The sequence below is a fragment of the Rhipicephalus sanguineus genome, chromosome 8 (assembly GCF_013339695.2).
Source record: "Rhipicephalus sanguineus isolate Rsan-2018 chromosome 8, BIME_Rsan_1.4, whole genome shotgun sequence".
NCBI classification, from domain to species: Eukaryota; Metazoa; Arthropoda; class Arachnida; order Ixodida; family Ixodidae; genus Rhipicephalus; species Rhipicephalus sanguineus.
In genome coordinates, this window is record NC_051183.1 from 58,767,708 (window position 1) to 58,911,886 (window position 144,179).

General features: G+C 47.7%; 2 protein-coding genes and 1 long non-coding RNA gene across 4 annotated transcripts; 1 reads left to right on the forward strand and 2 right to left on the reverse strand.

Moving 5' to 3' along the window:
• Window positions 1–11,276: 11,276 nt before the first annotated feature.
• Window positions 11,277–96,417, reverse strand: LOC119403245 (uncharacterized). Of its 2 annotated transcripts, XM_037670191.2 has the most exons (5): window positions 96,181–96,417; window positions 78,418–78,648; window positions 50,141–51,400; window positions 49,420–49,491; window positions 11,277–12,288 (listed from the first exon to the last, which is right to left on the reverse strand). In XM_037670191.2, exons 1-5 carry the CDS (start codon window positions 96,193–96,195, stop codon window positions 11,581–11,583), a joined length of 2,286 nt encoding a protein of 761 aa, XP_037526119.2. In that variant the 5' UTR covers window positions 96,196–96,417; the 3' UTR covers window positions 11,277–11,580. The 2 variants fall into 2 exon arrangements, with proteins under 2 accessions (XP_037526119.2, XP_049274423.1); XM_049418466.1 differs by lacking the exon at window positions 49,420–49,491 and having other exon boundaries at window positions 11,281–12,360; window positions 96,181–96,411.
• On the reverse strand, window positions 13,977–20,515 carry LOC119401982 (uncharacterized). Its single transcript, XM_037669015.2, has 2 exons — window positions 20,424–20,515; window positions 13,977–14,695 (listed from the first exon to the last, which is right to left on the reverse strand). The coding sequence occupies exons 1-2, from the start codon at window positions 20,487–20,489 to the stop codon at window positions 14,084–14,086; spliced, it is 678 nt and encodes a 225-aa protein (XP_037524943.1). The 5' UTR covers window positions 20,490–20,515; the 3' UTR covers window positions 13,977–14,083.
• Window positions 96,418–114,636: 18,219 nt separating the features above from the next.
• On the forward strand, window positions 114,637–117,013 carry LOC125759544 (uncharacterized). The gene is made up of 2 exons (XR_007417125.1): window positions 114,637–116,357; window positions 116,692–117,013. It is a non-coding gene; the product is annotated as an uncharacterized LOC125759544 (long non-coding RNA).
• The last annotated feature ends 27,166 nt before the right edge of the window (window positions 117,014–144,179 follow it).

Consider the following 144,179-nt stretch of genomic DNA (forward strand, 5'->3'; position numbering starts at 1 on the left):
AATTCAGCAAGGAGAGTGTTCATTAATCAATCGTCCTCATCAGGGCGTTTTTACAGTCACTGCTGAACGAAAGTATACCTAATCAGCCGCAGTTTACTTTCCCTTGCTCTTCTGACTCCATTTCGCTAATATGTCTGTTCACACTACACAGCTTATTCTTCTAAACCAAGAACACAAAAATGACGCACACGCAGAGACAGGTTCACTACCGTGTCTATATAATTCTAGCGCTCTCCAATAAAAAAAAATTACACCATCTCCCGCTCAGGGGGCCATGAGGCGATGCGAAGCAGCGTTTCGGACGTCAAGCCCGCGTTTCAGAGATGAGTGGAGCGGGGGAGAGGGAGTAGAGTAAGTAGTGGACAGGGGGAGTGGGGAGTGGAGTGGAGGAGGGGTGTGGAGAGCGGGAGAGGGAGTGGAGAGGACGTGTGTGGGGAGGGTTTGCGCATGCTCAGTAAGGGTGGTCACGGCGCACACCGGATTGAGCTCCGCCATAAAATGCTTCGCATCTAAAAAGGTGGGCAGCTTGCACTGGAGACGCAAGGCGGAGTCACAGCGGAGATGCGGTTGACCTAGCTAGTCCCGGCTTTGCTCAATCTCAATTAGGCTTAGTTAGACCTAATTAGCTTGATTATGATTGGCCTAGGTAGCATAATAAGGGCACATGAAACTCGGGTATCTTGGGTAGGCTTGGTCCGATAGCACACAATCTAAATAGTCTTATTAAGGCTTAGACTTAACTGGCACCAATTACACTTAATCGAGATTAATTAGTCTCGACTCAGTCAGTAGTATTCCGTATCTGACTGAGCTTGGCTTCACTTGCGTCATTGGTAATTCGACCTTGATTGCTTGGATCAACTGGGCTTAAGTTCAGCTTATTTAGGCTTAACTATACTCGGCTTAATTAGGCAATGCAATCTTCAACTATGCTTAATTAGACTTGGATATACTTGCCTTGGCTCACCTTAGGCTCACTTAGCATCATTAGGACAGATGAAGCTCAAGTATCTCGGGTGGGCTTGTTGGACCACATTCAACTTAGTGTTAATCAGACGTAGTCGTAATTAGTACTAATTAGGCTTAATTTGGCTAATTAGGTTTAATTAGGATCATGTCTGTATGCAGTAGTTAGTATGTTCCTAAGCTTGGTCTCATTGGATACTGACTTGGATTGTGCGCTTTCTGTTGCTCTGGTGCCTCTGGTGACGCGAACCGGCATAGCGAAAAGCGACACATCTCCGCATTACAAGACTAACATTCGCTGTCACCTAATCTTTAGTCGCTACGATATCACCAAAAAGTTATAAACTCACGTGACTATTTTGCACCGTTCGCGGTTACGCTGACTGTCACATTTAGAGTTTCATCAGTCACCTAAGCCTTTACCTGCCGCGGTGAAGTAGTGGTTATGGTGCTCGACTGGGGACCCGACGGCTATGGGTTCAAACCCCGACCGCGGTGGCCGCATTTTACATGGAGACAAAACGCTAGAGGCCGGTGCACGCTAAAGAACCCCAGGTGGTCGAAATTTCCTGAGCCCTCACTACGACGTCCCGCATAATCGTATCGTGGTTTTGTGACGAAAATGCCCAACCATCATTACTGCCTTATTTATTTATTTATTTATTTATTTATTTATTTATTTATTTATTTATTTATTTATTTGTTCATTTCATAATAAGCCTAAAGGCCCCCGAATAGGTATTACATAGGGGAACAGACACATGAATCAAAGCCATGTACGTTTTTACAGTACAAAACAAGATTATACAAAATAACGAAAGCGAGCTAAATACACAAAACAACAAACAATCAAAAAAGAAGATACTTTGGAAAAAATGAAAAATAAGTAGAGATAGAAAATTGACTAATGTAAACAAATTAAGGGCGCTAACAAATACAGTATGCAAGGAAAAAATACCTGAGGCTTTCTCCTAGATATATCGTAATTAATGGCTGTGTTTCGATTCATTCTCTCATCTGTTGGGCAGCTGCTGAGCGCAAGCTCCAGCGACTCGCCTCACATGAATCGGTTCCTGGACATCATCAACGCCCACGGGGCCCGCCATCTCCGAGAACCTGAATGGCCGCTGCAGTGCCGCTGCTCTGGCCGCGACAATGAAACCGGAAACGGAAACTCGCTGCTCGCCCAGCTTGTCACGCCATCGACGACGCGAGAGCCGCCGCTGCTGCTGGTCGTTCCGGGACTGATGGTGGCGCCGCGCGACGGCCCTTTCGCCATCGTCCGCGGAGTCGAGGCGAGCGACAACTCGAGCGACGCGCGGCGACCGCCGATCGCGGTCGTAGGGCGCGTTGCTTCGCCTCCGTCGACATCGCCGCCCATGCTGACGGGTAAATTGCATAAACGTCGACTGAGATTCGTTTTGCTCCTGGTGACCTTCGTGTTGGTGCTGTCTTCTCTCATGGCCTAGTACGTACGCTATTTCCTGTCCAAGTACAGGCGAGAGTACGAGATCATACGAAATGCCCAGTTCTTGTGGCCCTGCGACGCGGCCAATAGGCCGTGGTGGTGTTGACTATAGGAGCAGACACTCCTGCGGACTATTGCAGTGCTTCATTTGTTTATTTGTCGCGAAATCTTTTCCTCTACAACAGTCTGGATCTTAATGACGAATATCGCTGTCTATACTTGATTTATAGTCTCATTTTAGTACATCAAATGTATTGCCGCATACGTCAACTGATTGTCAAAGCGAAAGCGTAATTAACGCACCCAGCAACCGTACTATACAGTCTATGGTTGCCCAAACCAGTAACAACACTACACAGGCTACTGTTGTTAAAATTTGCGACTAATGAAGGCTAGTCTTGACTAGTAATGGCTAGTATGGCTATAAGGGTTGCTTATCATGGCTAAATGGTGGCTTATGCGGGTTTATGTGGCCACGTGTTACAGTGAAACCTCGGTGATACGAATCTCACGGGACCACCAAAAATATTCTTATCATCCGAAATTCGTATCACCAGAAAGCATGGAAAATTAGCATGAGACAAAAGAAAGCTGGCGTACATTTTCATTTATTGTTTGTCAAGGCTGCGGCAACGTCAGGAAAAATCTTGAATGATTGTCAGTGAAGTTTTTATATGTCGGCAATCGTAACAGCACTCGTAAATATACGGCCGTACACACGCATTTAATTAGTGAACCAGGTGCGTTGTGACCCGCGACACTCGGAGGCCATGACGCGTCTCTGAAGGTTTATTCTGACCGTAAGAAAAGCGTTTTTTTTTTTATACCGTGATTCTGATAATTTGTCGGTGCGGCGCGCATGCCTACGCTTGCGTTCCCGCGCTCGCACGTACTTGGCGCGTCTTGCGCGACAGCGCGGACAACATCTCTTCGTACCTGGGTGGTACCGAACGTTCGTATCAAACGTCGCCGGGTGAAAATCAGTTCGCAACAACCGTACTCCATTACATTGCAGGCCAATGGGCCTTGGCCGGGACCAACGAAAAATTCGTATCACCACGAAATTCGTATGAGCTGTGATCGTATCACCGAGGTTTCACTCTACTTAAATAACGCAAATCCAGATATGGTTGCACTCTGTCTGGAAATTCCTATGTATGCCGAGTTTCTCCCGCAATTTTTTAAGCGAGGCCATCAAGAGAGCTCTCGGGCTCCCTATGTACACAAGCTCGGAGAGACTGTTTCGTCTCGGAATGCACAACACGCTGGAAGAAATTGCGGAGGCTCAGGAGAGGGCGCAATTCGCCAGGCTGTCCACCACGCGTTCCGGTAGGAACATTCTGCGGGAGTTGGGGACTCCAGCGACGGAAATCGAGTCTCGCTTCTGCAGCATTCCTCGTGAACAGCGAGGACGAATCACCGTTGTCCCCATCCCGCGAAACGTCCACCCCGAGCATAACGATGGTAGGAGACGGGCCAGGGCAAAGGCTCTTTTAGAAAGGGCTCACGATCAGGCCGGGGACTGTTGCTTCGTCGACGCGGCCCGGTATCCCGAAGGGAAGGCGTATGTGGCAGTGAGCATCAACCACGAGGGGATAATCACGAACTCGACAACGGTCCGGACGACAGCAGCCGAAATAGCGGAGCAAGCTGCGATTGCGTTAGCCTTGCTGGACAACAAGAGGTCCACGATTTACAGCGACTCGAGATCAGCGATTAGAGCATTTGCCAAGGGCACCATCTCGGAACCGGCCTTGCGGATCCTCCGGGACAAGAACATCGAGCCACACACACTCGTCTGGTTCCCAGCTCACATGGGACAGATCAAGGGAGCCCCGCCAAATCTCAATGAGTCGGCCCACATAGCTGCGCGAGGACTAGTAGACCGCGTAGCTACCGGAGGGCGCGCTGAGGTTTTGGAGAATCGGGACCCGCCCACCTCCTATAACGAAATTACCAAACATTTTTACCTGGGGCGGAGACAGTACCCTCCACCACACAGAAAATTAAGCAGACCACAGGCTCTGACACTCAGGCTACTTCAAGTCGGGGCGTACCCTAACCCCGCGCTATTGCACAAGATCTATCCTGAAATACAGCCAACTAATGCATGTTCATTATGCGCAGATATCGCTAATCTCGAACATATGCTCTGGCGGTGCCCCGCGTTACACGGCGGCGAAGTCATGACGCCGTCAAAATGGGAAGAAGCTATTACAAGCTCCGGACTCGAAGCACAACTATGGGCAGTCCAACGGGCCCGCGACGCAGCAGAGAGACTCGGTCTTTCTGTTCCGACGTGGGAGCGGCCCGCAACGTGCTAGGGCGCGTTCCGAGGGACCGAAATAAAGTTTATTCATCCATCCATGTGAACTATCGAAACTGAGCGGGCTAGATTCCTGTCCATGCTTTCCAGAAAGCAGACAGAAAGCAATGCTTTCAGGCACAGTTTGTAATAATATGTTCAAGCACCCGACGGCGACGCAGAGAAGTGAACGCGTGTCAGCTAATATCGTTGAGGCGTATACCTACCCTTTCAACTATTTGAAAGCGCAGATGCACGTTACACTTTTGAAAGAAATGTGTTGCATACCTGTGACAATAAAATGTTAAAATAATCACCTCCTGTACTGACGACTTATCGCATCTTTCTGAACGCTTCAACGCAACAAGTTTCTGTGTACATGCCTTTTGATCTCAACTTGTTGGACATGGCGAAATGTGTTGTCGAAAAGGGTCAGTTTATCAAGACACAAAGCTAAATCAAGCCGCTAGCATGTACTTTAGGCTGCTGTATGTACTACCCATCATATTGCGTAGTAGCTGAGTTGCTTCAAGCTCCCAGAGACACTGCCGAAGTTTTCTCTGGGAAGAACGGCAGAAAGTTTAGCTTGTTGGTGCGCATTCATGGTAAAAGAAAGCAGGCGTGTGCACACGGACACAAGAGAAGTGATTCTGTTCGGATCTCTCCTCTTATTTCCGTCGCCGTTGAAGCTCCCTTCTCTTAAGTATCGCTTTGGGTTGCAGTGGTCGGTGATTTAAGAGGAAATGTTTAGGCCTTGAGCGGTTTGGTTCTAGCGCACACGAAATTCAAGATTAAAAGAAATAAGCTCTGTGCACAACTGATTCTAATGGTCGTCTTATTTTTCACTATCTTTATCGTGGATTGTGAAATGAGAACCATCATTCTAGCGCACTACGGGCGCTTTGTCGAGTGTAATAGCAGAGGCTATCCCCACCCGGCACCGGCGCAAGAAAGTCAATGAGCGCGTGCGGCGTTCCATCGCCGCCGTCGAAGCTCCCCGCCACATCCACTGGCGTTACCACATCACCGCTCACACCCCTTTCCCACATGTCTCCCTGCGCTGCGCGCGCCGCGCTCAATCGCTCAGTCGTTCCCGCCACCGAGCGCAGCAGACGCTCTCTCCACCCGCTCCCCACCCTACCGCCTTCATGCTTCATGCCGGGGTCCACCAAGATTTACATGACGTATATCCGTCACGGAAATACGTCAGCGAAATGAACGCCCTCAAGTCAAAGAAAAAAAACTAAAAGATCCATTGACAGGAGTCGAACCTATGTCCTCTCGGTCCGCGAAGATGGCTGGCGGGCCTTTAGCCCACTGAGCTACCGCAAAACACATAAAGGAGGCAACATGAACGCGCCTGTTTTATCTGTTACACTTTCCTCTCACAGTGTTCTTCCATGGATGGATGGATGGATGGATGGATGGATGCTATGAGCGTCCCCTTTATAACAGGGTGGTGACATGTGTTCCACCAGGCTCAAAAACAAAACAAAAAACGTGCCGTTGAAGCGACCGACCCATTCGGCGCGTTTCAAATAGAAGTGCAATTTCGTTTAACACACCGCGAGGGGCTGGCTTCAGCCGAAGCCTCGCTCATAGCGTCCATTCATATCGAAATATAGCTCTACGACGATCGCTTGGCTGTCGCACCGCGTTCCCCGCTCGCCCTGTGAGAATTAACTGCCAGCCTAGAGGGAAGACACAACGCGCGTAGCGCTTCTCTTCGCGTTTCACGACACTTTGGACGAGTGCATACCGAGTATCAGTGTTTATTATGTGCTTGTCATTGCCATATTTGCGCGGGATTCACCATATGCAGTGTCCACGTATATGTTAAGAACTTCAGCTACCGCAAGGGTTCAATCATGATTGTGGGCGTTAGTCGTCGGTACGGAGATGTACCACTAGGCGTCAACGTGAGTGCGTCCGCATCAGGCGGTGCTACACCTGCCAAACAACAATAGACATTATACAAGCTGTGATGTACCAGTGCACTAAGCAATCACTACTTCTGTGATGACACCTTTCACTTTCGTGTTATACCGATTCCTGTCACAGAGGGATCAACCATCTTTTTGAAATGGCAACGTTTGCTGAGATTTTGTGCAAACTACACCCCCCAGCGCCAACCTTCATCCCTACCCTGACCCTTGTGAGGCTACAGTTCGTGACTGCGAGCCGCTGTCTGAAATTAGTTTGAAACCCCTGATATATAAGATCTATATTTCATTATCCTTGTGTTCCTTGGAACCCGTATCAAGTATGTCTAATCAATAAAACAGAAAAATATTCAAATGAAGCTGCCAAGTTCGTCTTAGCTAGATGCGAAAGGAACTGCACTATCAATGAAATGAATGAAAAAGAGCGTTTATTTTGAAATCACTCTCGCCTCGCCTAAAGGTATCGTGGATAAAATTTTGGTCCCGAATATCCAATAAAAATCGGGAATTGTGATAGTTCCAGAAAACCACCAGGTTATGTATATCGATGGAATAATCACAAATGCAAAAGCAGGAAACACCACACGAGGATATCGGTATAGAACTTATTTAGCAATGAACTCGCGCGCACAGTGGAATCGACGTAAGCTTGAGCGAGTGTGCCGTGTGAACGAAAGCGTTTACTTGTGAAGCACCTAACTCCTGCTGTGACGGCTTCCTCTTGAATGGATACACGTAGGAATAACGGATCAATGTTATGCTAATATCTAGGGTATTGCCTGCCAAAACTACGACATGATCATGAGGCACGCCGTAGTCGAGAACTCGCAAAGATTGGACCCTCTGGTGTTCTTTAAGGAGCACTGACATTGCACAGTACCGGGCCTCTGGCATGTCGCAAGGAATGGACCTAGTGTAAGGGGCAAGAGTGTCGACAAGATAGACGAGTAGCCAAAAGTGCAGTGTGCATTGAAAATCACAGGGTCGCTTCTACATTCACATAAGACGTCGCGAAGGCGAAAGCCATCTTTTTCTTCTCAGTCCATGTATTGGGGAGCCTACATGAACGGCCGCTCATGTAGGCTCCCTGATTGTATTTATCCTGCCCCGCCACCCTCCGAAAGCTTTCCGCTCCTAGTGTGGGTTCGCACTGCCTCCATGATCGGAATTCACATCACCTGGTTTTGCACTGCCTCCGTGATCAGCCCACCTTTGACCAAGCTACGATGTCATGTTATGACGGTGTAGGCTTACGTCACAGGAGCGAAGGAACGAGACAGCTGAAACAGAATCGATGCCAGCAGGGAACACGAACCGTGGCTTCACGTGCCACTGCGAAGCGCCGTCTTTATTTTCTTCTCTTGAGGTCACGCGCTCTTCGGTTTTGTTCGCCGCCCAAAGGTGGGCGCTACAATGCCATTATGAGGCGTTACGTCACAGACGTCACGCTATAATTTGTGACGTCATCATGACGTCAAACATTTTTGCTATCTGTCACGTCATCACTGACGTCATCACGTCATCATATTTCGCACCACTAGTTTCCGACGACGCAGGCTGCGAGACGCCACCGACGGTAAAATTTTCTGTTTAATGAGGCATATAACGCTTTCACCTAAAAATTGATTATGAAATGGGTAGCATTACCTTTTGTAGTGGCAGGTGATCAAACCTCTGGAGGATTTCGACATTGCAGTCTGAAAGACTATGCCAAAACGCCCGGTTCCGCTTAAGAACCCGTGTGTATGCGTCCCGCGTAGGGATCGCCGACGCCACCAACGTTGAACACTGTGGCGATGAAGAAACGATTTGACAGGTTCTGGGAGACCGGCCGCAGCACAGCACACAGGTATTCGCTTTGTAACACACTACACAAATCAGACGGCCAACGTCTTTCAGAGAACATACGCCACCCTCCCGACTTATCCTCGCAAGAGAAGATCGCACACGCACTCGTAGGCTTCCTGCGATCTACTAGACCTTCAGAACGACTAATATTTCCAATCCCTTACTTTCCCAACCTAGTGCAGCGCAGCATAGCGGATACTCGAGTCTAGATAACCTCCCTGCCCTCCTCTTCTCTCACTATCTTATTGCAAGCTGCCACCATGTGTTGAATGCAGTTGGCGTGCTTTTCCGATAAAGCATAACACTCTACGACGTTTTGTTGCCCCCCCCCCCGACTGCAATTCCTTCGCGAATGGTTAACCAGCTGATTACAAGTGAAAACTAAAACCTGGATGGCAAGGCAGTTTCAACACACTGACACCAACGCACTGTCAGGATCAAGAGACGACAAGGCCCTGAACTAGCAGTACGATGACCGGTCATGCCGTTGAACCAGAAAGGGGAATGCGCGTTTAAGCAGCGTAACATTTACAGCGAAAGCTGTTATGGGATCACAACAAGGGCCGTTTTTGGCGCCTTAGTTGTCCGCCGCCGCCGCCGGTGTCCGTACCCACTATCAAGCAAAATAAATAAAAAATCATGGCTGATCCCTCCGTCATAGGATCGGTATAACACGAAAATGAAACGTGTCTTCACAGAAGTAGTGCTTATTGTGTAGTGATATATGAGAGCTTGTACAATGTCTATTCGTGTTTGGCAGCTATAGCACCGTTTGACGTGGATGCACCCATGTTGACAGCATGTCTCTATCGCGACGACTAACGCCCATGATCATGATTAAACCGTTGTGGTAGCTGACGTTGTGAACATATATTTGGACACAGCCGAATCGTGATTCCCGCGTAAGGATGATATCAACACGCTCATAATCAACACTTACCCGGCATGCACTTCTTCAAAGCGTCGTCAATTAAGGAGAGAAACGGCACGGTGTGCGCTTTCTAGTAATGGGTAGCCGACGCCTGTGCTCATGCATACACTAACACACACTGCGCTTCAGCAGCACGGGAGGTAGAGGTTCGTAGCCTGAGCCACAAGCGCGTGCGTCCCGCTGGCCTCTGTCTCGCAGGCGCTGCTCTCGCTCCACCAAGGCACGACATTTGCCCGTCGAAATCGCGTCCTTTCTGCAACGCATATTGCAGCAGTTTTGTTAGTCGGTGCTCTCGCAATTGAAGCAGTCGGTGGCGGAGCAATCCCGTTGGTGCACGTGGAAGCTGCACTACTCCGATGAGCCGACGCACGCTAACAGGCAAGCCAAAGGCAAAGAACGTAACTGCGTCAAGGGTGCCTCGGCGACGCCAGCGCGGCCAGTCTACCTCTCTGGTATCGAGACGCTTTAACCATGAACTCCGATATCGCGTGCAATCTCGGAGTAACCGCTAGTAAGTGTCGATCGTGAAGCATTACTTCTTTTCACATCTCAGACGGCAGCACCGACCCGCTCCGCCCGCCGCGAAAGAGAATGTGTGAAAGATATAAGGCGCGTTCGCGCCGTGTCTAGCATCTCCCGAGTTAGCTTACTCGGTAGGGCGTCGGGCGCTTGCCGTCGCGGACGCAACATCGTGGGTTCGATTCCCAACGGGGTATCTTTTTCTTGGTTTTTTCTTTCTCCCCCGTTGGCGTCCATTTTATCAACGTCATATCCGTGACGGATGTACTTGGTAGACCCCGGCATAAAACACTTTCGTCTTAAAAAATGACATAGGAACCAATATCCAGGATGGAACGAGGTTCGAACCTCGGCCCTCTGCGTGGGAGCCCAGTATTCTACCTCACAGCCATGCCGGTGCTTGAAACTGCTTTGTAAAAAGACCCTCTACAGGCTTCATGTCGGGAAAGAACCACTACATAAGTAATGTAGTGTGATAGAAGAGTGAAGTAACCATGCATCACACAACGCGAATTCTGTAACCAGGCGTCCACAATGCGAATTGAGCAACGAGTGGGTTGTTGAATGCTTCCGACCCATTACAAAGGGCTCTGCCATAATTCTTCATCGTCATCAGCCACAGCATCAACAAAGTCCACATAATGCCTTACAGGTGTTTATCAGTTACCACGGTTCTCCGCAGGACGAAGAAAAATTGCATAGTGGCTGCGTTTCTACTTCACAAAAATTATGATTTATAGCGTAGTGAGTTCCTCGTAAGTGCACTTCCATTGGTTTCCAAGGAAGCCAATAAGGCTGCCATGATTAGTTTCTACAGGGTCTCAATAAAGTTACACCTCTCTCTCTCGCTCACGTTAACGTATGTTATAAAGCGTGGTGGGAGATTTAAATAAAGACCGGGCTTCATAGAATGCCAATTACGTAACTAGTGGGTCGGTTAAAGCTTCCAACCCATTACAAAGTGCTCAGCCATAATTCTTCGTCGTCATGAACCATCGCATGAACAAAGTGCGCATAATGCCTCACAGATGGTACTTCGCGGCTCCGCAGAATGACGAATAATATCGTGGTGGGTGCTTCCCAACTTCACAAAAATTATTTATGGCGTTGTGGGTGCATTGCTAGTGTACTTTCATTAGTAACTACAACAGAGATTATAACGGGCTCTAGAAATGACGCTCTTGCAGCTTTCGCTGTGACTGTGCTGCACTTTCCGAGCAGGCCTGGGGTTTTTGAAATAAACGTTATAAGAATAAAAATTGATATTACACAAAGTACAGAAATACGCTTTATTACATTCGTGTATAATGTATCCTCCAAAACTAGCGCATCCCGTCCCTGTATAAGAACAACAAAAATATTCTCAATGACCTTTCCGGGCCAATATGCCTCCGAAAACACGTAGAGGCACGGGATAAGCTACCTATAAATATATAAAAATAACATCTGCAAAATAATGAGCACAGCACTGGAAAATCGGTGTTGAAATATGGTCAGAACAGGACCGGCATGCAACATCCAGCCGACTGTAAACGTCCACAAGCTACGGTATCATGCAACATCTGAGCAGGTGCCGTTTACCTACGCACGTGAAAAATGTTCAGTAACGACCTATGTCGCACTCAGTACAGTTGCTAGGCGGAGTGCGCTCCTGCGGAATTCCCTTAATGTTTAACGCTTGGTCACGCACGTAAGACAGAATTTTTCGATAACGTTCTTGGCTATCAGGCGACCAAGCAAATTCTTCGTGTCCGCGGTATGCAGCGAGCAGGAGGTAGTACTTCGTCCTGGTCGCCATGCGAGCCAAGTGGAGGCGATTGTCGGCAGTACGCGGAGAGAAGGCGCCCGTCCGCCGAAGCAGGTCAAGACGTGACTCGCAGGCGTCCAGAACCTCAACAGCACCGGCGGCCTCAGGAGCCAAGAAGCCCCTGAGCATGATGTCCGTGGTCCAGTCCTGCACGATGGCGTTCCGGCGGAGGTGCTCCAGCAGCACGGGGTCACGCACGACAAGCTCTTCGCGCTGCTCGCCGATGTAGATCTTCAGGGAAGTCAGGTACTCGTGGACGGAGACACCCTGGACGAGGTGCGGCTTCAAGTTCTCGTACTCTTGGACGTCTCGAAGGTAGAACTCGAGCCGGTGCAGGCTCTCGTTCTGACCGAGCATGTCGACGAGGTCGTGGTGCACGAGGTCGTGGTGCACTTCGTCCTTATAGCACCATCGTTCGATGGCGAGGACCACGATGCTCCTAGACTGAGCTATGGCCTTGAGGATCTGCCTGGCCGCCTTGGCCTTTGTGCCGCACCGCAGCTGGAGAACAGTCAGTGACTTGCAGTTGCGGATGAGGTAAGCCAGAAACTGGCCGCCCAGGATGCTGAGGTCCTGCGAATGAAGAGAATGCAGAAGAGACTGAAGATATTCGGATGCGTTGACCGGTGATAATTTGATAACGCAAGAGAGGTACCCAACAAAAAAAAACATGGATGTACCACCGCTACACTAAAACTAAATACTCCGATCATCAGTCAGGCACAAGGAAACTAGTCGTCACTACCTTGTCAGAAGGCGCACTCCGAGTAGCTTAATGAAAGAAATTCATCACTAGCGACGGGGTATGAAGTTTAAGCTGAGGGTTACCGCCGTGTCCGACTTTGCATGAATTCTAATGAAGTGGTGCGTGATGGCTGCATAGATTCAGAGGTACGCTCGTAGCTGTGGCTTCCAAAGTAACATTTACCATGTTTGTTTATTCATCCCGCGCTTATATGCAAGTGCTCTGGTGTACAGGGTCGACCACATCTAAGCTGAACACCTCATTAGTATTCAAGACCTCATTGAAGCTGTTGTTTAATACATAATTCGGAAAATGATTACTGTGTTCGTCGACACCATGATTAGACGTTCTATAACGGGCATTGCACCCGTGAAGTATAAGAAATGTTCTAGTTTTACCGGTTTGAATACTAATGAGGTGTTCAGCTTAGATGTGGTCGACCCTGTACATACACATTGTCCACGTGAAAATGCGGCCCCCTGACGCTGGGAATCAAACCCGTGTTCGCGAACTTAACAGAGCGACAACAGATTTCGCTACCGCGGCTAGCTAGTAAGTTCAAGCGCGAAATTAGCACAACGGTACAAGCGCATGTCTATCTCTGCCTGTGCATTCATCGGGACTACATACTAGTGAATTACCAAACAGCAGAAGCCTCGCTTGAGCACAATAACTTACGCGGGGAGAGTCTATGCAGAGGCTCTTCAGTGTGTTCGCCGTGAGCCTCAGGGCTTGAAGGGCGGGTTCGACTTGCGTTTCTCCGCCACACGAGAGGGTCACCTTGGTAAACCTGCTGCCATTTTGAACCGAGTCTCCCACCGCAGGTACGAGACAGTCGCTGTACGTGAGCGTGATTATGTGGCAGACGTGTGCCTCTGTCATGGCCTTGAACATATCACACAGCTGATTCCGACTGCCAGTGACTGCTCCCACGTTGAGCTCCTCGAATTTGCCTTCCTTCGCGCTCTGTTTAGTGGCCTTCACGAAGGGTAGCACGTCGGCGCACGCGAGCTCGCATTCATCCAAGTGCAGCTGTTTCAACGTCTTGCTCAACGCCAGCCCGTCGGCGAGGCGCCTAACCGACTGATGCGTGAACAGCGACCCCGACAGTACCAGGACCTCCAGCGAACTGTTGCTGATGATTCGCTGCATGTTGCCGAGCGCACCGTCCACGCGCTCGAGCTTCTTGGCGTCGAATGCAAGCCTTCAAGCACCTGCAAGACTGCTGCTTCTCCAGCAAATCGGCGAGCGCGCTCAGCGCGTGCGCGTCCTCGATCATATTCTCCACGATGAGCTCACTAAGCGACGTGCAGCTGATAAGGCCCCGCAGCAGATTCACCAAACCGCTGTCGACGTGGACGTGCAACCTCGAGATGCTCGCCGAGATGCCAATCAGACCGAGAGCTTCGTCAAACATAGTTTTGGGCTCCGCGGTTTCCATCTTAACGCGGAAAGTCCTGCAGCTTCTTGTGTTCGGTAACCTTGGCGACGAGGTCGGCGAATGCGACCACGCTCATCTCGACGTCGATCAGCACGAGGGCGACGAGCGACTCATTTCTTTCCACAAGACAGGGCCAGGATGTCGGCGTCATCGTCAGTCAAGTGCAGCCTGGCCAGACCCAGCTCGCTCAGTTTGGACAGGGAGCTGAGCGCGGTTAATCTAGCCATGCGAAGTGAAGGTCCCATGAAGGGATCGTTACCACGGATCTCACACTTTCGCACGCCATCAGTAAGTTTCAGCAGGGACGTGAACAGGGAGACGTGCCTGGGCGCCAGGACGGGAAGGGACAGGTAGACCGCCGAGATGCAGCTATGCTGTCGCAGAAACCAGAGGTACAGACATAGGTACTTGACGTCATCGAGAGAATCCAAGTCCTCCACGTCAACGTCCATCGTTCGGAAGCAAAGCATGCCCTTCTTCGATTGAAGGACCTCAGCGCCTCGAGGGTTGAAGAGGCGATTCCAGCCTTGATGACGATTGACCGCCCAGCAGCAGCAAGTCGACTCGAAAGTGCATGGATAGGTGAGACAGGTGTCGTCATCGCAGAAGGTCTGGTCAACCTTCTTGAAGATATCGATGACATTCTCGAGACTGTGGAAGACCGTGTCATCGGCAGCGACGAGGATTTTGCAGAATTCGGCAAAAGTGGGGCCCTTGTACGTCTGTTTAGGAAAGAAATTGAGGAAACAGGTGAGGAGCGTGATTCATGTACAAAAGAAAAATCGAAGATTAAGGTCACTTATCGTAACTCTGGGTGCAGCGATGTGTAGGCTCTTAACCGGTGTGGTAATGAAGCATACGTACACTGAAATTCAATGTGAATAAAAATACTTTCTGGGGCTCAAGACACTAACCAAGGAGTGTGAAAAAGGCGTGCCGTTTCACAAAAAAAAAAGACATTACAAGGCATTTTACAAGGTTATCTTAATTCTTGGGCATTCCTAATGTTGCCATTTGAGGTAGGAAGGCTAGGTCCAGGTGATCCTTCTGAGATAGCATAATTACACAATTGTGTGAAGGAATGGAAGCTCCGGATTAGACCAATGATCCGCCCTTAGTGGTGTGTAAAGAGGAGGTCAAAGCAGTCGTCCAAATTGTTTTACGAATGTTCGATTTTGTGAAAAAGAATAAGGACATTATTTATGACGAAAGGAGAAGTCAGGCAACCTGGCGGAGTTCTTCCTAAGCGCGACTCGGATTACGTGAAGATTTCGATAAGATGTAATGGATTCTGAAAGGTTTGTCAATGAGAGCGGTATGATTGAGATCAAATATGGCGCATGCGCACTCCAATTTGGAACGCACCAAAGTTTGGTATGGGTGTTAAATTGAGGTACGGTGAGGCATACGAAGACATTGGACGCAAGTAACCGAGCATGCGGTGCGCTTTAGTCGCCTAGTCTACATGCATATTCATCGAGAGATAACATATGCGAGTACCAAGGTATTTATGTCAAAAGATGATAATCAGAAGTAATTGAAGAAGTATGTACGAGGACAAGAGAGCAGTGTGGTGAGAAATTTTCATTGGTGTCATATTAAGTGACATTAGCTACTAATTGCACCATGCGAACACTAGCTAGACCGCTTTGCAGCTTAACGTAATCCGTACGGCTAGTAAATCTCATAAATTAGACAGTCCACTACAAATAGCTGAACAGTTAAATAAGAAGCAGGACGATGAATAAGCAAGAAAAGCGCACAGCATAAAAAATGGGCCCTTGCAGTAGACTCAAAGCGACAGCAAAATTTCGGAAAAGCACGGTTAGCCATCACATGGCGACTATATGCCGAGGGTTATATGCCGAGTCGCCTAAGTTTGAACATAAGGAGGTCGTGCGAAACGAGCCAGATGATTCAGCAAAATTGAAATATATGCCCTCATTGGCAACACCCACTACATAAACATTGATTTTACGTCGGATATAGTTTGTACGTAACATCACCGACGTAGCATAAGACAGAAATAACGATGACGTAATTGCACAAAGAAGACGCGTATAGCGCTGTACAGACGAAATGATATACAGGAATACACAAGCGTAAAAACTGAAGAAGTGAGCCGAGGCAGAACAGGACACCCCTTTCCGTCTGGTCTCACCTATGGTGGGTATGCATCTTGTGAATTCCAGCAAGCGTGCGCTAACTGAGCAACATTATCACGAAACTAGATAATGCGCCAGCCTGGCAGCCGGTGCTTTGTTGCTCCACTAGTGGGCGGCCTGACGATCACCTGGGGGTAAAATGCACTCACAATGCGGCCCTAAGGCTCTCCATTTGATTATGTGTCTACAGGGTCGCCCACATTTGAGGAGTACGCCTCGCTAATATGTGAGACGTAATAGAAACTGATGTTTAATACATAATTCGTAAAATAGTGAGCTTATCGACACCGTGATTAGAAGTCATATCGAAGATTTATTTCGCGAAGTTCAATAAGAGTTCGAGATTAAGCGGCTTCAATATTATTGAGGTGTTCACCTTAGGTCTGGTCGACCCTGAACCATGATGAGCAGCTTGGTGTCTCCAGCAAAGAGCGCCCGCCATCATACCGGCAGATTACAGGGTGTTCAATTGTCGAGCACTGCACTACATAGATTTTCATGCAGTCTATGATCCCTTTGCGTCGGAGTATGGCTGGCAGCGATTTGCCGCTCGACTTGCCGAGAGGGCATGCCGCCACAACGTAAGTACGGGTGGTGCACACAGGGCGTCTTTTTTTTTTTCCTACAAGTAACGCGACCAGACGCTTTTCGTGGGTGTGCAGAAGAGGCATACCAGCAACCACAAACGTGCTGATTTGGACAAAATTTATGTAGTTCTACGTTCCAAAAGCGCGATAGAAGTAAGAGGCACTCCGGATTAACTGTGACCGCCCGGGGTTCTCTAACCTGCACCTAAGCACGCAGATTCTTTTATTTGATCATAGCTGAAAGCAACCGCCGGTGAAAAAAATTGAACATGCGTCCACGAACTCAGCAGCGGGACACTTTACCTGCTATAAGTATGAGCGATTGTAATAAAAATATTTACAGTACGAATATTTAAGCTTATAGCCGCATACACCCCAAGCCTTTGAGTCACCTTGCATTTACTCGACATGCAAAATCGCGCGTGGGACCACTAAAATCAGGCCACAGGAATAGAAATCTATCTATTAAAGGGACCGACAACCTCTCAGAACGCGAATTGAGATAACCCCACTAATAGAAAGATTGTCTCTTGTCTAAAACGAACCCTGTTTCTCCCATTAAACGGGGATTTATATTTTTATTTCTTCCCTCAGAATTACTTTTTGCGCCTCTGGCGGCAAAAAAATGAGCATGCACATGTACTCATCACGTGACATTTGACAGGCGTACGCCAATAATTGTCTGTATATTAGCGCTGAAATACAGCCCGCTTTTATCTTTTCTAACGTGAAACGTCTAAATGTGCATTCGTTTGCGGTGAGAAGAACAGTGGCGCCGTCTTTGCGTGACGTGTGACCAGATTATCAAGAGCGGCAGCATGAACGTTGTTTGTCGAGGGCCTAGCGGCACCTGCCGACGTGTCGGAAAAGGTAGGAAGAGCGCGTCGCGGCCTCCTAGATAACCTCCGGTAACGCGTTGCCAGAACTAATTGCGGAGGCCATGAACGCCTAACTCGCGAGGCGGTAAAGAGTTCTCACGTGACGACGAGCGTTCAGAAAACTTTTTCTATCTGCTTTTTATATTCCAAAACGGTCGAAAATGTTCATATGAAGGTGTAGTTAACCACAGTTTCACCCACTCCTGTGAAAGAAAAACCTTGAGCAAAATGGGAGGAGAGCTATCGGCATCGCTATCGTTTCACAGGGTTGCTGGAGGACGTGTACGTACAGTTCAGGGGCTTTTCAGATCGAAAAATACTGCTAATAAAATAACTACGCGCTTTTGGGATTCAACCGCTGCAGCTACAAACACTACGAAGGGTGAGCTTTCTAGTGCGCCATTAAAAACAGGGTCGAGAAAAATCAGTTGTCGGTTTCTTTCAACAGTTTCAAGTTTTACGTAACATTCATTGAAAATGCATACAGGGCATTCCAACGAAACAGCTGACTCACTATGGGTTTATTTTCTTGTTTATGTTTACTCTAAGAGCTAGAAAAAATTGCGTTTTGGTAGTGGGCTACAGTAGAAATAGGCGAAAAGCTTAAATGAATAGTAATGGTGCGTTGACGCGCGTTATTTCGTTAAAACCTTATGTTAACGGGAACACAACATTGAAGTATCACCGAAGACTTGGAGCAGTTGGAATGACGTAGGCAACGTCTCAGAAAAGAGGACAACTAATCCAATAGCGATGTGTAGTACTCCACAATACGGTCACCGAATGGTATGTACATTACAAAGGTCTATACGAGTATGTATACTAGACAGCGCGGATTCGACCCAGAACAAAGAAAGAACACGGTAGCAGCGAACAAGCGCTGGTCCATTTCTTCAGTGCTCTTTGTCGAATCCGCACTTTCCAGTGTTTGAAACCGTGAACCAACTAGCCCAGAAACGAATTTGTTAAGGTATGTGCAAGTGCCACTGCTGAAGTCGCCGAAGCCCATTTGATACATACTGGAATAATAGTAAGGCAAACTAACGGGACACAGAAGGGAACACGAAGTTTGCGCTGCTATTATTCCAGTATGAAGCTGTACCAAGTAGCCTGCCTTTCAACCCTTCTCAAATTGATACATTTGGCGTGTATCCTGCTTTAACCGCAATGCCTTGCTGTACTTCGCACTAATGGCACCCGCCAGTGTCGCGACCACATGGCATCAGTCCCCTGATAGAACAGTCGTGAGCAAGCATAGTGTAAAATGAGGCGCGCGTAGCGCATTAATGACGCCTAGCTACGACAACACGAGTCTGCGCGCATGCGCAGTGCCTTAGCTGGGAGTCGCGCACACCGCGTCATCTGAGCGCACTTATGGCGAGGGTGCTCACAGATGATGCGACGCGAGCGATAGCGAACAACCACGCCACAAACGAACTGCGCAGCTTCGTGTCGCACCGCGTGGCACGTGCTCACGCCAAGCGCGCTTACAACTGCAGCAATAAAACCGCTTGCGCTTAGAAAGTTCATGCTAGAAGAAGCTAGCACAGGAAGGAAGTGTGTAGATTTTACGTTACATGACATGTTCGGGACGCTACACATGCGGCCACACATCAACGTTAGAAGACTGGGCGTGCAAACACGGACACGAGAGAGAAGGCAAGACACTGCAAACGGCGGCTCCTATCTTGTGTCCGTGTTTTCACGCTCAGTCTTTCAACATGAATACGTACCAACTGGCTCAGCTGTCATCCTAACAGGTCAAGACAAGTACTGACATGGTGTAAATATTTCTACAGTGTGAACACTCCTCTTGTGCGCGAGCTGTGCCTGAACGCATTGCGTCACTTGTATTCGTTGCCAAGACTGATAAAAACGAGTTAAAGATCAGTAGCCTGTAACCCAAAGAGTCAAACGTAGTTATAACAGCAACAAACATTCCTCCTTGAACCCACATATGTATGAAACTCCACCGAAGTGCACTAACGTTGAGTCCTGATAACACAGCCGCATAACTTCGACCGTGCAATGCTTAACGACGTACAAAGAATGCTTCCTTGTCGCTAAACACACTCGAATGAGGGGGAAGGTTTCCCTACACTAGGGAAACAGCCTGGGGGTACCTCGCCATGACAACGATAATCACATGCTTTGCGTTTCCCATCAGGGATGCCAGCGCACGCAGATAACGCACACGCCATGAATGCGTGGAAAAGTACCGGGCGTGCCGTGCAAAAGCAAGGGGGGCGGGAGGCAAGACGGATGACAAGGCATTGCGCGTTCAAAAGACGCGCCAAAATGTGCTACTGCTTTGGAGGCTACAGAATCACACGCCCCAAATGGCGCCCATAACTTCTGCGAGTGTAGAAGCGCTCCTTCCTGCCGACTTGAGTCACCAGAGCTCTGTGAAAGCGGGGATAACAATATCTGGGGTTTAGCGTGCCAAAACCACGATATGATTATGAGGCACGCCGCAGTGGAGGGCTCCGCAACTTCGACCATCTGGTGTTCTTTAACGTGCACTGACATCGCACAGTACACGGACCTCTAGCACTTCGCCTCCATCGAAATGCGACCGCCGCGGCCGGAGTTTAACCCGCGACCTTCGGGTCATCAGCCCAGCACCGTAACCGCTACACCCCCGCGGCGGACTGCGAAAGCGGCGGTGGGTGTGTTCACTGATGCTAAAGTAAGATAAAGTTGTTCTTTGTTCACGTGGAACGGTATTCCGTGCTCTGTTAGCAACACGCGCGACTCCCTGCAACCGCGAAGCCTATACTGGAAAGCTAAAGCTGTCCAAAATAAAGACCAAGCTCTCACCTTTAGCGCAGGCATGACTGCGTCGCGAGTTCTGTTAACGTCGGTAGCGACACCACGTACACGCATTGCGAACTTCTGGCTGCGGCTATTACAATTCGAAGCTGCCGCGTCCTTATCTTCGACAGCTAGCACGGGGAATACTGGCGGAAGGATGCGGGGAGTACGACAATATGCAATCGAGCGTTCCCACCTGACCGTGACGTCATAGTTGACTTATCAATCCGCTCGCTCTCAATGGACAACCTGAGAAGAGGCGAGCGCCCTCTTTTGCGCAGCGGCGGAACTTCGAAATTCGGCTGGAAAAAATGAGACGTTTACCGTGATCGGTGATATCGCTAGCGACCAGTTGATTTGTGCTGGGTCACGGGAGTTTACAAAATAGCGATACCGCGGCCAGGAACGCGCGCACTTGGCTACTGGCGAGTTGCCGCTGCTGCGTCATACTACAAAAAAAAAAAAGAATCTACGACGAGTCGTTTGGCTTCGATGAAAGTGACGGGACGCCCAGGAAAGGATTTGTCGCTGGAATGTTTTTTTCTGCCGTATGCGCACAATAGCTTTCGAAGTTATTAATTGGTCTGCATCTGCGCATGAATGCGTCGAAATCGAATAAAGTCAATTTTTTTTTCATAGCATAGGTAGGAGCATCGTGTAAAACCTGGTGAACTAAGCTGTCACCTGCCAATAACACATACTATTTCATATTCTTATTTGTGACTAACATAGTTTTATTTGCCTCTATGTGGTCTGGTACCTTTAATTCTATTGTATAGTCATACGTTTCTTGGTGCTGCCAACTTTTGATAGTACAAGATAATTATGCTCTCTTTCCAGAATCATTGTTATATATTACTTTTCCATTTCTAAAATAACTCGTCGTTAGGGCTGACAGCATTTGTAAATAAACAAATAAACGATTAATGAAATAAATAGATAACTGATGCCTCAGACTACGACCATAAATTAGCCAGTATGAGGCAACAGTTTCACAGTAAAAAAAAAAGAGTATGAGAACTGTTTCGCATGAGAAATTACATTATCTATCACGCGCAAATTTGGGAACATAAAAACATATAAAACATGCAGGTATGTTATGGCCTGAACCTGTACGCAAAGCCCAGTTACACAGCAAAATGGAGGGACGGACATTTACTCGTTCGTCGTCATGAATGGATTTTCGCGCAGAAACATAACGTAAATCTTGCTGGAAAATTAAGGTAACGTCTGTGTCGTCGTTGCGCACGAGCTGACTTAGTAACGCGGTGACCACACATCAGAAACGGTGCAGCATTTCTTTTTTCGGTATTATCACGGTAAAATCTGATACATGAATGTTGAGGCCGACAAGTGTTTTACACTTATGAAAGATTCCAACGGCCCAAAAAGACGGAACATCCAGGCAGATGCACAGACACAGCGTTGAATTAAAATATTTCAGAAGTATGAACCAACTCGTCCAAGCATCGGCTTTAGCTAAGTGTCTTACGTTGTTGTTGTCCCCTACAGCACTCTAAGAAAGAAAACGAGTCATTTGACTCTTTTTAGAGAGTTTTGGTCGGCCACTTATGTGACTTTCTTTAAAGAGACCCGTAAAATCTCTTTGAAGATTATTATACCACGTGCCTCTTTAAAGAGAGTCATATGCGTGGCAAGTCAGGGCTACCCGAAAGGAGTCACACATACTCTTTTTTTTTTCCTTGAGTGTAGTTGCGTGCTCAGACTGCGCTAAGGTTATAAATATAGTATTGATGCTATGAGGTTAACGCAGGTAGATCTAGAAAGCTTCACAAAGCGTGAGCGTGATCATCATGGCATTACCTAGTGTCCACGCAGTGACCATGATGCTACGGAAAAGAAAAACAAAAATTGGGGCAGCTATTCAGTAGTGGTGCGAAGGCTGAGGAAAGAAAGGAGCTGGAGGCGTTGCTCTCCTCCTTTCCCTCCTCCTCACCCTCACTTCCCTTTCCCACCCTTTGCCATACTGTACTATACATGGCTATTCTTGCTTTTTTTTTCTATCTCTGTTTTGTGTGTCTCTTTTCTATCTCTTTCTACCTTTTTCTCTGTGTGTCCTTTGTTTCTTTCTAGTTCTCTCTTTTCCTTCCCCTCTATGTCTTTCGCTCTCTCTCTCTCTCTGTGCTCCTTCTCTTGCCCAACACAGTTATTGCACCCCACGCCGGACAAATCGGCGCATGTGTCCTGGGAGCGAAGCAGAAGATGAAGAAGTGTACGAAGATGAAGAAGAGGAGGAAGAGAGTGCGTGCCGGTTATAGTGGTAGTTTCCTGGTGTCGCCGCAAGACATAACGATAAATCCTAATAGCTCCGCTGTCAAAAGGCGAACACAATAAGGCTGAATGTCATGGCGGTCCGTACTCTTTGTGACATCGGCTATTAAGAGTTAAATACCGTCAGGAAGAACGTTCCTTATTCTCGGTACCCAGTATTATGGTTTAATATACGATGACAAACTGTGCTGGCGTATTCACATTGAACGCGTTAAATGCGAAGCAACACGTGCCGTTCGTGTGATACGCGGACTTGGTCAACACAGTTCCGGTCTACGCCGAGATATTGGGATATGATTTACCGCATGTATCTTCGAACCCTACGTGGATTTGGTTTTCTATTCTGTCGCGGGTCGGCACAGAATGTTATTCTTCACGCCGCCGTGGTCGTGTAGCGATTACGGTGCTCGGCTGATGAACCGAAGGTCGCGGGTGTGATGCCGGTCTTCCCGGCCGCGACGATGTCACTGCACGTTAAAGAACGCCAGATGGTCGAAATTTCTGGAGTCCTCCGCTATGGTGGCCCTCATAATCATATCATGGTTTTGGGACGTTCAACCCCAGATAATAATATTATTCTTCGCGTTGTTTTGGAGCGATAAGGCCTTCGAAATTGTCGTGGTGTGCCGAAGTTTACGGTAGACAACGGTTTATACATTTATAACAAAAACTCCCTGCTTGCAGATTCCGAATGCTAACGTTTGAAATGTATTTAAAATCTACTAATCCGCACTATAAGGGTCTCACAGTTGGTATGTATTACTGAAACGACAGCATTTTCAATGAGCCTTTGTCGCGTGAACGTTAACCTCAGATTTTTCTCGTGCCAGATCAACTTGAGCAGGGGCCTTAAACACGCTGCCTGCGGGCCTTTCGCTAGCGGCCCGCGGCTTCATATGAAATAAAGTGTTGTCACTTGGCTAAATATAGTACTCGCATTATTTTCTCGCCTATTGCAGTTAATTGACAGCTTTGATTGGGTGTCCGCAATAGCTCGGCGGACGCAGGCTGCCATTCATTCGCAATGGCAGGCTGCGTCGCCGAGCTGTTGCAGACGCTCGAATAAAACTGTCTAATAGCGCTTTATTCGGGTAACGTATGAAGGCGGGACTGCTCTCGAGCATGTTTTAAGGGCGAAACACCTTAGGGCCAAGCCTTGTACCTCCATTGTCGCCCTCGTTTGCACGGAGTCCGCTAGGGGCGCTGCGGTGCCAGCGCTCGCTACCAACGCATGCTCTGGTTTTGCATGGAGTCCACTAGGGGCGCTGCGGTGCCCCAGGGGCTAGGGTGCCTTGATGCGCGTTTTGTTGCGCGTTTTGTCCAGGGTGAGGACATCTGCGGCGTCTACTGCGGCGCGGCTGCCATATTTTAGCCCACGGCTTCTTACCGGCGTCTCACCCCCTCTACGGCAGCTGCGCTAAGAGGCGCGAGACGCGGGGCAAAAAATGGCTTCGCGGCGGCATCAGCCCCTTCAAAGAATGGCAACACCCTAAGGGGGGCGCACACGTCGAGGCACACTACCAGGGGCTAGGGTGCCTCGATGTGCGCGCGCGGAGTGTATTTTTTATCACTGGCAGTGAGCATGCTGTTTAAGAAATCCTTGCTTGTCTCGGTATAGCTGCATCGCATAATCATCGCGTGAAGCTGTTTTTACAAAGAGGATGTTAAGCTTTTCGTTAAGCCATGCGGAGTGAATAGATGCTTCGGCTACCTTGCCGATAAGCTTAGACAAGCTTGGTCAAGACAAGTTAATCATAGCTCATGCTAAATAAGCATAGTTAAAACAATCAACAGCAATCGATACAAATCAATGCTGATTGATACTTATTGATACCAAGTAAGCCGCCCGATTAAACCAGGGTAAGCTTAGAAAACGCCTAGTTAAGCCAGTATATCGCAGCCTAATTGAGTTTGGACAAGCCAATTTAACGCTATTCGATACCGATGTATACTGATAGATACCTATCAAGTGGGATTAGGCAAGATTAGTAGAGATTATGTCGGATCATGCTAATCCGGTCCAAGATGAGATGGCATAGCCATGAGGTAAATTAGACCGCGACTAGGCTATCTCCTTTCGGATTAAGCATGACTAAATAAATCCGGGTTAAGCTAATCCTGAACAAGTCAATGTTGAGTGAATTAAGAATGACTAGCCGTTTGGATGACTGCGTATGGTCATGTTAAGCCGATCCGATTAAATTCGATTAAGCTGGATTACGGTAGTCTGAATCTTCAACCATCCAATTTTGAGTAAGTTGAGATTGCCTAGCCAGTTGGATGACAGAGTATGGCCACAATAAGGCAATGTGGATTAAGCCGGATTAAGCTAATTCACATTAAGCTAATCACGAGCAAGTGAATTTGGAGTAAGTTGAGATTGTCTAGCCTGTTGGATGACGGAGCATGGTCACGTTAAGCCCGTTCGAATTAAGCCAGATTAAGATAATCCGAATTACACTAATCTTGAGTAAGTCTCTTATCAGTAAGTTGAAATTGCCTAGCCATTTGGATGACTGAGTATGGCCACACTAAGACAATAGAGGTGAAACCGGATTAATCTAACCGGGATTAAGCCGGAATAAGCTAATCCGGATTAATGTAATCCCGAACCAGCCATTTTGAGTAAATTCAGTTTGTCTACTCAGTTGGATGGTAGAGTACGGCCACAAAACAGTGTGGATTAAGCCAGATTAAGCTAATCCGCAAACATGTCACATGCGTGACATGTTTCTTGTGTTATCACAAGATATTTAGGTTAGACATACGCTCTTATCATGCCATGTAAATTTTCGTACTCAACAAGTCAATAAAACCGCCATTAGAGCTCCATGGCTGAGTCATGAATGTCATGACGTTCATGACACGATTTTCATGTTCTGAGCAGTCATTTATACTTATCTTACGCTGTTATCGTGCCCTGTCATTTTTGGTATACTGAAAGTTAATAAAAGATCCTTTAAGCTATATTACCGAGTCATGTATGCCATGGCCTGCATGACATGCATGACATGATTATGTGTTATTACTAGTCATTTATATTAGTCATACTCTCTTACCGTGCCATGTCAATATTGGTAGTCAAAAGTTAATAAATCTGCCATTGAAACCACATGACTTGGCCGTGTGTGTCACGGCGCACATGACATGCATGACATGACTTTCATGTTAGGACTAGTGACATATGGTAGTTATGCCTTCTTATCATGTCGTGTCAGTTTTGGTAGACACCAAATTAATAAAGTGGCTGTTAGCGTTCCATGACCGGGTGATGCATGTCATGGCCTACATGACATGCATGACAAGGTTTTCGTGTTATGATCAGCTATTTATGTTATTCATAATCGCTTATCATGCCATGTAAATTTTGGTACTCAACAAGTTAATAAGACCGCCATTAGAGCTCCATGACCGGGTCATATATGTCATGGCGTACATGACATGCATGACACCTTTATGGTGTTATGACCAGTCTTTTTTTCATCTTACGCTGTTAATATGTCCTGTCAATTTCGGTATACATAAAGTTAATAAAACTGCCGTTAGAACATTATCACTGTCATGTGTGTCATGGCCCACATGACATGCATGACATGACTTTCGTTTTATGACCAGTCATTCATGTTAGCCATACGCTCCTATCTTCCGTGTCAGTATTGGTACACATCAAGTTAATAAAGCGGCCGTAAGAGCTTCATGACCGGGTCACGTATATCATGGCCTATATGACATGCATGACAAGGTTTTCGTGTTATCACCAGTCATGTATATTTTCCTCATGCTCTGATCACGCCATGTCAATTTTGGTATACATGTAGTTGACCAAACGGCCGTTGTAGCTCCTTGACCATGTCACGTATGTCATGGCGTACATTAAAGGCATGTCATGTTTTTCTTGTAATGAGCAGTCACTAATGTTTTTTACATGCTCTTGTCATACCATGCCAATTTTGGTGCTCGTCAACTTCACCAATCGGCCGCGAGAGCACGAGGACCTACGCAGCCAGTGAGATAGCTAGACCGATAGATGCGCTCTAAGTGCCTTCATTTCGCGATCAAATGCGTCGTGCGTAACAATTAGTGCCTAATCTATTTGTTACCAACATTATATGTGCAAGCCCTACCGCCAGAAGGGATAAACTGAGCCAAATTACCGCGCATTTCGCTGAAAGCGTTCCATCTTTGCATGCCAGGCATTGCCACCGAACGCGAACGTTTGAACCAATATGGCGTCCACAAAAGCAGTGTCTCCACCCTGTTCCGGAGAAGCCCATCGAGGCACCCTACCAGGGGCTATGTAAGCGCTCGCTGCCGACGCGCGCTCTCTCTCTCTCTTCGGCCATGGACGGTCGCACCCGCTATGGATGAAAAGGCGAGAGCGACGGCTCAACTGCAAGCGAAGTCGAGGGCCCCTAAAGCTGCAGCAAAACGGCAATGCCGGCAATCGGACCCGGAGCTGAGGGCTCGCGAAGCTGCAGCAGCACGGCGACGCAGACAACGAGCGGACCCGCAGTCTAAGGCGCAGGAAGCTGCTGCGAAACGGTGACGCCGGCCAGCGGACCCGGAGGCGGCAAGAGTGCGGGAAGCGGCGGCAAAACGTCGGAACTGTTCGCTACCTGAGGTTGGTGGCGCCGATGCTCGGTTCAAGTGCGATTTCCTTGACCGGAGTTTCGGCGACAGCTGCAAGGTATGCGATCGCCTGTGGTTTGACAACAATTTGACGAAAATCGCCAACATTAAAAACAAACAGTCTCGGACCATCGCCATCGCTGTGCTGCAGAATGATCCCCCGGTGCTTTGCCCACTCATCATCATTCACTTCGTGGATATGCGGTGTTTTTTGCTCGGGACCAGTCCCGTTTTTTGCTCCTAGAACCCCCCCCCCCCCTTTACGGTATCGATCGTGGAATTACCATGCACGCCCAAAGGGTCTGATATGGCCCGACTTAACGTCGGTACTCACGTTAGATCATAGATGTCAGTTTTATCGAAATGAACTGCACGCTATGGTGCGATGATGTGCATATCATAAAAAGCGGTCTTCGCCGTACACCTCCATGCTGAGCAATGGTTGACCATAGCTTGACGAGTCATAGGAGTAAATAATTAATGTTTATTATATTCTTATCAAACCGGATAGCGACCACTGCAACGACAGTTAACGCTGCCGCGATATGACGGCATTATAGGGCTTCTTTCGTAAGCAGTTTCAAGCACTGGCGTAGCTCTGTGGTAGAATACATCCCCACCACGCAGAATGCCTGGGTTCGATTCCGGCTCGAACCGCGATTTTCAGTCTCTCTGTCCCTCTGATTTTTCCCTCACTGACCACGCTGCCGGTGCATGCCCCGCATATTCTGCAACACAAGTTCTATAACGTGATCATGAAAAGATTTTCGAAAGTCGGTTATCGCCGTTCCTGGGCTGAGGCAAACTGTGAATCACCTGTGGCTCATACTCGCATTCCATGGGCCGTTGTATGCGGGTATGTGCCACACGTGATTGAACGAAAAAGTTTGATGACGTACGACACAAGTATCTCACGCTTTTCATGTAATGACCTGTTCATCGTGTTCGTCGTACACTAATGCCCTCCCATCCAAATTTTGGTATGTGTCAAGTTAAGGGGGGGGGGGCACGAGAGCACCCAGACGTAGGTGGTTAGATAGATAGATAGATAGATAGATAGATAGATAGATAGATAGATGCGGAGATAGAAACGATCAAAGTTCCTTTGGTTCGCTAAGAATTGCTTCGTATTTAAGTGAAAGAGAGGAGGAAAAAAAGAGAAAAAGAAAGAGAAAAAAGAAGGCCTCCAAGCTCCGCACTTCCTTCAGGCTTGGCACCACAAGTGCGAAGGTGTCTTAATTTCTTTACTTCACCTTCTTAGCCAAATCCCTGCAGCGGGTAGATGTTTTTAATATACGAGTGAGCGATCAAGAATCGCCATTATCAGGTCAGTGAGACAGTGGCGCGTCGCACAGCATCGGCGACAGTTGCTGCCAAGTACGGCTGCGTCTGCAAGGACCCCGAGAGCCCTGGCGCCTGCCCGTTGCACGAATATGCGTGGCCTTCTAGTCCTTATGGTGGTCTTCGAGGCAAGCGCTCAGGAGAGAGAAGAACACGCTCGACACTGGCGCAACTACCTCAACGGCCTCCTTGCGCAGCTCGCCCAGGTAGGCACAGAGACGCGCTGTCCAGCAGTGATAGCGCGCTCTCTACTTCGCGCCATGTTGCCTCTATGTGTTGTTGGGACACCGTGCGAAGGCGTTCAAGTTAAGCCTTTGTATAGCTTTCATCTTTTTTTTTATCAAACGCGTGAGGGGGGCGCAGAAAGTTAGGTGAAGGTTCGACGGCTAAACTTATAATGAGCAGGGCCCATGCCTCTGCCCTTCTAAGCCTACAGACTGCACGTTACCTTACTCCTCCCTTAATGCATCTAAGAGATCGGGAAAACTCACAGGAATGCCACAGTTGCGGACACGAATGTTGTAATTTAAACAGACTCGCGTAATGGGAGAGGCTCGTCCAATGTGGGATTTCAGTGCACGTTAAGAAACCCCGGGTGGTCAAAAATATCTGGAGCCCTCCACTAAGGCGTCCCTCATAGACTGAGCCGGTTTGGGACGTTAAACTTCGCAACCCAACCAAGAAGCCGTCGAAATATCATGTTCGCATTAAGCGAAAAATTGAATTAAGCGAGGTTGAAGCGTTGCATACTTTCTCGCTAGGAGTTCCGCGTATGATCCCACTAAACGAATGCTCGAATTGACCGCTGTTTCACCGGTACTTTTCCATGCGTTTGCATTAAGCGAAAATTCAAATTAAATTGAGGATGAATCAAAGGAAGTCTTGTGCTTTCTCTTCTCGTAGATTTGTTCGTTTTTCTCGTTGTTTTTCCAGGAACCACCGCAACGCGACCTGAGGCACGAGCTCAGGAAGGACATGTTCTCTCACCACGTCCGGTCTTTCTTGCTCGGCGAACAGGCTGAGGCTCTTAGTGGACTAGCATCGGGAACGGGCCGAGACTACAGCTACGGGAACAACGATGACGACTATGACGACAACGACGACTTTAACCCTGGCGACTACGGAGTCATCGACCTTGCCGGAGGCGGCATGCCCAACGACGACCGCTTGACCGACGCGTGGAGAAGTCATATCGGACACGTCCTGCTAGCTAGACCGGCGCTCGTGCAACGTCACCGTACGTCGACGTCCCACTCAGCCGTCGAAGTGTTCTCGCCCTACAACCACCGATCCACGAGGCGCACAGCCAAGGTACGCTTTATGGGCCACATATAAGTGGTATAGAAGAGAGCTTTAATGCTGGGTCCCAAAGCCCATCTCGTATTTAAGCCCTTGCGTTCCTTTTGTATTCCCATGGGTGCGGCTGGGAGTAGAAAGGAACGGCAGGACGGACGTACCCAAGCGGCTTCGGGTCCCCGGCACTAATACTCTCTAGTGACCGGGCAACTTGTATGTCGTTAGACATATAGGACCTTAACACTAAATTTACCGCATTTACAAAATCTCTAGAGTTATTTTTTTACTTTAAAGCAAGAACAATGTCGGTACACACTGACATCGTAAAGAGAGAAATTTCATGAAGGCGAGAACCTTAGATGCCTCATAAAACGCAAGGATTCACTGTCCGCAACGCGTGGTTAACACGAGTGAAACAAGAAATCTTCATTGTGTGACGTCATTACTATAAAACGTATTCATGACGTCACATATTGCCGAAATGTTCGACGTAATTATGGCGTCATCGTGGTGCCACCTCATGGCGTCATCAAAGGTAAGCCGATTCCGGAGGCAGTGCAAAGCCAGTTGCGGTGCAGAAAGCTTGCAATGCCTGCGATCCTGGAGGCAGTGTGAAACCGCGTTTGGTGGAAAAAACATTCGGAGGGGTGGGAAGCTTAGTACATCGGCTGAGTGTAAAAAGATGGCTTTCGCCTTGGAGTCGTCTTAGGTGAATGCGTAAGTGACCCTATGAGTTCTTGGTGCACCAGGGTATCCATCCGCTTGAACTCGGTAACGCGCGGTGCACCGAATAGGGGACCCCTCAAGCCACATCTGCATGTTCAGGGTTATCGTAGGGCAAAACAATGCCAAGTGTAGTCAATGAAACCCTCGCATGGCCAGCCGCCACGCGGATTTGATCATAGTAGCCCTAGTGGACCACGAGTGCACGACAGAACAGCTGCATGGAGGACGGGGACATGCGCTGACGATTATGTTGTAGTGCAACAGACTAGGGAAGCTTCGGGTAACTTACTTCTGGTCGAGGCAAGCCCTATAAAGTTTATTTCCAACAACGTCAAATCAGAGGTCCTTAGGCGAAAAGATGTCACAGGCATCAAGGGAGAGTCCAAAGACCCGTTTAGGAGCAGTAGGCATTTCGCAAAAAGAGCACCTATATCACTTCAGAAGCGCGTGCCAAAATTGAACTTGATATGATAGAATTGCCGCGTCACTACCCTTTTAGTGAACACAATAAACGCACGTAATAGGCGTGTCACATAATTGTTTTGTACACATGCGCACAGAGGGCAGATTTTTATGTAAAAATTTACATCAAGATAACGAAAATATATGTTGGTGTGAGTGCTTCATATATACGTTTTAAGGCATAGTTCACACGTTTTCATTTTTTATTTTTTTTATTTACATTCAGGCAGTTCGAATTCGATACAAGTTGAAAATTTGTTCAGTATCGTCGGCATCTCATACTGAAGAAGGCATTCTCCGTAACGTGTCCGGGAAAAGGGAATTGGTTTGCTATATCTGATCGGTGCTACGGCATATTGCCACGTGCGTGTCTGGCGATAAATATAACATAGCGAAGTATTGTAGGTGCAGCAAGAAGTTAGAGTTTGTATCCACGAAGGCAATTGCGCTGCTGAGAGGACTTCCTGTCAAGAATAATTACACGGCTCTTTGTGCATTACGGTGACCAGCGTTGCTTATAGATCGAGTATGACTAAAAGTATTCAGTGAAAAAGACCATGAAGGACGTCGTGGCTTAACGTCTTTACGCGCTCCACGCAATCTATAACATTAGTAGTATCAGCGCAATGAACATAAACGTTGAGGCCTTCAACTGTAACGAATATTCCCGCTAAGATTTATACCTGAGGTTCTTAGTCACTAAAGAAAAAAATTACACCATCTCCCGCTAAAGGGGACCATGAGGCGATGCGAAGCCGGAGCACTTGCACGATCGCGTTCCGTTGGCGATCGTTGGGCATGCTACCAACCTCGCGTCGTGGAGCGCGAAGAGGGACGCTACGCACGTTATATCTTCAATCTAGCCTGGCCGTTAATTCTCACAGGGCGAGCGGGGAACGCGGTCGACAGGCGGGCGAGAGGGGGCAGCGTAGGAGTGGAGAGAGAAGGGGAGGGGACGCGCATGCGCTCGAGCTCATCGCGGCGTTGCGCAGAGAGAATTTCGGCATGTCTAGCCCGCGTTTCAGAGGAAGAGTGGAAAGAGGGAGGGGAGAGGGGAAGTGGAGAGAGGAATAGGAGAGGGGGAGAGGAGAGGGAAAGGGGAGAGGGCGAGTGAGAGGGAAAGTGGAGAGGAGGTGTGTGGAGAGGGTATGCGCATGCGCAGTAAGGGTGGTCACGCCGCACACCACCACCACCACCGGATTGAGCTCCGCCTTAAGATACTTCGCATCTAAAACGTGGCTGATTACTCCGTCATAGGAATCGGTATAACACAAAAGTGAAATGTGTCTTCACAGTGGCGGTTGAGTCTTTGTCGTGCATTGATATATGAAAGCTTGTAAAATGTCTGTTGGCTTTTGGCAGCTATAGCACCGTCAAACACAAAGAAGGATGCACAAAATGGACACACAATTTTTGCACAACTACACTCAGGAGGGACGCGAACAAACAACTGTCACAGTTGTTACTTTTTTGTGTTTTAGCAGCGCGCTCCTTTCGCAAAATCGGCCACAGCAGCTAGCCGAGTGACCTTCTTACTCTCTGTAACTTCCACGCAACATTTGCGGTGAACGCACAAGACGTACAAACCTCATCACGAGATAAGCATGCACGCACGGCCGACCACACCCTGTCAGGCAAAGCACTGGTCGTATAGGCAGGTAGCGCACGCGCATCGCAACGAGCGGGAAGACGATCTTTAGTGCGCGCCCTTCGAGCCCTTCGCGCCATCTTGCCAGTGATAAAGAGAGCACGCTGAAGTTTAGCCGAGCTCTGACTACCACCAGGGGTAAATGGTGTATATAACAAGCTCGCCGTAAGCGCGCTGAAGGACGTACGCTCTGCGGCCAAGTCGTTCAGCGTTACGCGCGGTGGAGCGAGGGGTCGTGGGTTCGATTCCCAGCGACGGCACTCTTTCTTCTAGCTTTTTTTCCTTTGTCGTCTGTTAGTGTACATTTTACAACGTCATATCCATGACGGAAATACGTCAGAGATGACTTGGTGGACCCCGGCATCAAACACTTCCCTGCTGCAAAACAATTAAAAAATTAGTATTGCCTAATAGATCATCATTCGTGGCCTATTTACGTGAACGAATAAAAATATTCCTAAGGATGTGCAGGCCATTTCGACCATCAACATTCCGATTTCCCAGGTCTTTACACAAATTAGCGACAATATGCAGCACTGAGCCTTTTCATTTCAACCGGCCTTTCATTCCGTTTGATAGCAACAACAACTGTTATCACTATTACACCGATGCATTTAGCCACGTGTTTGCAAGCAAAATTCTTTATATCAATTGCAAGGGCTGTGTTCAGGACTTTGATATACAGTCATTGCTGTCCAACCAGCCGTAGTTTACTTCCTCCTCTGACTCAATTTCGCTATGTCTGTTCATAGCACACTGCTTAATCTTCTAAACCAAGAACGCGAAAATGAGACACACGCCGAGATTAAAAATGAACGCGACGGCGCTGTTGGCTTCACTCCCGTGTCTATAATATACTAGCGCTCTCCGCTTATGTCAAAAACATCATTCGCTCTCACCTAATCTTAAGCCTCTGTGACATCATCTAAAAGCTATAGACTGGTTCAGTTCCTTATGTATTCACCTAAGAAGACTCGAAGGCGAAATCCTTCTTCTTTTTCTTCTCAGTCGATTACACTGATGCTTCACACATCCCGAAGCTTTCCGCGCATCGTGTGGCGTCGCACTGCCTCTGGAATTGGTCCACCTTTGACCACGCGACTATGTAATGTGATAACACCATCTGACGTCATCCTACCTGTTGTCATAGTGATCTAACCATGACGTCGAAAAATTTCGCGATTTCGCAATCATCTGTGATAACGTGACTATTCTAGTCCGTTCTCCTTGACGCCAACTGTCACTTCTCGGGTTTCATGAGTCACCTAAGGCTTTACCCGCCGCGGTGGTCAAGTGGTTATGGGGCTCGACAGCTGACCCACAGGTAGCGAATTCCAATCCTAGCCTTGGTGGCCGCATTTCGGTGGAGGCCAAATGATAGCGGTCGTCGAAATTTCCGGAGCCCTCCGCTACGACGTTCCTCCTAATCATCCCGGGGTTTTGGGGCGTAACACCTTAAACGTTGTTATTATTACTGCCTAAAACTTCCGCCTTGATATATCGCGATGAATGGCTGTATTTAAAGGAGCACTGACACAAAATTTCGAAGGCGAGATATCCCGTGTGATGGATTTATGTGGACACACACGCATCATCTACGAAATATCAGCGGATAATATAGCCTAGAACATATTTAAAATCACGTTTAAAGTGCGCGTCGCCCCACTCCACGCGAAACGCGACTTCGGTGTCCTAGTAAACAACAAACGGCCACCTGCGTCACGAGTTTGTGTTGGCTGCCACGATTGTTGCGGGCGCTCTCTCCCACTGACTCCTAGCAGACCTTTTCAACGGAAAGAAGGGGAGACTTGCACGGGAGTACAAAGGCAGTGCACCTCGCCTCGGCAGTGCATCTTGGGGGGTGGGGGGTCCCGCATATTTACAACGCCTCAGATGGCATTGTAGCAGCACCAGGAAGCCTTCGTTGAAAAGAGTTGCCGACGCGGTGCTCATGTGCACGCGGTTTTGTGTGCTCACGTAGCCAGCTATGCTTACACAGCCATCACTCTGGGTCCTGCCTCCCTCTGCGCTCTCTGAAACCGAAACTGCGACTGGGCGCTATAAAACCGTCTCCAAATAATTAACGGTTGCGCGCTCGAGCAAACGAGCTTTCCAGCCGTGATAAGTGGGTTGTTAACTACTTATCGCAACAGAAGAAACAAGATGCAAAATTTTGGGGTCAGTGCCCCTTTAAATTTATTCTACCGTCTCTTGGGCAGCTGCTCAACGCAAGCTCCAGCGACTCGCCGCACATGCATCGGTTTCTGGACATCATCAACGCCCACGGCACCCGTCATCTCCGAGAACCCGTGCCGCCGCTGCAGTGTCGCTGCTGGGGCCGCGAGAACGAAACCGCAAACGGAAGCTCGCTGCTCACCCAACTTGTTACGTCATCGACGACGCGAGAGCCGCCGCTTCTTCTGGTCGTTCCAGGACTGATGGTGGCGCCGCGCGATGGCCCTTTCGCCATCGTCCACGGAGTCGAGGCGACCGCCAACTCGAGCGACGCGCGGCGACCGCCGATCGCGGTCGTAGGGGGCGCTGCTTCGCCTCCGCCGACATGGCCCCCCACGCCCACGGGCAAGTTGCATCGACGTCGACTGAGATTCGTCTTGCTCCTGGTGGCCTTCCTGTTGTTGCTGTCTTCTCTCATGGCCTACTACGTACGCTCGTTCCTGTCCAAGTACAGGACGAGAGTACGAGATCATACGGAAGGCCCAGTTCTTGTGACCCTGCGACGCGGCCAAGAGGCCGTGGTGGTGGTGAATATAGGAGCAGACACTCCTGCGGGACTATTACAGTGTTTAATTTGTTTATTTGTCGCGAAAGCTCTTGCTGTACAACTGTCTGAATCTTAGTTACCAATATCGCTCTGTATACTTGAGAGTGTCTCATTTCAATACATCCAATGTATTGCCGCATACGTCAATTGATTGTCAATGTGAAAGTGCAATTGCCGCACCCAGCAACTGAATTATACGGTGTATGGTTGCCCAAACAAGTACCAACACTACACAGGCCGGTGTTGTTACAATTTTTGGCCAATGAAGGCCAGCCTTTACTAGAAATGGCTAATGTGGCCTTAGGGTGGCTGATGATGACTAAATGGTGGCTTACGGGGGTTTATGTGGCCAGATGTTAGTTATGCAATTCTGCAAGTTATGTAACTAAAAATGTGGTTCTGCTCTGTCTGGAAATTCCTAAGTATAATCAGTTTCTCCCGTAATTTTTTTGAGCGATGTGAACTATCAACACTGAGTGGGGACTGGGTGCCTGTCAATGCTTTGAGCAAAGCTTTCAGGCACATTTTTTAATATTACGTTGAAGCACTCGACGCCGACGCAGAGAGGCAAACGTGTGTCAGTTAATATCGATGAGGCGTATACCTACCCCTCCACCTACCTACTTGAAAGCACTGATGCACCAAGGTATGAATTATACGTTTGAAAGAATTGTGTAGCATACCTGTGACAGTAAATTGTTAGTAAAATGAGCACCTCCTGTATTGACGACTTGTCGCATTTTTCTAAACGCTTCAACTCTACAAGTTTCTGTGTGCATGCGTTTTGGTCACAGCTTGTTGGACACGGCGAAATGTTTTGTCAAAAAGGGTCACTTCATGCAGACACAAAGCCGAATCAAGCCGCTGGCATGGCTTTTAGGCAGCTCCGCATACTACCCTTCATATCGTGTAGTGGTTGAATTGCTTGCAGCTCCCATAGACAGTGCCGAAGTTTTCTCTAGTAAGAACGGCAGAAAGTTTAGCTTGTTGGTGCGGATTCACGGTAAAAGAAAGTAAGCGTGCGCACACGTAGACAAGATAAGTGATTCTGTTTGGATCTCCTGTCTTGTGTCCATGTATGCACGCCTTTCGTCTTTTACCACGAATCCCACTAGTAAGTATCGAAGGAAACGCTATGGCCATTCACGCATACTTAAAGGGACATTAAAGTGAGACAATCAATCGGTTATGGCCGATGAATTGTACTCTGAGAACTTCCATGTCTCTAATTTCACATCATAGCTTTAATTACAGGGATAAAAATCAGTCCGCCGCGCTGGTGTAGCGGTTACGGTGCTTGGCTGCTGACCGGAAGGTCGCGGCTTCGGTCCCAGTTGCGGCGATCGCTTTTCTGTGGAAGCAAAATGCTAGAGACCCGTGTATTTTGCAGGTTAAGCAAAGCAAGATGGTCGAAATTTCCGGAGCCCTCCACTACAGCGTGCGACGCAATCATATCCTGCTTTTGGCACGTAAAAATTCAGATATTATATTGGAATAGAGCCGGCAATTAAGGTCAAAGTTGCATTTTTCAAGTTTCGCACCGAAATCTCCGCGCTTGGGGCCACAGATTTGAGAGTGTATCTTTCGTTTTTGTTCACACCGGCGCAACGAAATTTCCTAAAACTTGGGTTGTTAGATCTATGATCCCTTCAGAGAACAAGTTCCTTAATTCTTACTAATTAGGAACTACGTAGGACCTAGTAGTTGCCGGCAAAATCTATAACGTCACGCGTTTGGTGCGAAAATTTCCAACTAGCGTCGCCACCCACATTTTTTTCGTTCGTTTTCTCGCTTACCAAGCGTCTTCTTGCGGTAAGAGTGGTGTTTTAGCTGTTGTGAATTGCCGTTTACTCATCCGCGAAAAACCATTTTTCTCTTTAGTGATGGCCGAGTGGCTGAATCCCACTCGCGTAAACAGCTTTGAGTGTTCGTACTTCGCTTTTGTCATCCCAAGTAGGAACACTAGCAACGCAGGGTCGACTGTCACCTTTTGTAAAGGATTTAACGGAATTCCTCTGATTTTCAACGTGTTTGCTAACGAACCGTAGTCTGCTTCAACTCGTGCGTTCATTCTGTGGGAGAAAACATTGACAAGGCTAGTATAATCCTGCTACAAACTGGAATAAAGAAGACTTTCAAATGTTTCATTTATGAATATTGCAGTGCCTCCACTGGTAGTAGTACTTGCTTTTTTTTTTCTCGCATAGCTCTGGCTTCGATGACGAGTAATACATTTGCCGATGTACTCAATTGCAGCGTCCTCAAAGAAGTTCACGCAAAATTCCAGTGGCAGCTCGCATTCGCGTACACCACGACGAGTCCAATGTACTACTGCCCGTAAGGTTTCGTATGCTGCATTACCATAACATTGCTGACCCGCTTTTTCTGTACACTTCAGCGCAACCTTATAGATCTGAGCTATTCATCTCCTCACTTCTTTCAATCTAGTTCTATCTCATTAACACGGTAGTGTTTTATGCGGGGGTCCACCAAGTACATCCGTAACGGATATGACGTTTATAAAATGGACGCCAACGGGTGAGCAAGAAAAAAAAACAAGAAATAGATCAGCCGCTCTGGGAATCGAACGCACGACGTTGCGGCCGCGACGGTAAGCGCCCGACGCTAAACCAACTAAGCTACCTTGCCACGTGCTGGACACTTCACGAACGCCCCTTTATATCTCACACATTCTCTCTCGCACGGTGCTCTCTGAGTGCGGTGTAGGTAGGTGGAGCGGGGCGGTGCCGCCGTCTGTGAGAGGCGAAAAGAAGGAATGCGTCACGATCAACACTTACTAGCGCTTATTCCGAGATTGCGCGCAATATCGGAGGTCATGGTTAAAGCGTCTCGATACCAGCGAGGGAAGCTGACCGTGCTGGCGTCGCCGACGCACCCTAGACGCAATTGCGTTCTTTGTCTTTCAGCGCTCGTCCAGTCTACTGTGTTCCTGCTTCCTCGTCTTTTAGTGCGCTGTTTTTCCCCAGCAAAGCATGTACCAACTCGCCCAAATCAAAGTATTGCCTTTCGCTACGTGTTAGCATGCGCCGGCTCATCAGAGTAGTGCAGCTTCCACATGCACCGACGGGATTTTTCCGCCGCCAACTACTTCGATTGCGAGAGCACCGACCAACAAAACTGCTGCAATACGCGTTGCACAAAGGACACGATTTCGACGGGCGAGTGTCGTGCCTTGGTGGTACGAGACAGAGGCGCCAGCGGGACGCACGCGTTTGCGGTTCAAGCTGCGAACCTCTACGAACTAAGCGTCAACATGGGTGCATCTACGCCAAACGGTGCTATAGCTGCCAAACACGAATAGACATTGTACATGCTCTCATGTATCACTACACAATAAGCACAACTTCTGTGAAGACACTTTCCACTTTAGTGTTATGCTGATTCCTATGACCGAGGGATCAGCTATATTTTTTCTCGCTCTCTCTCTTTCACTCTTTCTTGCTCTTTCTACATTTCTTTCTCTCTATTTCTTTCTTGCTTATTCTTTCTATGCTATGCTTTACTATTTTATGTCCACCCTTTCCACCTCCTCACCTTCACTTTCCTTTCTCACTCTCCTCTTTGTTTGTCACCATCATTTTCTCTCTCTCTTTCTTCCTGTTTCTATTTTTCTTTCCCTTCCTTTTCTCTCTCTCTCTCGCCTTCTCGCTTGCTTCCTCTCTCTTTCGATTTTTTTCCTCTCTTTGATTCTTTTTATTCTTTCTTTAGTTACTCATCCGTTCTATGCTATGCTTTACTCTCTTGCCTCCTCCTTTCCCTTTCACCCTCACATCTCCCCTCACCCTCGCTTTCCATTCCAACATTCTTGCTATACTATACTATACAAGGCTATGCTATGCTCCGCTAGCGTGTCTGGATAGCCAAGTGTTTAAACCGTTCGCCTTCGGATAATGCGAACACGGGTTCGAATCCCACCGCGCCAAGTAATCTTTTTTTGGCCAAAAAATGTTTCTCTTTCTTCTTCTTTTTATCTTTCTTTCTCTCTCTCTCTGGATTCGTTCTCTGGTCCATCAGGTTATTGCATCGCGCGACGGAGAAATCGCCGCACTTTTTGTTTTGTTTTGTCGCCTAAAGGAGATTGGCGCATACCCACGAGGGGAATTGGCCACACTGATAATTATGAAGGGAAATGTGAAGTATATGGAACATTAAAAAGAAAGATGAACAAAACGCGGTGTAAATAAAAAGTGAAAGAGTTAAGAAATTCAAAAAGCCTTGGGTAAAGATTGAAAAAAGGAAAAAAAATAGAAAAATGGGGGGGAAAAGTTGGTTTCAGTGGTTGGTAGCACTAGCAGCGTGCTCTTCCGGTTGCTTGAATGAATTTGTGTAGCGCAGTCATAGTAGCACTGCGGCTTGCCCCAAACTGATCGGCTCCAAGCGACAACACGCTAGGAGTAGTAAAAGGTACACCCAGCCTACCAGTCGGCATTTTAAGAAACATTGAACGGAGTGAGGCGAAACGGCGGCACGTGTTCTGGAAGCGAAGAAGAAGATGAAGTCAACGACGATGAAGAAGAGGACGAAGAGGGCGCGTGCCGGTTCATGATGATGATCGTTTCTGTTTTCGACAGACAAATTACAGCGAGCATCAACTGCTCCGCTGCTAAAAAACATTGAGAATTCATTGTACACTGTGAAGTGGACGACCAGCGAAGCTCTTTAGCACACGCCGCAAGGGTGACATAGAATTTTGAACCGCAGTCCACCACACACGCCCTACAACTAAATCATAAATGTCCCTTTCGGATTGAGTGTATACACTCCTTTCATTCTTTCCATTTGACCAGCGCGAGTCTGACGAGACACGCCTCGTTTTGTCTGGCTTGCGCGCGAGCGCTTGGCGTTCCTCGCACGATATTAATTGGTATTTGGCATCTGTGTGTTCCCTTCATTCTTAGTGGGCAAGAGGTGAATGATTAGTGGCGTTTACCCCATTTCTGCGGCACATGCGTTGGGGCTTTTGCGCACACAGAGATGGATTGCAATTTACAACTTCCCTGTGAAAGAACCTCTCACAGCAACTGTATCCTTGAAATCAAAGCATAATATCAATTTCTACACCTATATCACATCAGTGCTCGCATTCGTGTTGCGTCACAGGGCGTCCTTTCGGGATTATTACTATTTTCGTGTTACGGCCCCTACTGTTTTCTATTTGGAGCTGGCACATCTAAGATTTGGTATTCGCAAGTTCAATACAGAGAACGGCACATCACACAAGCTATATAGGAAAGCTTATTGCACGCATTATAATCTGTAACGGGCAGGAGCGTAGCCAGAAATTTTTTTCGGGGTGTTTCAACCATACTTTATGTATGTTCCTGGATGCGTTTCTTTGTGTGCGTGTAAATATACGCAAGCAAAATTGAAAATTTTTGGGGAGAGGGGGTTTGAACCCCCCTTCTACGCCCTGGCTACGCCCCTGACAACCAGCCTCGCAGGACATCATTGTGCAAGGTTAAAACAAGACTGATCTGCACAGTACGTCTTTCCCAGCTATTTGACGCCGTTACGTGGAAGCCGTGTGAAAAGGCATACATACTTTAAATTACCGTAAACAAACCGGGCTGAACTTAGGGGAACGACTTAAAATGAAGTAGTGGATAAAATTAAGCAAACTCGAACCTAAAAAAAAATAAGGCAGTTTCACATTAGTGGGGCCGAGCCTGAAGGAAGTGCGTAGCTGGGCAGCCTTCTTTGTTTCTCTTCAGTTTTCTGTTTCTTTCCTCCTATCTTTTTCTGTTTTTCCGTTCTTTCCGGTCTTTTTTCCTCTTTATTTTTATTTATTTATTTCTCTCTCTTAACCAGTTCTTTCTCTTTCTTCCTTTTTCCATTTTTCTTCCTATTCTTTCCTTTTCTTTCTCTCTCTCTCTATTTCTCGCTTGCTTCCTCTTTTATATATATTTTTATACGTGGTTTTGCCTGCGTTACGCCAAGCGACGACAGCATACGACAACCCGGACCCCTAAAGTGCTCCGCACTTATTATTATCAAGCGCTCAAGGAACAAGAAGAAGAAGACTTCTCCTTGGCGAGAGCACGCGCTCAATATGCTACAGATGGCCATGCTCTTCGTGGTTTGCCAGAGTTACCCCAAGCTACGACAGCACACGATGACAGCCTAGGACAGGCCGGGCCCCAAAAGGGCTCCGCACTTAAAAGGAGAGAGCGGGGCCATTCCGTCAATTGGCTGCACCCCTTCTTGCAGTTTTCCTCTTTTTAAATGCGAAGCATTTCTTAGCGAACCTTTGGCACTTTTAGCGTTTCTATCTATCTATCTATCTATCTATCTATCTATCTATCTATCTATCTATCTATCTATCTATCTATCTATCTATCTATCTATCTGCCTACATCTGGGTGTTCTCCAAGGAGGTGTTCTCATGACCGCCCCCTTAGCTTGGTGTAGACCAAAATCGGCATGGGACGGTAAGAGGATTTGACGAATATGACTGTCCCGTCATGAAATGAATGACGTGAAACTCCTGTCGCGTACGTTGTCAAACCCTTTCCAGCGGACACGTGTGGCACATGCCCGTGTACCACGGGCCGCGGTGTACGGGTATGCGCCACAGGCGATTGACAGTTTACATCTACGCAGGAACGGTGAGAACAGATATTAAATGCGAGAGCCTTAAGAAAAACCGACAATCGGCAGCGTTGACCCGGCGAATGGAAAGATTAAAAATTAGCATCCCAGTAGGAATTGAACCCAAGCATTCTGCGTGGCAATAAGATATTCTACCCGAGAGCCACGCCAAGTCTATAAACTGGTTTGGGAAAAACAGCCTATGCAGGCGTAATGGCGATGCAACATCAATTGTGGTTGTGGTGCTTGTTATCCAATTTTACAAGAAAGCAATAAACACTACATGATGCTCCTACGATGTGTATACTCCCACGACACAGGCATCATATCAGATTAACGTATGTGGTTCCAGTGTTGGCTCCGCTTTTATAGCAGTTTAATAGGCATTACATTTGTATTCCTATGATTCAGCAAGCTATATTGAAGCATCGCTTGACCCCGGAGGAATACATTAACAAAAGTTACGTATGATATTCACAACATCGCATCGTAAAGTGCACTGTGTCCGACCGAACGACGCAGTGGCCTCTTCATTTCTTACGAGGCTGGGCGATGGCCTCATGCTAACCGTGGATGATGCCAGATTGATGGACAGCCACTTTGTAGACTAGGTTACGTAGGCCACATGCACCCAGGTAATCTGCGAATACGACAAGCGCCATCCACTGATGTTGGTCTACGTAGCACTATTCAGGCCTAGCAGCCTCGACGGCCTATATCGACAGACAATATGTCGGCGACATGAACGAGGCATTCACAATTTGCAACAGCTGTACTATATCTCATACTTCACTACACATGAACCCCTCGTCACCGCTCGTGAATGAGGCGAAGAACCTCGTGCGAAAAATGTCCCACGTTGTCAGGTTTCGCTCTTGGTTCTCGAACCAGGTCCGAGCGGCGTCTTCCACTGCGAAGTACACGTGCCGTAGCTTGTCCTCACTCGTCCAGGTATGGAAGACGGCTACGCGGTCGCACGCTTCGAGCCAGCTTTCCGGGTCTTCAGATGACAATCCGCGGAACGTTGCGGCTCCCTGAGTTGTAGCACGACTGTCGCGGGCGATGGCACAGGGGCTGCCATTGTGCTTGTTGTCTTCGTCGCCGTGGCTCTCGGCTTGTCCGTTAGGGGTCCGTCCTGGGAGGGGACGGGGGTAGTCCTTTCAGTCTGCATCTGGCTCGACTGTCGCTGTTGTGTCGGTGTCTTCTTCGCGACGTGGGCTGGGTTCACGGATTGACGGGGGCGTCCGCTACATGAACGAGCAGCACCTCCATCAGATATCGCATGGTCGTGACGTCGATGAAGGCAACAGTCGGCGTGTTGAAGATGAAACTGTGTATTTGGCCGAACTTGTGGCCGGGAGATGAGAACCCGAACTACAGCAATACACGCTGTACACTGATAGCTGCGAACAGGGCTTCGGCCGTCGATAAAACTGCTAATGGCTGGGACGCGCCGTCTTTTATACATCACGCATCGAACTGTCCAGTCTTATCACTGGTGGTCGCGCAAGCTCTGGAATAATCTAGACTATTCGCGTACTGCGCGCGATCTTAACAAAACGATCTACTACAATCGCAAAACTTCTCGAGCACTGCGGCGCGGTCAGCGTCGAGCGTTGATAGCCGTCCTTGCTGGTCAAACCCGAATACATCAAAATAAAACAAGAGGGCGTGACAATATTACGGTGGTACGGAGCAGCTAATAAGACATCATTCACTGGCCTTTCAACGCTCCGTCGCGTTACCGTCACGTCAAAAAAAAAAAAACGTACAGAAGGCGCAACGCATTAGTGTACAAATAGCCGACGGTGGCGGTAACGTCGACAGTAGCACGTTTTTGTGCAGTGTTGACGGATTGGCCCCATGGTCATCGGCAGAAACTACATTGTGCATTAAATAAGTTAAATAACTTCTTTTCTGTGTAATGTTTGCGTAAAATAAGAATAGACTGTCGCTGTAGGATAGCACGAACACGATGTTGATATTATTGTAACTCACCATACTGAAGGATATTCATCACGTTGGCTGCCATGGCAACCACATATCTGCTTTCGTGATGCTGAGCGATTTTATTACGCTGTTGCCTTGCCAGCGGGGAGAGCGATTACCGCACGAAGCTTGGCGAAGAAGAAATATGTGGTTGTGAAAGACGTCCAGGTATCGCACTGAGTGAAGACATTTGATTGTTCCAATATGTAGGGGCGTGGCTCCGTCATCGGCACGGTGACGGAAACGTAGAGCACCGCTCTACAACATTCTCAACTCGTTTTTGAGATCAAAACGACCAGGAAATCCTCTCTTCTTACGAAAAGCGGTGCCGTGATGGTGACGCGACGGAGCATTTGATGGCTGTGTAAATGGGCTGTGTAAATGTCGCTAGTCGCCTGGCCTGCACATGGTTGTCCTCGTCCGATACCTTTTTTTTCTGCATAGCTATGTGCATGACCCTTCAAGCCGCAATGGACAGCTGTCCGCACCTAAAAGAAAGCCGGCGGGCAAGGCCAACGAAGTGGTTTCTCGTCGAATGTCCTTCGCTCACTGTGTGGCCCATAATTAGTGGTCCATCAATGCCGAAGGCAGTGTTGCTCACCGCGACAAGGGACATTACCTGGCGATGGCGGTCGATTTCTAGATTGGCGTCCAGATTTTGGTCTATTCTGAGCTCTGTATCGATATATTTCTCAAGTTCTGTTGCCAAATACTCTTCAGAAGTGACCCATATTCGAGTTATGACAAAGGTGATTTTTGGAAATGGCAACGTTCGCTGAGATTTCGTTCCAACTACAACTCCCCCCCCCCCCCCCCCGGCTTTTGTGGGACTATATTCGTCACTGCGGCCCGCTGACTGAAACGAGTTTCAATCCCATGATATATAAGACCTATATTTCAGTATGCTTGTGTTCCTTGGGACCCGTACCAAGTATGTCTAATCAATAAAGCAGAAAAATATTCAAACGGAGCAGCCAGGTTCATCTTGGGTAGATGTGAAAGGAACTACAGTCTCAATGAAATGAATGAAAAAAAGCGTTTAATTTGAAATCACTCTGGTTTCACCTGAAAATATTGTGGTTAGAGTTTTAGTCCCGATTATTCAATAAAAAATGGGAATGGTGAAAGTTCCCGGAAACCACCACGTTATGTATCTCGACGGAATGATCACAAATGCAAACGAAGGAAACACGAGACGAGGATCTCAGTATGCAAATTATTTCGCAATGAACTCGCACGCCCAGCGGAATCGACTGTCGCTTGAGCGAACGTCCGGTGTTCACAGAAGATGACTCGAAGGCGAAAGCCATCTTCATTTTCTTTTCAGTCGATGTATTGGGAGCCTACAGAACGGCCGGTCATGATGGCTTCCTCACTGAATTTATCCTACCCCGCTACGCTCCGAAAGCTTTCTGCACCTAGCGCGGTTTCGCACTGCCTCCAGGATCGGAAGCCCCTCACCTGGCTTTGCACTGCCTCCGCGATCCGCCCACCTTTGACCAAACTACGATGTCATGTGATGATGGTGTAGGCTTATGCCACAGGAGCGAAGGAACGAGACGGCTGAACCAGAATCGACGCCAGCAGGGAACAAAATCCGTGGCTTCACGTGCCCCTGCGAAGCAGGGGCGTAGCCAAGGGGGGGGGTTGGGGGGGTTCAAACCACCCCCCCCCGCCGAAATTTTTCAGTTTTGCTTGCGTATATATACACGCGCACATACAAACACACGCACGAACATACATAAAGTATGGTTGAACCTCCCCCCCCCCCCGACAAAAATTTCTGGCTACGCCCCTGCTGCGAAGCGCAGTCTTTATTTTCTTCTCTTCAGGTCACGCGCTCTCCGGTTTTGTTCGTCGCCCAAATAATGACTCTACAATGGCATTATGTGGCGTTACGTCACCGACGTCACTCCAGAACTTGTGACGTCCCGATGGTGCCGCAAATGTTTGCGATGTATGACGTCGTAATGACGCCATCACGTCATGAATTTTTTTCACCACTAGTCTCCTACGCCGCAGCGTGCGAGACGTCACCGACGGTCAAATGTCCGGTTTAGTGGGGCATATAAAGCTTCCGTCTCAAAATTTATTATGAAAAAGGTAGCGTTATCTTTTCTAGCGGTGGTTGATCAAGCCTCTGGAGGATTTCGATAATGCAGTCGGAAAGACTCTGCCGAATCACCCGGTTCCGCTTAAGATCCCATGTGTATGCGTTCCGCGTAGGAATGGGCGACGCCACCGCCATTCAACACTGTGACGATGAAGAAACGATTCGACAGGTTCTAGGAGACTCGCCGCACTACAGCACACACACAATCGCTTTGTAACCCTCTCCATAAGTTACCCGACCAACTTCTGTCAGAGGAAAGGATAATACGCCATCGTCCCGACTTAAGGCACACTCACACCGAGCCGGGAGCACGCAAGCGGCCAAGCGCATTTTCAAAGCGGAGAGGCAGCGAGGCCGCGCGGCTGTTCAGACCAACCGCGTTGCCTGCAGCCCGCTCCGCGGCAGAGGCGCAGCAATCAACCAATACGCGGCGGACGTGTCGCCATCTGCGGCACTACGCAATACTGCGCGCGCGCTTCTCGGGCCCTGACTGGCTGCGGCCAAAGCGGCCAAATTTTCAGCGCGGAGAAAATCGGTCCGGGAGCAATCCGGGCAAGCGGCCGCGGTATTTCCGCTTTTGCGGTTAATCCGCGCCCACTTTCCGGATCCGCGCTCGGTGTGAACGTGCCTTTAAAGTCGCAGGAACAGATCGTACACGCACTCCGCACCTTCCTGCGTTCTACTGGCCTTTCTGAACTACTAATCTTTCCAATCCCTTACCTCCCCAACCTAGTGCAGTGCAGCATAGCGGGTACTAGAGTCTGGATAACCTCCTCTTCTCTCACTATCTTATTCCAAGCTGCCACCAAGTGTTGAATACAGCTGGCATGCTTTTCCTATAAAGCTCGACAGTCTACGACGTTTCGTTGTCCCCCAAATGGAATTATTTCGCGAATAGTTCGGAAGCGTTTCCATGGGAATATTGGAAGCATGGGAATAATGGCATTGCTTGAAACTGTTTCGAAAAAAATCTCCACCATATCCACGAAGTTAATGATGATTGAGTAGCTGGCTCGGAGATAATCGGGTAAACCATGAATGCTCCGTAAGATTCCTCTACTGTCATATAAAGACGTCAACAGGTGTTATAGTAATGTGGTCAGACTGTTGTCGAACCACAAGCGGTCGCAGACCTTGCAGCTGTGGCCGAACGTGTGGTCGACAAAATCGCGCTTGAAGCACGCGTCCGCGCCACCACCAACTTTAGGTAGCGACTGCTTTCGGCGCTGGGCCACTGCATCCCGCGCCCGTAAATCTTCGAGGTTCTCTTGCCGGCGCTTCCGCGCCGCTTCGGATTCGCGCGCTTGTATCTCGGGGTCCGCACGACGCTAACGTCTCTCTGCGGCCTCGCGAGATCTCACCGCCAGGGGCGTAGCCAGAAATGTTTTTCGGGGGGGGTTCAATCATACTTTATGTATGTTCGTGCGTGCGTTTGTATGTGCGCGTGTATATATACGCAAGCAAAACTGAAAAATTTCGGGGGGGGGTTTGAACCCCCCCAACCCCCCCCCCCTTGGCTACGCCCCTGCTCACCGCAGAGTCTTCGCGGCGAGCCTTGCGAGCCCTCCGCTCCGCCGCCTTGTCTTCTTCGTTCATGTTATCAGTATCGAAGCGCACTTCCGGAGTGGAGCGAGCGCCGCATGAGCGAGCGCCCTAAGAGGAGGAAGACTTGTCTTCCGCGCGAGCGTGCGCATGCTGCAGTTGGCTATGCTACATGTGGTTTTGCCTGCGTTATTATCATCAAGGCTCTCGAAGAACGAGAGGAAGAAGACATCTCTTTCGCGCGAGCTGCGCCTGTGGCGGTCGCCTCTGGAACTAAGGTTACGCTTACGGCGCGGCACATTACCCCAGCCTAAGAACCTGGCGAGCCAGCTCTTTATAAACAGACCAGTTCATTACAGTGAAACTAAAACCTCGACGGCAATGCAGTTTCAACACACTGACATCAACGCACTGTCAGGATCAAGGGACGAAAAGGCCCTGCACTAGCGGTACTGTGACCAGTCATTCCGCTGAACCAGAAAGGGGGGCACGCGTGTAGGAAGCGTAACTTTTTGAAATAAAGCTTAAAGAATAAAAAATATCACACAAAGTACAAAAATACGGTTTATTACTTTCGTATATAATGCATCCTTCAAAACTAGCGTTTCACATCACCGTATAAGAGCACAAACATACTCCCAATGACCTTTCCAGCCAATATGCCTCCGAAAACGCGTGAAGGTACGTGATAGGCTAAATACAGTTATATCAAAAATAACGTATGCAGCATATGAGCCCAGTACAAGAAAATCGGCGTTGATATATGGTCAGAAGAAGACCAGCATGCAACATTCATCCGACTATAAACGTCCGCAAGCTACCGTTTAGTGCAACGTCAGAGCAGGTGTCGTTTACCTACGCACGTGAAATATGCTCAGCAATGACCTCTCTCTCTCTCTCACTCAGTACCACTGCTAAGCGCACTGTGCTCCAGCGGGATTCCCATAATGCTGAACGCTTCGTCACGGACCTTAGACATGAGGTCCTGATAACGTTGTTGGCTGTCGGGCGACCAACGAAATTCTTCGTGTTCGCTGTATGCAGCAAGCAGGAGGTAGTACTTTGTCCTGGTCGCCATGCGAGCCAAGCGGAAACGATTTTCGGCCGTACGCGGCGAGAACGCCTGCGTCCGCCGAAGCAGGTCAAGACGCGACTCGCAGGCGTCCAGAGCCTCAACGGCACAGGCGGCCTCAGGAGCCAAGGATTTACTGAGCATGATGTCCGTGGTCCAGTCCTGAACGGTGACGTTCCGGCGGAGGTGCTCCAGGATCACGGGGTCACGCACGACGAGCTCTTCGCGCTGCTCGCCGATGTAGATCTTCAGGGAAATCAGGTACCGGTGGACGGAGACACCTTGGACGATGTGCGGCTTCAAGTTCTCGTACTCTTGGACGTCTCGAAGGTAGAACTCGAGCCGGTGCAGGCCCTCGTTCTGCCGGAGCATGTCTACAAGGTCGTGGTGCACTTCGTCCTCATAGCACCATCGTTCGATGGCAAGGACCACGAGGCTCCTAGACTGCGCTATGGCCTTGAGGATCTGCCTGGCGGGCTCAGTCTGTGTGCCACACCGCACCTGGAGAACAGTCAGCGACTTGCAGTTGCGGATGAGGTAAGCCAGAAACTGGCCGCCCAGGATGCTGAGTTCCTGCAAACGAAGACAATGCAGAAGAGACTGAAGATATTCCATTTCGATGGCGGGTGTTAATTTGACAACGCAAGAGAAGTACCTAAACAACATGAATGAGCTACTGCTAAACTCGAAATAAACACCCCGAACATCAGTCAGGCACAAGGAAACGACCCGTCACACTAGCTGGTCAGTAGGCGCGCTCTTGGTAGCTTCAGCGGAAGAAATCATTGCTGCTTCAGTTACTCCAGACGGGATAATGTTTAAGCTGAGGGTTTCCGCCGTGTCAGACTTTGTATGAAGTGTTATGAAGCGCTTCAGGATGGTTGCTTAGATCCAGAGGCACGCCGTACCTGTGGCTTGCAGACTAACGTTTACCACATGGATTTATTCATCGTGCGCTTATATGCATGCACCCAGGTGCACATACACTTCAGCCATGTGAAAATGCGGCCCCCTGCAGCTGGTAGTCAAACGCGTGTTCACGAAATTAGCAGAGCGACAACTGATTTTGCCACCATGGCTAGCAAGTAAGAAGTTCAAGCGCGAAATTACAACAACCTTACAAGCGCATGTCTGCATCAGTGTCTGTACCTTCATCGGGACTACATACAAGTGAATTACAAAACCGCATAACCCAAAGCCTCCCTTGAGCACAATAACTTACGCGGGGAGAGTCTATGCAGAGGCTCTTCAGTGTGTTATCCGTGAGCCTCAGCGCTTTAAGGGCAGGTTCGACTTCCGTTTCTTCGCCGTAGGAGAGGGTCACCTTGGTAAACTTGCTGCCATTCTGAATATTTCGAAGAGAGTCTCCCAGGGCTGGTACGAGACAGTCGCTGTATGTGAGAGTAATTATGTGGCAGACGTGTGCGTCTATCATGGCCTTGAACATATCACACAACTGGCTGCCACTGCCAGTGACTGCTCCCAAGTTGAGCTCCTCGAATTTGCCTTGCTTAGTGCGCTCTTTAGTGGCCGTCACGAAGCGTAGCACGTCGGCGCACGCGAGCTCACATTCGTCTAAGTGGAGCTGTTTCAAAGTCTTGCTCATCGCCAGCCCGTCGGCGAGTCGCCTAACCGACAGAGGCGCGAACACTGACCCGGAGAGTACCAGGACTTCCAGCGAACTCTTGCCGACAATTCGCTGCATGTCGTCGAGCGCACCGTCCACGCGTTCCAGTTTCTTGGCGTCGATGCAAACCTTCAAACACCTGCAAGACTGCTGCTTCTCCAGGAAATTGGCGAGCGCGCTGAGCGCTTGCGCGTCCTCGATCATATTCTCCACGATGAGCTCACTAATCGACGGGCAGCTGATAAGGCCCCGCAGCAGACTCACCAAACCACGGTCGACGTGCACGTGCAACCTCAAGATGCTCCCCGACGTGCCGATCAGACCGAGAGCTTCGTCGAACATAGTATTGTGCTCCACGGCGTTCATCTTAACGCGGAAGTCCTGCAGTTTCTTGTGTTCGGTAACCTTGACGACGAGGTCGAGGAACGCGACCACGCTCATCTCGACGTCGATGAGCACGAGGGCTACGAGTGACTCATTTCGTTCCACGAGACGGGCCAGGATGTCGACTTCATCGTCGGTCAAGTGAACCGTGGCGAGCCCCAGCTCTCGCAGGTTGGAGAGGGACCTGAGCGCGGTTAATCCAGCCATGGGAAGTGAAGGTCCCATGAAGGGATCGTTGCCTCGGATCTCACATTCCCGCACGCCATCAGTAAGTTTCAGCAGGGACGTGAACAGGGAGACGTGCCTGGGCGCCAGGACGGGAAGGGACAGGTAGACCGCCGATACGCAGCTGTGTTGTCGCAGAAACCAGAGGTACAGACATAGGTACTTGACGTCATCGAGAGAATCCAAGTCCTCCACGTCAACGTCCATCGTTCGGAAGCAAAGCAGGCCCTTCTTCGATTGAAGGACCTCGGCGCCTCGAGGGTTGAAGAGGTGATTCCAGCCTTGTTGACGATTGACCGCCCAGCAGCCGCAAGGCGACTCGAAAGTGCATGGATAGGTGAGAAAGGTGTCGTCATCGTTGAAGGTCTCGTCAAGGTCCTTGAAGATATCGATGACATTCTCGATACTGTTGAAGACCTTGTCATCGGCAGCGACGAGGATTTCGGAGAATTCGACGAGAGTAAGGCCCTTGTCCATCTGTTTAGGAAAGAAATTGAGGAAACAAGTGAGGCGCGGGAGACATGTAGAAAGAAAACAACATGGCTAATCCCTCTGTCTTGAGAATCGGTATAACACGAAAGTTAAACGTCTGTCCACATGCGTAGTTGAACGTCTGTTGTGCATTCTTTCGCCCCAAGGGCGAAGTGATGAATACTTTAGCAACAAGTTGCAATGTCTCGTGAAGAACGGCAAGGAGCTCGAAACGCGCAACGCCCTGCTCAAGCAGAAAGGACAGATGAAACGAACATACACAGGATGCGCGCGAGCTAACTGTCGCTGTCGTAATTTCTGTGTCAGCAGCGCGCTCCTTTCGCAAAAGCGTTCGCTGCAGTCAGCGAAGTGACCTTCGTGCTGTCAACGCAAACTTGCGGTTAATCTAGCCATGGCAAGTGAAGGTCACATGAACGGATCGTTACCCCGGATCTCACACTTTCGCACGCTATCTGTAAGTTTAAACAGGGACGTGAGCAGGGAGACGTGCCCGGGTGCCTCTGTAGAGGAGCGTGCTCATCGCAATGCGTGGGGCGACGACTTTTAAAGACTTTCGTAACCGTGGGAAAATGGGCAACTTTTCGTAGGTCCTTGTAGGTATTTTTTTTGTAATAAGTAATGCATTGGTTATACTGTAATGCAATACATCAAGAAAACGCTAAGTAAATGTGCGGCTGACGTGTGTTTGAAAAACCGAACTTGGAAAGTAATGTGCAGGAAAAATTGTTGAACGTAACATTTCTTGAAAATTTGAAAGAACATTTGCAATTGTATGCTTACTACACACAAGATGTACATTTGAAAAATATTCTGAAATATACAAATTGTTTATGTAGGAGACATCTACTTATCAGAAACGTTTCACTGACCTAGCTCAATAACTGCGCGAGTTACACTTATTTACTTGTTGCCTAGTAGAAAGTGCCTTGTTCAGCCAGGTTTCACAGTTTTTCTTTTTATTGCACAAATTTCTCACACACAGAAGCACAGTAAATATGAGTAAAAAGGGAAAGAAACGGGCTATTGAACCATGTAAATATGGACCAATTGCGCTCTATTGTTGATCAAGAAAAAAATCTGGCACCTTGGGAACGAAACCAAAACTGCTAATTCTTGGGGTAGTAATTCTTCAATGATCCCCACTGCGATCGACACCACAAATGTGGCAGTCTTGTGGGGCTGGGACATAGCTGGGAGCCACAACGAGCAAGAAGCTTGTCCAAAGTCGTGGATGACGCCGAGGCGGGTAAGCGCCATTTTCGTGTCGAAGTACCGAAGCTATTTCTAATGAGTATCACACTGAAAAATTAGACGTGTTTCACATTTTGTGTACTCTAGTGAGTTGCAGGAAAAAAAGTGGCCATATTTCTCATTTCGCAACCGCTCAGCCCTGATGACCTAATTTGATGCAAGTTCTGCAAATCCATTAATACTTGCACCACTGCCTCAATTTTCGTTTTTGATCTTCTGAGATCCTAACTATTAGGAAAACACGCACAAAAAAAGTCTCCGACCAAAATAAAAAATCCAGGGCTGAAAGAGTTAACTACGAAAGTACAGTGTAGCAGACGGCGTCAGAACATCATTGGTACGACTTCACTACACAGAAAATATGTAATTGTGTAATCACTGCTGTTAGAAGCAGTCAAATCATCGTTTCCAGATGCAACAGAATCGCCAGCGTTCGCGCGAGGGACCGGCAACAAAAGCGTCTGCCATCTTCGTAAACTGACGGAGCGAATCGCGCAATTGGAGCCGCTAGGGTGCCTTGATGTGCTCCTCCGGAGCGGAGGCGCGTGCAAATCGAGGCACCCTAGGAACCGCTAAAGTCCCTAATATATAGAAAGTAGCGACACTCTCCTCCATATCCTCTCCAAAGTGTCCAACCCTCCTCTCCCAAGTGTCCAAACCTTATCTATATCCTCTCCCAAACCGCCACCGTGCGGGCGCCGGCCCTATAACCCGGCTCCAGCCACTTTCCATCAAGAATGCTATGTCACGATGATAACGCGCGCAACGTTGGTGATCGCGAAGCCGGGTTCGGCGAAAAACGAAAACACAAGAAAAAAAGAATGAGATTCGCGCGCGTTTCCCGGGCGACGGCCCGTGAAGCGGGGAGGTGGAAGGCGGGAGAGGAGGGTGCTCGGCGTGGCGGCTCGGCAAAAAGAAAGACGGTACTTTCCCAAAAATATCCAGGGACTATAGGAACCGCCGCTTAAGATCGCCGCCGCACGAGAAAAATACAAACTACGCAAAAAATGAAAGATTGGTGCCTAGAGAATACGACAGACGGCGCAGCAAGTCCATAGGAGCGATCATATTTTGAAAATTGCTTGTGGCGCGTATGGGTCACCGGTGACCCATGTTCTACAGACACGGCAACGACAGAGTTAAAGCGCGCCCTTCGAGCCCTCTCGCTAGTCATAACGAAAACACGTTGACGTAACAGCGATCCGAGTACCACCACCGGCAAACTGTATGTAAATAGCTCACCGTTAGTATGCCGAAGAACGTGCCGTCTGTTGCCGAATAGTTACGCGCCGCGCGCTGCAGAGCAAGGGGTCGTAAGTTCGACTGCCGTTGACGGAACTTTTTCTCCCTAGTTTTTTATTTGCAATATGTTAGTGCATATTTTACAACGTCATATCCGGGATGGAAATACGTCAGTGGAGCGCGTGGTGAACACCGGCGTAAAACACTTTCGTGTTAAAATCGAAGTTTCAGGTCACTTTTAGTAACACAGGGCGCAGCGATGTCTAGCTCTGAACTGCTCTGGTATTAGGGCATGCGTACACTGAAATTCAGTGTGAATAAAAATACTTGCTGCCGTTCAAGCCAGTAATCATGCAGTGGGAAAAAGGCGTGCCGTTTGAGAAAAAAAAAAGATATTACAAAGCATTGTACAAAGTGATCTTAATTCTTGGGCATTACTAATGTTGGCAATCGAGGTAGGAAGGTAGTTCCAGTCGATGCTTCTAAGAAGGAAAGCACAATTAAACAATTACGTGAAGGAATGGCAGGTCCAGATTAGAGCAATGATCCGTCTTTCGTGAGGTGTAACGAGGAGTACAAAGCAGTCGTTCACATCGTTTTACGAATGTTATTTTCCGTGAAAAAGAACAAAAAGATGATGTTTGGCGAAAAGAAAGGTCAGGCAAGCTGACCGAGTTCTTCCTAAGCGCGACTCGAATTACGTTTAGACTGTGATAAGATACAACGGATTCTTAAGGGTTTGTCGATGAGAGAGCAGTACGATTAAGATCCCATATGGCGCATGCGCACTCCCAATTTGGAACGCACCAAGGTTTCGCAGGGTGTTAACTTGAGGTACGCTGGGGCAAAGACGAAATTGGACGCAAATAACCGAGCATGCCAGGGGCGTAGCCAGAAATTTTTTTCGGGGGGGGTTCAACCATACTTTTTGTATGTTCGTACGTACGTTTGTATGTGTGCGTGCCTATATACGCAAGCAAAACTGAAAAATTTCGGGGGGGGTTGAACCCCCCCCCCCCCCCCCTTGGCTACGCCCCTGGAGCATGCGTTGCGCTTTAGTCGCCTATTCTATGTGCATATTCATCGAGAGATAACATATGCAAGTACCAAGGTATTTATAAATGTCAAAAGATCATAATCCGTAATTGAAGAAGTATGTACGGGGACAAGAGAGCAGTTGGTTGGTTGGTTGAAAAAACGCGCCTTGCAGGACCCAGAGAGCAGTGTGGTGAGAAATTTGCATTGGTGTCATATTAAGTGACATGAGCTACTAACTGCACCATGCGAACACTAGCTCGCGTTGCAGATTAACATATTCCGTATGGTCAGTAATTCTCGTAAATCACACAGTCCACTACAAATAGCTGGACAGTTAAATATGAGAAGTAGGACGATGAGTAAATAAGAAAAGCGCAGAGCAAAAATAATTGGACCCTTGGAGGAGACGCAAAGTGACAACAAACATTACGTAGAAAAGCACGGTTAGTAGTCACATACCGGCTATGGTTAGAGAGATTTTCCCGATGTCATGCAAGTAGACTGGGGTCTATGCCGAGTCGACTAAGTTTGAACATAAGTAGGTCGCGCTAAACGGAGCGAGATGTTTTAGCCAAATTGAAATATATGCAGTCAGTGGCAACACCGACTACATACATTCTATTTCCTACGTAACATTAGAGTTCGAGTTCCTACGTAACATCACCGACGTTAGTTAGGACATAAATAAATATGACGTCATTGCACAACATGAGCACGCGTATAGGGCTCTACTGACGAAATCATACTGGAATACACAAGCGTAAAAACTGATGTGAGCCGAGGCAGGAGAGGGCGCCCCTTTCCGTCTGATTTCATCTATGGTGGTTATGCAGCTTATGAATTCTAGTAAGCATGCGCTAACTGACCAACGTTATTTGGAAACTAGATAATGCACCAGCCTGGCGGCCGGCGCTTTCTTGGGTCACTAGTGAGTGGCCTGGCGATCACCTCGGGGTAAAATGCGGTCGCAATGCGGCAACAAGGCTCTCGGTTTGGTTGTGTGTGTGCAGGGTCGCCCACATTTAAGGTGTACGCCTCATTAATATTCAAGATCTCATAGAAACTGATGCTTATTACATAATTGATTGTGCTTATCGACGCCGCGATTAGACGCCATATGACAGTGTTCCCTCGCGAAGTGCAATAAACGTTCCCGATTTAGAGACTTGAATATTAATCAGGTGTTCATCTTAGATATGGTTGACTCTGTACCATGATGCGCCAGATCGCATCCCGCTCCAACAGTTTCATGTTTTACACGACATTCATTTGAAATGCTCACAGGGCATTGTAACTAGCGCTAGCTAAGCTCTCGGATTATTCTCTTGTTCACATTTACTCTAAGATCTAGACCATTATGCGTTTTGGTGGCTGGATACGGTGCAGATAACCGAGCACCTTATGTGTATTCTAATGGTACGCTGAGGCACTTCGTTTCGTCAACCTAACGTTAACAGAGACAGCCCGTTGAAGTTTTACCGAAGAAGCTGAATAATTGGAATGACGTAGGGAACATTTCAATTGGGGCGAAAGTAGTCCAACAGCGATGTTTAGTACGTCGCAGAAAGGAATGTACAAGTGCTGCGGCAGAACTCGCCGAAGCTCAAATGATCCATTTGAGCCTAGATCTTTTGTTCAGCCCTATTGCCTTGCTATACTTGACACTAATGGTTAGGGGCGCGGGAATAGCCGAAATTTTCGAAAAAAGAATCGAATAGCCTTCTACTCGATTCGCGCACCGAATCCAATATCGCATAGTCGAACTACCGAACATTTTTCGAATAATCAGCACCGACGGAAAAGCCTCGAAGGCAGAAGAAAGGGGTAGAGCGAATGATCATATTTCTTGTTTTATTACAAAGATGCATGTAGTTCAAGCTCTTAGGTATCATCGAAGCTTTACTCAGAACCGGAATAAGAAATTCAACTCCAGTGTCGCCGGAGTGAATGCGTCATCAAGCCACTACCATGAGATTCACGATTATGTTCATTCGGTAAACATTTACCTATTGGGATTGACCTACTTTAAAGCTGTGTACAAAGTACCACTCGCAATAACTGATGCAACTCCTGTGCTCATTGTACGATTAAAAATACTTCGAAGGCTGGGGTCGACGTTGCATACGGTCTTAAGCCAGTTCGTGTAATTGTATATTTTTGTCGGGTAAATGTAACGGTACTACTAATTCGTTAAAGTATGTGAATATTTGTTTCCAAATAAAGAGTTGCCGAGTTCTAGGCCGCTTTTGAAAATAGCTGCCTTACTATTCGAATTGGCACGCCCCTGCTAATTGTACACGTCACCGCCGCAAGCCCATTTCATGAGTCCCATTAAGGGACAGTCGTGAGCACTCTTGGCCTAAACAGAGGAGGGCGTGCCGCACGGCTACCACCGCCACCTACTTGCACCAACGCCACACTCGACGCATGCGCAGTGCATTGCCGGCAAGGCTATGTTGCCGTCTCGCGCACAGAGTCATCTGAGCGCACCTTTGTAGAAAAGTGCTCACCGATGATGCCATAGCAAAACAATTACGCCACAAACGAACTGCGCAGCTCCGTGTAGGTAGAAGCGGACGTCGCATCATGCGCAACGCGCAGCCTTCACGTCAAGTGTGCTTACAACTGCGCAATAAAACCACTGGCCCTCAAGAAGTTCATGCGAGAATGGGCCATAATAACACATATCCAGCTAGTTGGTTCATAAAACTAGCACAGGAAGGAAGTTTGGCTATTATACGCTAGATGGCATGTTCGAACAAACTTGCAGCCACATAATGCTGAAAGACTGGGCGTGCAAGCACGGACACTAGAGAGAAGTCGGCGTTTGTGGTACTAATTCATATACGTTATTTTTGTAGAAGTGTCTTGACTTCTCTCTTGTGTCCGGTCTTGTGACCTTCGCAACGGTAACAGTCATCTGCTTTGAGCTTCCTTTTTTGAAAACTTGTTTCTTATCTGGAATGCCAGCTCACGCAGACCGCGCGCACGACATCAGTGGCCAGAAAAGTGCGGGGCGCGCGGTGTAAAAGCAAGGCGGCGAAGCTCAAGAAGGATGACAAAACATTTGCGGGTTCGAACTACGCGCCAAAATGTGCTAATCCTTTGGAGGCTACGGAATTACCCGCCCCAAATGTTGCGCATAACTTTTGCAAGTGTAAAAGCGCTCCGCACTGCTGACACGAGTCACCGGAGCTCTGTGAATGTGTGGAGAGGGCGTTCAATTACGCTCAACGAAGTGAAAGTTCTTTGTTTACATGCAACAGTATTCCGCGCACGGTTAGCAACCCGCGTAACTCCCTGCAACCGCGCAGCTCATATCGGGAAGCTAAAGCTGTTCCAAAATAAAGACCGAACACTCACCCTCAGCGCTGCCATGTTTGCGTCTTGCGTTCTGTTAACGTCGATTCCGACACCACGTACACGCCTCCCGAGCTTCTGGCTGCGTCTTTTACGATTCCAAGCTGCCGCTCCCGCAACTTCGACAACGCGTACGTGAATACGGCGGAAGAAGGAGGGGAGTGGCGAGCGTTCCTACGTGACCGTGACGTCAGACCTGGCTTATCGATCCGCTCGCTCTCAATGGACAACTCGCGAAGAGGCGAGCGCCCTCTTTCGCGCGGCGGAGGCGTGAACCAAAGAGACGTGAACTGTGATCGGCGATAAGTTGCCCGCTCCACGGGAAGTTCACTTGTGTTTCGTCACGCGAGTTTTACGAGATTGTGATGCCGCGGCCAGGAAAGCGCGCACGTGACCACTGGCGAGTTGCCGGTGCTGCGTTATAGTACCAAAAAAAAAAAATTAAACATCTGCGACGACTCGTTTGGCTGCGATGAAAGTAATGCGACGCCCAAATAAGCATTTGTCGCCGGAAAGTACGTTTCTGCAGCATGCGCAGAATACCTTTCTAAGTTTTTAATTGGTCTGTTTCTGCGCATGCATGCGTCGAAATAGAATAAAGTCAATTTTCTTTCATAGGATAGGTAAATATCATAAGTATAAAAGAAACTGGGTAGAAGCATCGCGTAAAATGTGGTAAACTAAGCTGTCATCATCAATAGCTGCTGCCTCAGGCTACCACCATGAATTCGGCAGTATGGGGCAGCGGCTACATAGCTAAAAATTGGCATGAGAATTGCTTCGCATCAGAAATGACGTTAGCCATGAAATGCGAAGGTGGGAACATAAAAACGTATCAGAAAGGAAGGAAGAAAACAAGCGAGAAGGCAGGGAGGTTAACCAGGCCCATGCCCGGTTGGCTACCCTACGCTGGGGGAATGGGAAAGGGGAGTATAAAGACCAGAGAGAGAGAGAGACGGAAGGAAAGATGGAAAAGATCACTAAATAGCCCTGACGCTGTTTGCAGCGGTAGCGCTCTACAATAGTCAAAGGCGTTCACTTAGGCCCTTACTCCTCAAAGAGCACAAAAATGCTTTAACGTTTAGCTCTAGAGAGAGAGAAAGGTTAAGTGAAAGGCAGGGAGGTTACCCAGAAGTTTTTCGGTTTGCTACCCTGCACTGGGCAAGGGGTAAGGGTGGTTAGAAAGGTAAGGAAGAAAACAAGAGTAAAAAATAACGCACACACACACTCAAGCACGGGAGCATGATAGTCGTTTAGCGAGGTCGGTTGATCGGAGAAACTTCAGCAGCGCCTTCGTCGCTTTCTTGTTAGAAGCTAGAACGTTCCGGCACTCCAAAATTGATTGTTCAGAAAGCGGCTGGTCATCGAAGCGTGCTAGCGTTCCTCAGAGCTACTTTTACACGTACCTTATGGCCTAAACATGTACGCAAATAACAGTCACAAAATGAAGTGACGGAAATTTATTCGTTCATCGCCACGAATGAGTTATCGCGCAGCAACATGACGCAAATCAGCTGAAAAATTAAGGTAAAGCTTGTGTCGTGATTGCGCATAAGCTGATTTAGTAACACGGAGACGGCGCATCAGAAACATTGCAGCATTTTGTTTTTACGATTAACAATAATATCTGGGGTGTAACGTGCTAAAACCACGATATGGTTATGAGGGACGCCGTAATGGAGGGCTCCGAAAATTTATTTCGACCACCTGGGTTCTTTAACCTGCACCGAAACCTCAGTATACGGACCTCAAACATTTTCACCTCCATCGAAAACGCAGCCGCCGCGGCCGGGATTCGATCCCGCGACCTCCAAGTCAGCAGTCACGCGCCGTAACCACTAGACCGCCGTGGCGGTTTTTATTTTTTTTTACAGTTAGCACGGTAAGAGCTGATACGCCAATGTTAAGGCCGACAAGTGTTTTACCTTCTTGTGTGCTCGGACTGTGCTAACGTTATAAATAAAGCGATGGGGCTGTGAAGTCAACGCAGGTATATCGCGAGAGCTTCATAAAACATAGCCGTGATTATTTCGGAATTATCTAGTGTCCACGCAATGGCAGTGACGCTACGGAAACGAAAAAAAACGCCAGGCCTGCGCGGAAAGCGCAGCACAGTCACAGCGAAAGCTGGAAGAGCGGCATTTCTAGAGCCCGTTATAAACTCTATTGTGGCTACTAATAAAAGTACATTAGCAACGTACCCACTACGCCACAAATTATAATTTTTAGGAAATTGGGAAGCACCCACCACGACATTATTTGTTATTCTACGGAAAAGCGAGGTACGATCTGTGAGGCATTATGTGCACGTTGGTATTGCGGTGGTTGATGACGATGAAGAATTATGGCTGAGCCCTTTGTAATGGGTTGGAAGCTTTAAACGACCCACTAGTTACGTAATTCATATTGTGTGACGTCCGGTCGTTATTTAACTGTCCCACCACGCTTTATAACATACGTTAACCGGAGGAACGGAGAGCGAGAGAGAGAAGAAATAACTTTATTGAGAGCCTGAGGAAATGCATCATGGGAGTCTTATGGGCTTCCTTGGCAACCAATAGAACTGCACTTGCCAGGAACCCACTACGATATAAATCATCATAATTTTTGTGAAGTACGGAAGCAGCCACTATTCAATTTTTCGTCATTCTGCGGAGAACCGTGGTACTCGCTAAACACCTGTAAGGCATTATGTGCACTTTGTTGATGCTGTGGCTTAGGACGATGAAGAATTATCGCAGAGGCCTTTGTAATGGGTTGGAAGCACTCAACAACCCACTCGTTGCGCAATTTGCATTGTGTGACGCCCGGTTACAGAATTCGCGTTTGTGTGACGCCTGGTTGTTATTTTACTCTTCTACCACACTACATTACATATGTTAATGTGGTTCCTTCCCGACATGAAGCCTGTATGTAGTCTTTTTGCAACGCAGATTCAAGCACCGGCATGGCCCCGACAAGATTGTGTACCATTTCGGTCTGAAATCAAGTTCGTCGTAAACTTCTTTTAAATTATTAACCATTCGGGTGAAATGTATACGTGACGAGGTGATCGCCTCTGCGTTACGGTCCTGCATTCGTTTCTTCCACAAACTGTGCATACCAATAACAAGGAACATATCGTACGGCACTTCATTAAGAGGTGTTGGCATCAAATAACGAATAGTGTACGAATTAATTTCAAATTCTTTCTGCAGAGTTCGCTGAAGGACATCCCAGAAAAGAATCGCATTTTGCCGCTCACGAAGCAATGCTCTATTGTTTGAGGTACATCACAGAGACGGCAGTTGACCGACGATACAAAAATGCCTTTTGTTTGTAACCATGTTTTTACGGGGAGTGTTTCAGAATGGAGTTTATAGAAGAATGTTTTTGAATTGGGAGATATATACATTTTTTGCACTCGTTGCAACACATCATGGCCTGGAAGATCAAAACCACCTTTTCTGTGCAACACCTGATGAAGAACTCTCCCTGGAATGAAGGACTATAAGTTAGTCTTCCAGTTTTTGTGGAAGTGCTTGTACTTTCATTGTCGCTAAGTGACTGTAGTAGTGTAACTCTGTGTTATAGACTGCTGTGATACTGTGTACTATTTTCATACGCATTCTATTAAATACCATGATAAAAAAAAAACCGGCGTGGCCCCGAGGTAGAACACTGGGCTCCCACGCAGAGGGCCCAGGTTCGAACCTCGTTCCATCCTGGAAATTTTTTCTTATTTCCTTTTTTTTCTTATTTCTGCGATAGTGGTTACGGACACCGGCGGCGGACAACTACGGCGCCAGAAACGGCCGTTGTATTGATCTCATAACAGCTTTCGCTGTAAAAGTCACAGTTTCGCCTCACGGGCGAAGCATTGAGTGCGATAGCAAGGAATTGCAATGCCACAGCAAGAACGTCAAGCAGCTAGAAACTTGCTGCGCGCTCCTCAAGCACAAAGGACGCAGGAAAATAAAACTCGAAAGGCGAGTGCGAACTACAAACTGTCACAACTCGACACTTGCAGCGCGCTGCTCAAACAAAAACATGCACGAAAAGAACGCACAGGTAACATAGGACGAGCGCGAACTGTCACAGTTTTTACTTCAACTAGCCCCTACTTTGGCTCTTCTAGCTAGCAGCTCACTCCTTTCGCGAACGCGGCCGCTGCAGCGAGCAAATTCACCTCGTGCGGTCTATAGCTTCAACGCAAACTTTGCGGTGAAAGCACAAGACGTACGGAACTCCCCCTTAAGATATAATATCGCAAACACGGTCGAGCACACCCTGTACGTATGTCAAAGTACAAGTCGGAGGCACCAATGCGAACTCCGGCGAAACACTAGAGACACTTTTAAATTGGGAACACTTTAAAATTGGGGACCCAAGAAATTTGAGAGCCTCCAGGAGGCACGCGCACAACGCAAGTCACTCTCGGACTCTTGCGCTCGCGTTTTTTCAAGACTCTGTGGCGCCCTCGTTTTGGCGGAAAACAGAACCGGATAGCGCACGACCTCAAGAGAAGGAAATAAATACGGCGCTTGGCAGTGGCACGTGAAGCCACGGCTCGCGTCGATTGCGGTCACTAAAATAAAACATCATTTGGGTCTAGTTGGTACATATTCCTGAGGCTAAAAACATATCGCAAACGCCCTTCTTTTTCCTTCTTACTTCTTCTTTACTTTTTTAATAATTGTTCGGGTTAACGTCCCAAAACCACGAAATGTTTATGAGAGACGCCGTAGTGGAGGACTGCGGAAATTTCGAACGCCTGCGGTTCTTTAACGTGCACCTAAATCTAAGTACACGGCCGCATTTTCACCTCAATCGAAAATGCGGCCGCCGCTGCCGTTCTTTACCTCTTCTTTCCTACACCCATCTGAATATAATTTCATATGTTCACGCATCTAATACACTAGCATCCTCGTTACACGTTTTGGTTTAGAGCTATTGTTGTTTGCGCATGTGCCGTAAGGTTGCCTTGGGCTTATATATTCAGGGGCGTATGAATGAATAAAGCAGTTGTTAATCAACGCTTCTGTCGTACATTTCTTTTCTTCGTGGGTGTCTTGTGCGTTTGCGCTTTAATTTTCGCCTCAGGATTCTGGTCATGGTGTAACATATATACTACTGTGATTCAGGTTCCGTCGTCTTGTTTGTTCCCTCCTGTGGCATAAGCCTACAAGAGCCAAAGCGTTTGAATCCCCATTCGAGCGCTTCAGATTTTTTTAGAGCACTGCTCTTAGGCGCCGTTCCTGCGTTGAATGCCGTCGCCGTCGCCGTTGCCATCGGTGGCGAAACCGATAGACGCAAAAAAGTAACTAATAGACATGAACAAATAAAATGAGAAGGAAATACCCAGCATAAAATTGCATTTCAAACCGGGCCCTGTGCGTGGCAGTCGAGTGTTCCACCACAGAGCCACGCTGGTGCTTGAAACTCATTTGCAATAACACCCTATACATGAGTCATGTTGGGCAAGGAATCGCGCTAAGCTATATAATATAACGTAGCAGAAGAGTGAAATAACAACTAGACATCGCTCATCACACAATGGTAATTGCGCAACCAATGTGTGGTTTAATGCTTCCCACCAACTGGAAAGTGCTCAGCCACAATTCTTCATCGTCATCAGCCGCATGCTGCATCTACAAAGTGCACATATTACCTTACAGATGCGTAGCACAAAATCTCGCTTATCCGCAGAAAGACGAATAATGGCGTAGTAGGTGCTCTCCTACTGCACAAAAATTCTGATTTATGGCGTAGCCGATACCTCGAGGAATGTGAAAACTTCAGACACAGTTGAGCTTTCCCTAACGCGAGGCTGCGCTCAGAATTCGCCTTAAGAAATATCCTAATCGTAGGTAATTTTTTTTCGTGTGAATTATCATTATTTGTGGCTTTTGTTTATATGTACACACATATACATATACGGGACATGACGGCCAGGGCAAAAATCCGCCGATAGTGTCCACGTAATTGCTATCGCAATAAAAATTGCGCAGCTAGCACTGAGAAGCGCAAGACAGGGGCAAAAAAGAGCTGGTCGGCACTTGGCTGGTCCTGGCTTGACTAAGCACAAGTGCATTCACGCGCCGATGCATAAAGCGCTCACGTGACCACATTGTAAATCACGAGTACTGGCTAGGTATCGACCGGCTTCGATCGCGAATCGCTTCGCAATCGCAGCACCAAGTAGGGTGATTACTTTAATTGGCTTAATTCCGCTAATTAGCTTACATGGCCTAAATTGCATATACGTGACTTGGTGTCGATTAGCTTGCATTCCAAGTCAATCTAGGCCTAATGAGCTAATTAGTCCAATTAGCAATAACTATAGGCTCAATCTTAAGTAGTCTTAATGAGGCTTAGCTCTGTTCATCTTGCCGAGCTCGGCACAAATGCTCACACCAGAATCTCAACATGAGTTAAGATTAATAAGGCTTCGACCTAATTATCTTAAATATGCTTAGCCAATTAGGTGTTACCATGCTCAACTGTGCTTAATTGGGCCTGGCTATGATTAACTTGGCTTGACGTGGACGCGCCGGCATTATGATGATAATTTCTTGTCTACATCACGGACTGAAAAAAGGAAGGCATAATAGCTCTGCTGTAAAAAACACGGTTGATCCCTCCGTCATAGGAATCGGAATAACACGAAAGTAAAACGTGTCCTTACAGAAGTAGGTGAATGTTTGCTATACCTTTATATAAGAGAGTTTGCATAATGTATATAGATGTCTGGCAGCTATAGCACCGTTTAACGTTGATGCACCCACTTTGATGCTTGGTGGTTCATCTCCATCCCGAAGACTAACGTACGCGTTTAACAATTAAACAAACGCTTGTGGTAGCTGTAGTAGTTAACGGTGAAAGCATAATCAGAGAACCAGGTGTGATAACCAGAAGAACGTCGCATATTGGACGCAGAACTTGGTCGCCATACCGCGGCATATTAAGGTATGATTGAACACCACAGCCGGACTAGAGGGAAACGCAAAGCGCGTCGCGCCGCCCCTGTAGCCCGGCCACGATTTTTCTCGGCCCGAACTCGTCAGCGGGGAACGCGGTGTTACAACCAGGTGAGGCAAGCGCGCGTCGCAGAGCTATTTTTGATTTGGATTATCGTGATGCTATGAGCGAGGCCAACGCTTTTACGACGCTTGCGCTAAGGTCGCCCCCTCACTGTGTGTTAAGGCATTGACAAAATTGAATTTCTAATGAAGACGCGCCGAATGGGAGGGACGTGTAACGCGTTGCAGGTGCTATTCGCGGAGGCCACAGTAATGAAGAATTACTTCACTTTACCGCTCCCACAGGGCAACACCACTCCGCCGATCTGGCGAGTGGTAGATATAAAAGGCGTGTTTGTAAAGCATCTATAGTCTCTGACCGTGGCGCAGTGGATAGCGTGCCCGGCATGTGTTGTTGCGGACCGAGCGGTCGTGGGTTCGACGCCCGTTGACGGAACTTTTTTTCTTTGCCATCTGATCGTGTATATTTTTTCAACGTCATTTCCGTGACGGAAATACGTCACTGAAGTCTTGGTGGACCCCGGCATAAAACACTTTCGTGTTAAAAAGAGAAAAGCAAACATGCGTGAAAATTATAGTGGTCCGCACTCTTAGTGGCATCGCAAAATAACTGTTCAGTACCGTCGGGAAAGAATGCTTCATGTTGACTGTATTAAATATTTAGGTGGAAAAACTTTGAGGATGCTTGAGCTTTGCCTTCAAGAGTAGAACGCGATAGCGAAATCCGGCCTCACGCGCATCGCCTCCACAATCGCTAGGCTGGCTTCGGTTCTCGGTGCATGCCTCAACCGCGTCGCAAGGAAACGAACGTCTGTGCGGGTGACATTGGCCCTTTCAAGCTATCCTAGAATGCCTACTGTAAGTACAGTTGCGGGGTGCCCACTACGCCATAAGTCTTCCTTTTGTGGATTAGCGAAGTGCCCACTACGCGTGCGTAAGGCAACACGTGAACCTACGCAACTGCTCACTCTGTTGATGTTTTTGTTGGTGATAATAATTAAGTATCTCGGAGCGCTTTGTAATACGTTGGCCTTTAGACACCCATTAGTTGCGCAGTTCACATGTTTTGACACCTGGCGGGACTCTACGCTTCTGCCGCGCAATATTAAACGCGTTAAAGAGACTCTTCTCACTACGTGACATTCATGGAGTCTTTTTTTTTTCGAAGCAGTTTCAAGCAATGGCATCATTCCCATGCATTAGTGCACAAAAAAAGCAATGACATGGCTCTGTGGTAGAAAACCTGCATGCCACGCAGGAGGCCTGGGTTCGCTTCTCGATCGAACGAAATATTTTTAAATGCGAATGCATTTCTTAGTCGGGGCCTGTCAGGCGTCTGTCGGTGTCCGCACGCCGGCAGGTGTTATCTCTCCGCTCTCACTCCCTCTCCCATAGCAACAGCTGCGGGCGCGCGCGCTTATCCTCGCCCCTAGCAACCGGAGCAGGTGGTGGGGGTGGAGTAGCGGAGAGTGATTGGAGACTGGCGTGTGAGGGCGCTCGCATCGCGGGAGCTCGGCGGAGCTCCCGCGTGTGTGCGGAGAGTGTAGGAGAAGGTAGGTGCAGTGCTTCGCCGCTCCTTCTCTCGCCGTTCGCTCTCTCTCCTTCCTGCGCCCCACTCTCCCGTACGCTCGCCTCTCACTCTCGACCGTTCGCTGGCTGGGCGCCTCTCAAGAACATCCGGAAATGTGTGCTCGAGACGCCGCTGTGAAACGCCAATGGCGACCACAAGGCTGAGATTATGGCCGTCAGGTGCAATGACAACACAAACAGGTGCTAATGAATGTGTAAATAAATGGTTAGGGTACAAATCCTCGTCTCGTCATTAACTTACGCCATTAAAATTACTACGCCGTGTACTCTCGGCGCAAGAAATGCATTCGCATTTCTTCACGACTCCCTTCGGGGAGGTGGCGGCATTTCTTTTATTATTTATTTTATTTGCATCTTTCTCGATTTTTCGGTCACGGAGAACGCTCATTTTTCGCTCACAACCAACGACACCGAGGCCTACGCCAAAATATCTGAGTAACGAGCTCTTTAACGCTGTCGCGTTAATATATGATGGCAAACTGAGCTGGCGTAATCACATTGAACAGGGTAAATATAAGGCAACATGTGCCGTTGGTATAATACGCAGTCTTCACCAACACCGTTCTGGGTTACGCAGGTATATTATGACATGATCTATCTCATGTATCTTCGACCGCTACATGAGTTTCGTTGTGCTCTATTGTTTCGTGGTTCAGCCTACAGTGTTAATCTTCTCGCTATTTTATAGCTATAAGCTCGTCGAACGTGGCGAACCGAAATTTGCGGCTAACAATGTTTTATAAATTTATATCAAAAACCCCTGCTTGCAGATTCCGCATCCTATCACTTGAAATATATTTAAAATCTACGTATCTGCACCAAGGCTACCACAGTTTGCATTTCTTACCGAAACGACACCATTTTCAATGAGCCTTGGTGATGTGAACTTTAGCCTCAGATTTTACTCGCCCAAGATCAACTATAGCCTTTATAATTACGGCCATATACGAAAGACCGTGGTATACCTTTAAACAATGTGGCTGACGCACTCTAGTGGATATCCATTGAAGGTCCATTTATGTCAGTTATGCCAATTACAGCTTACGTCACCGAAGCTACGATTCAGAAAGTTGTCTTTACTTCAATATAAAGAATTATAATAAGATACCGGCTTTAGCATCTAGCCATTCGCTTTCTATGAGGGTTAATATATAACGTTCCACACGTAAATTCAAAGCAGACATGACAAAACTTCGATGCCGCATCGCACCGCTAAGTCTGGTGCTGTCCTCTCTACGTCAAAGCAGTTACATTAAGCCCTAGCAAGTGATCATTCTTGCTGTCCCAGCATCTAGTTACAAATAAAAAAGTAGTACTTCGAAACTTTATTTCAAACCACCACCGTTCAGCTCAACACACTCTTTCGCGCTGGACGCTGGTGAATTATAGCACCCAACTAAGCTCAAACCTATAGATTTCTAACCTATTTTGAAAGTTTGAAAGTTTATTTAACATAACACATGTATTGGTTACAAAAACACACTTTTGGGACCCAACAAATTTGTTAAAGGGTCCCTACCGAAGTTAGCTCTAGTAAAAAACATCGATAGCAGCAGTTATTATACACATTGTAATAAGATCGAACAGAAGTGTCTGAGTTAAGTACAACAAACAAGTATAGCACAAAAGAAATTTCACACAAATTACAAATTTTTCGAGGAATGCTCAATATAAAAGGCATCTTAGGAGGAAAAAAAAAGGGAGGGAAAAAGGTAACTGTGAGCAAGTGTGCTATAGATTGCCAATAAGGGAGGGCTTTAGGTTTCTTAGAAATGTTTTCAAATTTGTTATACTGGTTAGGTTACAATCGAGTTTATTCCAAAGAGATGTACCCTTAAAGTTTAGTGTAGAGCGACCGTAATTAGTATTTACCTTAGGCAGAATAAGACGACGACGCGATACATTCACAGCAGTGCGATGTGAGTGGTGAAGCGAGACTGTTGTCAAGACGAGTTTTTCATAGATAATTTGGATATAGATAATTTAGATTTTAGATATTAGGATTCGCAATACGTATTAAAATATGCTTTTCTTCAGGGCTTCTTCATTGGACTGCAGTAACAGAAATGCCTGCATGGCCCTATGCGGACTTTTTGGTGACACAATTTAGATGCCTCTTTAATTATTCAGAATCGAACAATAGGCCATGCGGAAAATAAGCAATTTATTGACCTTGTATTCCAAATTATATCTTTGATGCTAAACCTTGTTACTGGGAAAAAATTACGAAGAGGAGCCATTTCAGTCTGTGACAAGCTCCGCCCATATTTATATGGCACGCACTTTTCTGTAATAACGGACCATCATGCGCTCTGTTGGCTTTCGTCACTAAAGGATCCTACTGGCCGTCTTGGTCGCTGGGCTCTGCGACTCCAAGAATATAGCTACACAGTGACGTACAAGTCGGGCCGCCTACACCAGGACGCAGACTGCCTGTCTCGCTACCCGGTCGATGAATCGAGCACCATCTCTGACACCGACGCCGACGCTTGCGTCTTTTCACTTTCCTTACTAACAAACATCGGCGACGAGCAACACCGTGATGCGTCCTTGCGTACTATCATCGAACGCCTAGAATCATCGTCTACCGACCGGTCCCATCGCTCGTTCGTTCTCCGAGATGGTGCACTCTACCGCCACAGTTTTCACCCAGATGGACCAGCCCTGCTGCTTGTTATTCCGAAACACCTCCGCTAGGCTGTCCTTCACGAACTTCATGACCTTCCAACGGCCGGTCACCTTGGTGTATCGCGCACTTACGACCGCATCCGCCGACGCTTCTTTTGGCCAGGGCTTGCACGCTCCGTTAGAAGATATGTTGCGGCGTGTGAGAAATGTCAGCGCCGCAAAACACCATCGACGCTTCCCGCCGGGTGCCTTCAACCCCTTGACATTTCGTCAGAACCGTTCTTTCGCGTTGGCTTAGACCTACTTGGCCCGTTTCCCGTGTCTTCCTCTGGCAACAGGTGGATAGCTGTGGCCACAGTCTACGCCACGCGCTACGCCATCACACGAGCTCTTCCAACAAGCTGCGCCACCGATGTCGCCGACTTCCTCCTACACGACGTGATTTTGCAACATGGAGCTCCACGCCAGCTGCTTACGGACCGTGGCCGCACATTTCTGTCGAAGGTCATAGCCGACATTCTGCGGTCATGTGAAACGAGGCACAAGCTTACTACGTCCTACCATCCGCAGACAAATGGCCTTACGGAGCGTCTCAATCGAACACTTACAGACATGCTTGCGAAGTATGTTTCCTCCGACCACTCCGACTGGGACCTTGCTTTGCCATACGTGACATTTGCGTACAATTCTTCGCGCCACAACACTGCTGGTTACTCTCCATTTTTTCTGTTGTTCGGCCGACAACCAACGTTGCCCCTGGACACCACCATCCCGTTTCCCGCAGTACCGACCAGTGAATATGCCCTTGACGCTATCACCAGGGCTGCCCATGCACGTGAAACCGCCCGCACTCGCCTTTTGACTTCTCAAGAAAAGCAACGGCGGTTGTACGATCGCAGACACCGAGACGTGCACTTCTCGCCCGGTTCCTTGGTCCTGCTGTGGTCGCCCACCCGTCACGTTGGAATGTCGGAAAAACTGATGTCTCGATACACAGGTCCATACAGAGTCGTTCGTGCGGTAACCCGGTAACTTATGAAATCGCTCCTGTCGCCTCGTCGCCTTCGTCTTCCACACCGGCCAGCGATATCGTACATGTCGCAGGCTTGAAGCCCTACTACTCTCCCAGTGACGTTGACATCTGATGCGCCGAGACGGCGCTTCTGCCGCCGGGGATTATGCTGCATGCATACTGCCAGCCCCTTGCACCATGCGCGTGTGCGCCGCACGAAGAGAAGGAAGATCTCTCTCTGCTCGGGCTCTCGGCTGAACCGGTCAGCGCTGCAACCACTCCTGTAAATATATCGTGTAGATAGTCTACGGACTACAGTCTACCGAGTCGTCATTCACGTAACAATATTGCCATGTGTCCTATTTTGTTGTCTTCGGGCTTCACCCGCAAAGACTGTTTGGAATGCTCCGCACAGACCGCGATGCGATGTTTCAGAAGCATCACGATTGCTTTAGATCTTTCCGTTAAGATTGCGCGCGGTACGCGAATAGTCTAGAGTTTACGTGGCCACCAGCGATAACGCTGGAACATTCGATAGAACATGTATAAAAAGCCGAGACGCTTTCCACTTGTCAAAATTATTGACGGACGACGCTCTGACTGACTCGTTTCCCGCCCACAAGTTCGGCCAAATAAAGAGTTTCATCTTCGACACGCCCACTGCTGCCTTCGTTAAAGTAACAAACCCGTGACAATATACAGTACAGTAGGTAGGTGCATCTACGCACACTGATGACAATCTCAATATGGCCCCATTCTGCATGTATACGTGCTGCTAAACGGTCTAGCGATGCGAGCAAGCGAAACCGAAACTGGAACTGAAACCGGCTGCAAGATGCCGAACTACTTGCGTAGTAACACAAATGTGCGGATGCCCCGCCTCCGTAGCCTTCGCTCCAATGCCAAGATAAGTTGTCGCCGAGTATAGTCCCCGACGCCGCAGGGTGCGAGAGGCCACGGACGGTCAAATGTCCTGTTTAGTGAGGCATATAAGGCTTTCGTCTCAAAATTGATTATGTAAAGCGTAGAATTATCTTTTGTAGCGATGGTTGAACAAGCCTCTGGAGGACTTCGACATTGCAGTCGGAAGGCTGCATCACCCGATTCACCCGGTTCCGCTTAGGATCCCAAGTGTACGCGTTCCGCGTACGAGCAGCCTACGCCACCACCATTCAACACTGTGACGATGAAGAAACGATTCGACAGGTTCTGGGAGACTCGCCGCACTACAGCACACACACAATTGCGTTGTAACCTTCTCCACAAGTTACCCGACCAACCTCTGTCAGAGGAAAGAATAATACGCCATTATCCCGGCTTAACGTCGCAGAAAAGGTCGTACACGCACTCCTAGACTTCCTACGATCTACTGGCCTTTCAGAACGACTAATCTTTCCAATCCCTTACTTCACCAACCTAGTGCAGCGCAGCATAGCTGATACTAAAAACTGGCTAACCTCCGTGTCCTCCACTTCTCTCACTATCTAATTGCAAGCAGCCACTATATGTTGAATGCAGCAGGCATTATTGTCCGGTAAAGCATGATCAGTCTTCGACGTTTTGTTGTCCCCCAACTGAAATTCTTTCGCAAATACTTTGGAAGCGCTTCCACAAAGAAAATCACGCCATATTCACGAAGTGAATGATGATTGAGGAGCTGGCTCGGAGATAATCGGGTAAACCGTGAATGACCCGTAAAATTCCTCTACTGTCATATAAAGACGTCACAGGTTGTTATAGTAGCGATTGTGGTCAGGTTGTTGTCGAACCACAAGCAGTCGCAGGCCTTGCAGCTGTGGCCGAACGTACGGTCGAGAAAATCGCGCTTGAAGCGCGCGTCCGCGCCACCAACCTCAGGTAACGGCCGGAAGCTGCATCCCGCGCCCGTACCTCTTCGAGGTTCTCTTGCCGCCGCTACCGCGCTGCTGCGGCTTCGCGGGCTTGTATGGCGGGGTCTGCACGACGCTGACGTCTCTCAGCGGCCTCGCGAGCTCTCACCGCAGGGTCTTGGCGACGAACCCGCGCTGCTGCTACCTTGCGAGCACTCCGCTTCGACGCCTTGTCTTCTTCGTTCATGTTATGAGTTTCGAAGCGCACTGCCGGAGTGGAGTGAGCGCCGCATGCTACAGTTGGTTATGCTATATGTGGTTTTGCCTGCGTTATTATCGTGATCAAGGCTCTCCAACAACAAGAGGAAGAAGATTTCTCTTTCGCGCGAGCGTGCGCATGCTACAGTTGGCTATGCTATATGTGGTTTTGCCTGCGTTAATATCATCATCAAGGAGCTCGAAGAACAAGAAGAAGACGACTTCTCTTTCGCGCGAGCTGCGCCTGTAGCGGTAGCCTTTCGAACTAAGGTTACGCCTACGGCGCGGCACATTGCCCCAGCCTAAGAACCTGGCGAGCCAGCGCCTAATAAAGAAACCAGTTCACTCCAAGTGAAACTAAAACCTGGAAGGCAATGCAGTTTCAGCACACTGACACTAACGCACTGTCATGATCAAGGGACGAGAAGGCCCTGTACTAGAGTTACTGTGACCAGTCACCCCGTTGAACCAGAAAGAGAGGCACGCGTGTAGGCAGCGTAAATTTTTGAAATAAAGCTTAACCCTTTAGTACAGAATTTTTTGTTGTGTCATGATTTTATTCATGGAGTTGCGCTGAAGGGTAGAAGTGGCAGTACTACCAAAGAAAAAAAATTGTGGATTTTCTCTCCAGGTACGCTAAGGAAACCGGTGTGTTGCATATTTGCAACAACAAGTAAATAAAGAAGTTGAAGGTGAAACATGCTCAGTGCGATCCACACTGAACTATTTATTGGCCCTTAACAATCAGTGGATGTACTCATGTTGTGGTGTGATATAAATGAAAGCAATTGCTTTTGCTTGTTGTGCAGAGGTGGTTTCCACACTTCAAACAGTAAGTCATGCAAATTCCGGTGCAGCCAGAAAACTTGCAGCGCTGGCGCTTCTGGCTCCAAAAAAACCAGTGACCAACCTGGGGAAAGAAATGCAAATAATGAGCCCCGGGATGAAGTTCGATAGGTCAGAAGTAATACCTGGTCTAGCCTGATATCCTGAGCTGGGGTCGGCCCTGATGGTCCCCTTTTTTTCTTCATCTGGATGCCTTGTTCCACTGAACCATTGCTAGGTCTACCTCACTTTTTGAGCTGCGTCTTGCCAGCCTTGCAGAGCGACGTAGCCAGGCTCATCTTGAATTCTGCCAAGGGAAGGAGCCTTCCTCTGTGCTCATCAGCGTTAGTCATGGCATTGCTCTTGTACAGTAACCAAGCATTGACTACCGTCAAGTCAAGAATGTGCAGAAAAACATGAAAGTAGTACTTCTTCCACCTGAGGTAGGGACGATAAAGCGAAATAAGAGAGTCCAAGAGATCGACGCCTCCCATATGCTTATTGTAGTCTGTGATCACTGAAGGGCAGGGTACATCAATCCGCTCTTTTTTTTGTCTGTTGTACCTTGATGCATTTACAACAGGTTGAGCTCCAAAGAATGATATATCCCCCGATATAACTCCGAGATATCCTTTGAAAGTTCACTTTGCTCGTGTACCTGAACTGTCAGTGGATCTCTCAATAGATTTTTCTTCTTCAAAATTATCCTTCTCTTAGTTTCTGATGAGTGGTGGTTAGGCGTGCAATTTGCCGTACACTCGTCCTCGTCGGAGTATGCACTCGACTCACGTGTGCTCTCAGTTAGCTTTTCCAAGCGAGGTTGAACATCTGAAGGAGGAAAAAAATGTTACGCAGATTAGCGTGCGCAGTGTTCTCTATGAACGGGGGCGAAGGTTCATCGCAGCACACTCCCCACCCTTCTGTATGGGGCATAACTTTGCGATCCCCCTCCTCTTAGATGACTAGCACCACCCCCTCCCGCCTTTCGTGCGCACGTCTATGGTTACACATATACTAAAGTCTGCGATAAAACACAGCCAAACGTAGCCATAGATGGAACAGGGAGCGCACGGGTACACCCATGACGGCGCAACACAGCAACGCGCGAATACACCAGAGTGCTACGAAAAAAAAAGCTTGGACAATTGATCTGTAACCATTCTACAAACGTGCTGAATCCAAAACGACTTACTCTCGGGGTCCTCGTCACTACCGGAAAGGTCACTGTCTTCACTATCGGAAGGAACGGCCCGGCCATAAAAGCGTTTAGCGTCCATCTGGATCTCTGAGAAAAGGAAGCACATGCACACGTTGTTGCATTTGCGCAACAAAGCAACTTTTCGTCGGCCGGAAGAAACTATCGAGTGATAACAAAGTTTCTTGTGATCTACATGACCAGGAGGATGTGTAGAAGAGCTAGCGATTCTTTTCCGCGCGTTATCGCGCACAGAGACGCACTTATAACTGCCAAAACTTACCTTATTGCTGCACGCGAGCACGCGTAGCGTCCGCCATGGATGTTTTGCTAATAACTCAGAGGAGGACAGATGGCAGCACAAGGTGGCGCGTTTTCAAACCGGTGTTGTAGAAATGCAGCAACGTGTACCAGCAGCTCCAAAGGGGCTTTGCTCTTGTTTTGATTAGCAGTTATTGGAATGTTGCGTAAATGCAACAATGTGCAGTAATGGATTAAAGATTTTTAAAAAAGATATCACACAAAGTACAGAAATAAGGTTTATTACTTTCGTATATAATTTATCCTTCAAAACAAGCATTTCACATCACCGTATAAGAGCAACAAACATATTCTCAATGCCCTTTCCGGCCAATATGCCTCCGAAAACACGTCAAGGCACGTAATAGGCTATATACAGTTATATAAAAAATTGCGTATGCAGCATAATGAGCCCAGTACAGGAAACTCTGCGTTGATATGTGCTCAGAAGAGGACTGGCATGCAACATTCGTTCGACTATAAACGTCCGCAAGCTTCCGTTTCATGCAACATCTGAGCAGGTGCCGTTTATCTACGCACGTGAAATATGCTCAGCAATGACGTGTCTCTCACTCAGTACCACTGCTAGGCGGACTGCACTACTGCGGGATTCCCATAATGCTGAACGCTTGGACACGGACGTTAGACATGAGGTCTTGATAACGTTCTTGGCTGTCGGGCGACCAAGCAAATTCTTCCTGTCCGCGGTATGCAGCGAGCAAGAGGTAGTACTTTGTCCTGGTCGCCATGCGAGCCAAGCGGAGGCGGTTGTCGGCCGTACGCGGCGAGAACGCGCCCGTCCGCCGAAGCAGGTCAAGACGCGACTCGCAGGCGTCCAGAGCCTGAACGGCACCGGCGGCCTCAGGAGCAAAGCATTCCCTGAGCATGATGTCCGTGGTCCAGTCTTGTACGATGACGTTCAGGCGGAGGTGCTCCAGGATCACGGGGTCACGCACGACGAGCTCTTCGCGCTGCTCGCCGATATAGATCTTCAGGGAAGTCAGGTACTGGTGGACGGAGACACCTTGGACGAGGTGCGGCTTCAAGTTCTCGTACTCTTGGACGTCTCGAAGGTAGAACTCGAGCCGGTGCAGGCCCACATTCTGCCGGAGCATGTCGACAAGGTCGTGGTGAACTTCATGCCAATAGCACCATCGTTCGGTGGCAAGGACCACGAGGCTCCTAGACTGGGCTATGGCCTTGAGAATCTGCCTGGCCGCCTTGGCCTGTATGCTACACCGCAGCTGGAGAACAGTCAGCGACTTGCAGTTGCGGATGAGGTAAGCCAGAAACTGGCCGCCCAGGATGCTGAGGTCCTGCGAACGAAGACAATGCAGAAGAGACTGCAGATGTTGCGTTTCGTTGGTCTGTGTTAATTTGATAACGCAATAGAAGTACCTAAAAAACATGGATTAGCCACCACTACACTCGAAATAAACACCCCGAACATCAGTCAGGCACAAGGAAACGACTCGTCACACTCCCTAGTCAGTGGCACGGTCTGAGTAGTTTCAGTGAAAGAAATTATTGGTGCTTCCGTTACTCGAGACGGGATATAAAGTTTAAGCTGAGGGTTTCCGCCGTGTCCGACTTTGTGTGAAGTGTAATGAAGCGCTTCAGGATGATTGCATAGATCCAGAGGTACGCCGTAGCTGTGGCTTCCAGATTAACGTTTACCACATGGGTTTATTCATCGTACGCTTATATTCAAGCACCCAGAGGCACATACCACGTGAATATGCGGCCCCCTGCAGCTGGGAGACATACCCGTGTTCGCGAAATTAGCAGAGCGACAACTGACTCCGCTACCATGAATATGTAGCAAGAAGTTCAAGCACAAAATTACAACAATCTTACAAGCGCATACCTGCATCAGTGTCTGTACCTTCATCGGGACTACATACTAGTTAATTACCAAACAGCATAACCCAAAGCATCGCCTGAGCGCAATAACTTACGCGGGGAGAGTCTATGCAGAGGCTCTTCAGTGTGTTCTCCGTGAGCCTCAGCGCTTTAAGGGTGGGTTCGACTTCCGTTCTATAGCCGTAGGAGAGGGTCACCTTGGTAAACCTACTGATATAGTGAATACTTTGAAGAGAGTTTCCCAGGGCTGGTACGAGACTGTCGCTGTATGTGAGAGTAATTATGTGGGAGACGCGTGCGTCTGTGATGTCCTTGAACATATCGCACATCTGGTCCCCACTGCCAGTGACTGCTCCCACGTTGAGCTCTTCGAATTTGCCTTGCTTAGCGCTCTCTTTAGTGGCCTTCACTAAGCGTAGCACGTCGGCGCACGCGAGCTCACATTCGTCCAAGTGGAGCTGTTTCAACGTCTTGCTCATCGCCAGCCCGTCGGCGAGGCGGCTGACCGACTGAGGCGTGAACACTGACCCCGAGAGCACCAGGACTTCCAGCGAACTGTTTCCAACGATCCGCTGCATGTTGTCCAGCGCGCCGTCCACGCGCTCGAGCTTCTTGGCATCGATGCAAGCCTTCAAGCACCTGCAAGGCTGCTTCTCCAGGAAATCGGCGAGCGCGTCCAGCGCTTGCGCGTCCTCGATCATATTCTCCACGATGAACTCACTAAGCGACGAGCAGATCAGAAGGCCCTTCAGCAGATCGACCAAACCACGGTTGACGTGGACGTGCAACCTGGAGATGCTGCGCGAGACGCCGGTCAGATGGAGGACTTCGTCGAAGAAAGTCTCAGGCTCCCCGGCATTCATCTTAACGCGGAAATCCTGCAGCTCCTTGTGTTGGGCAACCTTTTCGACGATGTCGGCGAACGCGATCGCGCTCATCTCGACATCGATGAGCACGAGGGCAACGAGAGACTCATTTCTTTCCACGAGACGTTCCAGGATCTTGGCGTCATCGTCAGTCAAATGAACCGCGGCTAGCCCCAGCTCTCGCAGTTCGGACAGGGACCCGAGCATGCTTAATCTGAACTCGGCCATGGGAAGTGAAGGTCCCATGAAGGGATCGTTGCCTCGGATCTCACACTCCCGCACACCATCAGTAAGTGTCAGCAGGGACGTGAACAGGGAGACGTGCCTGGGCGCCAGGACGGGAAGGGACAGGTAGACCGCCGAGATGCAGGTATGCTGTCGCAGAAACCAGAGGTACAGACAGAGGTACTTGACGTCATCGTGAGAATCCAAGTCCTCCGCATCGACATCCATTGTTCGGAAGCAAAGCAGGCCCTTTTTCGATTGAAGGACCTCGGCGCCTCGAGGGTTGAAGAGGCGATTGCAGCCTTGCTGACGACTGGCCGCCCAGCAGACGCAAGTCGACTCGAAAGTGCATGGATAGGTGAAACAGGTGTCGTCATCGCAGAAGGTCTGGTCAACCTTCTTGAAGATATCGATGACATTCTCGAGACTGTGGAAGACCGTGTCATCGGCAGCGACGAGGATTTGGGAGAATTCAGCGAGAGTAAGGCCCTTGTCCGTCTGTTTAGGAAAGAAATTGAGGAAACAAGTGAGGAGCGTGAGAAATGCACAAAGAAAACAACATGCCTAATCCCTCTGTCTTGAGAATTGGTATAACACGAAAGTTAAACGTGTGTTCATATGCGTAGTTGAGCGTCGGTTGTGCATTCTTTCGCCCCAAGGGCGAAGGAATGAATGCTATAACAACAAGTTGCAATGTCACGAGAAGAACGGCAAGGAACTCGAAACGCGCAACGCCCTGCTCAAGCAGAAAGGACACATGGAACGAACATACACAGGATGCGCGCGAACTAACTGTCGCTGTTGTAACTTATTTCTGTGTCAGCAGCGCGCTCCTTTCGAAAAAACGTTCGCTGCGGCCAGCGAAGTGACCTTCGTGCTGTGAACGCAAACTTGCGGTTAATCTAGCCATGGCAAGTGAAGGTGACATGAACGGATCGTTACCCCGGATCTCACACTTTCGCACACCATCTGGAAGTTTCAACAGAGATGTGACCAGGGAGACGTGCCCGGGCGCGTCTGTAGAGGCGCGTGATCATCGCAATGCGTGGGGCGATGACCTTTAAAGCGACTCTCGTGACCGTGGGAAAATGGGGGTGATTCCACGAGAGATCGAACATGCCTGTCCGGTCGCATTTTTTGTTTTGCCTGGGTTTTTTATATGTTGCGTGGGCACATTCAAAGTGCACGGAACTGAAAATTTTATTTCCAAGAAACGCTCCCAGCGCGCCAAAAAAATATTTGAAGGTGGCGGCGCGTGCCTCCTGTTTTTGCTCACTGCAGTGTTTTCGGATTTCACGGCCGAATTTAGCGCGAACTATAAATGATGTGTCGAAAATTTCTTTTGCTGGTTTTAATACGCATTACTGTGAATTACATCCATGCTTTTTTTATGCCGTCCTCAAAAAGAAGAAAATGTGAAAAAATGGCAAACACGGCCGAAATCAAAAAAAGGTCCTAAGTTTGAGGCGCCTTGACGCCTTTACTATTTCAAACAGAAACTTGAAAACAGTGTCAACTATAGAAAAGAGCCTTTGCAACATTTATACGGAAGATAATTTTCCTACGGGCAGCGGAAAAAAAGAAAAAAATAGTTAAAGAAGCGAGTTTTTTCAAAAAAGTACATTTTCAAAAAATAAAATAAAAAAAACTCCGGTCTCAATTTTGACGGAAATTTTTTATCGAAGAGCGCTTATGTCAATGAACACACGGTGTTAATATCATATGTCCTCATTTGCTTTGTTTACGAGATATAACTGGCCAAAGTGACCCTTACTGTGAGTGCTCACTTCAGTGCGACTGATGGTTGTTAATAGCTTGCATTGTGCGTAAATCACAGTTTTAATTATTCTGCTGCAGCAAAACCTTGCTCTGGTGGCTTATCGTCACGAAAAATGTGTTCTCAGATTTTATTTGGTTCTACCGTGTGCGAAAGTGGGCTGCTGCCGCCCTCTAAAGGGTGATTCCACGAGAGATCGAACATGCCTGTCCGGTCGATATTTTTGTTTTGCCTGGGTTTTTTATATGTTATGTGGGCACATTCAAAGTGCACGGAACCCAAAATTTTATTTCCAAGAAATGCTCCCAGCGTGCCAAAAAAGTATTTGAAGGTGGCGGCGCGGACCTCCTGTTTTTGTTCACTGCAATGTTTTGGGATTTCACGGCCGAATTTAACGCGAACTATAAATGATGTGTCGAAAATTTTCTTGTTGGTTTTAATACACATTACAGTGAATTACATCCATGCTTTTTTCCAAGTATTTCAAGGAGCCTTTGCAACATTTATGCGGAAGATCGTTTTCCTACAGGCAGCGCGATATAAGAAGAAAATAGTTAAAGAAGCGAGTTTTTTTCAAAAAAGTACATTTTCAAAAAATAAAACTCAGGCCTCAATTTTGACATTTTTTTTGTCGAAGAGCGCTTACGTCAGTGAAAACACCGTGTTAATATGTATGTCCTCATTTGTTTTGTTCACGAGCTTTAACGGGCCAAAATTACCCTTGCTGTGTGTGCTCACTTCAGTGCGATCGATTGTCATCAGCTTGCATTGCACTTAAATCTAGTTTTAATTATTTTCCTGCAGTAAAACCTTGCTATGGTGTCTTGTCGTCAAGAAAAATGCATTCTCAAACTTTAATTGTGTCTAGCTGATCCAGGGTGGGCTGCTGCCGCTCTCTAAAGGCCGAACGCGTACGCAGTTTGCAGCTTACAACCTCAACTTACCCGCCAGTATTTGTTAATCAGAAGCACACGAGACACCACGAACACATGGTTTAGGTCACTTTGTCAAAACTCTCCTTGCACACAGAATAAAGCATTTGTATGCAGCGAAGGCCAACTTAATCTGTAACTAAATGCCACAATCAGCAGGCGCGCTGTTATGCAGTTGTTTTCTCACTGCCTGCTTGCTTCCCTTCCATTACGTGCATTGTACGCTCTAACCATCTTCCCCATTCGACGCACACTGTGCCTAAACAACATTTGTAAAAAAGTTAGCTCAATGATTTCCGAGCCGTTTATTTCACTTCCCGCTATCACATGTTTTCGGCGTCGCAGATAACGTCTTCCTGTATCATCTCGACCTTTACCTCAGCGTTTCAGCAGCCAGAAAACGTGCGGTGCGGCATGATTAAGCCGTGAGTGGCCGAAGCTGCCCAATTTATGATGTTTTGTTGCCACTTTACTAAAGTGCTTTCCCACGTCGAGGACAGCAAAGGTCATTGGTGGCACCAGACGGACATTACCCTTAGTTTTGACAATGAGTGCGGCCTACAAATTAAATATTACAGCCCAAAGCGCTTAGACACCCTTAGTAATAAAATGTTAAACCGTGACCAGTTCTGCAAAGGCATTCATGACAGCTGCGCAGATGTGAGATAATTTGTGCGGCGCCGTTCAGTATAAACGTTTCGGTTTGCTCTAGGTCTAGCTGTTCACTACACGCGATGCGCGCGGCCCATGGCTACGTCCGATTGTTCTGTGCCGATTATTTACGCGTTCACAAAAAGAAGATTGCTGAGGAAAACGTTTTCGTTGCGCAAATTTTTTTCTTTGCTCTTTTTGTTGTTGCCTACCTCCAGAAGCTACTGTCATAGGCTGAGGATCTTCGCGACACCTGCGAGGTCTGCTTGCATTGCTTTAGGCTCCTCAAGGAAAACCTGTCTACATCTAATCGCGATGAGGTAGACCAGGCATTCCTTCAGGAAGAAGAAGCGATTGATATCTTGAACAGGCGCGCCCATCTTTCCTCTGATGATTGTAGGCGAGGTTGTAGGCTGCAAACTGTTTACACGTGAGCCATTTAGAGGGCGGCAGCAGCCCACTTTTGCACACGCTAGACACAAATAAAATCTGAGAACACATTTTTCGTGACGATAAGCCACCAGAGCAAGGTTTTGCTGCAGCAGAATAATTAAAACTGTGATTTACGCACAATGCAAGCTATTAACAACCATCAGTCGCACTGAAGTGAGCACTCACAGCAAGGGTCACTTTGGCCAGTTATATCTCGTAAACAAACAAATGAGGACATATGATATTAAAACCGTGTGTTCATTGACGTAAGCGCTCTTCGATAAAAAATTGCCGTCAAAATTGAGACCGGAGTTTTTTTATTTTATTTTTTGAAAATGTACTTTTTTGAAAAAACTCGCTTCTTTAACTATTTTTTTCTTTTTTTGCGCTGCCTGTAGGAAAATGATCTTCCGTATAAATGTTGCAAAGGCTCTTTTCTATAGTTGACACTGTTTTCAAGTTTCTGTTTGAAATAGTAAAGGCGCCAAGGCGCCTCAAACTTAGGACCCTTTTTTGATTTCGGCCGTGTTTGCCATTTTTTCACATTTTCTTCTTTTTGAGGACGGCATAAAAAAAGCATGGATGTAATTCACAGTAATGCGTATTAAAACCAGCAAAAGAAATTTTCGACACATCATTTATAGTTCGCGCTAAATTCGGCCGCGAAATCCGAAAACACTGCAGTGAGCAAAAACAGGAGGCACGCGCCGCCACCTTCAAATATTTTTTTGGCGCGCTGGGAGCGTTTCTTGGAAATAAAATTTTCAGTTCCGTGCACTTTGAATGTGCCCACACAACATATAAAAAACCCAGGCAAAACAAAAAATGCGACCGGACAGGCATGTTCGATCTCTCGTGGAATCACCCATGGGCAACTTATAGGTTCTTGTACGTATTTTTTTGTAATAAGTAATACATTAGTTATACTGCAATGCGATACATCAAGAGAACGCTAAATAAATGTACTTTTGACGTGTGCCAGTTTTAAAAACTGAACTTGGAAAGTAATGTGCGAAAAAAATTGTTAAATGTAACATTTCTTGAAAATTCGAAAGAACATTTGCAATTGTATGCCTACTACATACAAGATGTAAATTTGAAGAATAATCTTAAATTTCAAATTGTTTACATTGAAGACACCTACCTAACAGAAACGTTTCACTGACCTACCTCAATAACTGCGCGTGTTACACTTGTTTACTTGTTGCCTAGTAGAAAGTGCCTTGTTCAGCCAGGTTGCACAGTTTCTTTTTACTGCACAAATTTCTCACACACAGGAGCACAGTAAATATGAGTAAAAAGGGAAAGAAATGGGCTATTGAACCATGTATATATGGACAAATTGCGCTCTATTCTTGTTCAAGAAAAAAAGTACAGTGTCGCAGACGGCGTCAGAACACTAGGTATGACTTCACTACACAAAAAATATGGAATTGTGTAATCACTGCTGCTAGAAGCAGTCGAATCATCGCTTCCAGATGCAACAGAATCGCCAGCATTCGCGCGAGGGAGCGGCAACAAAAGCGTCTGCCATCTTCGTAAACTGACGGAGCGAACCGCGCAATTGGAACCGCTAGGGTGCCTCAATGTGCTCCTCCGGAGCGGAGGTACGCGCAAATCGAGGCACCCTAGGAACTAGAGTTACTGTATATGCTACCTTTAGGTAGCAGAGTTGCGCATAGGCCTGGCAAGCAACGACAGCTATGCGGCCAAGACGCACTCTGTTTTTGCAGGCGACATGCCTACCGGGTCTCCGATCGACATGTTTGGCGTGTCCAAGACCGCTGATTAACTTTACTGTGAATGACTAGTGTCAATCCAGTTCGCTGCAGCGGCGCAATTGAGAAATACTAAAATTGGCCCGAGCGTCAGCTTCTCTGCAACGCATGGTTGCTAGCGGCGTTTGGAAGACAGATGCGCAACTCTGCTACTTTAAGGTAGCATATACAGTACCTCTAGGAACCGCCGCTTAAAATCGCCGCCGGACGGGAAAAATACAAGCCACGCAAAAAATGAAAGATTGGTGCCTATAGAGAATACGACAGATGGCGCAGCAAATCCATAGGAGCTCTCATATTGTAAAAATTGCTTGTGGCGCGTATGGGTCAACGGTGACCCATGTTCTACAGACACGGCAACGAAAGAGTTAAAGCGCGCCCTTCGAGCCCTTCGCGCCATCACGCTAGATATAACGAAAACACGTTGACGTACCAGCAATCTCAGTACCGCCACCGGCGAATTGTGTATGTAAATAGCTCGCAGTTTGTATGCCGAAGAACATGCCGTCTGTTGCCGAATACTTTCGCGCCGCGCGCTACGGAGCTAGGGGTCGTCCCGGTGGCGGAACTTTTTCTCCCTAGTTTTAAAGACTATAGTCTTTCTTGGGGAACTTAAACGCAGAAATTTTGGTCTGTCTTTCTGTCTGTCTGTCTTTCTGTTTGTCGGCACGTCCTTCGATTGAGCCACTCGGCTAAAGTTGAACCACTTGCCCAAGGGCCAGCCATCGTGAACGGCTGACTAGGTTCATACTTGTGTACATTGTTGATCAAAAAGCAAACATTACGCATATCTGAGTCGCAACATCACTAGGTAAGTATTAGGTGGTGTGTTCCTTTAATAGAAAATACATAAATACGTAAATCTAGAGACCCTAGTTTCTTAAGCTGCGCTGAAACTTGCCTTCCTCCGTGCCCTCTGCACGAGCTCATTGTTGTGTTTCGGTTCAGTATTGCACTGTACGAATAAAGTCACTGGAACGGGAAAAGTACCGCGACCGTCCTGCGCGCCGCCATATTTGGTCCAGCGCGGCCGAAGCTGCGGCGGTGCGGTGTTGATTTCACGCGGAGTAACGCGTGTTTTACGCATTGCGTGCGCTTTTGCAGCCCCGAATGAAGCATACCGTTGTTCTCTGACTGATTATGAAAGAAATAGCGGCAATTTTCACTTGCCTACATGCGCACGCACGCGTACTAACGCGATAAAGAAATGCGAACTGCGCGGCATTTACGCGCTCGGCTGTCTGCATTTATTAAATGCGAAGCATTTCTTAGCGAATTTCTGCGACTTTGTACGTATCTATCCATCCATCTATCTATCTATCTATCTATCTATCTATCTATCTATCTATCTATCTATCTATCTATATCTATCTATCTATCTATCTATCTATCTATCTATCTATCTATCTATATCTATCTATATCTATCTATATCTATCTATATCTATCTATCTATCTATCTATCTATCTATCTATCTATCTATCTATCTATCTATCTATCTATCTATCTATCTATCTATCTATCTATCTATCTATCTATCTATCTATCTATCTATCTATCTATCTATCTATCTATCTATCTATCTATCTATCTATCTATCTATCTATCTATCTATCTAGCCGCCCCCGACTTCATGCTGTCCTGGCCGCTTCGTTAATGGGATGTACACCAAATTTGGTATGGCATAACATGACTGTATGACAAATATAAATTACAGGTGATAACATGAAATAATGACATGTATGCCATGTACGGCATGATTTACATGCCACGCTCATGGTGCGCTCGCGGCCGCTTCGATAGCTTGATACACAACAAAATTGGTATTTTCTTCCCAAATTGATATTTTCTCCTCCCAACCAGACAGAACGCTGTCAAATGTTCACCTTTAAAATTGGTATGGCCTGACAAGAGTGTATGACGAACATAAGTGACAGATTATAACGTGCAAATCATGACGGACATGCCGTGTAAAACATAATTTACATGACATGGTGTCGGGGCGCTCGCGGTCGTTGAATGAAATGCATATATACCAAAAATTTTATGACGAGCTATTTCTTTATGACGAACGTTAGTGATAGGTGGTAACATGAAAATCATCACTTCCATGTCATGTACAGCATGACTTACTTGCCATGCTCATGCTGCGATGGCGGGCGGTTCGCTAGCTTGAAATGCACCCAAATTGGTTAGCGTGAGGTGACTGTATAACGAACACGAATGACAACTAGTAATGTGAAAATCATGACTTGTGTGTCTGTATTGCATGACTTGGATGGCACGCTCTTGGTATGCTCGCGGCCATTTCGTTAGCTTGATATATACCAAGATTGGTATTGCGCGCCCTGACTGTATGACGAACATGAATGACAGGTGGTAGCATGGAAATAATAAATTGCATGACTGTACCGATCTTGGTGCATATCAAACAATCGAACCGGCCGCGACAGCATCATGAGCATGGCATGTAAATCATGCCTTACATGACATGCGTGCCATTATTTTCATGTTACCACCTGTTATTTACGTTCGCATTACAGCAACGTCACGAAATACCGATTTTGGTGCATATCAAGCAAGCGAACAAGCCGCGAGAGCATCATGAGCATGGCATGTAAATCATGCCTTACATGACGTGCGTACCATTATTTTCATGTTACCACACGGTATTTATATTGGTTATACAGTCACGTCACGCAATACCGATTTTGGTGCATATCAAGCAAGTGAACCGGCCGCGAGAGCATCAGCCATTATTTTCATGCTACCACCTGTTATTTGTGTTCGTCATACAGTCACGGCAGGCAGTACCAATCTGTAGCAGTCAGTTTTCATGGCGCGCTGATCATTATATGTGAGCCCAAAGGAGTCAATTTCACGCCAAACATAATAAAGAGCCGCCCGGCAATGTTATTGTGCATGAACCTCCTGCGACAACCACGCGAAACAAGCTGCACTAGTGCAGGGTAGGCGCAAACATTCCTCGAAACAACATTCGCGAATTCTCAATGAAGCGCTTACCTCACAGAGGCGGGTATCAGTCGTGGGAACGAATTTTTTTCTCCTTATTCTGTGCAGCCACACACAGCCCGTTGCTTGGCATCCTTTTTCCCGCTGGGAATGGCAAAGGGGGCCTTGCCCGTTTCCAGCCAGTTGCTGCACCCAAAAGCGCAGCACCCGGGCATTCTTCGATGCCTCGATAGGCTTTCGATGAAGTCTCAAAACGATACGGGATGTCGTAATGTTCCTGCACGCTTTCCTCAGCCTATAAAAACAATCGCCCGCCGAAGCGCCGTGCGTCTGCGGCCGGGAGACAATAGCGAGGCGAGCGAGCTGGCCCATTTATGTGGTGAAGCCGCCGAAAGGGCGCGGCGGCGAAGAGAAAAGGAACGCGGTACTTTTCCCGTTACAGTGACTTTATGTACGAATGCCATGGGGCGCCGCTCTGGCATTCCTGCTTTACCCAGGCGACGTGAATATAAAAGAGTGTGTGGAGAGTACTCGTTGAGTGCGGGCGTTTCTTCTGCTTCGGCGCTTCGCGCCAAACCGCGTGTTCGGGCTGGCTGGCGTCCCCGCCGGTCGCGTTGGTCACCGCCGGTCTTCGCCTGCTGCTGCGCCGGGACTACCAGCCCGCAACACAGCATTCACGTTTCCAGACGTATTGCCAGATGGCGTTCATATCTCACGCAGCGCCTCTTCTATCGTCTTTAGACGACATTTGCAGCGAAGCACGCAGATACGCGGCCAATTTTTTTCTTTGCCATATGTTAGTGTATATTTTACAACGTCATACCCGGAATGGAAATACGTCAGTGGAGCGCTTCAAAAACACTTTCGTATTAAAATCGAAGGTTCAGCTATCACCGCCCGCGAGGGCCGGTGATAGCTGTGTCAGCTGCCCGTCGGTGGCGCTGACTGCCAATGAATTGGCCTTTCTTGACGCTGCAGGTTTTCATGTGCGATGAGTAGTACTTTTGCGTACGGATCTATTTATACTGTTGCTTTCGAAAATAAACAATCAAGTGAAAGTCAGCGCCTGTCCTGTTGTCTCTTCCTCGTCCTTGCGTGTTAGCGCTATGCCCCATTCTGAAGCAAAGAACCAACTAGCCCAAAAAGCCACGCTGACAAATCAGGTCACTTATCGTAACACAGGGCGCAGCGATGTCTAGCTCTGAACTGGTCGGGTATTAAAGCATGCGTACACTGAAATTCAGTGTGAATAAACATACTTTCTGGGGTTCAAGCCGGTAATCATGGAGTGGGAAAAAGGCGTGCCGTTTGAAAAAAAAAAGATATTACAAGGCATTGTACAAAGTGACCTTAATTCTTGGGCATTACTAATGTTGGCAATCGAGGTAGGAAGGTAGTTCCAGGCGATGCTTCTAAGACGGAAAGCACAATTAAACAATTGCGTGAAGGAATGGCAGGTCCAGATTAGAGCAAGGATGCGTCCTTCGTGAGGTGCAACGAGGAGGACAAAGCAGTCATTCACATCTTTTTACGAATCTTATATTTCGTGAAATATAACAACGAGATGATGTTTGGCGAAAGGAAAGGTCAGGCAAGCTGACTGAGTTCTTCCTAAGCACGAGTGAAATTACGTGGACTTTGATACGATGTAACGGATTCTGAAGGGTTTGTCAGTGAGAGAGAGCGGTACGATGAAGCCCTTATTTGTTTTCTTCTGTACTTACAAATTATGACTGTAGAACGCCTCACTTCATCGCGGTATCGCAAAGCCAGCCATTTTATAACGTTGTCGGATCCGAGCAGGGCGTTTTGTCGCTTTTGCTCAATATTGACACCAAAAAATGCTCGGGTACTGACGGCATACCCAATGCCTTCCTCTTCAGGTATGCCGACTGGTGCAGTAAATACTTGTGCATCATATTCAACCCACCATCTAAAGCAAAGGTTCATTTTGATTGGAAATGCAGCAAAATTGTACCGATTCCTAAAGCATAAGATTTTGTCATCAGTTTCGTCTTACAGGCCAATATCATTGCTGTGTGCTTGTTCTAAAGTTCTTGAACATATTGTTTTCAAAGATATTTCAACGTTTCTCGAACATAACAATATCATCGATAACAGGCAACACGGGTTCAGAAAAGGATTTTCAACCGTGACGGCAATCGTGGAGCTAATTCATGATTTCTCAGCAGTTATTGATGAAGAAAACCAAATCGACGTTATCTTTCTCGACTTTGAAAAAGCCTTTGATCGCGTTTCACACCCTAAACTCCTTTCAAAACTAAAACCATTGTTAAATAATGATTCGCTTCTTGCATGGATCGAAGCTTACCTTTATGGTCGAACCCAGTGTGTCAGAATTGACGATGTGTGCTCAGATCCAGTACCTGTTATATCGGGCATTCCACAAGGGTCCATGCTCGGGCCCTTGTTCTTAATATTTAGTAATGATAGAGTTCATAATGTACCCGTTAAAGTTAAGCTCTGGGCTGATGACTGCATAATCTATCACCAAATTCAGAGTCCTAGTGACCAGGCTCTACTGAATAACGCTTTAGCACAAATTGCAGCGGGGTGCTCGGATTGACAAATGAAAATAAACGTAAAAAATCAGTTGCGATGACTGTGACACGAAAACTACCGTCATTAAGTTTTTTTCATATTGCATAGGCGGCAACTCTCTCGCTGTTGTAAACAGATATAAATACCTCGAGGTTACAATTAAGTCGGATCTGAACATATATCGGAAGTTGTGAGGAGGGCAATGCTGAAACTTGGTTATTAAAAAAGAAATTTGCGGCAATGTACGCACGGCTTTAAATTAATACCATATCAAACTTTAGTCCGTCCTGTAACAGAATCTGCATCAGTACTTTGGGTCCCATACACTCAAGGCAACATAAACAAGATAGAATCTGTCCAAAAGAAAGTGGCTAGGTTTGTATACTTTTCTCATAGTTGGCGCACTTCTGCGAGTGTCTTGGTAAAGAAAGCAGGTCTAGAATGTCTACAAAAGAGGCGCCAACGTGACCGATTAAACTTTATGCACCTGCTATTCCATGATAAACTTGGTATACATAAACACACGTACATAGAGCCAGTGTCCAAGCGAGCCACCCGGTCCCACCATAATAAAAAATATTCTTGTCGCCCTGGAACCTTTGCAAACTTTTTTTCCGGAGACAATTTGAGAGCGGAACCGCCTGCCAGCCGGTGTTGTGGAATGTACAAAAGAATCGGAAGTCTGACAAATTCTTCAGTTATAATCGCTTTCTCAATCATTTACGACAATTATAGTTCGAACGCTGTCCATATGCCTTACACTTATTTGTTTCGTTTTTCTTTAGACCGCATTGTAACCCTTCTGTTTAACCCCTTTTAGTTGACGTGATATGGCTGTCGCGTCTCCACTTTCTTTTTTTCATTTATGTGAAAACAAATACTCTCATATCTATTTGCAATCAGTTTGCTCGTACCAGTGCTTGAAAAGTTGCGTATACGGTTTGTATCTTGCTCTTCTAGAGCGCTCTTTGTTTTCTTGTTTTCATGACACGATGGTTGTATCTTGATTTGTTCACTTCTTTTTGTACCTGTTGCTCCCACTCCTGCTTACAGCCTCAGTTAGAGGCTAGCAGTACTGTATAAATAAATAAATAAATAAATAAATAAATAAATAAATCCCATATGACGCATGCGCACTCCCAATTTGGAACGCACCAAGGTTTCGTAGGGTGTTAACTTGAGGTGCGGTGGAGCAAAAAAGAAATTGGACGCAAGTAACCGAGCATGCGTTGCGCTTTAGTCGCTTATTCTACATGGATATTCATTGAGAGAAAACATATGTGATTACCAAGGTATTTACAAATGTGAAAAGATGATCATCAGACGTAATTGATGAAGCATGTATGCGGACAAGATAGCAGTGCGGTGAAAAATTAGCACTGGTTTCCTATTAAGTGACAGCTACTAACTGCACCACGCGAACACCAGCCAGATCGCGTTGCCGGTTAACATAACACGTATGGTTAGTAATTCCGGTAAATTACACAGGCCAATACAAATAGCTGGACAGTTAAATAAGTGAATCAGGACGATGATTACCTAACAAAAGCGCACAGGAATAAAAAAATTGGACCCTTGCAGGAGACGCAAAGTGACAGCAAAATTTTGTAGAAAAGCTCGGTTAGTCGTCACATACCGGCTACGGTTAGAGAGAATTCCCAATGTCATGCAAGTGGACTGAGGTCTATGCTGAGTCGACTAAATTTGAACATAAATAGGTCGTGCCAAACGGAGCCACATATTTTAGCCAAATTGAAATATATGCACTCAGTGGCAACACCGACTACATGCATTTCGATTTTAAGTGGGATACAGTTCCTACGTAACATCGCCGACGTAGCTTCGGACAGAAATAACGATGACGTCATTACACAACACGAGGACGCTTGTAGAGCTCTACAGACCAATTCCATACTGGAATACACAAGCGTAAAAACCGAAGAAGTGAGCCTAGGCAGGAGGTGGCCCCCCTGTCCGTCTGGCCTCCTCTATTGTGGGTATGAGTCTTGCGATTTCCAGAAAGCATGCGCTAACTGATAGCATCTTCGACAAATCACACCGGTGCGCCCTGTTACGCCATTTACTCCAATCATCATAACGCCTGGGTGCCCCGGTGCACACCGGTGCGATTTGTCGAAGATGGCATGAGCAACATTATTACGAAACTAGATAATGCGCCAGCCTGGAGGCCGGCGCTTTGGTGCGCCAGTAGCGAGTGGCTTGGCGATCACCTGTGGGTGAAATGCGGTCGCTTTGCGGCACCAAGGCTCTCGATTTGATTGGGTATGTACAGGGTAGCCCACATTTAAGGTGTACGCCTCATTAATATATAATACATATAATATATAATACGTTTAATACATAATTCGTAAAATTATTTTGCTTATCGACGCCGTGATTAGACGCCATATAACAGATTTCCCTCGTGAAGTGCAATTAACGTTCCAGATTTAGCGACCAATATTATTGATTGTTCACCTTAGATCTGGTTGACCCTGTACCATGATAAGCCAGCTCGGTGTCCCCAGCGTTCACCAGTGGCGCGAAGAGCGCTGCCATCGTACGGGCCGATTACCCCGTGTTCAGTTGCCGAGCACCGCACAACATGGATTCGCATGCAGTCTATCATCCTTTCGCGTCGGAGTATGGCTGGCAGCGATTTGCTGCTCGACGCGCGCATGCGTGACCAGGATTTGGCGGTAGGTGTCGCCTGCAAAAATGGAGTGCGACTTCACCGCATAGCTGTGGTTACTAGCCGGACCTTTGCGCTACTCTGCTACCTAAAGGTAGCATATACAGTGACTCTAGTGGACATGTGCACGTAGCGCCATCTCTCGTGGGTGACAACGGTGCCCTGCAGTAACTGAATGGGAAATAGGCGAACAAAATCATATCCGGTGAAAAAAAAAACGCTAGTCACCAAAGACGTCTCCCGGCTCCTTACAGCAGAGACGTATTTGAACATCGTTAAAATTACTGTGTCGCACTACAAAGCGCGTGGCTTGCCATAGTGTTCAATAATTTACAAGGGGCCCCATGTGTTTCTAATGAGCGGTGTTCAATTGTCCTGGGAAGCCACACGCTTTGTAGTGCAATACTGCAATTTCGCCAAAACGTTCCAGTAGGTCTCTGCTGTATAGAACCCGGAGTCGTTTTCGATAATTAGATTCAGTTATTGCAGGACGCTGTCGCTGCCGCCGAGAGATGACGCCACGTACAAATGTCCCCAATTCCTGGGAATGTGTCGTGCGCCGAGAGGGCATGCCGCCACAACGAGACCCACAGCGCAACAGGACCCGTTTTATGGGTGTTCAGAAGAGGCGTACGTGGAGATACCAACGCGTTGACATAGACAAGAAACGTTTCTGACGTTTTACGTGCGCATTAAGGGTGATATTAAGAGGCACTCCGGATTAAGTGTAATCGCATAGGGTACTCTCACTTGCACCTAAACCTAAGCACACAGGTTCTTTCATTTCGCACCTGCTAAATGGAACCGCCGATGCGAAGAATTGAACACGCGCCAACGAACTTAGCAGCGAGACACTTTAAACCCTACAAGCATGGGTGCTTACAAAAAACGCCAGGCCTGCGCTGAAACCGCAGCACAGTCACAGCGAAAGCTGGAAGAGCGGCGTTTCTAGGGCCCGTTGTAAGCTCTCTTGGGGCTACTAATTCAAGTACACTAGGAAGGTACCCACTACGCCATAAATCACAATTTTTGTGAAGTTGGGAAGCACCTACTAAGCCAGTAAATGTCATTCTGCGGACAAGTGAGGCACCAGCTACACGTCTGTAAGGCATTATGTGCACTTTCTTGACGCGACTGCTGATGACGATAAAGAATGATGGCTCAGCCCTTTGTAATGGGTTGGAAGCTTTAAACGGCCCACCAGGTATGTAATTTGCATTAGGTGACGTCCGGTCGCTATGTCCCTCTCTCGCCATGCTGTATAACATACGTTGACGTGGGAGAGAGACGGAGGGGGCGAAGAACTTTACTGAGACCACGAGGAAATGGATCATGCGCTTATGGGCTTCCTTGACAACTAATACAAGTGCACTTGCGAGGAACCCACTATGCTATAAATCATTGCAATTTTTGAGAATTGGGAAAGCAGGCATGATGCCATTTTTCGTCATTCTACGGAGAGCCGTGGTACCTGATAAACGCATGTAAGGCATTATGTGCACTTTGTTGATGCTGTGCCTGATGACGATGAAGAATTATGGCGGAGTCCTTTGTAATGGGTTGGAAACATTCAACAACCTTCTCGTTGCGCAATTCGCATTGTGTGACGCCTGGTTACAGAATTTGCGTTGTGCGACGCTTGGCGCTTATTTTACTCTTCTACCACGCTATATTGCACATGTTAATGTGGCTGCTTCCCGACATGAAGCCTCTATACGACCTTTTTGCAAAGCAGTTTCAAGCACCGGCGTGGCTCAGAGGTTGAATACTGGGCTCCCACGCAGAGGGCCCAGGTTCGAGCCTCGTTCCATCCTGGATTTTTTTTTCTTATTTCGTTTTTTTTTTTCTTATTTTCAAGCGATAGTGGTTGCGGACACCGGCGGCGGTGGCGGCGGACAACTACGGCGCCAAAAACGGCCGGTGAAATGATCTCATAACAGCTTTCGCTGTAAAATAATATTGACAGTACCAATATTTACGCTTATATCAGCATACACGCCAAGCCTACGAGTCAGTGTGCTTTTCCTCAACATGCAGGAAAGTACGTGCTACTGTGGGTCGAATATAAACTCGCTGCTTCAGAAAGCGAAATAGAGTCGCGGGATTAGAAATCTAGCTACCAATTTATTCAAATGTTCCGGATGCCATTCCAATAGTTTCATGTTTTACATAACGTTCATTTGAAATGCTTACAGGGCATTGTAACTAGGGCCAGCTAAGCTATGGGTTCATTCTCTTATTCACGTTTACTCTAAGAGCTAGACCAATTGCGTTTTGGTGGTTGGATAAGGCGCCGAAATCGAACACATTATGCGTACTCTAATGGTATGCTGAGGCGCTTTGTTTGGTCAACCTAACGGTAACAGAGACACCCGAGTTGAATTTTTAACGAAGAAGCTGAATAATTGGAATGACGTAGGGAATATTTCAATTGTGACAAGTAATCCAACAGCGATGTTCAGTACGTCACAGAAAGGTATGTACGAGTGCTGCGGCAGAACTCGCCCAAGCTCAAATGATACGTTTGGACTATATCTTTTCTTCAGCCCTATTAGCCTTGCTATACTTGACCCTAATGGTTAGGCGTGTGGAAATAGGCTAAATTTTGAAATACCGAATCGAATACCGTTCTATTCGATTCGCGCACCGAATCCATAGTCGAACTACCCAATATTTTTCATTTTACAATTAAAAATACTAAAAAGCTTGGAGTCGACGCATGTGTGCGGGCTTAAGTCACTTCACGTAAATGTATATTTTTGTCGGGTAATTGTAACGGCGCTGCTCATTTGTTAAAGTATGCGAATATTTGTTTCCAAATAAAGTGTTGCGGAGTTCTAGGCCTGTCTTGAAAATGGCTGCCTTACGATTCGAATCGGCGCTAAACTTCACCATTCGCACGCCCCTGCTAATTGGACACGTCACCGTCGTAAGCCTATTTTATCACTCCCCTGAAGGGACAGTCGTGAGCACTCTTAGCCTAAAGATGGGAGCATGCGCCGCACGGTGCCACCAACGGCAAATACTCGCAGCAATGCGACACTCGACGCATGCGCAGTGCGTTACCGGTGAGAGTATTTTGCCATCCCGCGCACCGAGTCATCTGAGCGCACCGATGATGCGATCGTAAGACAATCGCGCCACAAGCGAACTACGCAGCTCCGTGTAGGTAGAGGCAGACGTCGCATCATGCGGCACGCGCGGCCGTGTTCACACCAAATGTCCTTGTAACTGCAGAATAAAACCGCTGCCGCTCAAGAAGTTCATGCGAGAGTGGACAATAATAACATATCCAGGTAGTTGGTTGATAAAACTAGCAAAGGAAGAAAGTGCGGAGATTAAACGCTAGGTGACATATTCAACAAACATGCGGCCACATATAACGTTGAAAGACTGCGCGTGAAATCACGGACACGAGAGAGAAGTCGGAGTTCGTGGTATGATCCATGCATGGTATTTTTGTGAGGGGTGTCCTGACTTTTCTCGTGTCCGTGTTGACTTTTCTCTTGTGTCCGGTCTTGTGACCTTCACAATGATAACCGTCATCTGCTTTTTGCTTCCTTTCTTGAAAACTCGTTTCTCATTTGGAATTCCAGCGCACGCAGATCCCGTGCGTGCGCTCGGGATCTGCGTGCGCGCGCACGGGATCTGCGGGGCGCGCGGTGTAAAAGCAAAAATGCGGGACGCGCGGTGTAAACATAGTGTAGGATGATCAGCGCAACCTTGACTCCCGCAAACACTCACACAAACACTCACTCATCCACCCGAGGAACACACACGACACTCGGGTGGATGAGTGAGTGTTTGTGTGAGTGTTTGCGGGAGTCAAGGTTGCGCTGATCATCCTACACTATGTCGAATAACCAACTAGCCCAACAAGAAGTTTTATTGCGCGGTGTAAAAGCAAGGGGGCGAAGCGCAAGACGGATGACAAGACATTTGCGGTTCAAACTACGCGCCAAAATGTGGTAATGCTTTGGAGCCTACGCAATTACACGCCCCAAATGTCGCGCATAACTTTTGCGAGAGTAGAAGCGCTCCTCAGTGCTGACACGAGTCGCCGGAGCTCTGTGAATGTCTGGAGGGGGCGTTCACTGACGCTTAACGAAGTGAAAGTTTTTGTTCACATGCAACAGTATTCCGTGCACGGTTAGCAACCCGCGTAACTCCCTGCAACCGCGAAGCTCATACAGGCAAGGTAAAGCTGTTCCAAAATAAAGACCAAACACTCACCCTCAGCGCTGCCATGTTTGCGTCCTGCGTTCTGTTAACGTCGATTCCGACACCACATACACGCACCCCGAGCTTCTGGCTGCGTCTTTTACGATTCCAAGCTGCCGCTCACGCAACATCGACAACGCGTACGTGAATACTGGTGGAAGAAGGCGGGGAGTACGACGATATGCCGTCGAGCGTTCCTACGTGACCGTGACGTCAGAGCTGGCTTATCCATCCGCTCGCTCTCAATGGACAACTCGCGAAGAGGCGAGCGCCCTCTTTCGCTCGGCGGAGGCGTGAACTGACCAGACGTGAACTGCGATCGGCGACATGTGTCCCGCTCCACGGGAAGTTCACTTGTGCTTGGTCACGCGAGTTTTACGAGATTGCGATGCCGCGGCCAGGGGAGCGTGCACTTGACCACTGGCGAGTTGCCGGTTCTGCGTGATAGTACAAAACAAAAATGAAACGTCTGCGACGACTCGTTTGGCTTCGATGAAAGTAATGGGACGCCCAAATAAGCATTTGTCGCCTGGAAGTACTTTTCTGCCGCATACGCAGAATACCTTTCTAAGTTTTTAATTGGTCTGTTTCTGCGCATGCATGCGTCGAAATCGAATAAAGTCAATTTTCTTTCCTAGCATAGGTAGGTATCATAAGTATTAAAAGACGCTGTGTAGAGGAACCGCGTAAAAGGTGGTAAACTAAGCTGTCACCACCAATAGCTGCTGCCTCAGACTACTACCATGAATTCGGCAGTATGGGGCAACGGTTATATAGCTAAAGAATGGTATGAGAATTGCTTCGCATCAGAAATGACATTAGCTATTTCATGCGACGGTGGTAACATAAAAGCATCAGAAAGGAAGGATGGAAACAAGAGAGAAGGCAGGGAGGTTAACCATGCACATGCCCGGTTGGCTATCCTACGCGGGGTGAATGGGAAAGGGGAGTATAAAGATGAGAGAGAGGGGGAAGGAAAGATGGAGAAGATCAGTAAATGCCGTGACGCGTATGTAGCGGTAGCACTCTGCAATAGCCAAAGGCGTTCACTTAGGGCCGTAGTCCTTAAAGCACGAAAATGCTTTAACCTTTAACTCTAACTTTTTCACGTACGTTATAGCCTAAACATGTACGCAAATTCCGGTTTCACAATGAAGTGACGAAAATTTATGCGTTCGTTGCCATAGACGGGTTTTCGTGCAGAAACATGACTAGCCAAAGGCGTTCACTTAGGGCCGTAGTCCTTAAAGCACGAAAATGCTTTAACCTTTAACTCTAACTTTTTCACGTACGTTATAGCCTAAACATGTACGCAAATTCCGGTTACACAATGAAGTGACGAAAATTTATGCGTTCGTTGCCATAGACGGGTTTTCGTGCAGAAACATGACGCAAGTGGGCTGGAAAATTAAGGTAAAGTTTTTGTCGTGATTGCGCATGAGCTGACAAAGTAATACGGAGACGGCGCACCAGAAGCAGTGTGGCATTTTTTTTTTACGATCCCTATATTATCTGGGGTTTAACGTACCAAACCCACGATATGGTTATGAGGGACGCCGTAGTGGAGGGCTCCGGAAATTTCGACCACCTGGGGTTCTTTAACGTGCACCGAAATCTCAGTATACGGACCTCAAACATTTTCGCCTCCATCGAAAACGCAGCCGCCGCGGCCGGGACTCGATCCCGCGACCTTCAAGTCAGCAGTCACGCGCCGTAACCACTAGACCGCCGTGGCGGTTTTTATTTTTTTTTTACAATTAGCATGGTAAGAGCTGATACGCCAATGCTAAGGCCGACCTTAGCACAGTCCGAGCATACCTTGCTGTGTGCTCGGACTGTGCTAAGGTTATAAATAAAGTAATGAAGCTGTGAGGTCAACGCATGCAGATCGAGAGAGCTTCATAAAACATAGCCGTGATCATTACGGCATTATCTGGTGTCCACACAATGGCTGTGACGCTACGGAAACGAAAAAGTCACAGTCTCGCCTCAAGGGCGAAGCATTGAGTGCGATAGCAAGAAATTGGAATGCCACAGCAAGAACATCAAGCAGCTAGAAACTTGCTGCGCGCTCCTCAAGCACAAAGGACGCAGGAAAGTAAAACTCGCAAGGCGAGTGCGAACTCCAAACTGCCACAGCTCGACACTTGCAGCACGCTGCTCAAACACAAAGAAGGATGCACGAAAAGGACGCACAGGTAACATAGGATGAGCGCGAACTATCACAGTTGTTACTTGAACTAACCTCTACTTTGGCTCTTCTAGCTAGCAGCTCACTCCTTTCGCAAACGCGGCCGCTGCAGCGAGCAAATTTACCTCGTGCGGTCTATAGCTTCAACCAGGGTGTCGGAACGGAACGAAAACCAAAAAGGAAAAACGAAAAAAACAATATTTTTGACCGGAACGGAAACGCAACCGAAACTTTATCTATTATTTCGTTCCGCAGTGAAACCGAAATTTTTTCAATCGTTTTTCGGTTCACGAGAAAACTTGGCAATCCCGAACTGAGGTCATGCTACGTGAGCAATTATGCACATCTCAGAGTACAGTATTAGCGCGTACCTCAGGCAGGAATTCTAAAGGAAAGATATGTTGAAATTGTGCGAAAAACGAAAACAGTGGCAACCAGATATGTTTATATTGTTACGGGGAATATAAACAGAGACTCGAAGGACTAGCAACAGATGTATTTGCAAGTGGTTCACCGAGCAGCGCTGCTGATAGGAACAGCTCGCGCCAGTCTATCTTATTGTCGTCCTTTTCTTCGTCTTGTGGACCACGATGCCACTGGTACGTAGCATGACCCCCGGCGGCGGAAGCACCGTCCCGGAGCTTTAAAGGTCGTTTTCAGAAGCCGTGTTGTAGGGCTTGAGCCGTGAGACGTGAACAACATCACTGGACCGAACGACAGATGACGAGGGACAGATGGGGCCAATCTCATAGGTGACAGGTGTTACTTGACGCACTATACGGTAAGGTCCCGTGTAACGTGACAAAAGTTTTTCAGATAGGCCCACTCGACGATTAGGGGACCAGAGTAGCACAAGGGTACCGGGAACGAAATGTGCGTCTCGATGTGAGGCATCGTACCGACGTCGTTGGTTGCTCTGCGACGCCGTCAGGCGAGCGCGAGCGAGCTGACGGGCATGATCGGCTCGCCGCGATAGCGTCATGAGCATACTCGCTGGTGGACGAGGTACTCGATGAAATGATGGTGTCCAGTGGTAATGTCGGCTCTCTTCCGTACAATAGGTAGAAAGGTGAAAAGCCTGCTGTGTCGTGGCGCGAGAGTTATACGCGAAAGTTGCGTAGGGTAGGGAAATATCCCAGTCTCGGTGGTCCGGCGACACATACATAGCGAGCATGTCCGTAAGCGTGCGATTGAACCGTTCCGCGAGGCCGTTGGTTTGAGGGTGGTAAGCAGTGGTCACTTTGTGCTGCGTGGAACATGAACGCAGGATGTCGGCGATTACTTGAGAGAGAAACGAACGGCCACGGTCGGTGAGCAGTTGTCTTGGGGCACCGTGAACCAGTATAACGTCCCGTAACAGGAAGTCAGCAACGTCGGTTGCACAACTCGTTGGTAGAGCTCGCGTAATAGCGTAGCGCGTAGCATAATCAGTAGCCACTGCTATCCACTTGTTTCCCAATGTTGATGCGGGAAAAGGACCAAGCAGGTCTAACCCAACGCGGTGAAACGGTTCCGTGGGTATGTCTACTGGTTGAAGATGGCCAGCAGGTAGCAGCGACGGTGTTTTGCGACGTTGACATAACTCACACGCAGCGACGTATCGGCGTACCGAGCGAGCAAGGCCTGGCCAGAAGAAACGTCGCCGTACGCGCTCATACGTACGAGATACGCCAAGGTGTCCAGCTGTGGGCGCATCGTGAAGTTCAGCGAGGACACTGCGCCGTAAATGCTTAGGCACGACAAGAAGAAGGTCAGGCCCGTCAGGTCGGAAATTGCGGCGGTATAGGACGCCCTCTTGAAGTACAAAGCGACGGACGGAGGCGTCGTTTGGGGAAGATTCCGCGCGGCTGATGATGTCAAGCAGCAGTGGGTCCCGTTTCTGTTCTTCCCCAATGTGAATGAAGGCGGACACGGAGAAGATGGAGGGCACCGTGTGGCTTCACTGTCATCAGGATCGTCGACAGGGTACCGGGAGAGGCAATCGGCGTCCTGGTGCAAGCGACCAGATTGTGACACGACCGAGTAAGAAAATTCCTGCAGACGCAAAGCCCAGCGACCAAGGCGCCCTGAGGGATCTTTGAGGGAGTTCAGCCAGCAGAGCGCGTGGTGGTCGGTAACTACCGAAAATGGGCGTCCATAGAGGTATGGCCTGAATTTCGCGACCGCCCAAACGAGAGCCAAGCACTCGCGCTCTGTTATGGAATAATTGCGTTCAGGGGCTGATAGCAGGCGGCTGGCGTATGCAATAACGCAGTCATGGCCACGTTGGCGTTGAGCTAGCACTGCGCCGATGCCATGGCCACTTGCATCCGTACGGATCTCAGTAGGGCAGCAGGGTCAAAGTGGGCCAAAATCGGAGGAGTAGTGAGGAGCGCGATGAGATTGGAGAACGCAGAGGCCTCTTCTGAGCTCCATGAAAACGGGACGTCTTGTTTGAGGAGCTGCGTAAGGGGTCTCGCTATGTCTGCAAAATTTTTCACAAAGCGTCGGAAGTAAGAGCATAGTCCGAGAAAGCTGCGAACATCCTTTGCAGATCGTGGTACAGGAAAGTTTTTGACTGCGCTAATTTGGCTGGGTCTGGTTGTACGCCGTTAGCGTCTACTAAATGGCCAAGTACTGTAATTTGGTGACGGCCAAAGTGACACTTGGACGAGTTCAGCTGCAGGCCAGCGCGACGGAAGATATCTAAGACGGCTGACAGGCGCTCTATATGAGTCCTCAAATGTAGGTGAAAAAACAACGACAGTCGTCCAAGTAGCACAAACAGGTGGACCATTTAAGCCTCTGAGCAGAGAGTCCATCATTCGTTCAAAGGGGCTGGAGCGTTACAAGAGGCCGAAGGCATGACCTTGAATTGGTATAGGCCATCAGGTGTGTAAATGCCGTTTTCTCCGATCCATGTCATCCACCTGAATCTGCCAGTACCCGGAACGTAGGTCTATGGAGGAAAACTAGCGGGCACCATGAGGCAATCGAGGGCGTCATCTATTCGTGGCAGAGGGACACGTCTTTTTTGTAATTCTGTTTAGGTGTCGATAATCGACACAGAAACGCCATGTGCCGTCTTTCTTGCGGACAGAGTACGACAGGGGACGCCCAAGGACTGCAGGATGGGCTCAATTATGTTCTTGGCGAGCATTTTGTCGACCTCATCTTGGATAATTTGACGCTCAGTCGCCGACACGCGATATGGACGCCTATGGATAGGAGGCGCATCACCGGTGTTTATGCGGTGCGTCACACCAGTAGCTTGCCCCAATGGACGGCCGCCGAGATCGAAAACGTCGATGTACGACAGTAGAACCCGGTGGAGCTCGTCAGTCTGCTGCGGTGTTAAATCAGAAGCAATCATCGACTTAATGCGCTGTCGTGGCAAGTATTGGATTGGTGCTGGGCAGGAGGTGTCGGAAGGATTGGCCACCGTGAATCATTCACTGCGTTGTCTTCTAAGGTGGACAGCAATGCCAAAAGAGATGCCTGCGGCAGCACTTGAGGTGTCAAGCTAAAATTGGACAACTGGAAGGCACGTGGAGTTCCCTGCGACAGACAGAACGGTGGTGCGGTAATGTAATGCCGCGGCTGATGAGGACATCGGTGATAGGTGTCAGCACATAGTCGCCGTCGGGAACTGGTGGTCTTGATACGAACTCGACGTAGGTCAGTGTTTGGGCTGGAAGGCGAACATATCGGGCAGTGCAGAGGCGACTCGGCCGTGGTGCAGCAGGGTCTGTTATGGGCAAGTGAAGACGGAGTGTACTGGCCGAACAGTCAATGAGGGCAGAATGTGCGGACAGGAAGTCGAGGCCTAGGATTACGTCATGTGGGCATTTTCAAGGACGGCGAAGAGAACAACTGTGTGGCGATCAGCGATGCTTACATGAGCGGAGCACATTCCAACGACAGATGCTGCTCCCCGTCGGCAACACGGATGAACTTAGTCGTCGCAGGTGTGAGGACTTTCTTGAGCTTTCGGCGAAAATCAGTGGTCATGACGGAAAGTTGAGCCCCAGTGTCGACAAGAGCAGTCACATGCACACCGTCCACTTGTACATCCGATAAGGTTCTGTTTCGTTTGTATGGTCAATAGAGGATTTTCGGTCAGTCCATTGATGCAGCGCCACCTCCAGGGGCTGCAACATTTAGTTTTCCGTCGAGGAGCGTCGTGGGAAGGCGGCGAAAGTGGTCGGCGGGGCTGGGGAGACGAGACATGGCGACGTTGGGGCGATGGTGAGCGGGAGTAGCGGGATCACTCACAGGTTCCTGAGGGGCAAAGTGGTCTGGGCTGGTCGCATGACGATAAACGGGACGGCCATTGGAAGAACGCTGAAAGTTTGTGTAGTAAGACCCAGCGACTTCTGCAATGGCGAGAAACATGCCCAATACGGTGACAAGAGAAGCAAATGGGCTTGTCATCATGTGTTCGCCATGCGGACGGATTGCGGAATGTTGATGGAGAGCCAGAGGGGGAACGGACGTGGAGTCGTGAATTGTTGCTGGAAGTCGGTACGGGGAGGCGTCGAAATGGAGCAAAATACCCCATGCTGGCAATTTCCTGTCGCACGACAGCTTGAATTAGGGGCAAGGGGATTGAAGGAGAGTGGTCAGGGTGCGGTGGTGGCACTGTAGCAGGAGCGGCTGCTTCAAGTTCACGTCGGACGAGTCGTGTCAAGTTATCGCAAGTGTCTGGAGGACGATATGAGTCCAGGCAAGATGACGTCGCTGCGGTATCGGAAGGCGCGGAATTGATGTGAGATGCGTCTGCTTTTAGCCTGTTCCAGGCGGCGACATTCTTGAATGATCGCATCAACAGACGTAACGTTGCTAATACCAGCAAGTTAAACGCGTCGTCGGCTATACCCTTCAGGATGTGCGCAACTTTTTCTGGCTCGGACATGTTTTCGTCGGCTCTGCGGCAGAGTGCTAGGGACACTTTGAATATAACTGATGTAGGACTCAGTGGAAGTTTGCGCGCGAGTAGATAATTCATTCTTTGCGGCTTGTCGACGACCAAAAGGGTTTCCAAAAGCTCACGGATCTTTCCTTGAAGCTGTCCAGCTTGTAATGTCATAGCTGTGTGTGTCAAACCAGACACGAGGGGTTCCGTCCAAGTAAAAGATGACATTCGCGGAGGCATGAGTGTGGGGGTCCCACCTGTAACTGGCGCTGACACGTTCGTAAAGGCGCAGCCATTGGTCGACGTCGGAACCCTCGAGGCCCGAGAACACGCCAGGGTCTTTCAAGACGGGAAGCGTCACGAAAGTTGTTGCGGCCGCTTGGTTGGAAGGCAGGACAGGAGGCGTGACGACCGGAGTGGGTGCATTCGAGTCTTGAGAGGCCATGTTGAAAGCCGAGAGCGAACGCCCGCTGCGAAGTTCCGTGGCGAGGACGGGGATCGCACCGCTCCACCAAATATGTTACGGGGAATATAAACAGAGACTCGAAGGACTAGCAACAGATGTATTTGCAAGTGGTTCACCGAGCAGCGCTGCTGATAGGAACAGCTCGCGCCAGTCTATCTTATTGTCGTCCTTTTCTTCGTCTTGTGGACCACGATGCCACTGGTACGTAGCAATATTAACGCAAGTGGACTTTTGCGCACCTGTCACGCAGGCCAGCGTGGAGAGGGCATGGTCGGCACCGAAGTTTGTTACAGCGAAAGCTGTTATGAGATCGGAACAGCCGGTTTTGGCGCCATCCGCCGGTGTCCGTAACCGCTATCGCGTGAAATAAGAAAAAAATGAAATGAGAAACAAATTTCTAGGATCCTAATGGACTTTAACCCGCGCCCTGCGCGTGACAATCGAGTATCCCACCACAGTGTCACGCTGGTGCTTGTAACTTCTCCGCAAAAATAATCTACACAGGCGTCGTGACGTCCAAGGAATCGTGTTAACATATGTTATATAGCATGGCAGAAGAGCAAAATAGCAACCTGGCGTCATACAATGCGAATTGCTCAAGGAGTCAGTCACTGAATGCTTTCAACCCGTTACAAAGGGCTCAGCCAAAATTCTTCATCGTCATTAGCCACAGCACAAAGTGCACATAATACGTCACAGATGTGTAGCAGGTACAACGATTCTCACAAGAATGAAGAAAAATGGCATAGTGGGTGCTTCGCTACTACACAAAAATTATGATTTATGGCGTAGTGGGTACCTTGCATGTGTACTTGTATTAGTTTCCCCAAGAAAGTATAGAACGGGCTCTAGAAAGGCTGCTGTTCCAGCTTATGCTGTGACTGTGCTGCGTGTTCCGCGCAGGCCTGGCGAATTTTTTTGTTCAGATCAGTGGTCTCGCACAGAGCGCACTTACTAACGTGCTGCTTTTGAGATCGTGCTCACTCCCTTGACACAAAGTATTGAGCCCGCTAAAAAAAGTCGTAATTGACTTTTGAGAAAATAAATATTGTGACTTTGAAGGGTATAGTACTGGTTTGTGCTAGTTGGTAGGAATTCGTGGTAGAGTTTCTTCCACTCCTCTGAAGAACGTGGAAAGAACTTGTTTTACCTCTCTCCCACTTTCTTAAATAAGAGGAGAGCAAGTAACTATATCACAAATAGTTGTGATATAGTTACTTGCCTATATCTATGTGAGTACTATGTATGAGTACTATATCTATGTGAGTTACTATGTGAGTACTTTAACTTCAAATTTTTGCATTAAAAAAAACGTTACGAACCGTTACGGAACGTTTCTTTTTTCGTTTCGGAACGGAAACGGAACGGAACTCTTTGCGGTGAAACGAAACTAAAACCGAAACGAAAAACATTTCGTTCCGACACCCTGGCTTCAACGCAAACTTTGCGGTGAAAGCACAAGACGTACAAAACTCCCCCATGAGATATAATATCGCAAACACGGTCGAGCACGCCCTGTACGTATGTCAAAGTACAAGTCGGAGGCACCAATGCTAACTCCAGCGAAACACTAGATGATTATGATGATGATGATGAATAAACTTTATTTCGGTCCCTCGGAACGCGCCCTAGCACGTTGCGGGCCGCTCCCACGTCGGAACAGAAAGACCAAGTCTCTCTGCTGCGTCGCGGGCCCGTTGGAATGCCCACAGTTGTGCTTCGAGTCCGAAGCTTGTAATAGCTTCTGGGTGTGTCCAGATAAGATCGAACACGAGGTCCCGGTCACCATTCCCGATTGTGATGAAATTTACTGTAGGCCTAGGCATTACACCCAGAACAATGGTTTCGCAGTTAGTGTTGCGAAAAAAAATTTTGTTCGCCTGAAAAAAAATATACAAATTTTGGCCGCAAAAAACGCTTTTCCGCCAATTTCGCGATTTCTGAATTTTGAGCGCACCTAGGGAAAAAACCGTGGACTCCTTCGTCACAATATTTATTCCCCTTAAAGAACAAGTGAAATACAATATTATTAGCCTATTATTTCCCTTGCTTGTCGAAGCACTTTTGAAGAAAAAAATCACGCACTTGGCACATCGCACAAAATACCTGTATTTCAGGAATTTATTACTGCCAGCAAGTTAAAGTGAGGATAATAAAAATCGGTACATATTAAGTTTCATACTTTCGCTCTCGTTTAAAATAATTTTCGTGCTTTTATCGCGCTCCGTTTTACTTGATAATTGGGCTGAAACGTAAGTGATTTACCAAAAACGCCGAACTTTGAAAATGATTTTCTCAAAAAGGCCATTTTTAATTTTTTTTAAAATCCCTCTGTTTGAAGTCAAGGACGTCATCTACCAATGTGCAGAAAAAAACGTTGCATTATTTTGGTTGCTAACAAGTTATAGTGCGTCAAATGTGACCATGCCAGCCTAGTGGCCGCGTCGTTTGTTATGGGCTGAAACTCGGATATAAGTTGCTAAAAATACTTGTACGTGACATAATCACAAATCAGCATCTCCACACCAACAAATGCGCAGCCCGGTGTCATGGTTCAGCAAGCTTTGTCTTGGGATCAGCCGCTTGACAAACCCGCAGGAGCGGCCGCTCGATGCTGCGGGCACTCACATTACATGAGTGCCGCTTCGACTGCGGATGAGCTCCGCTTTCGCGTGAAAACTACGCTAAGAGGACGAATGAGATAAGGAATGCATCACTGTGAAAGTTAAAGGCCGTTAAGTGCCAACAAATGTCATAGTATGCAACAAAAGCTCTGCCGGCAATTTCCCAGTGAGCGCCTTCAATACAGCACGGATGTATTTTTTTCCCCTGCTGTTATGCCCGAAGCCGCATAACATCGTGATAAACGCTCGACTTGCGTTGAATATTCTATCTGCGGAGGCACAATAATACAGTATTGTAAAAGCGGTTCTTTAATGAAGTAAAGGACTTGGACACACTTCTTTTCACAGTCGGCTGACACAAGTGTTCTGGCACGAGATGAATTAACAACTGCAGTTCGAGTTGCTCAACCATCGGAAGCACGTATGACAGCTTTCTTTAGATGTCACTGGCTTTCTTTTGTGTCATATGTCGCTCATAGAATGAACCTAATTATCTTTAGGCCACCAGAAGAGAGAAAGCAACACATGAGCGCACTACTGGAGGCGCCCACTGGGAAATTGCCGGCAGAGCTTTTGTTGCATACTATGACATTTGTTGGCACTTAACGGCCTTTAACTTTCACAGTGATGCATTCCTTATCTCATTCGTCCTCTTAGCGTAGTTTTCACGCGAAAGCGGAGCTCATCCGCAGTCGAAGCGGCACTCATGTAATGTGAGTGCCCGCAGCATCGAGCGGCCGCTCCTGCGGGTTTGTCAAGCGGCTGATCCCAAGACAAAGCTTGCTGAACCATGACACCGGGCTGCGCATTTGTTGGTGTGGAGATGCTGATTTGTGATTATGTCACGTACAAGTATTTTTAGCAACTTATATCCGAGTTTCAGCCCATAACAAACGACGCGGCCACTAGGCTGGCATGGTCACATTTGACGCACTATAACTTGTTAGCAACCAAAATAATGCAACGTTTTTTTCTGCACATTGGTAGATGACGTCCTTGACTTCAATCAGAGGGATTTTAAAAAAAATTAAAAATGGCCTTTTTGAGAAAATCATTTTCAAAGTTCGGCGTTCTTGGTAAATCACTTACGTTTCAGCCCAATTATCAAGTAAAACGGAGCGCGATAAAAGCACGAAATTTTTTTTAAACGAGAGCGAATGTATCAAACTTAATATGTACCGATTTTTATTATCCTCACTTTAACTTGCTTGCAGTAATAAATTCCTGAAATACAGGTATTTTGTGCGATTTGCCAAGTTCGTGATTTTTTTCTTCAGAAGTGCTTCGACAAGCAAGGGAAATAATAGACTAATAATATTGTATTTTACTTGTTCTTTAAGGGGAATAAATATTGTGACGAAGGAGTGCACGGTTTTTTCCCTAGGTGCGCTCAAAATTCAGAAATCGCGAAATTGGCGGAAAAGCGTTTTTTGCGGCCAAAATTTGTATATTTTTTTTTCAGGCGAACAAAATTTTTCTTCGCAAAACTAACTGCGAAACCATTGTTCTGGGTGTAATGCCTAGGCCTACAGTAAATTTCATCACAATCGGGAATGGTGACCGGGACCTCGTGTTCGATCTTATCTGGACACGCCCTTCTTCCCATTTTGACGGCGTGATGACTTCGCCGCCGTGTAACGCGGGGCACCGCCAGAGCATATGTTCGAGATTAGCGATATCTGCGCATAATGAGCATGCATTAGTTGGCTGTATTTCAGGATAGATCTTGTGCAATAGCGCGGGGTTAGGGTACGCCCCGACTTCAAGTAGCCTGAGTGTCAGAGCCTGTGGTCTGCTTAATTTTCTGTGTGGTGGAGGGTACTGTCTCCGCCCCAGGTAAAAATATTTGGTAATTTCGTTATACGAGGTGGGCGGGTCCCGATTCTCCAAAACCTCAGCGCGCCCTTCCGGTAGCTACGCGGTCTACTAGTCCTCGCGCAGCTATGTGGGCCGACTCATTGAGATTGGGCGGGGCTCCCTCGATCTGTCCCATGTGAGCTGGGAACCAGACAAGTGTGTGTGGCTCGATGTTCTTGTCCCGCAGGACCCGCAAGGCCGGTTCCTAGATGGTGCCCTTGGCAAATGCTCTGATCGCCGATCTCGAGTCGCTGTAAATCGTGGACCTCTTGTTGTCCAGCAAGGCCAACGCAATCACAGCTTGCTCCGCTATTTCGGCTGCTGTCGTCCCGACCGTCGTCCACTAGACACTAGAGACACTTTTAAATTGGGAACACTTTAAAATTGGGAACCCAAGAAATTTGAGAGCCTCCAGGAGGCACGCGCAGAACTCAAGTCACTCTCGGACTCTTGCGCTCGCGTTTTCTCAAGACCCTGCAGCACCCTCGTTTTGGCGGCGAACAAAACCGGAGAGCGCACGACCTCAAAAGAAGCAAATAAAGACGGCGCTTGGCAGTGGCACGTGAAGCCACGGCTCGCGTCGATTGCGGTCACTAAAATAAAGCTTCATTTGGGTCTAGTTGGTACATATTCCTAAGGCTAAAAATGTATCGCGAACGCACTTCTTTTAGATGCGAAGTATCTTATGGCGGAGTTCAATCCGGTGGTGGAGGTGGTGGTGTGCGGCGTGACCACCCTTACTGCGCATGCGCATACCCTCTGCCACTCACCCTCTCCCCTCCCCCTCTCCACATCCCCTCTCCCATTCCCCCTGTCCACCTTCCCTCTCCCCTTTCCTCTTCACATCCCCTCACCCCTCCCCCTTTCCACTCTTCCTCTGAAACGCAGGCTAGACATGCCGAAATTCTCTCATGCGCAACGCCGCGATGAGCACAAGCGCATGCGCATCCCCTCCCCCTCTCTCTCCTCTCCTACGCTGCCCCCCTCTCGCACACCTGCTGACCGCGTTCCCCGCTCGCCCTGTGAAAATTAACGGCCAGGCTAGAGCGAAGACAAGACGCGCGTAGCGTTCCTCTTCGCCTTCCACGACGCGAGGTCGGTAGCGTGCCCAAATAACGCCAGCGGAACGCGATCGTGCAAGTGCTCCGGCTGCGCATCGCCTCATGGTCCCCTTTAGCGGGAAGTGGTGTAATTTTTTCCTTCTTACTTCTTCTTTACTTCTTTAATAATTGTTGGGGTTTAACGTCCCAAAACCACGAAATGATTATGAGAGACTACGTAGAGGAGGGCGCCGGAAATTTCGAACGCCTGTGGTTCTTTAACGTGCACCTAAATCTAAGTACACGGACCTCAAACATTTTCGCCTCCATCGAAAATGCGGCCGCCGCTGCCGTTCTTTACCTCTTTTTCCCTGTACCCATCTGAATGTAAATCCTTGTCTTCAGGCATGTAATACACTAGCATCCTCGTTACACGTTTTGGTTTAGAGCTATTCTTTGCGCATGTACGTAAGGTTGCATTGGGCTTATATATTCAGGGGCGTATGAATGAATAAAGCAGTTGTTAGTCAGCGCTTGTGTCGTACGTTTCATTTCTTCGTGGGTGTCTTGTGCGTTCGCGCTTAAATTTTCGCCTCAGGATCCTGGTCACTGTGTAACATGTATACTACTGGAATTCAGGTTCCGCCGTCTTGTTTCTTCCTTCCTGTGGCATAAGCCTACAAGAGCCAAAGCGTTTGAATCCCCATTCGAGCGCTTCAGATTTTTTTTAGAGCGCTGCTCTTAGGCGCCATTCCTGCGTTGAGCGGCGTCGACGTCGCCGTTGCCATCGGTGGCGAAACCAATAGACGCGAAAAAGTAACTAATAGACATGAACAAATAAAATTGGAAAGAAATACCCAGCATCAAATTGCATTTCAAACCGGGCCCTGTGCGTGGCAGTCGAGTGTTCCACCACAGAGCCACGCTGGTGCTTGAAACTCATTTGCAAAAACACCCTATGCATGAGTCATGTCGGGCAAGGAATCGCGCTAAGCTATATAATATAACGTAGCAGAAGAGTTAAATAACAACTAGACAGGGAATCGCTTGGCAGTCGCAGCACCAAGTAGGGCAATATTATATCGCGCTAAGCTATATAATATAACGTAGCAGTAAATAACAACTAGACAGGGAATCGCTTGGCAGTCGCAGCACCAAGTAGGGCAATATTATATTATATCGCGCTAAGCTATATAATATAACGTAGCAGAAGAGTTAAATAACAACTAGACAGGGAATCGCTTGGCAGTCGCAGCACCAAGTAGGGCAATATTATATTATATCGCGCTAAGCTATATAATATAACGTAGCAGAAGAGTTAAATAACAACTAGACAGGGAATCGCTTGGCAGTCGCAGCACCAAGTAGGGCAATATTATATTATATCGCGCTAAGCTATATAATATAACGTAGCAGAAGAGTTAAATAACAACTAGACAGGGAATCGCTTGGCAGTCGCAGCACCAAGTAGGGCAATATTATATTATATCGCGCTAAGCTATATAATATAACGTAGCAGAAGAGTTAAATAACAACTAGACAGGGAATCGCTTGGCAGTCGCAGCACCAAGTAGGGCAATATTATATTATATCGCGCTAAGCTGTATAATATAACGTAGCAGAAGAGTTAAATAACAACTAGACAGGGAATCGCTTGGCAGTCGCAGCACCAAGTAGGGCAATATTATATTATATCGCGCTAAGCTATATAATATAACGTAGCAGAAGAGTTAAATAACAACTAGACAGGAAATCGCTTGGCAGTCGCAGCACCAAGTAGGGCAATTGCCTTAGTTCGCTTAATTCGGCTAATTAGCTTACACGGCCTGAATTGCATATACGTGGCTTGGTGTCGATTAGCTTCATTCCAAGTCAACCCAGGCTTAATGAGCTCATTAGTCTAATTAGCAGTAACTGGGCTCAGTCTTAAGTAGTCTTAACTAGGCTTAGCTCTGTTACCTTGCCGAGCTCGGCACAAATGCGCACACAGGAATCTCAACATGAGTTAATTAAGATTAATAAGGCTTCGACTTAATTATCTTAAATATGCTTAGCTAATTAGGTGTTACCATGCTCAACTGGGCTTAATTGGGCCTGGCTATGATTAACTTGGCTTAACTAGGTACTGTTATGCTTAACTTGGCTTGACGTGAACGCGCCGGCATTATGATGATAATTTCTTGTCTACATCGCGGACTGGAAAAAGGAAGGCATAATAGCTCTGCTGTGAAGAAAAGAGAAAAGCAGACATTTTCACAGAGCCACGCCATTCCTTCTGAGAAAAGCAAAAATGCTTGTACGTCATACTGGCCCGCACTCTTTGTGGCATCGCATAATAACTGTTCAATACCGTCGGGAAAGAATGGTTCATCTTGACTGTATTAAATATTTAGGTGTAAAAACTTTGAGGACGCTTGAGCTTTGCCTTCAAGAGTACAACGCGACAGCGAAATGATGCCCCGTGCGCATCGCCTTCGCAATCGCTAGGCTGGCTTCGGTTCTCGGTGCATACCTCAACCGCGTCGCAAGCAAACGAATGTCTGTGCGCGTATACGTTGGCCGTTTCAAACTATCCTAGAATGCCTACTGCATGTACAGTTGCGCTGTACCCACTACGCCATAAATCTTTCTTTTGCGAATCAGCGAAGTGCCCAGTACGCCTCCGTAAGGTAACCACGTAAACCTACGCAGCTGCTGACTTTGTTGATGCTTTTGCTGCTTATGATGATTAAATATGTCCGAGCGCTTTGTAATGGGTAAGTCTTTAGGACACCCACTCGTTGCGCAGTTCACATGCATGGACGCCTGGCGTCATTCTACGCTTCTGCCACGCAATATTACATGCGTTGAGGAGACTCTTCTCATTGCGTGACATTCATATTTCTCTTTTTTATTTATTTATTTATTTATTTTTATTTACAAATACTGCAGGCCCTGTTCGGGCCCAAGCAGGAGTGGGTAACAAATGTCAGTGACAAAATCAGAATAAAAAAACACAATGAAAATACAATACAAGATACGAAATTCAGAACATTCTCAACATCAGGGAAAAATATAATTAATACATAGCAATAATGGCATTCATACATAAATACAAAAAATCTCAGCACTTATGAGGAACACAATGTTAAAAATCAAGTGCTAGGTCATTGACGAGATAGGCGAACGATTGTATTGTGTCCGCATTAACGATCTCCTGAGGTAACTTATTCCATAATGAAAAAGCATGAGGGAATAATGAGTACTGATGAACGTTCAGATGACTGAATGGTTGTCTAACTGTCTTATTATGATGGATACGATCTAAGCGCACGGGCGGGTTAGTTATGTAACGATTGGGTGGGATTTTAAATTGACCATGGTACAATTGATAGGTGAATTTCAATCGAGAGACTATTCTACGATGAGCGAGTGTCTTCAGATTTGCCTTCTCGCGAAGGGCAGAAACGCTTGCAAAACGAGAGTAGCTAGAATAAATGAATCTCAGAGCCAGGTTTTGGACCCTCTCTATTTTTTAATTAAGTATTTTTGATACGGGGCCCAGATCAGGTCTGCATATTCTAACCTAGGCCTGATAAGTGCTCTGTAAGCTGTTAGTTTTACGGAAGGTGAAGTGTGACGCAGTTTACGTTTTAAAAACGCTAACTTTTTTAGCGCATTGCTACAGATGTTGTCTATATGAGTTTCCCAATTTAAATTGCTTGTAAGCGTGACACCCAGATATTTTACTTGTGTAGCCTTTTTAACATAAGCGTTATTAATGGTATATTGGAATGCTAATGGGTTTTGTTTGTTCGTAACTGTGATGAAAGCCGTTTTTGATGCGTTGAGCTTCAAGCCCCACTTATCACACCAGGCGCAGATGGATTGCAATGCATCGTTAAGTCTGGCTTGATCAGAATACTGATCAATGTCGGCATAAATAACACAATCGTCCGCAAAAAGTCGGATTTTCACAGGTGATTGAACTGAGAAATAAATATCATTTATGTACACTAAAAACAATAATGGTGCAAGCACGGATCCTTGCGGCACTCCTGAGTATACGTCTAATGAGTCAGAAACGCCGTCATTGACCATCACATATTGTTTCCGTGATGACAAATAGCATGCAACCCAACGGACAATGTTCTGATCAACACCAATAGCTGAGAGTTTCGTAATTAAATCATCATGTGGTACTACATCAAACGCTTTGGAAAAATCTAAAAACACTGCGTCAATCTGGCCCTTAGAGTTTAATGAATTTGCAAAATCATGAGTGATCTCGGCTAATTGAGTTGAAGTTGATAGGCCAGACCTGAATCCGTGTTGGTTGTCGTGAAGCAGTTTATTGTCTTCCAGGTGTATCATAATCGCCTTAAATATTATGTGTTCTAGTAGCTTACAAGCTGTGGATGTAAGAGAAACTGGCCTGTAGTTGTTTATATCTAATGGTGAGCCAGATTTATGAATTGGGACTATTCTTGCAGAGCGCCAGTCATCGGGTATCACACAAGTTTCTAAGGAAGTTACATATATCTTATACAAATATTCTGAAACCCAGGATGCATATCTACTAAGAAAAACGTTCGATATGTCATCAGGACCCGGGGACTTCTTTGTGTCTAATTTACACAAGAGGCTAAAAATACCATCTTTACTTAAACATACTTTAGGCATATGTTTGACGAGCGTATAAGATGGCAAGTGCGCATGTGAGGCCGTCAGCGTAAATACGGACTGAAAAAAGGCGTTGAAACTTTGAGCAATGACTGTAGCATTATCCGTAGTTCCGTCAGCTGTTTTTATCTCTGTGATGCTGTTTTTATCTTTAGATAAGTAACGCCAGAATTTTTTGGGTTGGTCTGTTATGAAGGAAGACAGAGTAGACGTAAAAAACTGGTCTCTTGCTGCATGCATTTTTTCGTGGAAAATGTGAACTAGGCTTTGTAGCTGTTTCTTGTCACTACGTTTACGACAGCGTTTGATCTTGCGCTTCATATGAATCAAATCACGGTTCATCCACGGGTATTCTCTGTTAATACGCTTCTTTTTAATGGCACATAGCTACGTTCACAGTGTAATATTATAGCTTTAAAACGTGACCACAACTCATTGACGTCATTCAATTCGCTGAAAGAAGGAAATGAGGATTCCATGTAATTAAGCACTGCATCATCAAGCGCATGCTTGTAGTCTCTGACAAATGAGTCGGAAGGTCTAATAGTGGATCGAAAGCCTGAAATTGGACATTCTAAAACAAGTAATTTGTGATCAGAGATGCCTTCTTTGATAGCGACCGAACACTCTTCGAGCGAACTGCTTACAAACGCTAGGTCTAGTACAGAAGAACTATTAGTCATGGTGGCATCAGAAACTAATTGGTTTAAAGAAAACGTAAATGCAGTTAATAACAATGATTCAGCATTTCGAGAGTCCTTGCCGTCATGAGAAAGATTGGGCCAATTAATGCTGGGCAAGTTGAAATCCCCAGTTATAAGAATGTTTGAACGCGAATTTGTATTTTGTAGCAGGTAATCGTAGAGTGCTTCTAAGTATTCTGGAGGTGCGTTTGGAGGCCGATAGACACCTCCCAAAATTATATTCTTACGAAAAAAATTCAGTTTGCACCACACGCTTTCGTGATTATCTATACCATCCAAGCGAGTAAATTTAACATTGTTTTTAATCGCAACTGCAACGCCCCCTCCCCGTGATCCTCTGTCCCTACGGATAAGGGTGTAAGATGATGGCACTATTTCAGAATTTTGAACTTCAGAATGCAGCCAGGTTTCTGTGATCACCAAAACGTGTGGTTGGTAAGTTGAAATTATATCTTCAAGAAGCTGTATCTTATTCAAGACACTTCGTGCATTAAGTGAAATAATCCGAAGCGTTTTGTTAGCTTGTCACTTGTTATCGCGTTTACGAGCGGTTGCCCGAGTGAAGCGAGAAGTCAACTTTTCGGGTTGCGCAGACGCAGTGGATTGAGACAGCTCTGTCCTGCAATTACGAAGTGCGTCCCACACATACAGTTTGCCATCAACTTTTAGTTTATCGAAAACAAGCGAAACTTTAGAACCGGTCTTTCTTTCTTCAAGGGTGGAACGCCACAACTTTGCACGAGTATCGCGAATATTTTTAGAAAAGTCTTCCGATATGGATATTTCGGTTCCTTTTAATTTGAAACAGGATGACAATACCTTAGTTTTATCAGCGTAGTTATAGAGTTTCAAAATTACCGGTCGAGGGCGCTGTGCGTTCCTTTGACCGATTCGATGTATTCGCTCTATGGAATTGATTTCAACACCCAGAATTTTTCTGAAGATATCGCCATTTACTTTCTGTTCTAGTTCTTTTGAATCTTCCCCATGTTTTTCTTCTACACCATAAACTAAAAGGTTATTACGACGACTCCTATTTTCGAGATCATCGACTTTTGCTCTTAACTCAAGAATTATCTTGTCAGTACTCTGACAAGTTTCTTCCACCTTCTCCAATCTTTGCTCGCATTTCTCAGTTCGACCGAGCTCTTGCTCAAGATTGGTAATCCGAGTTTGAATGTCCGCGACTGTTGACTCTACCTGTTTCAGGTTAGTAGTTAATGCGACAAGAGTTTTATTTGTCTTTGTTTGTTCTTTCAAGATTTTTTTGAGTAATTCACTGTTTAGATGTGCCTCTGACTCTGAGTCCGAAGAGGGACCGGGGTTTAGTTCTATATCTCCGGAAGTTAGTAGCATCAAACGTATTACATCATAACAGTCACACAATAAACCGAGCAGACACTGTGGGCTTGGCAACACTGTCAGCGTGAGTGAGTCGTCTTTGATAGAGGAAACTAAGTATTTGTCACCAACCTGGACAAAGAAAATCGGCGTAAGCATCCTTCTGCCAGCAGTGTCACCAAGCCCACTGAAAGGATCTTCCAACGGGCTCCGGTATTTATGCTTGAAATTATCGGCACTGGATGATGTCACGGAGTTGATTCGATGATATGCCTGGCTTAAGTAGGGCGCAGGTTCGTGATGAATCCATGGCGGTGCTGCGGTGACGAAGTCCGTCTGCGCATGCTCCCTGTCTTCCGGCGCGTGACCGTCAGAGGAAGCCCGCACGAAGGCATGGCCGCGGAGTGCAGGTCGTGCGAAGGCAAGGCCAGTTGATCCAACGGCGAAATAGGCCTGCCAGGCGATCTGGACAAAGAAAATCGGCGTAAGCATCCTTCTGCCAGCAGTGTCACCAAGCCCACTGAAAGGATCTTCCAACGGGCTCCGGTATTTATGCTTGAAATTATCGGCACTGGATGATGTCACGGAGTTGATTCGATGATATGCCTGGCTTAAGTAGGGCGCAGGTTCGTGATGAATCCATGGCGGTGCTGCGGTGACGAAGATCCGTCTGCGCATGCTCCCTGTCTTCCGGCGCGTGACCGTCAGAGGAAGCCCGCACGAAGGCATGGCCGCGGAGTGCAGGTCGCGCGAAGGCAAGGCCAGTTGATCCAACGGCGAAATAGGCCTGCCAGGCGATCTGGACAAAGAAAATCGGCGTAAGCATCCTTCTGCCAGCAGTGTCACCAAGCCCACTGAAAGGATCTTCCAACGGGCTCCGGTATTTATGCTTGAAATTATCGGCACTGGATGATGTCACGGAGTTGATTCGATGATATGCCTGGCTTAAGTAGGGCGCAGGTTCGTGATGAATCCATGGCGGTGCTGCGGTGACGAAGTCCGTCTGCGCATGCTCCCTGTCTTCCGGCGCGTGACCGTCAGAGGAAGCCCGCACGAAGGCATGGCCGCGGAGTGCAGGTCGCGCGAAGGCAAGGCCAGTTGATCCAACGGCGAAATAGGCCTGCCAGGCGATCTGGACAAAGAAAATCGGCGTAAGCATCCTTCTGCCAGCAGTGTCACCAAGCCCACTTTTTCGAAGCAGTTTCAAGCAATGTCATTATTCCCATGCATAAAGGAATAAAAAAAATTTTGCAGTGGCTTAGCTCGGCTATGCCAGGATATACGTAGCGTTAGCAAAGGTTCAGCTGATTATTCTGAGCTTTCCAGATTATCTAGGATTAGCTTGATTGTCATGCTTACTGCTGCTCCAATGACACACGCATGGTATACGTATTATGTGGCACATGCATATTTATTTTTGCTCAACGTCAGGTTGCTTCTTCATTCTTCGTACGCTGAACCGCTAATTGCCAGGCAACTACTTCGTGACCCGATGACATAAACTTCTCGGCTCTTCTGCGCCGTTGAGCAGCATTTACGCTCTCCTTCTCCATGGCGTTACTCACCTGCAAACGCCAGTCAGAGGCGCTATCAAGCGGCACCAGCGCATTGTCACACGGCGACTGCACAGCGAAGGCGAATAGCTGCGCGCGCCATGACTACGACGTCACCCCTCTCGAATGCGCAGAGCGGCAGCGGCGAGTCGCGCGCGCCGGCGCCAGTCTGTCTGCCTGGCTACGACGCCACTCCTCCCGCTCTCCGCCAGCAGCAGCGGCAGTGGAGGAGAGCACGTGAGATTCCGGCTCCGCACTGATCCTCGCGCATGCGCAGCACGGCTCATGAGGTACCACTCGAAATCGGCTCCGGCTAGGCAATGGGGTCGTTCTGTGGTAGAAAACCTGCATGCCACGCAGAAGGCCTGCGTTCGAATTTCGCTCGCACCAAATATTTTTTTATTATTTATTTTACTTGCATCTTTCTCGATTTTTCGGTCACGGAGAACGCTGATTTTTCGCTCACAACCAACGACACCGAGGCCTACGCCAAAATATCTGAGTAACGAGCTCTTTAACGCTGTCGTGTTAATATATGATGGCAAACTGAGCTGGCGTAATCACATTAAACAGGTTAAATATAAGGCAACATGTGCCGTTGGTATAATACGCCGTCTTGACCAACACCGTTCTGGGTTACGCAGGGATATTATGACATGATTTATCGCATGTATCTTCGACCGCTACACGAGTTTGGTTGTGTCCTATTCTCTCGTGGTTCAGCATACAATGTTAATCTTCTCACTCTTTTAGAGCTATAAGCCCGTTGAACTTCGCGTACTGAAATTTGTGGTTAACAATGTTTTATAAATTTATATCAAGAACCCCTGCTTGCAGGTTCCGAATCCTAACACTTGAAATATATTTAAAATCTACGAATCTGCACTAAGGCTGCCACTGTTTGCATTTCTCACCTAAACGACAGCATTTTCAATGAGCCTTCGTCATGTGAACGTTAACCTAAGATTTTACTCGCGCAAAATCAACTAGGGCCTTTCTATGTCCGTATAGGAAAGATCGTGGTATACCTTTAAACAAAATGGCTGATGCACTCGAGTGGATATCTCTTGAAGGTCCATTTATATCAGTAATGCCAATTACAGCTTACGCCACTAAGGCTACCATTCAAAAACTTCTCCTTACTTCAAGATTAAAAATCGCCAGGCCTGCGCGAAAAGCGCAGCACAGTTACAGCGAAAGCTCGAAGAGCGGCATTTCTAGAGCCCTTCATAAACTCTCTTGCGGCTACTAATACAAGTACATCAGCAACGTACCCACTACGCCACAAATCATAATTTTTGGGAAGTTGGGAAGCACCCACCACGACATTATTCGTTATTCTGCGGAGAAGCGAGGTACCATCTGTAAGGCATTATGTGCACTTTGTTGATGCGACGGTTGATGACGATGATTAATTATGGCTGAGCTCTTTGTAATGGTTTGGAAGCTTTAAACGACCCACTAGTTACGTAATTGATATTGTGTCGCCCGGTCGTTATTTAACTGTCCCACCACGCTTTATAACACACTTTAACCGGAGAAATGTAGAGCGAGAGAGAGAGAATTAACTTTATTGAGACCCTGAGGAAGTGGATCATGGGAGCCTTATGGGCTTCCTTGACAACCAATAGAAGTGCACTTGCGAGGAGCCCACTACGCTATAAATCATCATAATTTTTGTGAAGTAGGGATGCAGCCACTATGCAATTTTTTGTCATTCTGCGGAGAACCGTGGTACCTGCTAAACACCTGTTAGGCACTATGTGCACTTTGTTGATGCTGTGGCTGATGACGATGAAGAATTATGGCCGAGCCCTTTGTAATGGGTTCGAAGCATTCAACAACCCACCTGTTGCGCAATTCGCATTGTGTGACGCCTAGTTACAGAAATCGCGTTTTGTGACGCTTAGTTGCTATTTTACTCTTCTACCACGCTACCTTAGATATGTTTAGGTGTGTCCTTCTCGACATGAATCCTGTATAGGGTCTTTTTGCAACGCTGTTTCAAGCACCGCATGGCTCTGGGGTAGAATACTGGGCTCCCACGCAGAGGGCCCAGGTTTGAACCTCGTTCATCCTGGAACTTTCTTTCTTATTTCGTTTCTTTTTTCTTATTTCAAGCGATAGTGGTTACGGACACCGGCGGCTCATAACAGCTTTTGGTGTAAAAAATAATATAAACATACCGGCTTTAGCGTCTATTCATTCGCTTTGCGTGAGGGCTAAACCTGGTGACATACTCTCTAGGTCAAAGCAATAACAATTAAAGCCTAACAAGTGATGAATTTTACTGTGCCACCATGCAGGCACAAACCAAAAAAGAGAGTACTTCGAAACTTTATTTCAAACCACCACCGTTCAGCTCAACAAATTCTGGTGGATTATAGCACCAACTCGAACCTATACATTTCTAACCTATCTTAAATATTAGGATTCGCAATACGTATAAAAATATTCTTTTCTTCGGCGCTTCTTCATTGCATTGCAGTAACAGAAATGCCTGCATGGCCCTATGCGAACTTCTGGGTGTCACAAGATGCCTCGTTAATTATTCATAATCGAACAATAGGCCATTCGGAAAACAAGCAATTTATTTATCGTCTATTCCAAAATAATTGTTTACTGCTAAGTTTCGTTACTGCGAAAACATTGCGAAGAGGAGCCATTCCAGTCAGTGAAGGTAAAATGACCTGCGAAGCTGTTTAAAACAAGACGCAGAGGCGACACAGAATTTCCTGTTATGAGGGATCGCACAACATGCAACTAAATCCGATATGTCTGTCCAAAAAGTCCCTTTTGAATTTAACGCACGCTCCTTTAAAGTTTTCAATATGGCAACATGCGTGTTTATGCCGCGACATGCGTCCTCTTGTCTGGCTTGCAACATGCGCTTGACTTATTGTGCAGAATTCTAATTGGTGTTTGCCGCCCGTGTGTTCCCTTTTTCATACTTTAGTGGGCCACTGGTCAGCTAGGCTTGCCCAATTTTCACGGCACATACGTTTTTGCTCGCTAAGAGACCGAACGCCCTAGCCATATGCGGCTTCGCTGTAAACGCTACAACATTACAGACAGAGCCGTATGTAATTCCCACCACCACACAAATTACTCAACCGCGAGGAAGCTGTTGCGTGGAGCAGTTTCAGACTAACTAAGGGCTCCACCCTTCGATGAACAGCAACTTGTACGAATATCCTTGTACGAATAAAGGTTTCTCACGCCCCGAAGGACCTTAATAAAGCATTAGCAGAAACCATTCCTCCTCCTCTTCGACTCTCTCTTTCTCTCTCTCTCTCACTGTAAAAATCTGGACATCTTTCTTTCCTTTTCGTTTAGGTTCTTTTACTCACTTTTCATTTCAGATTCTCTTTTCTTTTTCACATTACATTCTTGGTAAATCCCCTGTAGTGGGTTACGCTTCCTTAATGTGCGGTTCAACAAGCAAGAATCGCCATCATTAGCTCAGCAAGACTGTATATCCTCGTACCGCATAGGCTACGGCTGAGACCCAGTACGGCTGCATCTGCAAGGACTCCGAGAGCCCTTGCCCCTGCCAGGTGCGCGATGCGTGGCCTTCTGGTCATCATGCTGGTCTTGGAGGCAAGCGCTCAGGACAGTGAAGAACACGCTCGACACTGGCGCAACTACCTCAACGGTCTCCTTGCGCAGCTCGCCCAGGTAGGCACAGAGACGCGCTGTCCAGCAGTGATCACGGGCGCTAGGTCGCGCCTTGTTGCCTCCGCGTGCTGTTGGGACAGTGCGTAAAGGTGCTCAAGTTAAACCTTTGTGTAGGTTTTATCTTTTTACACCCGCCGAGGTACCTTAGCACGTAGATCAGGGGTCTCAAACACGTGGGCTGCGAACCAGTCGCTAGCGGCCCGCAGCTTCACACGGAATAAAATTTTGTGATTTTGTTAAATAGTACTCGCGTTATTTTCTTGCCTGTTGCAATTAATAGCGGTTTTTTTTTTCGGTTGAGCCACACATACGGGACTGGTCTCAAGCATTTGTTTTCGTGCGGCACCCCATGTGGGCACTATGAGCCGAAACACCCCGTGGAACGAAAACTCTATTTCGGAATCGGCGTCCGGATTTCAGTCATTGTCGAAATCAGTATCGATATGGTTTTCGAAACTTAACGTCAAGACCCTTCCGAAATGACCCATATAAGGAATATGGGAAAGACTTTCGTTCAAGCGACAACGTTAGGTGACATTTTGTTCAAATTCTCTCGTAACATTGTGTACGCAATAAGCGAAAAATCGAATTAGGCGAGGTTGAAGCGTTGCAAACATTTCTCGCTGGGAGTTTCAAAGCGAATACGCAAGTTTTAGGTGGTGTGTTCTTTTACTAGAAAATACATAGATACGTAATTCTAAAGACCCTAGTGCTTCTTAGGCTGCGCTGAAAATGCTAGTGTTTTTCGGGCTGCGCTGCCAATGCGACGCTATCAGCCAGATGCGGTGATTCAACATAGAGGAGGAGGACTCATGTAGTACGGCCGGCAGAAGGCTATCGTCCTTCGACGACATTTGCAGCGAAGTACGCAGATACGCAGCCAATTTTAGATGCGAAGCAGCTTTTGCGCTGGGCTTTGTCCGTAGTTCCATTGGCGACCGTCCGCTTTCTAAAACCTACCATAGCCACCTGTCACATATTGAGCGCGCGCTCGCGCCAAAGAGAAGTCTTCTTCGTCTTGTTCTTCGACCGCCTCGATGATGATACGTGCAGAGCACTTTAGGGGCCCGGGCTGCCGTATGCTGTCCTAGCTTGGCGTAACGCAGACAAATCCACGAGTGCTGGCACGCGCTAGCGCGTTCGGGCCTGTGTAAGGGGCTGGGTAAGGCGCTGTGGCCTCTCCCCCTTACACTCTCTCAGCAATCACATGATGGCGTCAGAGAACGAGATTCTGCAGACGCGCGATGAACCCGCGTGGCGTGCTCCAACAAGAGTTCGGGACAGCAACAGAAACAGCAACAGAAACTATAGTGAATTCATGGTGTGTTCCGCATGCAAGGACGCGTTAACATCGGGCAATGTGCCCGTGATGAACAGAACCTTAAGTCGACCCATGCGCTCCTTTGCATCCCCACATAGTTCCCTTTAGTGGGAGATGGTGAATTTTTTTTTCTTGTTGTTTTTCCAGGAAACACCGCAACGTGACCTAAGGCACGAGCTCTGGAAGGACATGTTCTCTCACCGCGTCCGGTCTTTCTTGGTCGGCGAACAGGCTGAGACTCTCCGTGGACTCGCGTCGGGCACGGGCCGAGACTACAACATCGGGAACAACGATGACGACTACGACGACGACGACAACCCCAACTCTGGCGATGACGCAGTCGCCGACCTTGCTGGAGGTGGCATGCCCAACGACGACCGGTTGACCGACGCGTGGAGAAGTCACATCGGACACGTCCTGCTAGCTAGACCGGCGCTCGTGCAACGTCACCGTACGTCGACGTCCTACTCAGCCGTCGAAGTATTCTCGCCCTACAACCACCGATCCACGAGGCGCACGACCAAGGTACGCTTTATGGGCCACATATAAGCGGCATAGTAGTGAGGTTTAGTGCTGGGGCCCCAAAGCCCCTCGTGTATTTAAGTCTTTGCGTTCTTTTTGTGTTATCTATGGGTGCGGCTGAACGTAGAAAGGAACGACAGGACGGATGTAACCAAGCGGCGTGGGGTCTCCGGCACTACTACTATCTTGTGACCGGGCCAGTTTTACGTCGTTAGACATATAGGACCTTAACACTAAATTTACCGCATTTACACTATCTCTAGAGTTGTTTCCTTACCTTAAAGCAAAAATGATGTCAATACGCATCGACGTCGTAAAGAGCGAGAAATTTCATGAACGCGAAAACCTTAGATGCCTCATAAAAAGCGAGAATTGACTGTCGGCATCGCTGCGATAACACGAGTGAAGCATGAAATCTTCGTCACGTGACGGTATCAATATTAGGCGTATTCATAGCGTGACGCATTGCCGAAACGTGCGATGTCATTATGGCGTCATCGTGACGCCACCTCATGGCTTCAGAGGTGCGCCGATTGCGGAGGCAGTGCAAAACCAGTTGGGGTGCAGAATGCTTGCAATGCCTGCGATCCTGGAGGCAGTGCGAAGCCACGTTCGGTGGAAAAAAAACTTTCGGAGGAGTGGGAGGCTTAGTACGCCGACTGAGTAAACAATGAAGATGGCTTTCGCCTTGGAGTCGTCTTAGGTGAATGCGTAAGTGACCCTATGAGTTTTTGGTGCGCCAGTGTATCCTTCCGCTTGAACTCGGTAATGCGTGGTACACCCAACAGGGGACCCCTCGGGCCACAGCCGTATGTTCAGGGGTATCGTCAGGCAAAACAATGCCAAGTGTAGTCGATCAAATCCTCGCATGGCCACCGGCCACGCGGATTTGGTCAGCCCTAGTGGACCAAGAGGACGAGACAGAACAGGTGCATGAAGAAAACGAACACGCGCTGACGATTCTGTTGTAGTGCAGTAGACCAAGGCAGCTTCGGGTAACTTACCTCTAGTGGATGCAAGTCATGTAAAGTTTATTACCAACAACGTCAAATCAGAGCTCCTTAGGCGAAAAGATGACGCAGGCATCTTGCGAGAGTCCAAAGACCCGTTTAGGAGCAGTAGTCATTTAACAAAAAGAGCACCTATATCACTGTACAACCACGTGCCAAGATTGAACTTGATACGATAGCATTGCCGTGTCAGTACTCTTTTAGTGAACAAAATAAACGTGCGTAATACATGTGTCACATAATTGTTTTATACACATGCGCACGGAGGGCAGATTTTTATACAAAAAGATATATACATCGAGATAACGAAAACATTTGTTGGTGTTTCAGTGGTTCCTGTATACGCTCTCTTTTTTTAATTTACATTCAGGCAGTTCGAATTCGATACAAGTTAATAATAATAATAATAATAATAATAATAATAATAATAATAATAATAATAATAATAATAATAATAATAATATCTGGGGTTTAACGTCCCAAAACCACGATATGATTATGAGAGACGCCGTAATGGAGGCTCCGGAAATTTCGACCGCCTGGGGTTCTTTGACGTGCACCTAAATCTAAGTACACGCGCCTCAAACATTTTCGCCTCCATCGAAAATGCAGCCGCCGCGGCCGGGATTCGATCCCGCGACCTTCGGGTAAGTCGATACAAGTTGAAAATTTGTTCAGTATTCTCGGTATCTCATACTGAAGAAGACATCCTCCGTAACGTGTCTTGATAAGGGGAATTTGTTTACTATTTCTGATCGGTGCTGCTGCATATTGCCACGTGCGTAACTGGCAATAAATTTAACATAGCGAAGTATTGCAGTTGCAGCAAGAAGTTAGAGTCCGTATCCATGAAGACAATTATCCTGCTGAGAGGAATGGCTCTTCGTGTGTTACGGTGACCAGTGTTGCTTGTAGATCGAGTAAGACTAAAAGCATTCAGTGAAAAAGACCATGAAGGACGTCGTGGCTTAATGTTTTACGCAATTCACACAATCCGAACATTAGTAGTGTGAGCGCAATGAACATAAATGTTGAGGCCTTCAACTATAACGAATATTCCCGCTAAGATTTATACCTACGGCTCCTACTCACTTTAGAAAAAAAAACATGGCTGATCCCTGCGTCATAGGAATCTGTATAACACGAAAGTGAAACGTATCTTCACAGAGTTAGTCGAGAGTTTATTGTGCACTGATGTATGTTAGTTTCTACAATTCTATTGGTGTTTGTCAGCTGTAGCACCGTCAAACACAAAGAAGGACGCACAAAATGAACGCGCGAGTAATGCACAAGTATACTCAGGAGGAGCGCGAACTAACAACTGTCACAGTTGTTACTTTCCCGTGTTTTAGCAGCGCGCTCCTTTCGCAAAATTGGTCGCTGCAGCTAGCGAAGTGACCTTCGTGCGCTCTGTAACTCCCACGCAACTTTTGCGGTGAGCGCTCAAGACCTACGAAGAGCCCCATCACGAGATAAGCACGCACGCACGGGCGACCACACCCTGTAACGCAAAGTACTGGTGGTATAGGCAGGCGGCACATGCACATCGCAACGAGCGGGTTGACGACCTTTAAAGCGCGCACATCGCGCCATCTCGCTCGTGATAAAGAGAACACGCTGAAGTGCCACCGAGGTCTGAGTACCGCCAGTGGTAAATGGTGTATATAATTACACCACCGTTTGTGCGCTAAAGGCCGTAGGCTCTGCGGCTAACTTCTTTAGCGCCACGCGCTGTGGAACGAGGTATCGTGGGTTCGATTGCCAGCGACGAAACATTTTCTTCAAGTTTTTTTCCTTTGTCATCTGTTAGTGTACATTTTACAACGCCATATCTGCGACGGAAATACGTCAGTGAAGACTTGGTGGACCCCAGCATAACACACTTCCATGCTAAAAAACAATTCAAAAATTAATATTGCCTAATGGATCATCATTCGTGGCCTATTTACGTTAACGCAAAAGAAACACATTCCTAGCGATGTGCAGGTCATTTGGACCATGAACATTCGGATTACCCGGGACTTTACTCAAACTAGCGACAATATGCACCACTCAATCTTTTCATTTCAAGCTTACTTTCATTCCATTTGATAGCAGCGACAACTTTTATCAATGATACCCCGATGCTTTAAGTCACGTGTTCGCAAGAAAAATTCTTTATATCAGCTGCAAGGGCTGTGTTCATTAATCAACTGTCCTCATCAGGACTTTGGTACAGTCATTGCTGAACGAAAGTGTACCCAACCAGCCCCAGTTTACTTCCTTCTCCGACTCAATTTCGCTAATATGTCAGTTCCTAGCACAGTGCCTAATCTTCTAAACCAAGAACATGAAATTGACACAGGCGCCGAGATTAGAAATGAACACAACAGCACTGTTGGATTCACTCCCGCGTCTATACTATTCTAGCGCTCTCCGCTTATGTCAAAAGACATCATTCGCTCTCCCCTAATCTTAAGCCGCTATGACATCATCTAAAAGCTATAAACTCGCTCGGTTCCTTATGTATTCGCCTAAGAAGACTCTAAGGCGAAATCCTTCTTTTCCTTCTCAGTGAATTATACTGTTCCTCCCCCACCCTGAAGCTTTCTTCGCCTCACGTGTGTCGCACTGACCAAGCGACCATGTCATCTGGTGACGTCATCTGACGACATGCTACTTGTAGTCATAGTGATGTAACCGTCACGCAGAAGAAGTTCGCGATTTCGCGGTGAATAGTGATCACGTGACTATTCTTGTCCGTTCGTCTTGACGCCGACTCTCGCTTCTCGAGTTTCTTGAGTCACCTAAGGCTTCACACGCCGCGGTGGTCTAGTGGCCATGGTGCTCGACTGCCGACCCGAAGGTAGCGGGTTCAAATCCCACCGCGGTGGCCGCATTTCGGTGGCGGCCAAGTGCTAGAGGCTGTCGAAATTTCCGGAGCCCTCCACTACGACGTCCCACATAATCATTCCGGGCTCTTGGGGCGTAACACCTTAACCATTGTTATTATTTAGGGCTTCCGCATTGAGCTTTCGCGATGAATGGCTGTATTTAAATTTATTCTACCGTCTCTTGGGCAGTTGCTGAACGCAAGCTCCAGCGACTCGCCGCACATGCATCGGTTCCTGGACATCATCAACGCCCACGGCGCCCGCCATCTCCGACAACCCGAATCGGCGCTGCAGTGTCGCTGCTCGGGCCGCGAGAACCAAACCGGAAACGGAAGCTCGCTGCTTGCCCAGCTTATTACATCATCGACAACGCGAGAGCCGCCGCTGCTGCTGGTCGTTCCGGGACTGATGGTGGCTCCGCGCGACGGCCCATTCGCCATTGTCCGCGGAGTCGATGCGACCTCCACCTGGAGCGACGCGCGGCGACCGCCGATCGCGGTCGTAGGGGGAGTTGCTTCGCCTCCGTCGACATGGCCGCCCATGCCCACGGGCAAGTTGCATCGACGTCGACTAAGATTCGTCTTGCTCCTAGTGGCCTTCCTGTTGTTGCTGTCTTCTCTCATGGCCTACTACGTACGCTCGTTCCTGTTCAAGTACAGGCGAGAGTACGAGATAATACGAAACGCCCAGTTCTTGTGACGCTGCGACACTGCCAAGAGTTCGTCGTCGCGTTGAACCTGCGACGTGGCCAAGAGGCCATAGTGGTCTTTACTATAGGAGCAGACACTCCTGCGGGACTAGTATAGTTCTTCATTTTTTCTATTTGTCGCGCAGTCTTTTGCCCTTCAAGAGCCTCGAGCTTAATTACCGATATCGCTGTGTATACTTGATTTCTTGATTTAGTCTTATTTCACTACATACAATGTAATGCCGCATTCGCCAATTGCATGTCAAAGCGAAAGTGTAATTGCCGCCCCAGTAACCGTTTCATACGGTGTACGGTTGCCCAAAGAAGTAGCAACATTAGAAAGGCTAGTGTTGTTAAAATTTGTGGCTAGTCAAGGCTATTCTTGTCTAAAAATGGCTCGTGTGGGCCTAAGGGTGGCTGATCATGACTAAATGGTGGCCTATGGAGGTTTATTTGGCCACATGTTAGTTAAATAACGCAATTACATATGTGTTGCCGCCCTATTTGGCAATCCCTAAGTATAGCGAGTTTCTGCCGCAATTTTTTAAGCGATGTGAGCAATCAACACTGAGTGGGACTGGGTTCCTGTCGGGGCTTTGAGCAATGCTTTTAGACATAGTTTTTATTACGTTAGCGCACCCGACGCGCATGAAGGGAAGCGAACGTTTGTCAGTTATTATCAATGAGGTGCATACCTACTCCTTCACCTACTTGAAAGCACTGATACACCGGTACGAGTGACAAGGTAGGAGTTCTACTTTTGAAATAAATGTGTTTTGTACCTGTGACAATAAAATGTTCGTAAAATAAGCACATCCTGCACTGACTTATGGAACCTTTCTGAACGACGGAACGCTAGAAGTTTATGTGCGCATGCGTGTTTATCACAACTTGTTGGACAAGGCTAAATTTTTTGTCGAAAAGAGTCAGTTCATAAAGACACAGAGCTGAATCAAGCCACTGCCATGTGGAGTTTCAGCAGCTTGATATACTACCCATCCTTTAGCCTATCGGCAGAGTTGCTGCAGCTTCCATAGAGAACGCCGAAATTTCCTGTGGTAAGAAGGACAGAACGTTAAGCTTGTTGGCAGGGATTCATGATACAAAGAGGTAGACGAGCACTCACGGACACAAGAGAAGGGATTGTTTTCTGATGTCTTTTCTAGTGTTGTTGTTTTCCTCTGGGCATGGCTCATACCCAATGGAGGGGATTGGCCGAGTACTGTTCGTATCTGCTAAGGGTGAGCGAATAGCGAATTTTACAGCCGAATCAAATAGGAATCGAATAGTGATGACACCGAATCGAATAAAAATCAAATACTGTTCAAATAGTTTTCGAATAGCAAGTGGACCATTTTCAAAGCAGCCCTACTCTGGTAAGGTAACAATTTTCAAGAAACCCCAAGAATTCCACAACATTTTAATTGAAACAACTATTCACAAGCTTTAACAAAGCAACATTATGATTACTTTTAACCCACAATAAATACCACGATTATTAAACTGAAGCAAGCTCGTATGAAGTAGCAACTAGTGCCTTCGAAATATTTTGTAACTGCAGGATGAAATATAGCAGTGACTACAGTATTCATGGTGGTCAAAAGCTTTTCAATGAAGCTGTACATAAATATTAAGCCATTTTCATGAGTTAACATCATCATGAATGTCATGGTGCAGATAGCGAACTTATGACACTGTCGCTCCTGCGACACTGGGGTTTAGGGAAAAATGCCTTCATCCTGTGATCAATATACCGTCGATAGTCCTGTAAGTACATAGGCTGCATGCATGCATCTGGGTAACTCAATGTTATGATCGACTTTCACGGCTTGGTGCCGCTGGGCCGTTGGAATGGTATGGCGGCATCTGCCCTGCTTTCTTCGCCCTCAACGTTCCCCGAAACGCACCAGATGCGGCGACAACATTGCAATTGTGTCCTGAACCCTCCAAGGCTGTCAGTTCCCTCGCCAATCGCCTTGGACACGGTTCGCTGAGTTTTGCGGTTTTATGGCCTGGATATGAACTGTTTGCAGTCGAAGTTGCTCAGAGGAGGCAGTCACTTGTGCACTGCTTTGTTCAGCCTTCTGCGAGATGCACCGGACAATTAGCCGAGCGCCGGAAATTCCTCATCGGGCACCTTTCCCACACTACGCGGTGTCTTTGGCTTTGCGACTCGACCGGCAGCTGGCCGTCACCTGCGCCGGCGACGTATCGAGGCAAGGAAAGACTGCACCTGACAGCACGCCTGACAGCTCGACCAGCTTTCAGGCATGTGCGCCGCCGGGATCCCTTCATTGTGTGTATAGTGCCCTATTGTGTCTTTTTTTGTTCACCTCCCGGGCACCGTGCGTCGTGCCAGGCGCGCCGCTTCTCTCTTTCCTGGGGTGGGAAGGAGGCAGTGCTTATTTTTCTTCTAGTGGGCGGAGATTAACTCAACGTGTTAATTGGACTGTCCTGGACTTGATTGTTCTCTCCAACAGGGAATCCTTGGAAGGCCCAGGCTTTATAACGCGAGTGTCCAGACGCTCCAAGGGCGACGCTACCGCACGCTACTAAATCCTCATGTAAATAAGCGTTCCTGTTATCAGCTCCGGCTACGGAAATCGACTTCTCCCTGAGGCCTGGCTGCTCCCTTGTCCTATGGGCAGACCCCCAACTACATCATCGATGATGAAAACAAGAAAAGCTACCCCTCACTGTTCCAACGTCTTGTTCTTTCGAGCATTTTTCTTCGATGCTGATTATTCGAGAAATATTCAAAAAATATTTGGTAGTTCAAATATGCGCTATTCGGTTCGAGTACCGAATCGAATATAGCTCTATTGGATTCGTTATTCGAAAGTTTCGAATATTCGCACAGCCCTAGTATATGCACGTCTCTGTTCTTTTACCATGAATCAATCTGGTATCGTAAGAAATGTTATGGCCATTCCCGCATACTTAAACGGACACTGAAGTGAGGCAAAGAATCGGTTTATATTCATAAATTCTACTCTGAGAAGTCTAATGTCGGTAATTCCACAACAACAGCTTTCATAATAGCGGAGATAATCAGGCCGCCGCTGTGGTTTGGCGATTACGGCGCTCTACTTCTGATCCGAATGTCGCGGGTTCAATCCCAGCCGCGGTTGTCACATTTCGATGGAAGCGAAATGCTACAGGCCTGTGTACTCTGCACGTTAAACAACACCAGATGGTCGCAATATCCGGGGAACTCACTACGGCGTCCCTCGTGATCATATCCTGCTTTCGGCACGTAAAACCCCAGATGTTATAATAGAGCAGGAAATCGAAGTCAAAGTTGCATTTGTAAGTTTCCCGCCGAAATCTCCGCGCTTGACGTCACGGATTTCACAGCGTATTTTTTTTTCTATTATGGTCTCATTGGCGGCAACGAAATTTCCTGAAGTTGGGTATGATAGGCCTACTACAACCTCAGAGGACAATTTATTTCATCTTGAATTAGGAACCACGTATGACCTAGTAGATGCAGTCAAAATCTCTGACGTCACGGCGTTTGGTGCGGGAATTTCCAACTGGAGTCACCACCCGCACTTTCTTTCGTGCGTTTTCTCACTTACCGAGTGTCTTCTCGCGGTAAGAGTGGTTTCCACGGTGTTGTGAAATTTTTATTTACTAATGCGCGAAAAATCGTCTTTGCCTTTCGTGTCCCCTTAAGTGATGTCCTACTCGAGTAAACAGCTTCGAGCGTTCGTACTTCACTTTTATGATCACAAGTAGAAAGAGGATAAAACATTTATTTCTAATAATAATATCTGGGGTTTAACGTCCCAAAACCACGATATGATTATGAGAGACACCGTAGTGGAGGGCTCCGGAAATTTCGACCACCTCGGGTTCTTTAACATGCACCTAAATCTAAGTACACGGCCCTCAAACATTCTCGCCTTCATCGAAAATGCAGCCGCCGCGGCCGGGATTCGATCCGGCGACCGAAACATTTATTTCTAACACAAGGAGGTCGAACCGCTAGCGACTGAACTTGTTAGAGACATTTATTTCTAACACCGGGCACGTGGCACTTCGGCAGGATAACCGGTGGTCATTAAGGGTAACTGACTGGATGCCGCGAGATGGCAAACGCGTGAGGGGGAGACAGAAAATTAGGTGGGTAGATGAGATTAAGAAGTTTGTAGGTATAACGTGGCAGCAGAAAGCACAGGACCGGGTTGATTGGCGGAACATGGGAGAGGCCTTTGCCCTGAAGTGGGCGTAGACAGGCTGATGATGATGATGATGATGCTCCGGGCTCGGTCTAACAGGGCTTGTTGCTGCGCTCGGTGAGAGCTGGGCAGAATCGCCTCCCACTCGAATATTTTACGATTATGTTTGGCCGGCGTATTGGGAGTGTCTTGGCGACCTAGCACCAGTGTTGTGCGGAACGGCGTTCCAAGGAACGACGCTCCAGGAACTAGTTCCTTTTGGGAGGAACGGAGGAACGCCACCGTTCCATTTAGGATTGGTGGAACAATAACGGTAACTCGTTACCTTTACGGGGGAACGGCAGAGGGAACGGCGTTCCTTCTGCAAACGTTCCACCGCATTGAACTGGCGCACGCATGCAGCGCATCGTGCAGAACAGGGCTGATGGGCGATCGCGTGAGGCGCAAAAATATACCTCTCGCCTGTCCCGTGAATGAAGCATCCTGGTTTTCACTTGAAGGCCCTCGCCGGGGCGCAGAGATAGGCGCGACGCCCAGCATGTATATGGGAGCAACTGGGTCCCACAACGTTAAGAAGGAGACACGACGGCACGGCATTCCGATCGTCTTCTTGGCGCCTTACAAACTAAAAAAGTGCACCCACCTCTGACAAGAACAACACAAGAGATGGCATGCAAGAAGCACCATCAGACGAAGTTCGCCAGTTGCGTTTCTAACGTTATGTACGAGATACCCTTTTCGTGCTGTCGGTCTTACATAGACCAAACAGGCCGATGTTTCAATGAGCGTGCACAGGAGCACAACCGATCCTTGCGCACCGGCACGGAACGCAATGTGGCCTAGGTGCATTGCAAGAAATGCAACAGTAAAACCTGTTTGCCTGATCTAGAGAATAGAGAAAGAAAGGGAAGTCATCAAGGCGTTTTACATCGCAAAAAGGCGATCGATAGCTGTGTCAGCTCTCCTTCCATATCATTATCAAGAGATAAAATGGAATCCTTAGATGAACACATCAGGTCACTCCCGCGTACGTGATGCGCGCGCGCTCTTGTTATTTTTCTTAACACTGTCATTGCGCGATCGTTCCTTGCTCTTATCTTTTGTTATTTTGAAGAACTCATAAATGACATGCTTTCCGTAAATAAAGTCAGTTGGAAGTTCTGCGCTTGTGTGTGCGTATGTGTTCCTGTTTTCGTCCGGTCTTCTCGGCGCAGTTTAAATCCTTGTTGAAGGTGTTCCTTCAACACTCGAGTTACCCCCGCGGCTATCGGTCTACAATATCATTAGAGTTAAGTTCGACAGCGATCGCACTGGTAACGTCTCTGTCATGCAATAAACGATACGCGTACATCCAGCGCTATATTCTTGTTGCGCCCGCTGAGCCTGCCCTCGCCCCTACGACCTCGGATGGTTGACTTTGTTTTGATTTGTGTACAACACGGTAGTACCCTCAAGCACTTCCATAGAACGGCTCTTGAAAATCACCAACGAAGTGCTGACGAGATGTTGGTATCCGTGTGACGGATACCAGCATCGAGATGCAACTGTTGCTGAGTGCGAACAAGGGACTTTACTAAGTTGCAAATATGTAACGTAGACATTATTTTCTCCTCACACTGCAATATTCAATCAGAACTAATTAAACGTCTTTATCTTGTCCTTTTTGATGAGGTTTCCCGCGCAAGAAATTTAATTATGTTGGTGTATGTGTGGAAATTTCTATTTTAATATCTCAAGCGCAGTATCATAACTGTGCACTTGTAGGCCTATACGTGGAAAGTGCCACATGTGTTGCACTTTTAATAGACCAGCACGAAAGTTGCTAACTGTGTGTAGTATGGCTGGTGGTCTCTAAAGAAATTCGTCTAGGAGCGTTTCTTTAGATTCCTTTTATGCACTTACATATAACCTGCTTCCGGCGATGTCAAATTCGTACTATATATGCACCTCGATGTGAGCTACATATTGCTCACTTCATTTCACCTCAGGATTATCTGACACTATATTTTGATTAAAAAGTAATATGTAACGTTAATGTAACGACACGTTCCAATTTTGGAAATGTAACTGGAACGCGTTCCTTTCGCGTTAGGGGAACTTGTAACGGGAACGCGTTTCAAAATTGGGAAGGAACGAGGAACGAGCTGTCGTTCCTGTTTTAGAGTAACGTGTACAACACTGCCTAGCACCATATGGAATAAGGTGGCCGTCTGGCGGCAGAATTTACATTGTGGATGGTACGTCGAAGGATATCTCTCGGACAAGACATAAGGATTTGGAAAGGTAGCAACCCTAGCAAAGATCTATCAGAGGGGTGACTGTCGCGTTTCTAAAGATTTTGCAGATATTAACTGTATTTTCTAGTTTTCTAATGAACCTTAGTCTGCTTCGGCTCGTGTGTTCGTTCTGTGGGAAAACATTGACAAGCCTAACGTAATCTTACTATATACTCGAATAGAGAAGTCTTCAAATGTATCATTTACGTATATTGCAATGCTTCTATTGATAGAAGCGCTTGCATTTTCTCCGCATAACACTGCCTTCGAGGACGACTAATATATATGCCAATGTATTCTCTTGCAGCGTCCGCAGAAAAGTTGACGTGAAACTGCACAGTAAGCCCGCATTCGTGTGCACCACAGCGTAAACACTTTTACTCCTACCTAGCAGATTTCGCACGCTGCACTGCCCCAACATTGCTGACCCGTTTTTTCTGTGCACACCAGCACAATCGTGTTGATCTCAGCTAAACAGTGCAAAAGTTACTGCCGGGTATTACGATTAAACATTGGGCGCGGTATGTTAGTTGCTAAATGTTTGTAAAACACTCATCGCTATAGCATATAAAGGAGACCTTGACAGAAAATTTCACCGACGATTACAATACTGCCTAATTCGAACACTGAACGGCGCTTCATGCAAGGGCAACGCCAACTGTGTGACGTTTTGGCTATCCGCAGTTGTAGCAAAGTAACATTCGTTACACATTGCCACAGAAAATACCAGCGCACGAGTGCTACACACCAGTCGCCGTGAACCAAGCGAAACGCCGACAGCCCCGTTACGACAAGCAAAGCCAGCCGCAGTGCACGTGCCAGCCCTGCATGCGCACGAGCTCCGACCGAGAGACCAGCGCGCGTAACGGAGGAAGAAACCTAGGTTAGAGGTCAGTGGCTCGTGATATCAATAGACTCCGTGTTCGCCCTCTTTCGCTCTATCGGTTACGCCGCCGACGCCAATGGTGACGCCGCTCAAAGCAAGAGTGGGAACCTGAGAGCTGCGCTCTATAAAATTGAGGATTCATTCTCTGAACTGGATGACCAGCAAGGGTCGTTAGCACAAGGCGCAAGGGTGACATCGAATTTCGAATCTTAGCCGATTACACACGCCCTACAACTAAATCGGAAATGTCTCTCCAGAAAGACCCTTTCGAAGTGAGAGTACACTCCTCGAATGTTGTCCATTTGTGCAGAAACACACGTCTTCGCTTTTCTGGCTTGCCGCGTGCTCTTCGCGTTCCTCGCACGATCTTAACTGGTCATTGCCACCCGTGCGTTCCATTCATTATTAGTGGACGAGTTGCAATTAATTAGTGCCGTTTAGCCAATTTCAGCGGCACATGCACTATGCGTGTTTGCACACACGGAGATGGATTGCCATTTCAAACTTCGCTGTGAAGTAAATTCTCACACTAATTGCATCCTTGGAACCTCTAGACAATCTGAATTTCTAGACCAATGTCACATCAGAGCTCGCATTCGTCTTGTATCACACGGAGTCTTTTAGGGACTATCACTATTTCTCCTGTTACGGCCCTCCAATGTCTTCTCTACGGAGATGACAGATCTAAACTTTTGCATTCCCAAGCTATATCACAGAATGCAACATCACACAAGGTACATAGAAAAGTTTATTGCACGCGCTACCAATCTGCAACGAGCATCTTAGGACATCACTTTACAAGGCCAAGATATGACCTATCGGCACAGTACGTCTTTTCCAGCAATTTGACGGCGTCACGTCGAAGCAGGGAGAACAAACATGCACCCTTAAATTACAGTAAACGAACTGCTGTGAATTTAGGGGAACGAGTTAAAATGAAGTAGTGGATAAAATTTTAGCAAATAGAAACGTACAAAGAAATGACAGCAAACGTCCGCACATGCTCAGCCGCGAACCACGCGCGAATGCGGCAGGGAACGGCCGCAGCGTAAATTATTCACCAACATCTGTGCTTTGAAGCTTCTCCACGACCACCCGCCTCGCATAGCGAATGGTGTCCCGTAAGTGTTCCTGGTCTTCGGCCATTGTCGTTGGGCGTACCGGATTGGGGAACGCATAGCGCAGTGCGTAGTAGGCAGACCTGGTGTTCATGCGGGCCAATCGGACCCGGTTGTCCGCCGTGCGCTGCGAGAAGTCGGCCACCCGCTGATACAGGTCCAAGGGCGCGTCGAAGACGTCGAGAAAGGCGGCCAGTAGGGTGCCCTCTTCCTCCCTCCGGTACAGAAGGATTTCCTTCGTGGCCCAGGCTAGTGCCATCTCATTCCTCTGGAGGGACAACAGGATCTCTGGGTCGCGCTCAATTATTTCGTCTCGGAGCTCACCCTGGTACATCTTGAGCCCCATCACGCAACTGCAGAGTGTCGGAACGGAATTTTTCGTTACGGTTTTCGTTACATACCACAGAAACAAATTTTGTTGCGTTTCTGTACCGAAACAAAATAAAGATGTTACCCGAATGAATATTTCTCTACAAAATCAAATTGAAATCAAGGTAACCATAAAAATGTAACGTTAGTTTCTCATAAGCGAAATACGAATTCTTCCGACAGGCGGTATGTTTTGCTTAAAGGGAGTGAGCATAATCTTAGAATCAGTAAGTTATCGAGTAGGCTCGGATACGCGAGACCGCTGTCCCGATAATTTAGCTCCGACAATGCCCGCTCCCCGCTAAGTCTGTGTGACTAACACATCGAGGCCCACTTGCGTTCGTATGAGTACTCCGGGGGACGCTCTTTTCGTTTTCAGCAAAATGAAAATGTCTTTACTTTGGAATCCCCGCCCGAGGTACGCGCTAACACTGTTCCCTGAGATATCCATTGAAGGGAGACTAAAGATATATTTGCAGGGGTTTAACGCCCCAAAACCGCTTTTTTCGTTATGAAACACGTCGGAGTGGAGGGCTCCGGAAATTTCGACCATCTGGCGTTCTTTAAGGTGCACTTATATCTAAGTACACGGGACTCAAGCATTTTCTCCTCCATCGAAAATGCTGCCGCCGCGGCCGGGATTCGACACCGCGAATGGACACTATAGAGAAAAGATTTTTGCCTCGTAGTGGTAAACTACACTTTCACGGTACCGGAAACACCACGCTTGCAGCGAGAAGGCTCTCGGTGAGCGAAAAGTAAATGCGGGCGCCGACGCCACCTTGAAGGTCCCGCACCAATCGCCGTGACGTCATAGGTTTTGATGGCGTCCACTAGGGCCTACGTAGTTCCTAATAGGTAACAATGGGGTCCATTGTTTCCTTCGGGATCGAGAGACGAAACACACCAAGTTTAAGAGAACTTCATTGAGCCAATGTAGACAAAAACGAAAAAGAAACTGAAATCCGATATGATCGGGTAGCTTGAAAATGGAACTGTCAACTTGAGTTTGCGTTCTATTAATAAACATATGATATTAAATTAACGACACTAGAGTATTCAGAGTAGAATTTGTCAACCAAAACTAATTTGTTTCACTTTAGTGTCCCCTTAAAGCTCGCGTCGCATGACCTCGTTTGTTCCGGATTGTCAACTGCCGCTTGAAGCGTAAACCGATATTTCGCTTTCGTTGCGCAACCGAACAAGAAACACTCTGGGTCACATTTTTGTTCCGGCCAAAATATTTGTGTTTTTGGTTTTCGCTCCGTTGCGACACAGCGTACCTGTTATTGAGGAGACCCCGCTTGAGGAAGGGTTTGAAACCCTGGTAGGTTGCGAAGTCCTCCCAGTAGAATTCGAGCCGAAACAGGCTGCCGTTTGCCGTGAGCATCTTTTCGAAGGCCTCTTTCACCTTACGGTCGATCACCCAGTGCTCCACTGTCAGCAGCAGCACGGTGAGAGACTCTTCCAGCGCGGCCAGGGTCAGGACGGCGGCGTTTGACGTGAGATGGCAGCGCAGTCGGAGAACCCTGAGCCAAGAGCACGTACCGATCAAGTTCGCCAGGACCTGTCCGCCCATCTTGGTCAAACCCTGTGCATTGGAGAAGAGGTGGTATACGGTGTTGCACTGTGCAAACCCGACTGATTACCAGAAAACGGTCACAAATATGCAAGAAACAGTATGGTAAACGAAAATATGCCGTAGAAAAACAGGCCTACCAGCTGTAGCAGTGAGAAGTGCAACATACGTAATGACGAAATAATTAGTGGGGTTTATCGTCCCAACACCACGATAGGATTACGATGGACGCCGTAGTTGAGGGCTCCGGAAATTTCGACCAGCCTGGGGTTCTGTAACGGACACCTAAATATAAGTATGCGGGCCTCGGGGATTTCCGGCGCCGTCGAAAATGCGGCCGCCGCGGCCGGGATTCGATCCCGCGACGTTCGGGTCAGCAGTCGAGGAGCATAACCACTAGACCACAACGGCGGGTGCCGCAGCACCTCAACAGAGGAGATAAACGGGAACCCCGAGCAGGACCTATAAACACACAAGATTGTTTTGGCTTGCTGGGTCGCTGTGTCCAAGGTTCTTATTTGCACCATAAGCACTGAACCACAGTGGTGGATGGCAACTGATATAACGACCATGGCGATTGACATTCGATCTGATGACAAGATACGTCGTGTTACTGTCCAAGCCTGCAAGAGCACGGTTTTTATAAAAACAGGGGGGAGGGGGGCAATCTGAGTTGTTTAGATAGCTAGAAACGCCGTGGTATCACGTGATTAGATCGACCAATATGACGTAGACTTCAACGACTGTTGTGCATGAACTTACCGACAGAAAGACAAACCCACTCAACCATTGAGTTTGCGCTCGTTTTCGAGAGTGTTGGCTATGCGGGGCCTCCAATTCCATAGCACAATCACAACACGAATGAAATTTGTTGCTCGGTGTGGAGTTCTCCGCATGGGAAACGCTTGCTTTTGCGACATCAGGTGGACGCGCATCTTTGTGTTGTCTCTTCTGAGAGGAGAACTTTAGGAACACTTTCGTCAGGCATAGGCAGCTTTTTTTTTTGTAAGTAGCCAAGCATTTAAAAGAACAATACGAAATAAACATTGCACGCGTACGTTTATGGGAGAAATACACGTTTCCTGTGGTACCTATGGGACTCCAGCCCCATAAACCCCACAAGCCCCTCGACCACCCCTAAGCCAATCAAAAATCTCCGCCACTACAATTTCTTCTCGCCGAGCTTTAATGCTAAACATCCTGCTGCACCGCACATAATCCCGGTACATTTCCTACATGCTCTTTCTACACTCCAAACGACGTTTAGGACACGAGCATTCTACAAATTCGGGCCGGCTTCCGTAGGGAACCCAAGCTCAAGTTCGAGCACGACGCTCGCGCGGCCGAGCTATGCGTTACGCGAAGCGTTATGCGTTACGCGAGCTATGCGAAGGCGGTAGGTCGCCGGATTTGGCAGCGTCATCTGGGACACGTGCACGCATACGCTCCTCGTTGGGCTCGGAGCACTGCTAGTCAGCAATAGTGACACTGCCACGCCCCACAGACGCAATCCGATAGCACTGCTCGCGCGCGGAAGCGGGGCGTAGCGTTGTGGCGAAGGCAGACTCGCCGTGGGTATTCCCCGTTACGATAAGAGCAGTGGCGCCGCTCGACGTTGCTTCGGAAGCCTATATCCACGTCCATCGAAGTGCTACCCCTACCAAAAAATCGTATGACACGTATTATGAATCGTATGACACGTATTCGTATGTGTTCATACGAGATTATTGGATACAAGGCATATGTGTCATGAGAATTTTCGATAGGGATCGCATGCATTTGAGCAGTTTGAGTCGTCGGGCGTATGGATGAGCAGCTTCGCATCCTCCTGGGCATGTCCGCGACATCTGCGCGGCTTATTTCCGCTAAAATTTCCACAACTTTCGAGCTACATTTTAAACCGAAATTTACATGTCACAAGTACATTTCAAACTAATAGGTCATGAGCCAAAAAATTCTGCGATACAGCCAACATCGCAGCGGCCTTTGAGTTCTTGGTTGTTATAAAACGAATAAATGTCACGGATATCAAGCGTGACCACCTAAAGCCCCCACTCAGTTCGTTATAGCACATAATTCGCTATATAAGTGTTCGTTATAGCGAGGTTCGAGCGACCACAGTCTCGGCGCCAGTCTCGTTTCTGAGCCTTCGTTTCGTACTCCTTTCCTTCCGCTGCACATACTTGGTATGTATTAGTGCGTTAGCGGACAAAATTGCAATTTTCTGTATTTGTTTTGATGAACAGGATTTGCTGTACGCTTTGTACTGAAACTACGGGAAAGCAGCTGCAGTACATAAATACTCAGTTGGTAAGACGTAATCGCCTAGCCCTTGCCGCGGTAAGTAATATCCTATTGACTGGCTGCGCCACTATCTTACGGTTTTTTCTTTCTTTTTATCTGGGGTTCACCTCATTCTCGCTTGGTTTTGCATAGCCTCCGTGAGCCAGTAATTAAATTTTCACTCCTTTGCTACGTTTTTTTTTTTTTTTCAAGAATAAACTTAATTTCTTACCCGCATCTGCTTTCTACTTGTTTCAATCTCTTTGTGCACGCAATGGAACGCGCATCAGAATGCCCATCACGTTAACTTACCCCGTTGCTATCGATGGACAAGCTTTCCAGCGTGCCGGCAGCGTCCATCAGTTTATGCAGAACGCGCTCGACATTCGAGCCGTCGCTAATGGACAGGGATACCTTGGTAAAAGGCGTATTTGGCCAGTTAATATTCCAATCGTAGGGATACTCAATGAGGCACTCTGTGCAGATGAGCGTGATCTTGCCGCGGACGCCGTTGTCCCTGATGCACCGGAACATTCGCCGCTGCGTCAAGGGGTCGCCAACAATGGCTCCCACGTTCAGTTCCTTGAAGGTAGAGCAGAAGTGGTTTCGAAATGCGATGGCCTCCGCGAAGTGCTCCACGGCCTCGCACTCGATCCCGCATTCGTCCAGGTGAAGCTCCTTAAGGTAGCTTTCCGAGGGTGTCAACGTCAGCGCTTTGGCGAGCGCGCACGACTGGTCTAAGTTGATGGTCGATCCGGACAGTATCAAGGTTTCCACGCAACTGCCCCAGACAAGCCACATAAGGGCATACCGGCAGCGCTCGGCGAAATGCATCTCGCTCATGTCGAGGCATATTTTGAGGCGTAGGCGATTCCCGCCTCGATGAAGTAACCCACAAAGGAATTCGAGATCTTCCAAGATCCGGATCGTCGGCTCCAGCGTGAGTTCGGAGAGACTCCGTGCGAGGGTTATAGGTGCAGTCCAGCTGGAAATACTGCAGTCGGCGTGCACGTAAAGTCTCTGAAGAGAGTGGTTTTCCCTGTGTAAGGACAGTGCCTTTTCGAACGTCCCGTGTCTAATGGCGCTCGTCTTGATGCGCAAATCCTTGAGGTTCTCGATGTTCTTCACCGCTTCTATGAGAGAGTAAAAGGTTGCGGCGCTGAACTCAACGTCGATGAGAACGAGGGCGACGATACAGGCGCTCCTTTCTTTCAAAAAATACATCAGGGCCGATGCGTCGGTCTCACGGATGTACATAGAGGACAATCTCAGCTCTCGCAGATTACACAGATTGTCTAGAACGTGCATCCACGGTTGGCGGTCCATTCGGACTGAAGGATTTGGATTGAGGATTTGGACTGAGGACCGAGGACTGAGGATTGGAGGGATTCGGACTGAAGGATTTGGCAAGTCGCCGACAGACATTTCCCTGAACGAGTCGTCGCACGTTATCTCGAGCTTTGTCACGTACATCGTGAGTTTCAGCAGACTGAGGAACAGAAGCCCGTGTCTAGGTGCCACGGTGGGAACGGATATGTAAACTGAAGAGATGCAACGATGTTGTTGCAAGAGCCACAGGCACAGGCACAGAAACTTCGCGTCGTCCGCTGCCAGCAGGTCTTCCGGGTTGACATTAAGAGTGCGAAAGCGAAGCCTTCCCACGTCTAGCTCGACGAGCTCGATTCCGCGTGGACCCAACAGCTTGGTCCACCCTTTCTGCTGCCAGACGGCCCAGCACACGTAGACATTGGAACAATCCTCGTAGTGTGTGCAGCATGGGCTCATGCGCCTGTCGCTCGCCTCCTCGCTAACAAACTCGCGGTCGGCAGCCGTGAAAATGGCGCGTACTTCGTCCTCAGTACGGAACAGGGTGGGCGCCGTAGCCGCCAGCCTGTCGACGAATTCCTTGAAACTGTCACTCTCGCCTTCCTGCAGCAAGAAAGAATCGGGAGAAAGAGGTAAGCAATCGCTGTGTTCGAGTAAAGAGCACATGAGAAGACTGAAGAACACACCAAAGCGCTGCGGTTTCTCTTACAGTGTCCTACTGTGCCACTTTCAAGCGCTATTTTCACAATGTTCAAGAACTATTGCCGACAAACCTATACTCCATCTCAGAAGTTATCTTCAGCACACTGAATTCTACAGGGCCCGTTAGCCAATAGGAAAGGCGATTAGCCCCTCCACATATACTAAAGCGTGTCGCGTCGTCTGCTCGGCGCCTCCCTGTCGTCTCCTTGCACGCGTAGGGCGAGTGATGCGAACAGACGGCAAAGCCGAAAAAAATGGCTGCACCCATCTCACATCTTAGCTGGTGACCTCCACTTCGAAACTGTCAAGGCCTCATCGCGCACTGTCTGACCCGTAAGTTACAAATTGACGTTTGTACTTAGATTAATGTGCTGACGCTTCGACATCAATGTATTCCTGACTACAATGCGCTAATTCTAAAAACCATTCTCAATTTCTCGGCGCGTTAGGCTTAGCAGGCGTGGCTAAACAAACAGCTGACCAAGTAAAGAACGACAAACTGTACTCGATGCTTTGTCCTCAGAGATGGCACAAAGCGATGGCTCATTTCACCATTAATTTGTTGCTGCCAGCGCAGTGAGCGAATGGCAAGCGCAAGTTCGGATCGAAGCGGGTGGTCGCGTCTGCATGGGTACTGCCATGCAGATTTGTAACCACAGTTACAGGCGGTTACTGACACATCAATTAAAGGCGACAGGGGCCAAACAAGCGCAAATGTCTCAAGCCTGCCAATCGCAAGGCAATTATATCAGTAAACATGTTTTGCTGCGAAATCGTGTGGCTTGCTAACACCCCGTAGCCTTGGTAGTGCTGAAATGTAGTGGTCAGACGGAGTCTAGTTCTACACTTCAACAGTTATTACCATTTATTAGCAAGTACGTCACTGCCGCAGTGCCAGCGAACTATTCAGCCATTACGGCTGCCGTGTTTTTTGGCGCAGAGAGCACACCATCTCCTTTGACGTTACAGCTGCTTCAAAGTGGCGCAAATGCAATAATTGCATTTGTGGATGAGACAGTGTGCATATTGACATGTGTCGTGAACAAGAACGGTAATGTGGGCGAGTTGGTTAACGCGCATTCTCAAGAGTTTACAGGGCATGCCCGCAAGTACTGGCAGAAAGGAGCCACAGTAAATTAATGAAGGCAAAGAGGTAAATTCAAAGTATTTGTAGCACGCGGGGCAATTCTGTTTTGGTCAAGAAAGTTTTAAAAAATTGGCCGCGTATCTGCGTGCTTCGCTGCAAATGTCGTCTAAAGACGATAGAAGAGGCACTGCGTGAGATATGGACGCCATCTGGCAATACGTCGGGAAACATGAGTGCTGTGTTGCGGGCTGGCAGTCCCGGCACAGCAGCAGGCGAAGACCGGCGGTGACCAACGCGACTGGCGGGGACGCCAGCCAGCCCAACCACGCGGTTTGGCGCGAAGCGCTGAAGCAGAAGAAACGTCCGCACTCAACGAGTACTCTCCACACACTCTTATTTACACGTCGCCTGGGTAAAACAGGATGCCAGAGCGGCGCCCCATGGCATTCGTACAGTACAACACAGAACCGAAACACAACAATGAGCTCGTGCAGAGGGCAAGGAGGAAGGCAAGTTTCAGTGCAGTCGCATTTTCAGCGCACCTTAAGAAACTAGGGTCTTTATATTTGCGTATGTATGCATTTTCTATTAAAGGAACACACCACTTAACACTTACCTAGTGATGTTGCGCCTCAGATATGCGTAATGTTTGCTTTTTGATCGACAATGTACACAAGTATCAACCTAGTCAGCCGTTCAAGATGGCTGGCCCTTGGGCAAGTGGTTCAACTTTGGCCGAGCGGCTGAATCGAGTGACGTGCCGACAAACAGAGCGAC

What these genes read in the sequence shown, in the direction of transcription:
- LOC119401982 (XM_037669015.2), bottom strand. Translation starts at nt 20,489, where the DNA reads ATGCGTGTACGTGGTGTCGCTACCGACGTTAACAGAACTCGCGACGCA. An exon ending in CAGTCATGCCTGCGCTAAAG is followed by an intron (nt 14,696 to 20,423) that starts GTGAGAGCTTGG and finishes TTTCCTAAACAG; the next exon opens with ACGTACAAGGGCCCCACTTT.
- LOC119403245 (XM_037670191.2), bottom strand. An exon ending in TCAACCCTCGAGGCGCCGAG is followed by an intron (nt 51,401 to 78,417) that starts GTCCTTCAATCG and finishes CGAGGCGCCGAG; the next exon opens with GTCCTTCAATCGAAGAAGGG. An exon ending in TCTGCATAGACTCTCCCCGC is followed by an intron (nt 49,492 to 50,140) that starts GTAAGTTATTGT and finishes CTTCGTTTGCAG; the next exon opens with GAACTCAGCATCCTGGGCGG.